Here is a 144,179-nt window from a genome sequence, read left to right as displayed (position 1 = left end):
TGACTTCTTTACATTTCAAAGAAATTAGCAGAATTCAATTGAGCCCAATATGACTTTTTAGTACGAAGTTCAGTGATGCTTTATTATGTAGTCAGTGAAGAACAATAACACAATTTAACGAATTAGGAACAATGTCATGTTTAAATGTAACCATTCCATTGCAGACTGGTATGAAATTAAACATACAGGGCCTCATTTATGAGAAATGACGCATCGCTGCGTGAAAGCAGCGATGCGTCACTTCTCAGTGCGCACTCCTTGCGACATTCCTGATGCGTCATATTTAATGTATGACACATCATGTCGCAAGGAGTTACAGATACGTCAGTATTTCTGACGTATCTGTAAGCGCAAAAGTGACACATTGCTCGAGTGTGTCACAAAAGTGACGCAACTCCAGCAATGCGTCCTTTCACATGAGGCAAGCCCCATGTGAAAGGGCCTGCGCCATTCTTACGCCTGCTGTGAGGCAGGCGCAAGATTTTGACGCAACAGCGTCCTAAAAGTGACGCAGTGAAATCTCATAGATTTCACTGCGTCACTTCTAGGACCCTTCCTTGCGTCAATACGCCCCCCTTGCATACATTATACCTGGTGCAGGTATAATGTGGCGCAGGGGTTTACAAAGTGACGCATCTACCAAGATGAGTCACTTTGTAAATATGGCGCAACAAGGCGCATGTTTTACGCCACTGGTGCGTCACAAAAAGTGACGCACCGGCGGCGTAAAAGTGACGCAGGGCCTCCTAAATGAGGCCCACAGAATGCATTGAAGTAAATACACGCAAATACAATTGCAATTGCTGTATATTTCTAATAACTGAGAGTATGGTGATACAATCCAACCACTTATGCAAAGAACCATGTTTGTTTGGATAAATGCACATTTGTAAAATTGATATCCTGTGCAATTTTTAAATTCGAGTAAATAAGAGGGAAGAAGACAGGAATGTGACGATTTCTTGTAGCTGTGTAGTTCAGGAAGACTTTCCGAGTCAAAGATTAACATAGCTGCCAAGCTTCCCAGGTCCATGCATGACCAGGTGCTTTAGTACAGGATTTTTATTTGCATTATGGGGCTTGTAATCCTGGTTTTGTAGTGGGATAAACAAGACTTGTAGTCACAGAATACAAAGAAAATAAATTGTCTGGATTGGCTAGTAATGCCTGCTTTGGGAAACTTGGCTAGGCTGAATTTGCATCTGTGGTCTGTTAAGCCACAAGTCCCATTTCCTGGAGTTTATGAGCATCGGCTGTAGTCTCGCCTACGCCCAAACCCGCACTTACATCGGCATCCTGGGATGGTGAATATTGAGCCTACCGGTTGCAGATGTTTGTGGTGCATGAAGGTTTCAAGACAGTAGATGCAGCATTGTGTATGCCAGTGAATTCAAGATGCTCCATGTCATGAGTGGCATCTTTGGACCTTTTTGCATTTCAACCCAACAGTATTATACATTGTGGGACGTATATTTTGTATATTTCCACTGAAAGTGTCGGATTCAACAATGTATAGTGCCATTGGCTAGAAAGGCAGGACAGCTTGAGGGTACCCGGCCACACAAGACAGGTAACCACACAGCACACATGGTGTAATGCAATACCTACTAAAATAAGGCTTAAAAAACAACTCCTGTTGAAAAAAGACCGATTCCAGTTAAACTTTAAAAAGTTTAGCATTCGTCAATTATCCAATTGTATACCTATGTCCATGGCCTGTCCCTGTTTCCATCTTATGGAAGCACGAAGACCTCTCCGGCATGGTGCAAATGTTCATGGTCCAACAAATCCCAACCGCATCATCATCATCATGCACCAGTCACTAGACTGTCAGAGGTTTTCCTTATCCGTGTCTACTGCAGGCACCTTCAGGTGTGGCTCCTGTATGTGAAAATGTTGTTATTTCCATAAGGCGATGGTACTAAGCCCCACACTGCGCTGCCCCAAATTCGATAATACTAATGACCAGGAGGAACTGATGGGATGCTAGGCCTTGGATGCACTGCAAAGTGACGCGCTGTGTGGCCGTAGCACACCCGCTCTTATCAGCTACAGACTACATGCACTGCCATATCTGTTGATGTGGCACTGCTGTAAAATTTCCAGCTAAACTCAGCCAGGCCTCACTCAGGCAGCAGCACCAGTATGCATGGATCCTTGTATTGGGTACAAAAGGTGTTGCCTGGATCATCAGAGGGTGGGTCGGGCAAATCCACTGATAGAGGACTCTAGTGCAACTCACTCTGATGGCCACTGTGACAGCTGAACTCCTACCAACTGTTGGAGGAGAGAAGCAGCCTTCTAAAACCTACCTGGTAGTGATAATGTGCCACCCCACTAAAATAGTCACAGTGCAATACGGTCCTCCATTTACCTTCACAAAGCCAGTAGCAGCTGGTGATATTTGAAAGTGGTGAGCGTAAACGTTGGGCATGACTTTTATATAGTGAACGACACAAAAAAGTCTAATGGAAAAACCTTGGGTCTAGGGTGGGCCCCTCTCCCGAGAAAAAAATGAAAACAAGATTGGCAAATGGTGCATTTTAAAGCAAATGAATGTAGTGATAAAGCAAGGTTTCTAAAGCGGTGGGAACATAAAGGGGGAGATTTATGTCGGACTTGCGCCGTCATGCAACGGCGGCGTAAACGTGGCGCATCCCTGTGACCCATTTACAACGTGACGCATCTAGGCAGATGCGTCACGTTGTAAAGCCCTACGCCAGATGTGGGCGTTCCGGCGCAGGGTGGGCGTTCCGGGGCAGGTGCTCCTCGCAAAAGTGGCTGAGTGAAATCTACAAGATTTCACTCAGTCACTTTTAGGCCAATGCTGCGTCAAAACCCTGCGCCTGCTTGAAGCAGGCACAAGGCTTGACGCAGCATTGGGGAGATAGGGCCCCCCCAGAGCATTGCTGGAGCTGCGTCGCGCTTGCGACGCAGCTCCAGCAATGCGCCGCCTTTACGGCACAGATGCTTGACGCATCTGTGCCGTTTTTGCCCCATGGTGCGCCGCATTGTAAATGCGGCGCACCATGGGTGGCGGAGCTGCGGCGCACAATAACTGGCACATCCCTGGGGATGCGCCAGTTATTGTAAATCTGCCCCATAGTCTGTTATATGTTTAACAGTTACTGTAATGTATGAATTGTGCAATGTGACTACTTTAGCCCTTTAAAATGTATGCTTGTCCAGTGTCTTGCACTGCATGAAGCATTAACTTTGGAAAAAAATGATTCAACCAGGCTTTGGGAGGCACCCACAGCTGCTGGCTGTAACCAGTTATATTATAAATACCAAAGGAGGGAGTGGAGAGAGGGCGTCCTAAAGAACACCAGGAGTCGATTCAACCTCCCCTAACAATTATTAATAAACAAATTGAATCCACTCACAAGAGATTGGCAATGGAGATGTATTGTATTAATGTACAAAACCTCCTGCATCTGTCAACATATATGAATGAATGTTGCAAAATATGCCATGATGCTCGCTTGATCGTTCCCCTCCCGGGCTTGGTGCAGCCGCGGAGTGGACGATCAAGCGAGGTAGTATCCTGACTTAGAGTGCAAATAGCACGGGGTACCCACCGTTCTAAAGGCTCATGACACCATTGGCTTCTGTACAGCAAATTGATATTAAGGAATTACCTTTTCACAGAACAATTTTGACAATCATTGCATATTTTGCAACATTTATTCATCAAATCTACACATAGCATTTCTTGTGTACAGACGATATCACACTGTCCGTGTGAGTAGGGTAGGGGCCTGTTTACCCGTCCTGAAGAAGAAGCAGCATGCTTAGAAACATGTTGACACACGCAGGAGGTTTTGTACATTAATACAACACACCTCCACCTCACCTTTTTAACAATACCGGCACCGAGACCTATTGAAATTCTTTCTAATCCTCAGGTGCTAGGTGTTTTTTAACACTCACTCGTTATTCACTCCTGACCCAACCACTCACCCCCTCTCACACTACACATAGTGGTAACATCAGTGCTCTTGCGTATCCGCTGGTTAGTAGCACACCGCGTTCTGTAGAGGGGCGCGAAGACCCCTATTATGAAGCATGACACCAAGGGCCCTTTTGGTGTGTGAGGGGTATTTAAGAACCATAATGTGGTTTCGACCCAGGTAGGAAACACAGCTGACCCATGATACTCCATCATCCATTGTCAATCTCTTGTGGGTGGATTCAAAATGCAACCAGTTATAGATCAATCAATCAATCAGGGATTTGGAAAGCGCACTATTCAGCAGTGAGGGTCTCAAGGTACTGTGGTGGGTGTGGGCAGCTCTGTTAGGGTCATTCGAAGAGCCAGGTCTTGAGGTCCTTCCTGAATTGGTGCAGTGTCGGGCTCCGTCAGAGGTTAAAGGAGAGTTTGTTCCAGTTCTTGGCTGCGAGGTAGGAGAAGGATCTTCCACCTGCTCTGGTCCTCTAGAAGCGTAGGATGGTGGCTAGGGAGAGGTTGGCTGAGCTGAGGTTTCTCTTGGGGGCATGGAAGGAGATTCGGTCATTGGAAAATGGAGGCAGTGAGATGGGCCTGAAGTTGGGGTCTGTTGTTGTGAAGGGCCATGTAGGCGTGCGTGAGCAGCTTGAAAGTTATTCTTCTTTCGACGGGAAGCCTGTGGAGGTCGCGGAGGTGTTGGGTGATGTGGTTGTGCCGTGGGATATTGAGGATTAGTCTGGCTGCGGCATTCTGGGTGGTCTGGAGTTTGCAGAAGAATATTTTGTTGATTCCGGCATAGAGGGCCATGAGTGCATGAGGGACAGTTTTCCTGGAGTCTGGGGGATTCACTTGAACGTCTTGCACAGTATGCAGAGGGTGTTGAAGCATGCGGAGGAGACTGTGTTGATCTGGCGATTCATGGTGAGGGATGAGTCCAGTATGATGCAGAGGTTACGTGCATGGTCCTTTGGGGTGGGTGGTTTTCCTAGGGTCGGGGGCCACCAGGTGTCGTCCGATTCAGAGGGGGTAGAGCTGAGGATGAGGACTTCTGTTTTATCCGAGTTGAGTTTCAGGCACCTGTTCTTCATCCAGGTCACAATGGATTTCATCCCTTCTTGGAAATTGTGCCCGGTGATGTTGGGTTCCTTGGTGAGGGAGAGGATGAGCTGGGTCTCATAGGCCTAGGAGACGATGTTGAGCCCGTGGTTTCTGACGATGGCTGCTAGGGGGGCCATGTAGACATTGAAGAGTGTGGGGCTGAGGGAAGATCCTTGGGGTACTCCACATCTGATCTATGTCGGTTCTGAGAGGAAGGGCGGGAGACTTATTCTGTGTTCTGCCTGCGCGGAATGATCGTAGCCAGTCTAAGGCCTTTCCTTGGATGCTGGTGTCGTGGAGGCTTGTAGCTAGTGTGCGGTGGGATGCAGTGTTAAAGCCTGCTGATAGGTCCAGGAGGATGAGGGCTCCCGTATGATCTTAGTCGAGGAGGACCCGCATGTTGTCTGTGGTGGCGAGGAGGGTGGTCTCAGTACTGTGGTTGCTGTGGAATCTGGATTGAGAGGTGTCAAGGATGTTGTTGGTTTCTATCAAGTGTAATAGCTGAGTGTTGATGGCCTTTTGATGACTTTGGCTGCAAATGGAGGCAGTGAGATGGGCCTGAAGTTCTTGAGGTCCATCGGGTCTACAGAGGGGTTCTTTAGGAGAGGATTTGCTTCACCGTGACTCCAGTTGTCGGGGAATGTGTCTGTCTCAAGGGAGCAGTTGATAGTTTGACGTAGCTCGGATGCAATGGCAGTGGTGGCCCTGTGGAAGATGTGTGGCGGGCAGAGGTCAGAAGGTGCTCTGGAGTGGATGCTCTTCATGGTCTTTCGGGTGTCTTCTGTCTTGAGAGGGGTCCAGGTGAAAACGGTCTGTTGTGTGGCGTCATTGGGGATGGGGGTTAGGGCAGTGCAGCAGTCTTAGTCATCGAAGTTGTCGTAGAGCATCTTGATCTTGAGGTGAAAGAACAAGCTGAGTCTGTTGCAGAGATCTTGGGAGGGAGGGACATTGTTTGTTTCGCTGTTAGGTCTAGCGAATTCCTGCATGATGACGAAGAGTTCCTTGGCGGTGTGGGCGTTTGAGAGGATTCTGTCTTGGAGGAAGTTCTTCTTTGTTGATTTGATGAGTTTGTGGTGTGCTGTGATGGCTGTTTTGTAGGCGGAGCGTGCTTCCAGGGTTTTTCGGTTTCTCCACGTCTTTTCCAGTCGTCGGCCAGAGCGCTTGGATTCTTGGAGAGTCGTGATCAACCAATTGGCTTTCTTGTTGTGTCGCCTCATGGTGTTCTGTAGGGGGGCGAGATGGTTGGCGCAGTTGGCGATCCATTGGTGGAGTTGCTTGCCGCTGTGTTGCCGCCTGTCGTAATTTGGGGTGGCGTGCAGGTGAGGGCGGCGGTGAGGTGTTCTTTGGAGACTTTGTTCCAGATTTTGCTTGGGAGGCGGCGTGTGTGCTTGTGTGCGGTGGGTTTTGTAAAGGAGAAATGGATGCAGTGGTGGTCGGTCCAGAGCACTTCCGTGGTGTGGCTGAAGAGATTGTTGTTTCTTCCAGCGAAGATGGGGTCCAGTGTGTGTCCTGCTGTGTGAGTGGAGCGGAGACAAGTTGATTCAGTCCTATGTTGGTGAGGTTCTCTAGGAGGTCGATGGTGTTGGGGTTGCTGTGGTTGTCAAGGTGGAAGTTGAGGCCTTCGAGTGGTATGTAGTCTGTGGAGGCGAGGGTGTGGCGTGTGATGAGGTCAGCGATGATGTTGGTGAAGTGGGTGTGGGGTCCAGGGGGTCTGTAGGCGAGTGTTCCGCAGAGAGTCGTTCTGGGGTTGGGCTGAATCTGGAAGTGGATTAGTTTCATGGGGAGAGAAGAGTCATCCGAGTTGGTGGCTGTCAATCGGAGGAAGCTTTGAGGCCTCCTCCTGGGCAGTTGGGGCAGTGTTTTCTCAGGATCTTGTATCCGTTGGAGATGGCAGTTTTTTTAATTAAGTTTATTTTGATTATCAAGTACAAAGTAAAAACAGTGGTACAGTTACAGCAAGGCACAGACAGGCAGAATAAACCGATTCAGAATCTGAGTTTGTCGCAAATTGCAGTAGCACTTCAAAGTACACAGCCATTTAACCAACATCCCAAGTCGGACAGGCGGCGTATAGTACCATAATGCAAGATAGTTTAATTGAATCTGACCCCTGGCAGATGTCGCAGCCTCTCATCATGGAGCTCGTGAGATCTTCTTAGCCGACCCCAGCCCTCAGCACATCATCGCCTTGCGCTCTTTGTGTGTATGTAGTGTACAACTCCCAAAAGTTCTTAGGCCTGCTTCTGGGGGTAGCAGCTCACTATAGAGTTCCGACTGAGTGGAGCAGTATAGCATGTCCCTAGACCACTGTTGCAGGGTCGGGACCGGACCCCTCAGCCAACTCATGGCTACCCTCCTCTTGGCCATCAGGAGCCCCATGTCAACTAGTCTGCGAATCGACTTTGGTAGCTTTTTGGTATAACTTAGTAGGGCCATGAGTGGGTCTGGAGCCATTGGTACCTCCACAATCCTACTTAACTCATCAAAAATCATCCCCCAGAAAGCGCTCACCCCCGGGCACAGCCGCGCCAAATGAATGAAGTCAGCCTGAGGTTCCGTGACAATTGTAAGTGGTGTTTTCGACTCGCACGAATATGGTCGAGTCTGGTATCTATGAACCGCAAATGACGAGTTTAGTAAGTGTGCGCAGTTTCGCTGTGCTAACTTAAACCGTTTGTTTGTTATGTGGGTTTTTCATCTGTACCCACGGGTTCCATCTTAGATACGGCATCCATTTTGTCTCTTGCCCTCAAGTAGCCAGCGAACGGACGTTGTCCGCTTCGCGACCCTGGGACTCCCAAGATATTTGCGGAAGACACATGTTCTTTGTAAGTGTCTTTATGACGAGGGGGATGCTACTGTAAAGCAGATGGCGCCGCTCGAGGCTCATCTTGCCGCACAGACTTATTGTCTCAGCCGTGCATCTCATTAGGCACGTCCCTTTGATGCCTGTATCTCGTGTTTCCCGATACCTCCCCTTTTACACCCTTTTTCCGATCTCCCCACTGTCTCCGTCTTCCTCTACACCTGTCCTTGTTCCTATTTCGATCTGTTTTACTGCTGATTGGAATTCGCTAATGGTGGGAAGATGGGTTTTTACAGTTGGGAACCGCCAAATGTTTCCGCACTTATGTTCCGGACCTCATGTGTTTTCAAAGTGACCAAAGCGACCCCTCTGGGGGATAATGGTGGGAACCGGGTTGTAAACTTTTGTGTGCCATGTTGTCCTATGGGTAAAAACTGTATAAAAGGAGCGATCCACAGAACCAATTTGAAGCAGTCTCCCCAAGTTGCACGTGGTGTACTTGTCGTGACTTCTGTGTTCCCTGCAGCAAATAAACCTTGAATCTTTGACGCCGAAGGAAGTGTCCCGTGTCTCTGTGATTCGTACGCCGGAGCAGGTTACCCACGAAGGTTTCAGGTGTTGTGCCCTGGCACCGCTGGGTCTTAAAGAACCCAGTCCTTCAGTTGGCGCCAAACGTGGGGCTGCATCAGTGGTACCGGTCCAAGCCCGACGATCGTGAGGAACTTCGTGTGAAATCTCCGAGGGAAGGTGCACTCCGCTTCATCGATCCTGTTGTCGAAACAAGTGGCCAGAAGACTTTTCCCGCGAAGATTCCCGCCTCCTGACGGCTGCGACGGACTGCTGCCCTGACTGTAGACCTGTTTTGGCGCCTGGCGTAGACCTTGGTAGAGCGAGACGACTGACGGGCCTTCCTGGAGACGCCATCGATCTTTGAGTTAAGTATTTGTGGGTCGCTCCCAGAGTTCTTGGTTGTTGACACTTTAGCGAGTGTTTTTGTTGTTAACGCTGTGTGAGTGTTTTTGTCGGTGACACTTTGCTAGCGTACTTTGTTGTGTTGTTTGACGACTGCAGCCGCCAAAAACCGAGGGTTTTGTTCTTTGCTGGGACTTGGTAAATCCCATAACCCTTGAAGTTTGTGAAACCCGGCTAGTGTGCAAGATGCCTGGTCGCAGTACTTTGTTTAGTTGTTTCAGACCTTGTGGTACGGATTCCCGACTGGAGGACTCGTGTCCGATACCTCCGGTTGGAACTCCCACTTATGAGCTCTATAGTAAGCATGGGCTAGGCCCAATTACCTTTAACGATTACTGGATTAAATACACAAAGAAGGACGGTGACCTTCGCTGGCCACCTCATGGTAGCTTCGAGGCCCCGATCCTAGATAATCTAGAAATTAAATTGTTTGAAAGAAAGTCAAGGCCGGCCATGTTTGATGCCTTTCGGTTGTGGCGCAAAGAAGCCCGACAGAAAGAAATCAGACAGACTAAACGTAATCAGCGAGATAACGTTGCTACCATAGTGAAGAAAGCAGAGCAATTTCAGCGTGATAAGGAGGTTAAGGATAAGGAAGTGTTTGATAGACTACAGCGTATGACCGTAGATAAATGTTATCCTGCTTTGCCTACGGAGTCGGAAAAGAAGGAAGAGCCAGTTGAGGATCCTTTAATGTCTTATCTTATGAAGTCACCACCTCCGTACGTACAGGGTACCGCAGCTCCTGTAGTTCCTGCCGTACCTATTCTTCCGCCTATTCTTCCTCCGCCTGTTCCTCAACCTGCACCTGCCCTTCCGACTGTTCCTGCTCCTTTGCCTGTTGCTATCCCTACTGCTCCTCCGCTTCCACATACTCCTGCTCCCGCTACTGCTCCTGCTACTGCTCCTGTTTTGTTAACTCCTGCTGTTGCTACTGTTTCCACTCCTTCTCTTGTTAGTCCTGTATCGTATGCTTCTCCCTCTACTCGTTCTCGTACTACTCCTCTTGCGGCTAGCTTCTTTCATTCGCTCGGACCTGTTCATGGGTCCGCTGGTTCCGATGGTCCTCAGAGACGTAGTCAGCTTCCTGGAAACAGAGAACGCGTTGCGCTATATAATATGGCGATGGGTTGGATGGTAAATCCTCTTAGAAGTCCACCCCGTGTTGTCCTTGATACATTTTGTCAATTCAATATACCAACCCAGAGATATGTGTTTAATGAAATGTGTAAGTTCCTTTATGATCAGATAGCGGCCGATGCGCCTGACGAGGTGCTGACCGCTTTGTCTGATCTTCAGCTTCAGTTCTCGAATGGACTGATAGTGGATACTAACGGTTCGACGTGCTGTTGAGCGGTTGCTATCTTTTCGTCCCGCTCCGATACCTCATGCATTGTTTGTTGAGGATATTGAACGACAGCCAGATGAGTCTGGTCAGTTTCCCATGCGAGAAGTTCCACCGGTGTGGATGCCAGGTGATGCTAATGCTAATCCTATCATTCTGCCGCATTTTCAGAGAGTATGGATACATCTCCCATGGAAACGCTCGGAAGTGTTGCAGGTGAAGCAATCTTTGCCTGACCCTCGCAAAAATCCTGCAGGGTATTACAAAGAATTATCGCAGCTCGTAGATGCTACGGTAATGAATCTTGCCGATATCGATATGTTGTTTGGCAATGTCGTACCGCAACCGGTATGGGCTAAGATTCGTCAGGAAAATCACGCAAACGAACTAGGTGGTGATTGGGCGGCCATAGTAGCGGCGGATGGGTTGCAAGTTGGTGGTGCTAAGCCTGAACAGTTGATTGCTGCTCTCCCTCAAAGAATAATAACATTAATGAAAACTCTTATGCCAGCTATGAGGGTAAACTGGGACAAATTGTCAACTTGTAAGCAGAAGAAAGATGAGAGTGTTTCCGACTTCTTTACGAGGTTCGAGGAAGCATTCATTGATCATAGTGGACAGGATATGGGCACCGAGGGTGGTCAAAGATTGTTTGTGGATAAATTTGTTTCGAATTTATTGCCCGATTTGAGCAATAAGTTAAAGAATTCGGAAAGTGCATGGGCCGTTTCTACTTCGGCTCAGATATTGGCTACGGCGCAATATTATGAGAATAGGGAGAAAGAGGAGAACGACCGTGCTGACAAAAAGACGAAGGAACTGAAAACTAAAGTGTTGCTTCAGCAAGCGTATCCTCCACGTTCGAATCAGAATAATTCACAACAGAATAGATCGCAGCCGCAATCGAACAGATCCCAAACTCGTAATGACTCCTCCTCCCAAAGATCCTCGTTGGGGTACAATCAATGTGCTTATTGTAGACAGGAGGGTCACATTAAATTCAATTGCCCTGTTTTGAATGAACGTAATAGTGGTAACTCATCTAGAGGAGGTCGTGGTGGTTCACAACAGGCGTCACGTGGTAGAGGTCGTGGTGCTCAGAATGATCGCTCAGATAACTCATCCAATTCTAATAATTGTTTTGATCAACGTGGATCGTCGCAAGGACGATCTGCGCAGTATAATGTAGACGATTATTACGTCGATCAGGGAACTGACGACAGTAATTACTAGGACAGCCAAAGACAAGGAGAGGGAGTGGTATCAGTTCCGGTTGATCAGAGAGGGCCTTACGTCGCAGTGGCTACATCGGGCGTCGTTGAGCCTTTTCTGTTGGACACTGGTGCAGCGAAAAGTTCTATCATGCATTCGAAACTCCCTGGCGCACCTTTGTCTGACTTAACAAATGTTTCCGTTGGATTCTCTGGCGCCCCTGTTAGCAATCCAGTTTCGCGCCCTTTGCCCCTTAAAATTGGGCCACGTGAGCTAGAAGCTCCGTTGATTTTGACTACGGGTTGTGGTAAAAATCTTTTGGGCCTGGATTTGCTTAAACGTTTGTACGCGACTTTGTATTGTTCTCCTGCGGGTGTAAAGCTTACGTTAGGAGAGAGGGTTGTCTCTCCTATGTATTTGTCTCTCGATAAGCTTCCACCGGAATTGAGTTCTCTTCCTGCGTCTTTGTGGGCAACGGGTCCAAATGACGTGGGCCTACTTGATATCTCCCCTTATGTTGTACAGTTGAAATCTAATGTGCGTTTGCCACGTATTCCCCAATATCGTATCTCCCTTGATGGTGAACGAGCACTGTTAGCGATCATCTATGATTTGATCGAGAAAGATGTTATTGAAGAGACTCGGGGAAACGTGTGCAACAGCCCTGTGCTGCCCATTCTTAAACGTACTGATCCTTCAAAACCGCCTGTTTATCGTTTTGTTATCGATTTACGGGAGGTGAATAAAATTGTGGTTCCTCAATTTCCCGTTGTGCCTGACATCACGGCGCTACTGACTCTGATTCCAGCTTCTGCATCATGGTTTTCGGTGATTGACTTGAAAAATGCGTTTTTCAGCATCCCGATTGCCGAGGAGAGCAGGGACCTTTTCGGTTTCTCTCTTGGTGGACGCAGCTTCCGGTTCAAACGCGCTCCTCAGGGCTACTGTGAAAGTCCATCTATTTACAGCCAAGCCTTGAAGGGTCAACTGGATGCGTTTAGGTTGCCGGTCGGTGCGGCCTTGATCCAATACGTCGACGACTTATTGGTGGCTGCTGATACTCAGGACATTTGCAAAATCGCTACAGTGTCGTTGCTGCAACATCTCTGTGAGTTGAATCATAAGGTGTCCCCTTCTAAACTCCAATATTGTTGTCAAGAAGTAACCTATCTAGGTCACTTATTGTCAAAGGAGGGAAGGAGGTTGACCCCAGAGAGAATTGCAGCAATTGCGCGAATGGCTGTGCCAAAAACCCAAAGAGATGTGCGTGCCTTTCTAGGTATCACGTCGTACTGCAGGCAATGGATTCCTAATTTTTCATTGCTAGCGAAACCATTGGTGGCTCTTACGTGCAAGGATGTTTCAACTCCTTTACCATGGACGGAAGAATGTCAGAAAAGTTTTTCTGAATTGCGTGATTCATTGTGTTCGGCTCCTGTGTTAGGTACCCCTGACGTAAGCCGTTTACGTTATATGTTCACGAGAGGGAAGGTTGTGCTTTGAGTGTCTTAACGCAACCTTTTGGTGGTAAGCAACGTCCATGTGCATATTTTTCCTCGACCTTGGACCCGGTAGCTAGAGCATTGCCGAGTTGTTTACGAGCAACAGCGGCAGCTGCGGTCTCCATCCGACAATCAGCAGGATTGGTCATGGATAATATGCTTACGGTGATGGTTCCGCATGCAGTCGATACTCTTTTGAATCGAACGAAAACTCAGCACTTGACGAGTGCGAGGTTGTCTGGGTACGAGTTGACGCTGTTGGCAAGCCACATTCAAATAAAACGTTGTAATGTTCTGAACCCGGCAACTTTGTTACCAATTAGTACAGAGTCAGATGAAGTAGCAGAACATGATTGCTACTTGAGGACAGAGGAGGAAACAAAAGGTCGAGTGGACCTTAAAAACACCCCATTGGAAGATCCGGATGGTACATTGTATGTGGATGGGTCATGTTTTAAGTTGCCGAATGGCGATGTGACTACTGCTTATGCTGTTGTAACGTTGAATACTGTTGTTGAGACTGCAAGGTTGAATCAGAATTCTGCCCAAGCTGCAGAATTGATTGCTCTCACTAGAGCATGTGTGTTAGCGAAAGGGAAACGTGTGAATGTGTTTACCGACAGCCAATACGCATTTGGCGTCGCTCACAGTTTTGGACGATTGTGGAGAGAGAGAGGTTTCTTGACGTCGCACGGTACGAAGATTCAGCATGGCCAGCTTGTGAATGACCTTTTGGATGCATTGACGTTGCCTAAACAAGTAGCGATTGTTAAATGTAGTGCGCATCGTAAGGTGACGGATGATGTTGGTCGTGGTAATGCGTTTGCGGATGAGATTGCTAAGGAGACTGCCCGGAACCTCAGCACTCGGATGTATGTGACGAGTTCGGTTAGGTGGCCTACAGAATCGAGTATGTGTGAGGACACTATCGAGAGTGTGAAAGCAATTCAGAATGAAGCCACCGACACTGAAAAGATGAAGTGGAAAGAAAGCACGGGAAAGTTGGATGCGAATGGTTGTTGGATTGATTTGTCGGATCAGAAAAGATGGTTGTTGCCTGATGCGTATGTGCTGGCCGTTGTGACAATGGCGCATGGGTTAGCACATATTAGCGTGAAAGGTATTTGTAAATTGTTGTCTCCTGTGTGGAAGAATGATGGTATTACGAAATGTGCTGAACGCCTGGTGAAGAATTGTATGGTGTGCATGATGTACAATCCTGGCAAAGGAACCCCAACTCCTCCTGGCAGTTTTGCTCCCCCTTCATGCCCCTTTGAGGTGATTCAATTGGACTTCATCCATATGGAGCGATGCAATAACCTGAAATACGTTTTAGTTGTGGTTTGCGCATTCTCCCGATGGATCGAGGCTTATCCTCTCAAAGACAATACTGCTTTGTCTACTGCGAAAATCCTACTGAAGGAATATTTTCCTCGGTATGGAATGCCTAGAGTTGTGTGGTCAGATAACGGAAGTGAGTTTGTGGGTAGTGTGATGAAGAGTGTGTGTAAGGGCCTTGGAATTAATCAGAAATTCCACAGCGCCAATCATCCCCAGTCAGCTGGATTGGTTGAAGGGTACAACGGCACCCTTAAACTAAAGTTAGCAAAGATTCAGGCTACGACTGGTCTTTCGTGGCCTGACGCTTTACCTTTAGCATTACTGTCAACTAGGGCGACTGTACACTCCCGAGTAGGGCTTAGTCCCTATGAAATAGTGTTCGGCCGTCCTGCGAATGTGTGGGGGGTTCCTAGGCCAGGAATGTTCTCTGATCTTGAGTACCCAATGTTGATCGATTATCTACATGACTTGACTGCTAAACTGAGGTTAATTCACCAACAGGTTTACGACGCATTGCCGACGCAGACGGAGGGTCCAGGCCACCAGCTCCAGCCCGGAGACTGGGTGGTGACGAGAAATTTTTCACGCAAGAATAACCTGGACCCGAGGTTTACCGGACCCTATCAAGTGCTCCTGGCCACGAGGACTGCCGTTCGTCTCGAGGGACGTAAGAATTGGGTGCATGCCACGCACACCAAGAAAGTCCCTATTCCTTTGCCGGCAGACCCGTGGGTAAGGAGAGGCATTGCATCAACTGAAACAGAAACATTGCCGGCGTTTGTACCTTTTAGCGACGCACAGCCTGTTGGAGAATCCTCAGCGCAGCAGAAAGACACTGTTGAACAATTAGCATCGAAAGACTCAAGATCAAAACACTCAACTGATCAGCAGGACGCTGTCTCTTCAACGGATCCTTTGTTTGACGAGCAGACACGTCCTGGGAAAACCCGATACTTTTTGCGATCTCGCACTAAAGACTAATAAAAAGATCCTGCTTTTCTGTATTGACAACTGCATTATCCCGTTTTCCGTGATCAGTTTTGAATATTCATATTACTGTGATTATTTTGTACATATATTGAGCTTCATTCCTTATACTTTTGCTTTTTCAGCTGAGAGACTTTGTTTTTGCATACATACATATTGTGCATTGAAGGCCGTAGGGCCGCGCGCGTACTTCCTTCTGGATAGTAGGTCTTGACGCTAGGTTAAAGGCCGTCGGTTCCTGGGAACTCCTAGGGATTGACTATTGCTACACAGAACGAAGTGCGTCAAGAAACGTTGCGGACGGTCATAGGGAATGGCATTCTCGAAGCTGAATGATTTGGAGGGAGCTCAGGTTCACAGATTCAAGCTGCAGCAACTCAGTCGTACCAAATGTTTTATATTCCAACTGTTTGTATTGTTTTTGACTGCTTCTGCATTATTGGCGGGTGGGGTGTATTATACGATGTCTTACTTCTTGCCTTCTGCTACACCTACCCCTACTCCTGACCCTAAACTTACCTCTACTGTTTCTCCCCATTCCTTTCATATGTTACCGGAACACGAGCAGGCTAGACGTGTAGAATTCCGCAACAATTCCTTTATTCAGCTCCTTCATCAGCATCAGTTAGTGGTTAACACTACTAATTGTTGGGTGTGTGGGTTGATGCCACATACTACGGATAAGGGAATTCCATATCTGGTGTTACCGTATAGTTCCCAAGGGTCAGCTCGAGCATTTCAAACAATGTTTCGAAGCGCACTGGGTTTCCACCCCATTCGAGAACCACGTTCCCCCTACTCTGGTCCTACCTCGTATCAAAAACCTTTGTCGATAGCAATAGAGGATTTAGATAGCGATATCTATGATCCCTCGCTTATTCCCGAAGAAGAGGTACAGGCCTATAGGGTCCTAAGTAGAGGTGAATATAGTGCGTTCACTAGCGAAAAGCAGCTTAAAAGCTCGCCTCCAATATGGGTCGTACCCCACACTGGTAATTTTTGTCTCATGGGTCGTGGCCGAAGATCGCAAGCCCGACTTGGAGCAAGTGCTTGCACTGAAAATTACATTCTGCCGATGTTCTCGTCCCCTGTGTTTCTGGCTGCCAAGGGTACATACTTTATTTGCTATGATTGTGCATATGCATGGTTGCCCGCTGACTTCATGGGCTCATGATTCATTGCAAATTTGTTGCCTCCGACGTTCACTGTAGATGCCGATTATCATAAGACTAGAGTTGTGCGAGGCGTAATTAGCGAAGAGGATACTGCCGGTCAAGAGGCAGGAGACTTTTTCAAGGGTTTCCTCCCGTTTTGGGGACCTATGGTTAATAGTAGGAACCTGAGACAGTTGACTCGAGTGGTAGAATCGACAGCTAATATTACTGCCAGTGCCCTTGGTAATATCACCACAGAACTTCAGGCGGATAGACTTATGACGTTACAAAACCGTATGGTTTTAGATGTCATCTTAGCGGATCGAGGTGGGGTATGTAAGGTGATCCATTCGAGCTGCTGCATTTTTATTCCAGATAATGCTCCAACTGTCTATCAAGCCATCTCGAGGTTGCATAAGATCTCCGAATCCATACACGTGGATGTAGGGGATTGGACGCTACTTGGGTGGTTTTGGGGCCTGATGTCGACTTGGGGTTGGAAGATTCTGATGATCATCGGAGTCGTTGTAGTGTTCCTGTTCACGTGTTGCCTTTGTGTGCAGTGTGGTCCTGCCTTATGTGGCCTCTGTGCTACAACGTGTATAAGACAACCACCTGTTACCAAGGGGACTAGCCACTTCCATCCTGCACCTCTCACATTCCGTGCTCTCGCATAGACCATATCTGCACAACCGTTCCGGAGTGTAGTATATTCTATTTAGATATTTAAAATGTGTGAGCCTGTGTCTGCCATGTAGGGAGATTTTCCAGGTATTATGGCAACAGTAGGACCATACTGCGTCATCCAGTTGAAATTCCAAATCGCGTTGCTGCGCCAGCCTAGCAGTGGTATACTTGTGTGCCCTATGTGACATTGCAAACTTATATAGAGCAGTGACCATCTTACAAGGTGCCTCTGCCTTTATCACATGCGTACGTTTGCGCACCTCCGGAGGCTCCAACATGTCTTCCCCTAGCTGCGCCCGTAGTGCCATTCTGACTCTATGAAAGTGAAATCTGTTTATCGGTTTATCACTTTCCGGCCCCCATTGCAGCTGCTCCGCAGTGCGCACAATACCCTCATGAAAGAGGTCACCCGCAACTTCTATTTTCATCATTTTCAGTGCTAGTACCACCCCCCTTTCCGTGCAAGGTCCCAGCCATCTCATCCATTCGATCGGCATGGCCGGGGAATATAGCAAAGCACCCCCTTGGTTGTGCAGGAGCCAATGACAGGCATGTCTTATCGAATTTAAGGAGTCTAGGATGCCCCTCCTACGATCCACCCGTTCCATGATGACAGCCGGTAGGGCCACTGGGGCTGCGAACAGGCGTTCCATCCGAAGGAGGTAACCCCCTCCCCTCCATGAATCCAAGAGTGTAGGTGCACTCCCTGAGATTCCCTGTAATAGAGTTCAATATCTGGCCCAGCCAGACCTCCTAGTTGATAAGGCAGCGTGAGCACTCCCCACTGTACCCTGGCCTGTTTTCCTGCCCAGGCAAGTTTAAGCATCAATTGCCTCAATCGGTGGAAGAAGGTGCACAGCAGGACCAGTGGAATATTTATAAAGAGGAAAATGAATCGGGGCAACACTACCATCTTCATTATTGATATACGCCCCATCAATGACAACGGAAGCTGAATCCATAAATGTACCTCGTCCTCAAGCTTATAAATGGCCGTGCCGTAATTTTCCCTAAATACGATATCTGTATCCGTACGTAGTCGGATGCCCAGATACCTAACCGAGTCCTCTGTCCATTGAAGAGGGTAATCCATTGCAAATTCAACAGTGGCCGGGGTGAGCGGGAATACCAAGGACTTCTCCCAGTTGACTTTGAGGCCTGACAAAGCGTCAAATTTAACCACTTCTCTAAGTACTGCCGTCAAGTTCGTCTCAGGTTCTCTTACATAAAGCAACGTGTCGTCTGCGTATGTGGACACTACAATGCGATAAGTGGGGAATCCGATCCCTTCATTCCCGTGATATTTTCTTAAAGCACATGCTAGTGGTTCTGCCACCAGTGCATAAAGCAGCGGTGAGAGTGGATAGCCTTGTCTTGTGCCCCTGGTGATATTGAACGAAGTTGTGACAAAATCGCCTATACGTACTTGTACGGTCGGTTCATAGTACAAGATACCGACATATGTAGAAAGGCCCATTCATGTCAGTACTTGGCGCAGCAACCCCCACTCCACTGAATCAAAAGCCTTTTCCATGTCTAGGAATATCGCCACCGCTTTGTTTTCTTGTTTGACATGCTGCATGGTGACAAATACTGTCCTTATATTATATCTTAGATTTCTGGTGGGCATGAAGCTTGCCTGTTCGGGTGCCACGAGAATATGTGCATTAGTGCCAGTCTAGCGGCAAGGATTTTCGCAAACAGCTTTACATCCACATTGAGTAGAGAGAGCGGATGGTAAGAACTGCATTCTTGCGACGGTCTGCTTGGCTTGGGTATGGCGACCAAGATTGCCTCCCTCATGGACGGGGGCATTGTACCCGTTTCTAGCATATCATCAAACAGGGCAGCAAGGTGTGGAAGCAGTTGTAGAAAGCAACCGTTAAACCATCGGACCCTGGGGCACTCCCTGCTTTCATGCCACTCAGAGCCTCTATCATTTCGTCTTTCTCTATCGGGTGTCTCAGCAGCTCTCTATGTGCCTCCGGCAAAAACGTCAATTGTATATATTCCAAATATTCCCTAATTTGGTCATCCATCTCACCTGTTCTCGTTCTATACAAGTCAGCATAGTATTGTCGAAAGCGCTCAGCCACCAATTCTCCTCAGACAGGAGGTCTCCGTTGTCCGCCCTAATCTCGGTCACTTGCGTCTTACCTCGCCTGGCCTTCATGAGCCTAGCTAGCACTGACCCTGGTCTCTCCCCCTCCACGTAGACTCGCGCCGTGGCATACTTGCCTAAGTGTTTGACCTCCCGATCCGCCTCTTCTTGGTATTCCGCCAGAAGCGCCTTTATGTCCTCTTCCACTCTCACCCCTCTCCCCGCAACTGAATCTTGTTCTAATGTGCGCAAGTTCCTTTCTATCGCAGTTAGCCTTTCCCGTATGGCACGCAGCACCCCAGAGTAATTTGTCATCGCCATACCCCTAATGTACACTTTAAAAGTTTCCCAGATCGTCTGGTAGCTATCTATTGAGCCTACATTAGTGTCAAAGAAGACGTCTATTGTTTCAGTCAGCTCTTCTCTAAATAGGGGATCTAACAGCGAATATGGGGGAAACCTCCAGGTAAACGGTGGAATCGTTCTCTGGGTAGGCTTGAGATGAAGAAGTAAAGGTGAGTGGTCTGAGAGGGTGCGCAGTAACACTATACAATGTCTAATCTGGTTGAGCAGCGAGGAAGATGCAAACCAATAGTCTATTCTTGTGTGTACGTTGTGATATGCTGAATAGTGCGTATACCCTCCCCTTTCCACATTACGCATTCGCCACACATCACACACATCCAGACTCAGCATTATTTCCTCTAACTTCTTAGCAGCCGCTGCAGGTTGTCTGGGTGGGTCCCCCGAGCGATCTAATTCCAGGTTTCTAATCACATTGAGGCCCCCCCCATAGTATCCGAGCATCTGCATACTGTGAGAGCAGCCTAGCAAGAGTTCCAAAAAACTCTGGGTTTTCATAATTGGGCCCATAGACATTCACTAGTAAATAGTCCACCCCCGACCACTACATTTAGATATGACAAAGCGTCCTTCCGGATCCTCTTGGAGTAATGTCAGAGACAGAGACGATCTAGGGTTAGCCCAACTCAACACTCCACTCGCGTGAGTAGTGAACCCTGCCACATTAATATTGCCTTCTAGAGCCCTCATTTTAAGCATAGGACTGGCGTTTGTAAGGTGTGTTTCTTGTAAGATAGCCAGGTCCACCTTGTGCCTGTAGGGGTAGTTAAGCACCTTACGCACTTTTCGATAATCCTTCAGCCCCTGAGATTCCATGAAAGTACTCGCAAGCCGCCCTCGCTATTCATTGAGTCTTGCGGTTCACGTGACATTAGCCATGGCTGGAAAACTATTGCAACATATCAATCTGATACTGCCCGCTGAACCCATCGCAACTGCACACCTATTGTACCGCTTCAGAAACATTCCCCCTTTCAAGGACCCCCCCCACATCTCCCCTCCCCCTCCCACAGCAGACCTCCCCCAACATGGCCGCATGCGTACCCCTAACCACCCTACTACCCCTCATTCCCTTAGTTACCTCCCACAAACGTGAAGAGTATAACGAGTTCAGTGCCAGGCACACGTGGGCAGAGGTGGCTCTTCGAACACAAACTTTTTCTACTTCAAAATGTGTAAACTCCCCTACGCCAGCCTCCCCCCAGCAATCGCACCCATGTATGCCAACTAGCACTGTGGTTACAGCGTTCCCAACCTGCTTCTCCTTTGGTTTCCATGTCCATAGGAAGAAGACAGTGAACCCTATAGCAACTAACAATGATTTATGGACCTATGACTTAGTAAAACAGATCACAACTTTGTTCCCAACCCCTCAGACTCCAGTCTCCACACAGTGTTCATCTTTTCTGTACTCTAGGACTGTAGCACGAGGGTCACACTCTGGAATCGACCTGAGGCCTAACCCTCTCTAGGATAAGTGTGCCATGCAGAAGGTACTTCTGCAGCAGCAGTGTGAATGTGCACCAGAGCTATGCCATTGGACAAACGTAGCACCCCCCCACATCAATTGCTTGCGCACCCCCCCTGCCATAGCTACCAACACGATGTATTCAGTCCTGCTCTTCCCGCGCCGACCCATCCGATTTCTCCTGGTTCTGCTGTTCCGGTCCCTGCACTCGTTCCTTTGACCAGGTCTTTATAGCTTTCTGCAGTGCAGTGGGGTCAACAAAAATATGGGATCTACCCTGTCTATTGACCCGAAGTTTCGCCAGGTACAACATCGCGTAATCCACTCCCATATCTCTCAGTTGCCGCTTGAGTGGAACGAAGTGCCTGCGTGCTTCATGAACTTTCGCTGTAAAGTCTGGGCACAAAGCCAGTTCCGAGCCCTCATATTTTAGCACCTTCTTCTCTCGGGCCACTCTCAATGCTGCGTGTCGGTCTCTATAGTTCAGTAATTTTGCGATGATCGGACGCGGCGTCGAGCCTACCGGAGGCCGAGGTCCCAACGCCCTGTGTGCTCTCTCCGCTACAAACATAGGTGAGAATACCTGGTCACCCAGCAATGTCACCAGCAGCTTTTCCATGAATTGTTCCATATTGCCTGTGGCCGTCGTCTCTGGCAGGCCAACTAGGCGCAGATTACAGCGCCGAGAGCGCGCTTCCAGATCCTTTGTCTTGTCTTGGAGCACCTTTAGGACCTTCCCCAACTGTTTGTTGTCCGCATCCAAAGTGGTGTGCGCTTCCTCCACCTCCGTTAGGCGTCTTTCTGACATGTCCAAGCGCTCCGCGTGTTTATCCAGGCGCTCCCCCATCCTGTCCATACGATATGTCAAAGCGTCCATTTTACCGCCTAGCGCCGTGATGCCGCCTTGCAAGGACTTCTCCATAGCTCTGAGCATGCTTCTGATATCAGGTTCCACTTCGTCCGGAGCATGCGACGGCTCTCTATAGTCTCTATCCTGCGTGGGGTCTTGCGTTTTGGCCTTTTTTTGTTTGAAGGTCAGCTTGGACTGTGTTCTGTCCCTCTTGCCCATGATGATGAACCCAGACCTGGTCTGCAACTGCTCGGCCTAACCTCAGGGCTCCGGACTGTGACGTGACCGTTGTATCGTTAGTCCCTTGTTAGGGTTAGTAGTCCAGTCGAGGACTTCGCAAGTGGTGTATTACTCGCACTGGGGGATAAGTGCAGCCACGCCACGCTGGCCGTCTCCGACTGGTCTCTCCCGATGCTTCAGGCCACCTTGAGGGCTTTCTGTGCCTCTCCCGCCTATGGGCCCCGTGGCTGCTACATTCTAGACCCCCGTCGCTGCCGGCAGCAGAGGACTCGGGCCCGGGTCAGTGACTTAGGATCCTTTCAAAAGCCCGTAGGCCTAGCCAGCAAGTGTATGGCCGCCTATCCAGGTATTGCGCACTTCACGACAAACCACCGAACGTGGCCCTTGCCTCTTTCTCAGACTGTGTCCTGCGGCCCCCTAGCGTGCCTCCGTCTGTCCGTGGAATCTTCCTTTGCTTCAAGTGTCAGACTGCTTCGTTCACCCCTTGCGTTGCTTCCGACCGGCGCCTCGGCAGTCCGCCGGTCCGCATGCAGAGCGACGTCGCACTGCTGCCCGTGCTACTCCAGGCCGTGGATCTGCGGCCTAGTCGCCGCACCACTCACAACCATTGGATCTACTTCCACCGTGCTCCAATCGGTCATCAGAGCCCCGTAATATGCTCCGCTGATGTAGATCTCACATAGACGTCGCTTTTTTGGGGGAAACCACAGCGTTATCAGCAGGATAATTGTAATATATTTCGATTACTGGGGAGAGCTCCGCACTCAGGCAGCCATTTCGTATCCGAGCAAGCTCCACCCCCCCGGAGATGGCAGATGCGATGTTGGGTGCGTTGCTGGCGTTGGTCCAGGTCTCTGTGAAGAAGGCAATGTCGGGTGTGTTCGTGTTCAGGAGGTCCCAGATTTCTATGCCGTGTCTGTGCTGGGAGCATACGTTGAGGAGGATGCAGCTCAGTGGTTTGTGTGCAGTGGTGTCCGGTGGGCTGGGGGTTGTTGCCGGGGTCCGGGGTTGGGTGAAGGTGCGGTGGCAGTGTCGTCCGGCGTTCAGGCCTTGGGTGTTGCTTCCCGTCGAGAGCCTGCAATTGTTGTTGTGTCTGGGGTTGAGTGCGAGGAGAGTGCTGAGCTTATAGTGGCAAAGGGTTGGGTGACTAGTTGCAGATGGGCGTGGACAGGCTTGCCTTTGGCGCACTTTGGCGAGCCCGCTGCGCGTGGCCGCTATTAAGTAGGCATCAGGGGTGGACGATCAGCTGGGAAGCGGGAGCTACAACCTGGGGGGAGGGGTCATGGGGCAGCAGTGGCAGGAAGCGGGAGAGAGGCAGGGATCAAAGAGGCACAGAAAAAAAGGCACAAAAGAAAAAGAGAGAAAAAGGCACACAAGAGAAAGAGGCACAAAAGAAAAGAAGAGGCACAGTAAATGGCAAAAAAGAAAAAGAGAAAAGAGAGAAGAAGGCACACAAGAGAAAGAGGCATAAAAGGGAAAAAGAGAAGCAGAGAAAAGGGCACGCAAAAGAGGCAGATAAGTGAAAGTACAGACACTTAAAGAGCAAGGACAACAGGACAGAGCAGCATAGCAGCAGAGCAGGGTGCTCTTCCACTAGACCACCAGGGATGAGGTATAGGTAGGAGCCTACGGGTGGAGGAGAGCCTCAAAAACCTACCTGGAAGGGGCTCAAGGTCAGAGCCTTAACAGTGGAACTGCACGGGGGACAACAGTGACACTGACCAAGGAGGTAAGACGTCTGTATAGAAATATGTACAGACAGGTCTTTAAGTGGAATGAAAAAAGTGGGGGTTCTCTATAAAGGAACATGTCAAATACATTTTTGTGATTCCCAGAGTGTGACACCTGACTGTTATTTTGGTTTCTCTCTGAGATGTGATTGCATCCAGATAAATGACACAACAACTGACTTACACCTAAAACTGTCAGTATGATTGGCTTTGTCAATGGTTGTTAGCTGTTTAAGATAAATGAGTAACAACAAGGATTTGTTATAAATAATTAACATTGGATTCTTTTTTTCAATTCTGAAAATTGTGTCTATTATAAGCATGGGCGAATTTTGCGAATCTCGCGTTCGCAAATTTTGCGGATTTGCGAACTCGCAATCCGCAAAATCCGCGAATTCTCGCGAATTTGCGGATTTTTTTTTTTTTTGTGTTCGCACGGGTTTCTGCCAGGTCGCGAGGGTTTTTGTACAATTTCGCAAACGCGAACTTACCTGTCGGGTCGCAAGTTTTGCGAACTTGTTGTTTCTACGTGTCCAGCCTGTTTGGGACACTCTTCTTCATCACTGCCACCCTCTGTCACCACTGCCACTCTCTGGTTCACCCATGCCACCCTCTGGCTCACCCATGCCACCCTCTGTTTCATCACAGCACCCTCTGGTTGTTCAGTGTACATTATTGTGGCAAAGCAAAGCACACCTTCCCTGCCTCAAGTGACCTGAATTAATTTGGGGCTGATTAATGTGTCACAGAATATTTTTTTAGCTGGCACCTGCTTCCTTAGTGCTTCCTGATTAGTGATCTTTTGCACTTGCTAAGTGCTTTCATTGTTGCAAAATTAGTTACAACACCTGCCCTGCCCCAACTGACAATAATGAATTAGGGGCTGATTAATGTGTCACTGGATTTGAACTTCCAGCCTGGCTCCTGCTTGTCTCCCTTAGCTGTAATTTAGGACCTTTGTGGCATATGTGTAACTATTCTGAGGGTCAGAGCAGGGTCACATAATACTTGCAAGTAGGCAACTGAACTCTGGAGGGGCCCCTCAGGAAGCACTACAGGAAATGGCTACTAATGATGAGCTTGAACTTTTGAACCTGGTAAGTAGTTTCAGTTTTGCTAAGATCGTATTTCTGCAATTTAGCGCTTATTCGCGGGGCGCGAAGTTGAACTGGGAAGCCGCGAACTCACGCGAACAGTGCGAGCAAGCCATAAAATCCGCTGCTCGCGGATTTGCGGATTTTGCGGGAAATTCGCGAATCTCGCGGATTGCGAATTTACCGAAAATCCGCAAAATCCGCGAGCGGAACGGATTTTCCACCCATACTTAGTCTATTAATCAAATAGCAGAGCTTCCCCTTTAAAAGCAACCCATGCTCAATCCTCTTGATCCCAACAACTATAGACCTATTGCTAGACTACTTTCCGGCGAAAGTAGTTGAAAATGTCATGAACCATCAACTCTCTTCCTTTTTGGAGTACAACCATCTCTTGGATGACTCGAGTTTGTCTTCAGAGCAAATCATAGCGCTGAATCTGCATTGCTTACAGCCACTGAGGAAATTCGCGGATCCCTCGACTGCAGAGGCAATGCAGTTTTGATTTTGTTAGATCTCTCTGCAGCCTTTGATACGGTCAACCATGAACTAATGATAGACTGTATGAGGGAATTGGGGATAAGAGACCTAGCCTTGGTGCTGCTTAAATCATTCCTTTCAGGACAGCAACAAGTGGTATTGCTTGGTGATTTTGTTTCAGGTTCTGTTTGTTTCCCTTGTGGGGTTCCTCAGGGATCGTCCCTGTCCCCCACCTTGTTCCATCTTTATGTCACCCAACTTGCATCTCTGATGAAATATTTTGGGTTGTCATCGGCCACTCAGATCATAGTGTCACTGGCTAAAGGTGTATGTGCTGCTGATGCCACATTTGATAACTGCATGAAGGCAGTGAGCAATAGGATGGCCAACCATTGCTTGAGGCTTAGTTCTTCTAAAACTGAAGTTGTCCAATTCGGGAACAATTCAGCCATTTTGGTCTCCTCTCTGGTGGCCATCAGACTTGGGTATAGCACCCAAGCCAATTCCCAAAGTAAAAAATTTAAGTTTTATCCTTGACAGTGAACTAAAATACAAAGTTCAAATCAATCAAATTACCTCTTCTTATTTTTTTCCGTCTTAGAATGTTAAAGAAAATTGCAATATTTATTCCAGCTGACTTTCTGAAAGGGGTGGTCATCACTTTAGTTCTGTCACAACTGGACTACTGCAATAGTCTCTTTATTGGTGTCAGGAAATAGCCAGATTTATTCCCTCTTGTCGCAGTCCTGTTTCTGTGTTCATGCTTCCAGGTCACATGTTCAGGGCTCCTTCCCTCTTAATGGAGGTTCGGTGCTTCCTTCTTTGCTTGTTATCTACCTTCGTTATAGCCCACCAGAAAGATCTTGTGTTTTTTTTGGAAACTAAGGTGCATTTGTGAGCCCTTTGGATACCTCCCCACCTTTGGGAACTTTGTTTTTGGATCGCTGGTTGGGAGCGCTTTGCTCTCCTTGTTACATTGGCAGCCTTTTATTTGGACCAAAAGATCGTGTTTTTGGAACTGCTTGTATTTGGGGCTTTCATGAAGCTAATGGGAGCCTCAGGACCTAGAAAGAAGAACCGCTTGTGTTTTGCATTGGCTTTTGGCAGAATTAGCTTGTTTTCTCCCTGCCGGTGAAGCGCCCTTTACTGCGCTCTTCCTGTATTTTTTTAGTTGCTCCACATCGTTATGTGGAGTTTTGGGCAAAACGTGAGCAGCCTGGTTGGGATCGCGTTCTCCTTGGTTTCCAGGGCTCAAGTCGGGGTACCACGCGGGTGGACGACGTCCCCCCACTTATTTTACCGGGGGGGTGCCGTCCCCCCTGCCAAACAGCTGAACTTCACTCTTTGGCCTCTCAGGGAGGAGGAGCTCGGCACCTTCTGTGACATCACTTCCTGTCGTGGCGTCACTTCCAGTAACCGCGTCCCCCCGCTTCTCTTTTTATGACTTGTGCCCTGTTGGTTTCTGATTGAAAACTATAGTGGCCACTATAGTAGAGAATAAAAGTACGTTTTTGTTCCTTCCCTGCCTTTACTGAGAGGGGTTTTTCTCTGATTTTAAGAGTTTTTTCTCCTGAATCTATGAAGAGACTTGCTCAAGGAAGTCAGTGCATTATGGGATATTGAGTACAATAAGAAATCCTTATCCTGCATTTTTTCCTACGTATTTTTGAGGAAGCTATCCCTGCTGATCTGGTGAGAGTATTTCAATTTTATCAATACCATACAGAGCTGGGATTTGGGATGCATGAGCATTGAAACTTTCTTTTCTGCATGACTTATGGTTGTTTGTTATGGCAGTCCGACCCATGAATCACAAGAGGGAAGGGGCCGCTAGCAGTGTTTCCTTTGGATGTCCTTGTTTTGTCTTTTCCCACCCTCTCCCGGTACCCCAGTGATTAGCGCACTGTGTTTATATTTCAGTGTGCGTTACAGTTGAATTGGAGGAGGACTGGGGTAATCCTCGTTCCTGCAGCATTGGGCAGAGTTGGGCGTGTGAGCTGTGACAGAAAAACAAGCCCATGAAAAGTACTGCTGCCTGAGCGAGGATGGACGAGACTGGGAATGCAATGGGAGAGGCTAGTCCTACATTGCAGGACCTTATGGGGGCCATTACATCATTACAGTCACAGGTACAGGACTTAAGGCAGGAACATTTGGGTTTGCGTCAGGAATTAACTGTAATGAGGACTAGAGGTCAAACAAGAGATCAGGGGCCTATTGTACAACCAGCTACATTGCAGTTTGAAAGGGGGTCAGGGCAGGGAGCGACAGGGGGTACCCCATTATCGGTCACTGTTAACACTCCGGTTGCTGTTCCTTTGGCGGTTCCCGGGAGGTTTTCAGGTGACAGCAATAAGTATAGCACATTCATGAATCAGTGTCACCTGCATTTCATGTGCCGTCCCACAGCCTTTCCGGATGATTCAGCCAAGGTGGCGTTCATTATATCGTATCTGGCCGGTACAGCAGCCTTATGGGCAGTTCCCTTGGTGGATAATGACGATCCTGTTTTGTACAACTATGTGGCTTTTAAGGAACAGATGCGGTGTCTATTTGCCAAGCAGGCCTTCATGCAGGCCAGTGATGCTGAATTGTTGAAGTTGAGACAAGGTAAACAGGATCTTTTGACGTATGTCTCATCATTTAATCGTTTAGTGTCAGAGACGCAGTGGCCCGCTGCTAAGAGGACTTTCATCTTCTTTCAGGGTTTGTTTGAGGAGTTGAAAGACATTGTCTCACAAGTAGTGGACCCCCCTGATGATTGTACCACTTTTATAGATCTGGTGGTGAAAATAAATCATCGTTTAGTGGAGAGGCGTGGGGAGCGGAAACGGTATCAGGCCTCACGGGTACTGCCAGTGAGACATGAAGTTAGACCTAATGTAGACATCAAGCCCAGCTCCGAACCCATGGAAATAGGTGGGGTTACAGGCCCTTTGTCCAATGAAGAGAAGGGTAGACGGCGAGTACAGAACCTTTGTCTGTATTGTGGCAAGGGGGGCCATTATGCTCGCAAATGTCCAGTTAAACCATCTAGTCTCCCGCCCAGAAATACTGTGGTATTTGTGAGTACGCATGGTGGATTAAGAGACATTGAAGACAGGAATGCATCATATGAAGTGGCTGGAGCAGTACAAGGTGTTCCACAACATTTCTTTATATCTGCCTGTTCTCTGCATATCTCATCCATCTGCACATCTGCAACCACCTCTCTTTCCTCTTCAGCACCCTCTTTTTCACTCTTCCCCGAATGCACCTCCTCACATCTAGCTCACTTCACTGCCCCAAAACATACATTGCACTCCCTCAAATGTAAGCACTTTATTTTTTCTTACTTTTGCCTTGCAAATATATTGACATCTGAGTACCCCTTCACAATCATTTCCACAGAATTTCAGTTGCAAACGGAATACATGAACATTGTTCTCTATGCTCTGCAGAGAGGGCAACCCACTGACTGGCACTTAGTTTGGCTTTAGCCTTAGTGCCGGCATGCTCAATCAAAGCCCCTCAAAAATACCTGGCATGGCTCAAAGTATGCACGGAAAAAAATACAGCTAAACGATAACATTATAAAATAGCTATCTCTTGGGGAATTCAAGATTACATAAAGTATGTGAAATAAGACAGGAACTAAATCATTGAATGCACTGCCTTACATTTTTAACATTCATTGTTCTTGAATCAATCCATATTTTTGGCATCAGAGTTAAATTAGGGGCATGAAGACAGGGCCAGTTGATGAAGTTGGTCCCAAACTGTGACCCATATGATTTGCTACCATTGTAGGGATGGTGGCCTGTGGGGATCAGCCCCCCACCATGTCTGTGATTGTTTTTTAATAATGCAAATAATTTTTTAATGCAGCCCGTTTTCCTTAATGAGAACAGCATTGCGTTGATAAGGACTTTTTTTCCTGTCCCGTGGACAACTGCCACTTTTTAGGTCAAGCCTAGAGCAGCGCATGCAATGCTTGCTGGACTTTTAGTAAGGGGTAAAAAAAAAGTGCTACCAGATGCTGACATGGCCGGCCTAGAGCTTGAGTGCATGTTCGCGGGCATGCGATTTGCGTGCCTCTCTCTGTGATTCAATTCCCTCCCCTCCCCCACCACAGATCACATTACTCTGCTGGCCTCCACTCCGCCCCTCCTCTCTATACTGCAGAAGGCCGCGCGATCACTTTAATCAGTTTCACTTTCGCTGCATTCATCAGTTTCACTTTTGCGGGCAATGCTTGTTTTCTGGAGAAGGAGATACGGTGTGGGCTGTACTCATACGTTTTTATTATGATCTAGAGTCTTTCCTTCCACAAAAGCATTCTAAATTACCGCGCAGTTAGGCTGTTTGTCTGCAGATGGTGGTGTATGGAGACTTGGAATTCTGCGAAGGAAGCGGTGAATGAACTGAGTACGGTTAAAGTCTCCCACTCCAAAAATACTTATTTATTTTACCCTGCCCCGAACACGCCTGCTCTCTCCGTTTAAAAATATATATTATTTTTCTACCACACAGCCTTTCCAGTCAGCGTATATCTAAAGCCCCCACTTTTGAAAACTGCACACATGATTGTCAATTTGGTGTGTGGCGCCTGTCATCAATTGGGATGGAGTGTTCTCACCCTGGCAGTTAGCCCATCTCGTTGCCATATGGGGTGAGGTAGCGTACAATCCGAAATTCGAGCAGGGAAGCAATATCTTTAGGAAAAATTGCAGAAATCTAACAAGTCTTTTTGTCTTTTTTTTTTAATTACGAGAAAGCCGAAGGAAAGCCTTTTATTGCTTAAAATTGAGTCTCCCGTCTGATTGGGACTGTCAGCATTTTTGGCGACTTCCAGCAATCTCTTAGAAACATGAAGGGCTGCAAGTTTCTCAATATTAAACATTTGTAAATGACTAACATTTTACTAGATCCAACGTCAAGGGTCTGCAAGGAGTTTTTTTTATCCATAGCACAATGTTGACACAAAGGAATTGGAGCACTTAAAGGAGCACCAATTACATTATGCAAGGACACATTATTTATTTTTAAAGGGATGGGGAGATTGAGCCAAGCATTGGCATAGCCAATAGGTCTCGCCTTTGGGACCTTATAAGTATTTAGTTATGCAGCACAATATCCTTACTGCAACAACATTAATTGTTGAATGGCTAAACACTTATGAGGTCCCAAAGGCGAGTCCTATTGGCTATGCCAATGCTTGTTATTTTTACATTCACACAACACACTTCAATGCCTTTGTGAGATTCTGTGTTCTTCACCTTTTCATCCACCCACCTTCACCATTTTTTTTTCCATTTTTTTAAAAATATGTTTTTATTGCAGGTTCAGAAATGTACAATCGTTTGGGTCGACCTTTCCACCACCTACAGATATTCTGCGCAGGTCGCAAATGTAGCATTACACAGCCATTTAGCCCGCATCCCTGAGGCCGGGCGGCGATACAGAAGTGTTATTAACAGAAATCAAAAGAACAAGCAGTGATACCTGTTAGGCAAGACGATCATCGATCAACGATCTGCTTTTCTGTAACTCCCCAGTTCCCTGACCCCCCAGCTAAACTGCCCCTTATCTCAAATGGTGGTTGCAGGTGAGCATTGCTAGCTTGTGGCGTGTACCTCCTTACTATGATGTCAACATCTTCGATGCCTAGCTCCAGTTACCTCCTGAATCTTCAATAGGACCCCCCGCTACCCCACCCCTACCCTCCCCCCCAACTGCTGCTGGTGTGGGCTTGATTCAGAACTATACTTCGTCAGACGAGACCTGAAGGATCAATACTCAATCTTTCATTGCATCACATGGATCCCTTCAAGGCTTCTCTCCCTCTTCCTCCTCTTGTTCTAAACAGGTGCTCAGTGTCTGCTCTAGTCCTTCCCATGCCCTCGCCATTTCCAAGCTCTTCTCATGAGCTGTACGGGATGCCAACCTAAGTCTTACAGTGCTTTCACTGCGGGCCCACTTATGAAATTCGTTCGCCCATCTCCTATCAGAGATTTCCAGGGCCAGGTAATCTCCCTCTGGGCTAAGATAAGACCAAGATCAATGAATTTGCTGGTGATTTTCGTTTTTTTCGTGTGGGGGAACCAGAGCAACAGACATGTCACCATGTCATACTCCACCTGCCTATCCGTGACTTTGGTAAGTAGCGCCCCACCTCAGCCCAATAGTGCCCCAACTTCGGACAGTGCCACATCATTTGATCTAGTTCCACCCCAGGCATCAAGCACCTAGGGCCCACCCACGTTCACCATCTTCTCATATTGTTTTTTTAATCTATCCAACCGTCCATAAATTCATCCATCCTTTTATCATCTACCCATCTGTCCTTTTGCCCTTCCCTCAATTAACTCCTCTCTAACCATTTCACCACCCTTCCATCCATTGACTGTCTCAGCTGTTGATCCATTTATTCCTCTATCTGCCCAAACTTTAACCCTTTGAAAGATCCATCTTTCCACCCTTCAATTCATTTATTCTTTTACCCTTTCATCCTACATTTCACCCTTTTCCATTCCATCCTTTCACATTTCCTTCCTTCATGTCACCCTTCCATCCCATTTAAGTTCTTTGTTCCCCTCTTTACCTAACCATCTTTTTTCTCTTATCCATACTTTTTCTTTCTTACCTTTACCTCTTGTGCTCATTGTTTTTCTATTTTTCTATTTGTTCCGCTGTCTGTGTTTTACCTTATTTTAATTATTCTTTTTGCTCAGTTTCCTTCACAGAGCACGGCCAGCCCATGGCCCACCATCATCTTTTGTAGTTCTCTCAAGCAGTGTTCTTCATAAGCATTTTCTCTACAGACCTGCAGAGAGAAACCCATAACCTGCAAATTCATGTTTAAGTTGGTCCCAGATCACCTGCCCACCAGGCCCAGTGGCTGCCACCATTTTAGCTGTTAGAGCTTGGGGTCGGGGGTTCAGTACACCACTGACCTGCAGGGCTCACTTTATGGGATACAGCCTTAAGAAGGTGCGCCTATGAAGTTAGTGGAATTGCTTGGTTATGTGTTTAGAAACCATGGAGCAATAATTGAGTGTCCAACTGCCCATGAACCACAAAGGGCCAGGATACCTAACCTGGCAGCAGCAACTCCAATACCAAATACACCCCCACCCCTACAGGCAGCTCTGCATGTAGTGTGCACTGCAATCTCTCAAGCATCATTCCCTCAGCTGAATTTGATTATAATAAGTATCATTGGGCTTTGTTACGCGTTATCCTGTTATATGGCGCATGAAATGTTAATCTGTCTCCATATCAAATTGAATAAATCTGTTCGACTCACCAATCCCAGTGACTGCATTTCTGTGCAATGCCTGGAAGGTTATGTCATGGAATTAGCATTACAAAAGGGTGGGATACGAATTCCAGTGTATGATTGTTATAGAATTAGACACACTTCTTTCTGTTGCTCTGTTTAAGTTGGAGTGGTTACACCACTTGAGTGCAGCTTCAAGCAATGACAGATTTGAGCTGTGCACCTAAATATTTACATAGCGACGACGAATACGTCTCTTTTAACAAAAATGTTTATTAGTTTTAAATATCATAAGCACCACTTACAACGTGGCTTGTCTGACAGTACTGATCACGAGGTTTGCAAAAACACCATGGTACAGTGTAAGCCATTAACAGTTAAAGAGGAAAAGCAACAGCAGACACAAGGGTGCAGGTCTTCTAAGATTTTGTGTCATGGTTTGCTCTACTTTTGTGGCATAGTCCAGATGTGAAATCATTTTGGCATTTACTAAGCTGCACAAATTTGGGTTGCGTGGCATTGCATGATTAGTTATTAACACAAAGAAATGGAAAAAAACAGCAGGTACAACAAAGGTGGAGTAACCATTTAAATAATGAGGTGTAGTGAACCAGAGGCTCTATCATACATTGTGCCCTTAGGACGCAAAGGAAGTTTGCGGTAGCTTTGTGCACCCCAAGGCACAATGGTATTACATAAGGGGCCGCAGATGCTTGTGCATCACCTTCTGTTATACTGATAGTGCTGGCAGACAGGTAGCCTCATTCATTGCTATCATGAGAGGTGTTGCCTCATTTGCATGTGAGCATGGTCCCATATAAATGAGGGAATCTCTTTGCCTCGGTCCCCACTGTCAGTGCACAGGGAAACGGGGAGCTACTTTAAAGCAGCCACTCCATATTTCATTAAATGCGCTACCACCAGGGCAGGGTGTATTCGTGGCTGCCCTGAGGGTAGCATATTCATTGCATTGCGTACACTGTCCCTGTTTGCGGACCTATTTAAAGGAGAGCCATAGCACAAACAGGTACAGTGGCCCTTTCAATAACAAGATTTCTTGAAATAGAATTATATCAAATTACTTAATAATGTCTAACAAAGAAGGATTCAGAACTGCAATGTTCCATGAAAGTATTTTTTAACTGCCCAAAGCAAAGGGAGACAAGTCAACAGATTTATCAAAGGATCCGGGGATGTTTAAAGCAATTCAGGAATTTAGCTCATCCTCTGAAAATTCATTATAAGGCTTATTTAAAATGGGCATTGGAGAGTGATCATGAAAAGAATTAACATCATCAATGGTCAAGGCAGCAGAAAACAGAGGTTTACAAAAAATATTGTAAAGTACCCACATATAAATTGCCAAGTCAGTAATTGGTTCTAAGGATTCAAAAGGATTACATTGTTTATGGACTGGTATCACAATCACAGCCTTTATCCACAGAGTTTTCCCTAGGCAATAGTTATTCTGCTATTTTAGGTAAAAAAAAAGAGGCCTATAAAAAACCTACAGGAAGGATGACACTCCCCACACAATATTCAGATTCTAAAGCCTTGAACAGAGAAGCCAAAAGAGATGGTTTGATCACCACACGGTCCCCATTACAAGATTTCACACTGTCTCTCACCCGGAAAACTCACCAGATATCCAGTTTTGTCAGCCAAGTTGAGGGACCCCCCTAACCTTTTTGTTTAACCAATGCACAGCTTTAATTTTGTTTATGTATCTTTTTTTCCCATGCTCAGGATTAGGAGCATTGGTTAGAACCACAACAAAGGGAATTGCTGCTGGGGGTAAATGTAAGGTAATCAGACTAGCTTTCTTGACCTTAGCAGTCACGACAGATGTGTAACCTGAGCAGATGAAACTGTGTGCCTTGGGCGGTGGCATGAACAGAGTCAATAGAAACGGTTCTAGCTGAGTCTCCATTAACTTTAAAATAATGATTAGGATGAGGTCAGGTAACAACTGCCGACTTTAAGGGCTCACCACGTACATAACTTTTATTATGAGGCCGACACTAGCTTCAGTAGATTGAGTATTTTGTGAAAGTTATCAACTCATTCAATCATCAGAATACGTGCATGGACATGGTCAATAGAAGGTTCCAGGGATGTAACAATATAAGTTGGAAACGTGTCGACCAGCATATCCTGAATAACTGGAAGAGAAGCTCATTGACTGTAGGGCCAGGATCAGCAGTAGATAAACTTAGGGGCAGATTAACAAGCCCCTTGCGCCACTTTTGTGTCACTTTTCCCATGTTAAAAGTGACGCAAAAGTGGAGCAAGGGGATTGTAAATCTGCCCTTTAGTGTTTTTGGCAGAGTCATTTATAGACACAGAGTCAAAAAAGATCTTCTAAAACTGGGATACTAATGTCAACCTCTTCTTTCACTTCAATGACAAGAGAATAATTTGTTACTTACGGTTTAGAGGATAACATAGAGCCACAGTTTCCTGCTCCCTTAGATAATGACTTACCTGTTCAAATATTGAAAGAAACATGAGATAAACCATTCTTAGGGCTCGCAAGACACTTTTCAGTTTCAGCAATTTTCTCATGTAAAGCCCCTGCTGCTTGAGCTAAAAAGTAGTCAATCGGTGAAGAAGGCGGTCATTTATTATTATGTGTATGATCAGGGGGAGCATTAGATGCTTTTCTCTTAGCCATGATGAGGGGAGGTCTCAAAATATAAAGCCGAAATGGGCGGACCTGCCCAACCTCTTTAGTCTCCGACGAGTGCAGACAGGTGAAGACGGGGGTACGCATGCCCGGTCTTCACCCGTACATATGTAAATGTAGTAGTATTCTTATAGCGCACCGAATCGACCCCCGAAGGGGTATCTCAGGCACTTGTACGAATACCGCTGTGGAACCCTTCCTGGCTTTTCCCTGTGAAGTGCCCACTCCTGGGCACCCCCAAGGTGAAGCCAGGCATCCTAGCGTTGTTGGGGCCGTTGTGGAGATTAAGCAAGCTATTGCCCAGAGTTGCAGAGTGGGACCCATGATTAGAATAGGCACTGAGGCGAGAATTATCAGGTCCACGGAAATTGAGCCCAAGACCCGCCAAGGCAGGAATTGATCCCTGGTCCCGGGGTAGACCTTTGCATCAGGGTCTGCCGCTCTAACCATTGAGCCACACTTCTCCTATATCCCTTATCCATCCCGCACTGCTTTAGCGCAAAATGCATTTCACAACCCATCCTCCTCCTCTTCCAGCAGTAGCAGACCTGTATCATTATTGTAGGACTCAGTTCTTTTTCTGCATCCCAGCATAAAAGACTTTGCTCAGATTCTCTTTTCCTCCAGAGTCAATTTCTGAATCACTGCGTCACCGCTACAGTGGTCCAGAAGCTTTAGAAACCCTGCGGACTGGAAAAAGAGGGGCATATTTACCAATATTTTTTGCAGCGCAATGCAGCAAGCCTCCTTGCTGTGCTGTGCTGCGTCAAGCGGAAAGGGCAGGAATGCCCAGTATTTAACATTATATGATGCAATCCTATCCTCTCCTAACACTGGCCGTGCACACTCATGCGCATTTGTGTCTCCTGTGGCTGGCGCATGCCCATTAGGAGAGCGAGGGTTGAGCAAAGGCTCAAACCTCGGTCTCCTAATGGGCAGGCGGGCGGAGAGGAACCCTGCTCTACGTCAATCATGGCGCCAGGATTGGCAGAGAGGGGTTGCTGCCCACTTACCAGTAGTGATGCGGCTGTTCCTGAATGTAGGCGCCAACCAGTGGAGTGGACCCGAGGCGGTGCGGACCAGGTCAGGTAGGTAGGATTTAAAATGTATTTAATAAATGACCGTTTTGCAGCAGTTCATAGGTATTCGCGAATAAAATATTAAAAGAAGTCATTTGATGAAAATATAAGGCAAATATTTCATTTAGATCAACAGCGGATCTAAGAATTTTATATTGCCGTCTTTTTGAAAAGTCTGTTTATGAAAACCTAACAAAAACAATACTCGTAAACAGCAGCATTATTTTAATCTCGTCCACGGCGCCTTTCCCGGCAGTCCCGGGACCAGACCTCGGGGAGGGCCACGCGCAGTGAAACAGCAGCTGCAGGGCCTCTTCAAATGACCAGTCTTCGAAGCACTCAGGATAGTTAAAGTAATAATAAAACATATTTTCTTTTAAATAATGATACTATAATGGTATGATTGATATTTTTCTTTTTGTGATGTGGAGCTGGCAATTCCGGAGATCTTGACAAATGTACCCCATCCCAGTGTTTTCTTAATCCAAGCCCCCTCACCATACCTACTACTGTCCTCATATGTAGGTGATCACAACTTGCTAATTTTTCCCTTGTGTCCCGTACGTATTTCTCATTGTTCCCAGGCACAGCAGCCTCTTTGCACTTGGCAATGATTTTGTTATTTTTGCGTCTTGTTTTCTGAATGTGTTTGTGGTAGCGTGTTATCTGGGCCACGTGATGCTTTACAATTGCTAGCTTGCTCTGAAAAAAAATATATATTCAAAATGTGGGACTGAGTGCGCATGACTGAGGAAGGAAGGCTCGCTACGGCGCAGTATGCCAAACATTTTATGCCCTACCACTTTCAAATGTCACCAGCCGCCACTGTTAGGTTTTGTGCCACCCTTGCATGGCGCAACGGCGGCGCAAAACCTTCATAAATATGCTCCGACTAATCGCTTACTATATCTAATGGTGAATGACAGCGGATCCATGAGCTTTAGGGTGTACGGATACCTTGATCACCAGTTTTGAAATATTGTGAACTGGAATCAAAATGTCACTCTTTTTTGTTTGTGTTTTACTAGAGCTACTCTTTTTTGAGTTCAATTAGAAGTTTATTGAAATTAACATATATTGGTATTACAAAAAACAAAGTGAATACAGCATCAATAATATGGATAAGAAATTAGGACATCATAAAAAGTATCATGAGATAAAGTAGGGAAGAGGGGAAAAAGAAAAAGGAAAATAAAACGAAGATGAGGCTAAAAATTTAAAGATTACAATCATTGAGGCTATATAACATGGGAAACAATGCACAAATATGCAGAAAATTAAATACTCAAGAGGAAGAAGGAACAAAAGATTATTCAAGGGGGTTACTAGAGCTACTCTTGACCGAGGTTTATGGAGGCTAAAATCAAAGCAGCAACAGAGCAGCAGTCAGAACAGGGACTTGAGCTTCTCAGGAGAAAAAATACTGGTACAATGTTTCACCTCTCAGCTAACTCACTGCTTGTTACCAGCAGCCTTCAGTGAACAGCCTTACTTTGCAGGTGCCACAGGTGCAGTGGCACCAGGGCCCAGAAGGGATGGGGGGCCCACTGATCCCTCATTATTGCTGCTGTTATAACTCCAACAGCTGCCAGGGGTCCTATTTTCTTCCTTGCACTAATACCCATAATACACTGCCCATGTTACTGAATGAATGGCTCGTGCAGCAAGTGGAAAAGTGCAGCTTGACAAACAGCTGTGTTCCGCATTGGGTGATCTAACCCACATTTCTGGCTATTGTTCCAATGGGACGTGGCCTGGTCACCGATAAATGTGTCCCTGAGCACACCCAACAACGATATATATATATATACTTTTGAGGATGGGTGACTTTCGCCATAAGGGACACCTAGATATACACAAACCCGTATATTAATGTGTTTAACATGATTTAGTTTACACAGTATGCAGTTCAGGAAAAAGTTAGTTCTTTACATCTCCAAACCAACACTTGAGTAGAAAGACGATGGTTTAAACTGTCAAAATAGCTCAGAGTACTAATGTGCCTGCCGCAGTCGGTTGTGAGACAAGTAGACGGCAGGTCCACTTCCATTTATCCCTTAACCGTCTTGACATTGGTAGTATGAGTACTGTTGTCTCGGTGCTTTAAATGGACAGGTGCAGTGGGGTACCATGTATTTGCACTTTCTTATTTTGAAAGCCATAGCATTTGCTCTTCTCAGAAGGGCTGCAATACTTTTAAAATGAATGTACAGGGACTTTTAAGCAGAAAACAAATGCTCTGAGATAGTGAGTATGTGCACAACTCCACTTATATTGCGAACAGAGTGCTGACTGGGTCTATCTTTATATATTTATTGACTCATTAATTTTTTTTAAAGGGCTCTGTCAAGCACTTTTTGTCGTTTTTCGGTTATTTCTAATGAGTGTAGGCAGTAACACCACTTGGATGCCCGAATGTTTGAGCGCCAATATAAAAATAAATAAATACATAAATAAAAATAATAATAAATAATGCAAAATATTTTGCCATTTTTATAGAACACCAGGCATGTGATCTGAATCCTTATACCTCCTGTGCTGCGCCGCAATTCCATTTTTGTATGGCTTAGGTGAAAGGCATCTCTTGATACAATATAAATGACATAAAAGTATATTTGATTATCAAAATTCAACTGACAAATCTGAATATATAGCAAAAAATAGGCACACAAGGCCTCTGTAGGAGAAAAATAGATGGGCTTCAGCTCTGGTAAGTGTTTTTAGAACGCTCATGTGAAAAGACATTAAATTATCTGTATAAATGTGCTTTTAGCATACAAAACTCTGTACTTTAATAGGCTGTAAAGTATTCTTCTGCTGTCATTTTTATGTGTTATCTTTTTTCTTCAGGGCCCTTTAAAATTAAATGAAAGTATGAAAAAATTATACTTAGAACACGAATAGAAAAAAAGGCGACTACAGAAGAAATGACAAGAACATATCTGTTAGTCACAAAAGACATTCAAAAGGTGATCAAATAGGCAGATACACATTCTGTACTATTTAACCCTCTTTGTGTTCCTACTCACCCGAGTGTGTTTTAAGCAACTCTGAGTATTGTTTCAATCTGAACTTCCTTTTTACCTTGCCGAGAGTGGATCCATGTCCTATCTGAATTATCTTATATTAGTATACTAAGTGCAGGATAATACTAAATGTTTTGAGCTGTATGCACACAGTTGGTATGGCGATATACCAAGACATGAGACTACTTTTAGTCTTGCATTACACAACTGGGCAAGCTGCAAGGAAACTACAAACAGGATGACAGAAGCTCTGAGTGCCAAGTGTCAGACCAGAAGTGGATTCTGGAATGTATGGTCTACGTATGACACAGGGAATCTGGCTCAAGTATCTTCTGATGTAAGGTGCTACAACCTACACATTCTGCGGGTCAGAGAAAGTAGTTGGACCGGATCTGGCAGGATGAAAACACCGCAGGAGAGTTGGCTCTTGGAAGGGATGATAACCATCATCACGAAGGAGTAGCCATCATCCTGAGCAAGGGGACAGAGAAATGCCTAAGTGAGTGGAAGCCAGTAAACAGCAGGCTCTTGAAAAACAGGTTAAAAGGCAGACACATCAACACCACCATTATCCAGTGCTATGCCCCAACAAGTGACACAGGAGAAACAGTCAAGGACATATTATACCAACAGAAGTAAGCAGAGCTTGAAGCCGTGCTGAACCTTTATGTGAAGACTGTGATGCTAAAGTGCGAAAGGACAACATGAACCATGACAAAGCCATGAGGATGGAAGATTGTTGAACAATGAATGACAATGGAGAACTGTTGTTGGAATTTTGCACCACAAATGATCTGGTCATAGGAGAGAGTCATTTCCCTCATTGTGCTATTCACATTGTGATGTCCCTGCCATTGGGTTGGTGCTCACCCAAGAGCAGAGATAGAAACCACATTGACTACCAGATGATAAGTGTAAGCTGGAGATGCTCACTGAAAAATGTCAGAGTGGGGAGGGGAGCAGACATCAGCAATGATCAGCATCTAGTGACCCTTCATGTAAAACTGAAGCTCAGAAAAACAGAACGGAGAACATCTAGATGAGAGCACTTCGTTGTGTCAAAATCACAGTACCACAAGATCGAGAAATTATTTGTTTTACAAATCAAAAACAGGTTCCAAATCCTAACAGACACAGAAGATCAGCCGCAGCCAGCTGCAGACGCAGTCAACAAAAAATGGGCACAGGTCTCTTCAATATATGTGAAGAGCAGTGAAATATGCCTGGGACCAAGAAGATGAAAGAATGAATAAGACAAGACACATTGCAGGGTATTGTAGGCAGGAGGGCAGCACAATGAAACTCAGGGAGGCCAAATCTGAGAGGCTGCAGAAGTACAAGCAACAGTAAATCGAAGCAAACAGAGCAGTCAAAAGAATGCCAAGAGAAGACAGGTGGGTGTACATGGATAACCTTGCCAGCCAAGCAGAGGAAGCAGCCAGTAGTGGAAACGAGGGATGGTCTTCAAGATCACAAAGATTGTGGTAAATCTTGTGTAAAATACAACATCCCTGTCATGGACAAGCAAGACAGACTACTCACAACAGAGAAAGAGCAGGAAATAAACTCGGTCAAGCTCTTTAAAGAAGTCTTGAACAGGCCAGCACCAACAACCAAAGCGCACATCAAAGAAGCAGAGATAAACTTGGATGTGAGCACTGCGGACCACAGAAAGAAGAAATTGGCACTGCCATCCAATCTCTCGAGAACGGAAAAGCTGCTGGCCAAGACAACCTGAATGCAAAAATGTTCAAGCAGTGCTTAATTTGTGCCGGTGCTTTCCGGTGCTTAGCACCTGCCCTTATTTCCCAGGGCCGGGTTTATAGAATTTTTCAACCCTCGGTGGTGGGCCCAGTAATTTTTTCTTGCCTGTGGTGCACATTTCCTGTTCTACTCCTAGTTATCATGAGTGAAAAGGCTGTTGCTGTTGTTGATTAAACTGCACAGCAGCGCAAAACAGATTGACCGTTTTCTCTGCACACTTTGAGGTCTCCCAGCTACACGGTCTAGGAGGAGCCGGAGTGAAGAGAAAGCAGCTCCCTTTCCTAAGATGGAGTACTTGAATTACGTGTCTCAGCCAATCTAGAAGCCCCTTTAAAGTTTGTTATTGTAGTAAAGAGGAGAGTGGCTTCAGGATTGGATGGGAGGCCTGCCTCGGTGCAAATCAAACTGTAGACACATGCACAATCAGGAAATTACAGGCAGCGCGAAGGTGGAAGCACCCATAGTCTCTACAATCACAGCGCAGCTTCAATATAAAGGCACATACAGCCTGATTCATCAAAGACCCGTTTTGCGAGTCTTTAATAGCGATTTATAAGGAATCGCTATTACAGACTCGCAAAACGGGATTCATGTAGGAATCGCAAAATAAAATGCGATTCCTACAAATTCCTTATTTGCGATTAGCAAATTGCTAATCGCAAATAAGGAATAACTCCCCATTCATTCCTATGGGCCAAAAGGCCCATAGGAATGAATGGGGAGTATTCCTTATTTGCGATTAGCAATTAGCTAATCGCAAATAAGATAGCGATTTAAAGGGTGCCAGGGGTGTCCAAAGGACACCCTGTACCACCCCTTAAATGCAAATTTAAACAGGTGTTGCGCACACACATGTCCAAAGGACATGTGTGTGTGCAACATGCAACTTAGAAAAATGCTTTTAAAAGCACTTTTCTAAGTTTTCGCTATTTACCACGAGGTTTGACCTAGCGGTAAATAGCGGGCCGAAATTGCGAATTCGCAATTGTAAAATGGATGATGAATTGCATTTAGGAATCTCAAATAGAGATTCCTTAAATGTAATTCCTCGCAAAATAGCGAAATCGCTATTACCGATTTTTGCATTTGGGGTGATGAATCCCAAATGCAAAATTTGCGCTCGTAAAGGGCCAGATTCTGAGAATCTGGCCCTTTGCGAGCGCAATTCACTGTGATTGGATGTGTTTTTCTGGTTCATATCCAGTAATGCTTCTTGCTCCATTCAAAATTGCTTGCAAATACGTGTGCGTTCGGACACCTGATAGTTTTTTAAAGCCATAAAATGATTCAAAGCTGTTGTGATCGGTGTAGTCTCTGACTTGTGAACACAGGCGCAGGCTCACCTTTCCTTGACCTGAAATAAAGTCATCATACCGAGCCGAGGGAAAAAGAAACTTGCAGCAACAGGTAAATGAATATATTGTATGGAAGCCATGCACTCTGATCGCTGATGTTATTTTTTGGCCTAGAAATGCATTTTATATTTTTAACCATACTGATTACTTTCTTTATGAAGGCATTTGCCAGCTAAAAATATTGAAGCATCATTCTGTTGGGCGCTTAGCTAGTGGATGCAGAAAGGTCCTGGGGAAATAGAGCAGTGCATGAAATAGTCCGGTGTAAATTTAGAGGACGGGATGTAGAGGAAAGTATGTACCAGGTCATTATAAAAAGTAGACTTAACCAGGATGGAGAGGTACATTCATGGTTTAGCTGGATGGTGGCACTATGTGCTTCCGTTTCCTATATAGAAGTGTCACATGGCTTTTCTTCAAGGTTCCACAAATCTTTTCATTTCATTTGTATTTCTATGCCATCATCGAAACCATTGTCTGACAAATGATTAAATCTTAGCATTTTACATGAATATATATTAAAGCGAAAGCTTATTTGGGTTTTATTACATAATTTATGTGTCTGGTTGCAACTCAACTATTTCACTGCTCATTATTTACCCCCTAAGCCAGAGAGACAGGCAACCATGTGTGCAAAGAGAAAAAGTACTACTTTGGTCACTGTACAAATTTGGCAAATTATTTACACACTCAACCTTAAGATGTACAATCAGAATTCCTTTTAAAACATATATTTCCAACCTATTGTTTGCTCAAAATATTCTGTACAAAACTTCATTTTGCTCTATTCACGGATATTTACCTTGCTTCCCTCTCACAATTTGGAAACAGTATTTAACACCACCACTGCGCGGAATTTCGCTGTGTTGTTATGGTCTGTTTTTTTATTTCTGATATCCCACTATATTGGTTGGCCACCATCTTGGCTTCTGGAGTGCTGAGTGCTTTTGATCAAGTTACGTTTTCTTCTTTCCTTTGATTGTGGAGGCAGAGGCTGCTCTTTGACTTTGACACTCAGTGTGCGGTAGGTCCGACCCGAGGGGAACTGAAAAACGTCACTCTCCAATCTCACTAGGCGTTTTCCCCATCTGGGGCCAAATACCGAGGTATACATTAAAACTCAATGGGCTTGTACATTTCAGATCTATATTCTATGCACATGCGTGTCTGTGGGTTATTTATATAGTGCAAAGTGAGCTAGAAATGAACAAGGTACTGTACAGAGACTGGTTTACAGACAGGAATACATCACACAGGCTCAAACTTACAGTACAGGGCAAAGGGTACAGAAACAAAGAGGGGGTGGGCAGTTGTATAGCAAGTCTCACATGGGCCCTAATGCTTGCAAAGAAAATTGGGCCTAAATGTTCCTATTGGGCAGTAAAAACAGCCATTATTGTAGCTCATAGGGGCCCTCACAGCCACTGCAGTTGCTGCACAATTGACAGCCCAAGCCCCTGGGGTCCCAAAAGAGAATGTCTCAAAAGATGACCAAGCCTTAAAACAAGAGGGTGCTGAAAAAGTCACAGGCGAAGAAGGCATGCTGCTCTAGTGATATAAAAGGTTTAGGTCAAAGAGTTTTAGATCACACCAAAGTTGAAAGATTCCATCAAATGTTACAGACCATCAAAATATCTACCAATTGTTGAAAACGTTTTTTTCCCGTTTGCAGGAGTGGACCCATTTCCCCCTGTTTTTACCCCCTCTTTTCCTTCTCATTCTTCCACCTTGCATACATTAATTTGTCCACTGGCTTAAACGCCATCGCCTTTGGGACTTCTAGCTCATGGTACCCATGAACCAGGGGCGTAGCTTGGTCAGTAAGATTGGCGGGGTGAGCGTCAGGTTTCCCAACAATCACACTGCTATTTAATGTTAAAACACAATATACGGAAAGCAGGGTCCATGAGAGGGTTTAAGGGACAGTGGAGAAGGAAAGGAATGTAGACTGGTAGAGGTACTAAGTGAGATAAGTTACAAAAATTTGTAAAAAAAATTACTTAATATTTTTAAAGAGTTTCACAACAGAGAGAGAGAGAGGGTGTGCGTGCGTTTTTGTCTGGGTGTATGTAACAATTCTTGGTGAAATGTTTGATCTCTGGGCAAAAAAATTATACTTTGGTGTGGCTACTCAGCCATTCATCTTTCTGAGGTGGATAAAATTAGGTCCTTTGAGTTGAATAACAACATTTTGAATTCGGTTGCAAAGCCTCCTCTGGCGAATATGCGATTTACAAGCATACGTAGTGTGTTAAGGACACAGAAATGTATTTTAATCTTTTTTTTTCTTTCAATTTATTTGCAGTATTACTTGGTCATTATTTCCTCTGTCCTTCCTTGACCCAGTACCTTTCATGCTTGTAACCATTCCCCTGACCTCCTTTCTTTCCTTCTTCTCATCTTTTTATTTTTCTCTTCCTCAGCACCTCAAGCCATACCTCCTTTCTTTTTTCCATTCTTCTTTCCTTACATCCTCATCCATTCCCCACCCTTCCTCCTTTGGTGTATATCTTCTTTCTTCCTCCATTTGTTCCTTAGGTTCTTTTTTCTTGATCCTTCCTTCATCCCTTCTTTAATGTCTCCCTCTCTTATCTTCAAATCTTCCTTCTACTTGTCTTCACCCAATCCTTTCTTCTTTCTATTCTTCCATCACACATAGTTTACTTCCTTTCTTCCTTTATCCCTTAATTTCTTCCTTTCACATTTTTTTCGTATTTCCTCCTTCTTTCATCCAGTACTTATTTATTTTCTCACTCCTTTACCCCCCTTTCTGCCTGCATTTGTTGATGCCTTCTTTAATGTATTCCTTCCTTTATCTTTTCCTTTCTTTTAAACAGCACTGTACAAGTGCATTCTCTTCAGTTTACCAAGTTGCCTCAAGTCCTCAAATGACTTTTCCTAAAGCTAGATTTTGAGGTGTGCACACATTCTCTAATTTGAGTTCACTTTTGAGTTGTTGTCATAGGCTTTCTATAGAATATGCTATGTTATATTGATTTGTATAGTGCACTAATCACCTGAGAGGGTATCCAGGCGCTTGGGCATGTATGTAGTCGTGAGGTCCCTGTGGTGCATATATGAAGAGCCACATATTCAGCATCTTGTGAAACTCAAAAAGTGAGGAGAAGGCTCTGATGTGTTGAGGATTGTGGATGTGGACGGAGCCAATAAAGGAAATGGGTGGAGCCAATAGAGGGAGTGGGCGGAGCAGGGGGAAGTGGGGGTGGCCTCCTAAAAATAAATCTGAGCACCTGCACTTAATATTTTACAAATCAAGCACTCTGTCAAGGAATTCCTTAAACTAGCAGCCAAAATCCTTCAACAACTATTTACAGGGATTTGTGAGGGAAAGAAAGTACTGGACGACTGGAACAAAGGAGTTATCATCAAGAAAATTACAGGCTGGGTTTTGCAAGGAAAAAGGGTGTGTTGATCAGATCCTTACTCTATGCAACATCCTAGAGCAGTGCACTGAGGAGCAAAGACAGTTATACATCAACTTCATTGATTTTGAGAAAGCCAAAGACAGTATCCAATGTGACCACCTGTGGCGTATACCGAGAGCCCTTGGCATATTGCAGCAGACAGTTCTCCCCATCAAGAGTTTCTGTGATAATTTTACCTGCAGGTGGGAAATAGTGAGTATAACTTTGAAGTGAAGACTGGTTTGAGACAAGTACGCGTGATGCCAGGGTTGCTCTTCAACCTAGCGATTGACTGCGTGATGCAATGCACAACAGAGGCCAAACCAGCGGCATCAGATGGACCCTGGAGGATCTTCACAATACGGGCAAACTAGTCTAGCTCTCTCATACACACTAACATATGCAAGAAAAGACATCTCGCCTAAACACAGAAAGTGGGCCATAAGATCAACACAAAGAAATCAGAAGACAAGCCACTCAGCATCCCAAATCCCTCATCAGCCAAGGTGGATTTGAGATGTCCTAGCCCTAACTGAAGAGTACACCTACCTAGGCAGTACAATCAGAAAGGAGGAAGAGCAGGCAGTGACATTAAGAGCAGAATGAACAAGGCCCAGGACTGTCTTCATTGCTGAACAATGCGTAAAGGTAATCTCAGTACAGCACCAACATCAAGCTGAGTTTTTACCAAAGGTGTGTTCTGTCCAGACTGACAAAGACTGACATCACCAAACTGTCAGCCTTCCCCGCCAGCAACATGAGAAGAAGTATATAATTTCCGGATCTATATCATGGACTATAAGTCAGAGGGATTTCGCCTCAATAGATGCACCAACTATGAGTGTAGTTAAGATACTCTCCTGGAATGTTAATGGCCTGCGCACCAAACCTAGATCTAATACAATAATACAATATCTATGTGACTTTGATGCGCAGGTCATTATACTTCAGGAGACCCATTTGGTTGCGGCAGAGGTTCATGATTTGGTAAAGAAAAACAATTGGCTAGATTTAGCTGTGACTACATCGCAGACACTTAACATCAGAGGGGTCACCATTCTTTTAAAAAAACCAATAAATACTAGACTTTTAGAGCAGAAAACAGATCCCGCAGGCAGGTGGGCCATTGCAACAGTCGTGATAGGTGGCTCACGCCTTACGATAGTGGGATACTACGGGCCTAATAGGGACGACCATCAGTCTTAGTATCATTGTTTTCTGAACTCCTGCACTTTTCGGAACCTGTTATAATAGCAGGAGATTTCAATGTTGTACTCGATCCTTTACTAGATAAGACTAGTTCTAGTCGACAAAATATTTTGTCGAAATCCAGAGACTTCTTACTTAAAACCATGTCACAATACGGTATTATTGGCATATGGAGAGTTAGGTCTGGGCAGAAAATAGGTTTCTCTTTTTGAAATTACAAATATCGCCATAGATCTAGGATAGACTTTTTTCTAGTAAGTAGAGTGTTACTAAACTTAACGAAGAATGTTAACTATCTGCCATCCCATCTTTCGGACCACTCGGCGGTACTTTTAGATCTTGAAGTACTTACTCAACCTCCAATTAGGTCATGGTCTATTGATAAGTCTTTTCTTACATCACTTGAAGATTTAGAGTATATAAGAGCACAATCAAAATAATTTTTCCTAAACAATATAGGTTCTGCTAGCCTAAGTACTGTATGGGACGCCTTCAAATGTTTCCTAAGAGGGATCATTAAAAACAAGATAACGTTCCGAAGGAGGCAATATAACCAGGAAGTTGCATCTATTGAGGCGAACCTATTACTGGCCCAGAATGAACTAGATACATCTGAATCTGAATCTGCAACATCAGTTAAACTAGAAGAAGTGTTGAAACTTAAAGGGCAATTAGCCTCAACACTTAACCAACGTGTACTTCAAAGGTGGGAAGCAGGTAAACTTGCCCACTTTGAATTTGGAGAAGGGGCAAGTAAATTGCTTGCGTGGAAATCCAGAACCGACAGAACCCGTAATAATATAGGGGAGATAAAAATTAGTTCGGGCACCAAAACTTCGGATGTAGAAATAAGATCTGCCTTTAAAAACTTCTTTCAAAATATATATCAGGAGGATAATAATATCACATCTGATAGTATAAAGGAGTGGCTGAGTAAGATCACCTTGCCATCTTTTTCCCCAGAGCAAACGGCCTTTTTAGATCAGCCTATAACGGAAGAGGAAGTAGTGATGGCTATACGTAACAGCAAAAATGGCAAGGCGGCCGGGCCAGACGGCTTGCCCGCAGAGATATATAAACGCCTTACGGAAGACATTTCTCCTTTTCTAACAATATTATTTAATCAAATCCTGTTGGAAGGATAGTAATAGTAATAATAAGCTTTATTCGATAAAATTCATATCATAAAAGCATTTCATACATTATAAAAAAACATTAAAATAGCAGTCAACAGCATAAAGACATTTCATAGCAGCATGTTACATGTGAAGGTTCAGTCACTGGATTAAGAGTTTCCTTGCAGTCCTAAGGCGCCAAGCCCAACCCAAAAATTTTGCCATGCAGGTAGAAAAGAAAGGTCTGGCATCTGTACGTAAAATACGCAGTGCTTTTAAATGGGAGCGAGTACCCAGACACCTGCAGAGGGGCTTCAACCACCTACGTCTCGGGGCAGCATAAACATTGCACTCAAACAGCATGTGAGACACAGACTCTATCCTTAGGTCACAAAAAGGACAGTGAGGTACAGTTTGGGCCGGCGGTTTCCAAGTGGACGTAAACTCGCATAATGGGAGCACCCCCACCCTAAACTTGATGTACAATGATCTGTCCCATGGGTTCTGGATAGTGTCCAAATAAGGTTCCCTGGATGGTGACTCTTTAATCAACAAGAACAGTGATACAGATTTGCAGTGAGTTGTACTGCAAACCCTCTCACTATCTACCCAAGCCCAATAGATCTTTTTGAGCTGGTGTTTCGGGGGAGCAGATTTGTTAGCCCAAGCCTCTCCTAACCCTAGTTTATGCAACAACTTCTTGACTTCTCTGAGCCAGATGATTTTTTGCGAGCCGGGCAGTGACATAATGTCATTCAGAGCTTCTGCATAACTTCGAAGCTCATGCACATTCCAGATTCTGGACCATAACAGGAGTGGGCGTAGTTTCGCTTGATCGCAGATAGCCCGGGAACCTGCATCTAGCAACAATGGGATGGTTGGTGTGCTGTGGGGCAACCCCAGAAGATCTTTATGAAAGTTATTCTCAAGGCGAGCCAGAGTATCGACTTTATGAGTGCCCCACAGTTCGGCACCGTAAAGTGCGGCGCTCACAACCCTTGCCCTATAGATGTCCAAGGGCGGCCCAATAGGTTTTAATGGTGAGGCACGCTGCTCCTTGAGCAAGGCACCTGCCACCCTTTTATGCGTCAAGAACACTTTGTGGTGATGTGCCTTCCAGCTCATTTTGTCACTGATGCGTATTCCGAGGTAGTCAAATTCTTTGACGCGATCAAGTGGAACAGAATCTAGGAGCGGAGGAAAGACAGATTTTTTGGGCGGATTGAGAACCAAAAATTTGGTTTTCCCTATATTTATGGCCAAACCCCTCTCGTCACAAAAGGCCTTAAAGCTGGAGAGCAGCGATTGGATGCCCATTGGGGATTTCGAGATGAGGAGGGTGTCGTCCGCGAACAGGAGCGTCGGAATTTTCCTGCCAGCAAGGGTGGGAGCGTCTGATGGTTGCCGAAGCAAATGCTCCACCACTCCGTTGATATAAAGAGAGAACAGAGTGGGGGCAAGCACACACCCTTGCCTAACGCCCCTGTCCACAGGTATACGGGATGTTTTCTCACCCTGTGTACTCCATCTAATTTGGGCAAAATTCCTGTCGTGAAATTTTACAAGGAGCGAGAGCAGGTAGGGGGGAAGGCCTAACCCATCGAGGGCGTTCCATAAAAGTGCTCGTGGTACTAGGTTGAACGCAGTCCGCAGGTCAATGAAGACCAAATACAGACTGCCCCCTCCCAGCACCACCACTTTCCAATAGATCATCAGAAGGCGGAACGTCTGCTCGATTGTGCCTGTTCCTGCTCTGAAGCCCGCTTGGAGATCTGACAGGATATTATTTTCATCGGCCCACTGACTAATTCTGCCCAAAACCACTTTTCCTGCCACCTTTTGGGAAGAATCCAGTAAACTAATTGGCCGATAGTTCGCTGGATCGTCCCTAGAGCCTTTTTTAAAAATGGGTACAACTTCAGCGCCCCTCCAGGAGTCTGGAAAAGCACCGCCCAGTAATACCTCATTCAAAAGAGAGGAAATTAATCTGCTCCAAGAAGACGGGTAGTTCCTGATTAGATCTCCTGGGATCCCATCCGGACCTGCCGCTTTATTTGGGACGATGGATTGGATTGCTTTTTCAACATCCGAGCAAGTAAATAGCTCGGCCTGGCACATGGGCGCAAAAATAGATTTAGGCAGTGAAACCGTGAGTGGGTCCCCTGACTGGTGAGGATCTGAAGGTGGTGCAGAATATAATTTCAGAAAATGGTCGAACCATACGCCCCCTGGGATGTTACAAGTGAGCTGTTGGTCAATCGGCTTTTCCCTGGCTCTTAGAAGATCCCAGAACCCCTTGGCATCCTTCCTGGTGCTTGCCTCTACTAGATCTCCCCAAAAATTAGAATCATATTCCTGCTTGGCTACAGCTAAGGTTATTTTATAAGTTTTCCTAGCGGCCCTAATATCAACTACATTTTTGGTTTTTAATGTGGCCACGAGTTCCCTCTTTGCTACGCGACATTTGCCTGTAAACCATTTAGCTGATTGTTTCGCGGGGCCCCTATGGGTAGGTTGGGGAACAATAAATAGATTACTCAATGCCAAAACAGTCTCGGTATATAGGGGTAGAATCGTAGTATCAGATTGCTCTGGGGTGTCCATCTGAGACTCTACTCTTTCCAAAATAGACCCGGCTTGGGTCATCCTTGTTTCATCAGCTGCAACTTTTGCCCACTTCAGGCGCCTACTACAGTTTGTGGGGGCTAGTTCGTGGGTAGATTTCCAGGTATTGCCGAGAGTGCCTTGGTTTCCACCCTGCCAAGGTGATGAGATAGTTAGTGATAGGGGATTGTGATCACTATCACTTGATGCTATAACCTCCATGTCTTGATGGTGTTGCCAGAGGTTGTAATTCAACAGCACGAAATCAATCCTTGAAGTGTGGCCTGGTCTGTTGTAGGTGTGGGCACCTGATTGGTCAGATTTGGAGCGCCCATTTGCAGCACGCAAGTTGTGCTCCATGCAAAGAGCGGTAATCTCGATGGCATTTTGCGACCATTTAGGGATCGGGTCAAGGCTAAGAATAGGAATGCCTCTCCTAGAATCCTCCTCAAAAGTATCCAAGATATCTTCTCTGGCCAAAGGTTCAAAGCAGCAATTAAAGTCGCCTGCGAGCATTACGTATGAGTCCGCACTGCAGGCTGCCAAATTGTGGTCTAAGCCTATAGAGGGTAGATGGGATGCGCCACCTTTGGCACCCCTCAGGTAGATATTAAAGAGTTCCAAACTTCTTCCCCCTTTGTGGGTTATCGTTAACCACTGGAGATCAGCTGACTGGGTGTTTCTTACTTTCGCTCTGAGGTCCAATGCAACATTGATCCAAATCATTAGGCCGCCTGAGGGGCGACCTTTGGAACCTTGTTCCTGGGCAGCGGGGATAAAAAAAGTAGAAAATCCCACTCGGTGTCTTGGCTCCATGCACCAGGTTTCCTGGAGAAGGCAGATGTGATATAGATCCAGGAAATCATTCCATTCAGGGTTGTTGAGATTACGATCAAGGCCAGCCACATTCCAACTTAAGATTTTTAGGGCAGAGTCTTTTAGGGCGGAGTCACTGGGTGGAGGAGCATTGGTAAGAGCAGTGGGCCTGGGAGAAACAAACATATTCCCAATTTTAGGAGACCTTACAGGTAGCTCAAATTGCTGAATAAGGGGCACAAGGCAACCAGAAGAAGAAGGACCTGATGCTTCAAAAGAGGTGGGTTCAGAGTGGGACCTATAAGGTGGGTACCGCCAACCTTCCCTGTCAGGAGTTTTATTTATACCAGATGTGGAGGGTTCCCCTACAGACCATAGGCTAGATGGTCGTGCCGCTTTGTTTATTACCGACTCTAGACCAGTGCAATCTTTGGAATCATGCCCCTGCCGTGGCAAGATTGCCGTGCAACGTTGGTTGGCTGAGTGCACTGGGAGTCAATCCACCTCCTCTAGAGTCCCAAATCTATTATACGTGGAGAGACCGTTCCAGTGTAAAAGGGTCTCCTTCTGGCCACGGGGCTTATTAAGCCATGGATGTTGCTGGACCAGTGTCCAGTTGTCCCCCTGGGTTCGACTTGGTCGAGGGGGATAAAAGAAGGATACTGGTTTGGGTGTAACTAGGGAGTCATCATTATGTGGCCACTTACAGATGTGATGTGCCGTGTGGGGATCTTCAAAGGTCACTACTACGCAGTCTCCCGGGATAGTTTTTGGCGTTGGGCCTACCCAGGGAGTTCTGCGAACCATTAATACACGACTTCTTCGACCGTTTGGGATTGGTCTGTTTACATTTAGCCAGTGCATTATTTTATTTTTGAGCGACCAGTGATTTTCAAACTGGCCGTCGCCTATCATGGGAACACCCGTCAGGACAACCGCGTAATCATTTGTCTCAGGGGGGAGGTCGATATAGCCACCTCTAAAGTTGTCTTTTGCTGGAGGGACTTGGGATTCAGTAGGAATCGGCCTGTTAGGTATTTTATGATCGAGAATTTGCTGGTGGCGTGAAGTGACCCGTGGAGGGGCGTTTGGTTTTTCACGAGCCTGCTCCACTGTAACAGTCCTAGGTTTGGGGACAGGTTTTATTAGAGGGGAAACATTAGAGGAAGTTTGGTTGGTGCCAGGTGCAATGGATTGTGGCACTAGGTCAACAGCAGTAATGCCCTGGTTCTCAAGAGTCTTCAACCCCAGAGTAGCCAAAGCAATAATGCTCTTCTCCATTTCTAGCAGGTTGTTTTCAATCCTGGAGAGTCTTAAATCTAGGGGTGACAGTAGCTTTTTGAGAGTCTCCCATACCACCTCTATGAAATCCTTATTAATATTAGATAGCTCATCCACTTCAGGGTCCGCACCTGCTACAATATTAGTGGAGGGAATAGATGGAACCCCTTCCTGGCCCCCGCTAGGTGGCTGCACATTGAAAGTAGGCTCTGCACCAGCACCAAGTGCTATGGTGTTAGTTAAGGGCAGATCTTTGGGAACAGCAATTTTCGCTTTTTTGCGGAAATAAGCAGAGCGAGAATTGCGTTTCCTCTTTGGTTGTTTGCCACTTGGGGTAATGTTAGGTGCATTTTTCAGAAACGGAACACTTGGGGTTGGAATGGGCATACTAAATTGTGTGGGCGGAATTATTTCTACATTATTTACCTGCGCCACCTGACAAGTAGCCGGGGTCGGAGAATGGTGAACATCGACCTGTGTGATTATACAATGTGGATGGGCCGGGCGCTCAGGGGTGACAGAAGCAGCTATGTGGCCTAGGGAGGATTTCTTGGAAAGTGCAATGACTTGGGACAGTCGTCTAGCAGCATCTAGTTCTAGCGAAACCCGGTTTTGGAGTTTGGAAATCTCTTTGTCAATAGCTATGTTAGTACGTGTAATAAAGTCATCCATAGGACCACTAATCTGTGACCCACCTTTCGATGTTTTACTACGAGTAACCATTGCATTCATTGCAATGAGAGCACAATGGCAAGGGTGGGTATTAGGATCCTAAATAATCTATGGAATCCAGAAAAAACAGGTGAAAAATGGATGGGCCAGTCCAGTCCTCTCCGTCCTCGAACGGCCTCAAACGGCCCGCTCTTTGCCCGGTCTTAGCCCCGGACGCTCCCGCGCGCTCCCGCGCAGCGTCTCTCTCCGATACTTATGGGCCAAGACCAAGGGGTGTGTGGTAGAAAGGTGGGGGCGGGGCAATCAGGGAGAGCGGGGCCAGGTGGCTCAGCCTCACGCTCGCAGCCCTGAAGCCTCGCACGCCCCCAGAGAGCAGCCCAGCAGGAGACCGCGAGCTGACGGTGAGTTTTGCCGGTAATCCGCAGCGGGACCCGCGGAGCGGGTTCCGCAAGTCGTGGCGAGTTGACAGCCTTGGCAAGGGATAGCTCCAACCAGGTCCAGCAGGCAGCAAACAAACAAACAGCGTCCCAAGAGGGGAAGGTCCAGATGCCTTTTAGGCTGTAGTAAGGTGGGGGCGGGGCAATCAGGGAGAGCGGGGCCAGGTGGCTCAGCCTCACGCTCGCAGCCCTGAAGCCTCGCACGCCCCCAGAGAGCAGCCCAGCAGGAGACCGCGAGCTGACGGTGAGTTTTGCCGGTAATCCGCAGCGGGACCCGCGGAGCGGGTTCCGCAAGTCGTGGCGAGTTGACAGCCTTGGCAAGGGATAGCTCCAACCAGGTCCAGCAGGCAGCAAACAAACAAACAGCGTCCTGTTGGAAGGAGATTTACCACCTATATCTTGGAATAATGCAACAATCACACTTATCTTGAAACCAGGCAAGGCTTCCTCTGACTGTGGCTCTTATCGCCCCATTTCAATACTTAACACCGATTACAAGGTTTTCACTTCACTCTTGGCTAAGAGGTTGGGTCAGGTTGCTCCTTCAGTCCTGCATTTAAATCAAAAGGGCTTTGTTAGAGGTCGCCAGCTCTTTGAGCTGACATATGACTTGATTGGTGCAATCGATATGGCTACTAGCTCTTCATTACCCCTGGCAGTTCTCACGTTGGACGCGACCAAGGCCTTCGACATGGTTAATTGGTTGTACTTGTCGGAGGCCTTGGGAAAGTTGGCCGTGGGTAGGGCCTTCCGCAGAGCAGTGGAACTCTTGTATCACAAACCATCAGCTTCTGTTATGGTCAATGGCGGTTTGTCAGAACCTATTAAAATAACAAGGGGAACTAGACAGGGTTGCCCCCTATCACCCCTCCTTTTCGATCTTTACATTGAGCCGTTTGCTCAAAAAATTCGAGATGAGAGCAGCATTATACCTTTTAGATATAGAGATTGGGAAAAGAAGGTGTCCCTATATGCGGACGATATTATGATAATGACGTCAGACATCAGTTCTGCATTTTTATCAGCTATTAAGTTAGCACTGGAATTTGGTAATATCTCCGGCTATGAAGTAAACGCCTCCAAGACCGAGGTTATGGAATGGAATAGTGTAACAACTGGGCTTCCAGTACAGCTCTGTAGCAGTATGAGATACTTGGGTATAAGAATAGTCAAAGATATAAGCCAGATTGCGTCTACAAATTTCACCTTAGTTGCTAAGGAATGTAGGAAGTTAGTGGGCTCTTGGAGTCATCTCCCCTTGACACTTTTGGGTCGCTCAAATCTAGTGAAAATGGCCATTTTACCCAAGTTAACTTTTATTTTTAATAGTATCCCTCTATTTTTTGAAACCTCACTAATAGCGAAGATGCAGAGCGATATATCTTCATTCATTTAAGAAAAGAATAGCATGGAAGAAATTAAGGCGACGCAGGGAGAAGGGGGGTTTGGCAGGCCCTGACCTTCAGATCTACGCCTGGGCTTTTCAGATGTCGCATGCCCGAATGCTCTTAAACACTCCACTAGATCACGGCATCGGATCAATGTTTAAAACACTATTACAGTGCGAAGAGATTGGGCAGAAGGGGTTCCTTTTTAAGGTTGGAGATCCCAAATTTTTCAAAAAAATCAAACTGAAGGTGTTGTCAGGCCTAGCAAAAACTTGGTATAACCTTAGAGTTGCCACCAAAATAGGATACTACTCAAATCGATCTCCCATATGGGACTCCCTATTTCTCTTGGTTGGGCAAACGATGTATTGATATATCCATTAATAGATGCCAACATCTCAAATTGGGGTGACCTGTTTGTAGAAGGGGTTATGCTATCCTGGGATCATTTAGTAAGCAAAGTGGTCCCTAATCTTTCTAGATTGAAGTACTTACAAATCTCAAGCTGGGCACAAGCGCTATCCTCAGGGCGGTCTTGCCGTGTCCACATGCCCGTAGGTGGTAGCAGTTACTTGGAATCTTCCCTTCTAGATAAAACAACAGGACCAAAGGAGGTTTCTTTTTTCTACAACTTAATCTTGGAGGAAATAGACGGTGATTTCCATCTCCCATATCAACTTTGGGGTTCACTGTTGCCATCTGTTAATCTACATGAATTATGGTTAACATCTTGTAATGTTCTCTGGGATTTAGTGAAACCGGCATGGTTTCGCAGAAATCATCTTTTCACTCTTCACAGGGAATACTACTCCCCCCAAAGATTATCTAAATTCACAAGAGCGGAGCCTGTGGCGTGTGCCCGGTGTGGCCTAGTGGAAGGTTCGCATACACACATGTTCTATGAATGTCCACAGTTAACATCATATTGGCAATCAATAGGTAACAAATTAACATCTCTTATAGGCTCCACTGTGTTAATAGATCTTCGGTTGGTAATATTTGGAGTAGTGGAGCAGAAACGCAGCCCAAATAATAATCTATTGTTCTACTCCATGTTGTTGGCCCGACGAGAAATATGCAAGCGATCGAAAGAGGCTTCTCCCCCAACTTTTTACGATTAGTGTTCCTCAATGTTACAAACATCAAAGATGGACATGTCCAGGACTGGAACATCAAACAAAAGGGCATTTTGGCAGTTACTTGTTTAGACCCATAAGTTTGAGCTGCCCCCCCCCCCCCCCCCCAGTTCCAATGATTACAAAGCCATGAAACACTTCTTCTGCTAAAACGTCCTCGCTCCTTATTCAGCGACTTGGTGGCAAAAGCAATGGTGGTAACTGGCTATTGGTAAATATCTGTCTAATATAAACACACTGGGGTCTTAAGGTGTATTCATTTGTACGACATCCCTGAGGGGTGTAGACGGAATCGTACATCGAACACTGCCCCTACCAGCCTTCGGCTGAGGCAGCTTGTCAGACATACTATGAGCCAGATTACCCTGTCCGAAATTTTGACAGATTAGTACCATGGTGGAGATGAGGAACAAAAAACAAACAAAAAAAAAACATGAGAAGAATCTTGAGCGTTTTCTAGCTCCAAATCATCTTCAACCAGGAACTGCCACCAGATGCAAGCAAGAGAGCCCAGGGACTATCATTATGAGAAAAAGATGGAGATGGCTAGGGCACACCATCAGCAGAGAGCAAGACTCCATCGCAAGAAGACCTCTCCAACGGACCCCAGAAAACAAATGGAAGAGAGGTGGTCTAAAGAACTGTGAAAACAGCAGTGAAGACCCTGAACCACAGCTGGGGCACCATACAGAAGCTTGCCCAAGACAGAGCGAAGTGGCTGTCCTTCATTACTGCAATACATGCCAGTCGGCAGACGGAACAGTAAGTAAGCAAAAAGGGGGCCATTAGAAGAACATTCCCAGTTGGCTGCAGCATTTTTCACGTTAATATGTAACTGTGGCATTTGCATTCATCAAGTTTGTTGGCACTTAAAAGAGCCAAAAGTTATAAAAGAAATTGGTAAATGCAGGATACAATGCTATGCCAAGCACTTTTCAGAAGGTAACTGGTAAGCTAAAGCTGTTTATTGCTGCATTTAGGAATTTAAAGAGGCAACAATGTTGCCCAGATAGTATAATATCCCTATTTGATGTAGTGGGAAAGGCATTGCATGCAGTAGGAAACAAAAACCTAAGTACTTAAATGTAATTCACACAGAGTGCACAGAATGTTTGCTCCTTGGTCATAAAAAAGATTTGTTTTATTGCACACACAAAAATATCATGTTCATATCACATCACAGACGCTGTTTCAAAGCAGCAGCTGTGTTATCACAGGTCTCGGACTATAGAAGCATCTTAAATATGTTTAATCTTTTTTATGGTGTGATGAATCCTAAAGTACCTTCTAGTAAGACACGTAGAAATGTATTATGCGTTCTGCGCAAGCGCAGTTGGTTTTAATAGAAAAACCTGCTTCCAGATGCTGTCTGTGACACAGAAGAAACCTGAACCTGGACTAAAACAATTCCTAGAACATAAGTGGATTACATCGAATGACTGAGGCACAGTTTTAATTGTTAAAAATGTGCACACGTAAGCCTGTGGTCAGAGTAACGCTGTCTATTTTTTATGCTCTCTTTTTTACGCTAGGAGGTATAAACGGCGATAATAGTGCATTGGCTGAGCTTCCCTGAAATGCAAAATTATAAACTGCAGGACAATGATATTTTGAGTAGGATCTGTACCTTGTTTTCCTTAATATGAATACCTGTTTTTAGAGCACTGAAATCCCTTGCGCTTGTATAAGTGCTACAAGGTAAAATAGCTACACAATTTAGGTGCATGATGTGCTGCATAAATTGCAGTTAACAATAATATTTTGCCTTTTCTTGCCACATAATTTAGCCAGACCTGGCATAAAATGTGGTCCTTCACTGCCACGTAAACCTAGAGGCTCTGCCTTCGACATCAGGTAGCAAAAAGCTGAAAGTTCATTATTTCACTGGAGTTTGTGAAAAATTGGCACCTGAAACAAGGTTAACACAGATTACATTCTGAAACCCTTCTGCAGTAAATAAGGTTTTAGACAAAAACACTTGTGACTTTTCTTCTGTCATTGCACTAGGAGATGTTGACACTGTCCTGTGGGGTGTATAAGGTGGGAAAAGGTTATAGTAAGAGTATTTCCATGGACAGATGGTCTCTTACCTGGAAAATGGCTGAGCTCAGGTCAGCACCTCCTCCTGATGCTGGTGGGGGTGAGTGACCTGCAGTCAATTCATGGAATATACTTCCGATATACGCATTTAAGTGTACTTTTACTGAACAAACTTGGGTTCTTACATTGCTGATGAGTGACATGATGTGATCTGGACCCACAGGTGCATTTGTGGTCTAGAAGGAATACAAACAGATAAGAGCAAAGCGAAGACAACAGAGAAATGTCAAGAGACACACGCCCTCCCAGTAACTTATAACATCAGTCAGACTTAGGACGCCAAATTGCATTTGAGGACATGCCTAGGTTTGCCCCTTGGTAGTCATATGTACAATGGCATCTTGTTTAAAAGAGAAGCTGCTTGGGTATGCCTTGGGCAGTTGTAGAGCAGAGCCAATCACAACTCTATGTCTACGTGTCACTTATTGAGCCTTGCTGTGCACCACTGACAGTTAGGCACTGGGTGAAGGACTTTTGTTCCATCTGCTGGTGTACGCACACCAGGTGCCAGCGGGCCCTGGGAAATGGGACCAATAACCAGAACGGCACATGTAATCATGGTAGTCACCGTAATTGGCAGCTGGCTCGGAAAAGACCATGTCATGAGATCGGCTAGTCCCCTTTAGTAACCCCTAAAGTCTTGTTACAGACACCACCATTCCACCACTTAAAAAGTGGGGGGACGGTGGTCTTGACCCTGTGGCCTGTACCACCAGATGCCACATTCCTCAATAACATAGTAAACAAACAAGCAACTGACATAGTAAACAAATCAAACAAGATGAAAACCACTAGTTCCATTGTTCATGGAACAAAGTCTAAATATTGTCGAAATGGCTTAACCCCTTCGATGCTGATGACGAGCTCAGCTCGTCATCAGCCACGGGTGGCGTGTGCGGATGACGAGCTGAGCTCGTCATGTAACGCGGTTTTGCGAAAACAGCCGCACAGCGCAAAAATGACCGCAGCAGCAATGCGGTTAAAGGTCTTCCAAATATCATATCTACGGCATTTCCTCGCACCAACAGCCCTTTGTACTTCCCCGAAGGCAGGTTTATCTTGCTCAGTAAAGGGGTTGGCTGGAGCTACCACGATGTCATTTGGAGTGCAAAACTCTTTCCCTAAGGGCCTCAGTGACCCATCTTCTATGTCCTCATCAGCCTCCAGCTCTTCACTCCATTCAAACGTCTGGTCCAACAGCCTTTCAGAATCTCCTGGAATTTCTGGAAGAGAGAGACATTCCTAGTTATGATGCTGGTGCCTTGGCTTGCTGTTACTTGAGTGCCCATCACTCGTATTAATGTCGATGGAGCACTTTCAAAAGTTAGTTGAAACTTGTAGGTCTAGTGACTATTTCTTAGAATTACCATATCTTCTGGGCTCATTTGTGTAGTCTTGGCTCATCTTTCCCAACTGCGTTGGTTGTTACTTCTGTGTCAGTTATCCAGCATGTCTTCTCATGCTGGTGCCATGAGGACCATTAATGGGTGGGTGGGAATGGCGCCATGGACGATGCATTGGAAGAACAGATGGACAGGTGATATGCATTTGGCAATATTCCCTGGAGGGCACCCTCAATATTCTTTGCTGCATGAGCAATGCTGATCAGTTTTACTAAAGTCCTCATGAATTGTTCTATATCTCCATTGGCCTGGGAACGCCTGTGGGGTGATCCTCCAATGTTTGATACCTAACTAGTCTGAGTACTCTGCAAATTCTTGGCCTTGTAAAGTAGGTCCTTTACCTGTCCTTAGTTATCCCATACATGGCTCTGAATTTGTCAAATTTAGGGACTTCCTCTTCAGCAGTAGTGAAGTTCACTTTTCCCTCCTCAGGATATTTTGAGAAGTCATCTATTGTCAATAGCATGAAAAGACCACCTGGTAATGTTGCAAAGTCCTCCCCAACCCTGACCCATGGACGACTATGAGTTACTTCTTTAACAATCAGATAAGGCAGGAGAATTATACGGATTATCACTGCGGCATTGAAGTCACTCTTTTACTAGGGCCAAGAAAACACACCATTGAGTAGAGATGTGATTTAGTTCTTGCAAATCTCTGATGTCCCATATGGGCTAAGCACATAGCCTGAGAAGTGAGGACGTGGGATTACTAATCTGGTTCCTCTGAGAAAATATCCCTCTGGTGTTACGGCCAGGTCTTGTGTCACCTGGTGAAGTGATCCGAGCCTGGCCTCAGTTTCTGGGGTATGTATTAGTAAGGATTGCATGACTACACTTCAAACAAAGGAACTAGAGGCTTTTGGTCTATGTTAGCTTGAACAAGATCTTCATACAGATATAGATTGAAGTAGTAATACCACCAGTGTATCGCTATGACCTCAACATGCGAATAGCATTGCTCTAGCTGTGGGTCCGGGATTGACAGCCAGCTCTGTGCCCTTCACTAGGTCAAAGTATTTTAGCATTGTTTCGTCTGATGGTGTTGATGGTGAATTGGAAGTTAGTTGTTGTTCCAGCCCCCTTTGCCATGTGATGGACTTTTGATGAGTTCTCTAAGCTAGTTGGTGATGGTTATGTAACTGACCCCACAAGAGGAGGTTTCTTTATCTCTGACACTTTGAAAGCGCCTGGAGCAGCGGCAAAAGAGGTTAACTCTCACCCAAAGAAGCCGAGCTCTCGCCTGAGAAACTCAATTTGTTTTCGTTCAAGGTGATCCCACTTTAGCTGATCCAGCTGAAGAGGTTCCCCAAGCAGTTCTTCAACCAAGGAGGTATGAACCAACAATGTCATCACTTATATTGATAGCTCTCTCTAACCCTGTGAGTACCTCCTCAATGGTGTTCTGAAACTTCAATGGCCCTGGAAATGCCGAAGTTGAGGCTCAAAAGGCGATACACACCTGTGTGGGTTGAGAATGTTGTTATATGTGGAGAAGTGTGGCTCATGGTTAGAGGCAGTAGACCTGGAAGCTGAGATCGGCCCTGGACAGGGTTCAATTCCCCGCCTCGGCGGGTCTTGGGCAAAAAATTCCACGGACTCGATAATTCTCGCTCCGGTGCCTTCTCGACTCACGGGTTCACACTCTGCGACTCTGGGCAATAGCTTGCTTAATCTCCACAACGGCCCCTCGCTGCGGGATGCCTGGCTTTCACCTTGTGGGTACCCTGCCGGGGTTATCTCACAGGGTAATACCAGGACGGGTTCTCTAAGCAAGCGCTTAGATACCGACCTCGGTCAGTGATTTGCGCTATATAAATACATGTACATTTACATTTTACATTTACATTTACATATACCTTGATTGAGGGTTTAGCCACATTTGGTGGTAGCCAGACTGGAGAACCAATTTGATCCTCTGATGTCGGCCACCAAATCATCCATGATGAAGGTGAGATGACGTTCTTGTCAGATTGTGGCATTTGGCAGTTGCATATAATTGCATATGCGCCTTCCTCTATTTGGCACGGTTTCCTGGTGACCACTATTGGTGAGACTCAAGGAGTGAGGTCCTCAATTCACTCTATAATCTCCGCTCTTTTCAATTTTCTTAGCTCACGCTCCACCTTTGACCTTAGGTGTAATACTATGCTCCAGGGCTACTCTCTGTACTGAGGTTTCTATGTGTACTTAGGTGCCGTTGAATACCTGCGGATGTTTTTTGAGGATGCTGTCAATGTCATGTGTGGGAACTCTGTAGCGGAAGTGTATCAGCTTAATTTTCTGGCAAAATCGCAGCTTAGCAGGGTTCACCTTCTTGAGTCACTTACACTTTGCTCATATGAAGCGTTCTTCATGAGTCAATGTGCCTTGAAATGCACCACAAAGGGACTACAGTTCAGACGTACCATATGAGAACACGTTCATCTTGGTGCAGCATTAAAGGTCGAAACTGATCCTTGGCTATAATATGGATTGTGGCCACTGTGTCGATGAGAGACTTGAGATGTGGTGGTAGTCTACACTTACATGGCATATTGGTGGGAGGTGTCTGTTTCTTTGCTGTTGCTCCAACTTTTAGGTGAAATGCTTTGACTCCTCCTCCATAATGTTGTCCATATCATCTCTTGGAGTTTTGGGCTGGAGCTACTTCCACAGTGTTGACTGTTTTGTTGACTTGGTTTTAAAATCCCTTTTGTCGATTGGCAAACACGGGCAACGTCATAGGGTTAGCTACAAGTGCTTTTGCTTTTCCTTTTGCTGGACCATGTCCGTCGTGTGAGAGTTCCCTCCTGCACTGTTCGGAAGTCTTTCTTTGGGTGCATGCCCTCTGCAAGGGTTTGGAGATGTTTTCTTGATTTTGGTGCTGACAGGCTCTTCCTAGCTGGGTTTCCATGCAGGATCCTCTCGCAGCTGACAGCTTGCGATGTGGGGTGACAGTCAGAGAGTAAGGCTGGTATGAAAGCCATGTAGCAAGCTGAGTGAGTGTGCACTTTTGATTTGAGTCTGAGTCACTGAAGGGATGAATTTTTTCACTGTGGCTTGGCTTGCTCTGTTTGGTGGTCATGCTGCTAATGATTAGAGGCAGGCATCACAAGTCATGTCAAGCTATTGGTTTTGTTTCTGCACCTGCTCTGGATGTGTACTTCTTGTCTTTTTCTTTAGGCTTTTTTCTCTCTTTTGGTCTGGTCACCACCCTCTAGTGTACCCCCAGCTCCTCGTTCAGTGTATTCTTGCACCCTCAAGGTCTTGGGCTTACCCATGCGGCGCTCCCCTAAATCCAGTCTCTTCCCGCGGATTGAAATTTATTGGATATCTAGCCGATGGTGGCAGAGGCCATGGTATGCTTCTTGCACTGCTTTCTGGTGGAGGACGTTGAGCCAGAGGAACTAGGGTTGTCTCGAAGTAGCAGGATGAGTCTGGAACTGACACAGAATTTATAACGTGTCAGTGAACCGCTTTCCAGATCCTGTCCTCATCACCATTGTTCTGTCTGGATGTCCATGTTTACCAAGTGTCAGCAGGCACCAAGGAGTGGGACCAATGACCAGACCAGCACACTCTAATCAGTTGGCAACCTGCCAGGAAAAGTCTTAGTTGAGATATTGTCTCGTCCACTTTATTAACTCCCAAGCTCTTGTCAGGGACGTAACCATTTTCCCACGTGAGAATGGGTGGACTCTGACGCTGTGGACTCTACCACCGGATCGCAGATGCGCAATGACACAGGCCAGTGCTGTTTTTTGCCTGTCAGTGTCCTTCCTATTCCGTTGTCATAGGTCAGCTCATTGTCAACAGGTACTGATATGTTCTGGACCAGCAGAGGCCGGAAGGAGGGAGTGCAGGAGTACGAGCAGCCTCGCTGGTGGAGGTCAGGTATTGTCTTGGCCATTTTCACCCTGGTAGTAGTGTCCTAACCCCCCACCCGGACGTTCCATTAAGCCGTTGAAGGATGGGGGAACGGTGTCTTTCTAGCATCCACTCTGTAGGCCAAGTGTTCTGGCAGCTGCTGGGACATTCTCACCCTGACACCATTCCCTCAGCCTTGGAGGCTGTCCATGCAGTGTCCCAGACCTCTTGATAAGTATTCAAATGTTGCATCAGTTAAAAATAACAATTAACCTTACCATAAAGCACTTAAAAAAGCAAGTAGTTTGTTTGAGCTGCTCTAATTGTTTAATTAGTATTATATTCAAACCCAAAAGTATTTAATTCATCTCAAAACAACTGTCCTACCATGATATGAACATGCAAAGAGCAGGTTTCTGGGCAAGTTCTGAGACCCTGAGCTAAGATGCTAGAGGTGACTTTTCCTCTATTTTTGTTTGTTGCTATTTCGTTATGTTCTGCCCAATAAACAGAGCTAAGAAAGATATCTACTATGGACATTTATAGACTATAGTGATAATCTAAAGTGACATTTCATTAAGTTTATCCAAGGTATGTAGTTTTTCTGATCTTCAATACTAACTAATGTGTATACATATAGTATGATTGATTAGTAGGTGCAGCTCCTGCTACAGTGTTCTTTGTGAAGATCGCAGCATTCAAATCAATGCTAGACTGACAGTGTGTGGATATTGCTATGGCTGACCCATTAAATTTCAAGAAGGCACAACTCATATGCTGAGTCAACTTCTCTGTTCTTCCAAGAAGGGTCAACACGTAGGATCAGTGGGGTGCCTAGTAGATTCAAAAACTCTGCTGCAAAGAATACCACTAAACAAACTAACTTGGTCTGTTCAATGTATTACATTTATTCAGTAACTATAGTTAGCAGTAGAATAGTAATGCAACAAGCAAAAATAATACCAATTGTCAGTAAAACAGTATGCTTGTGGTACATAAATTATATAAAAAAAAATACGAAAATCAAATCAATAAAGCATAATCAAAGAGCAAAATCATAAGATTGAGCTACAGATTTTTCTGGACAACAAGACCAAAGTATGCTAAATGTGCACGTAAAGTGTGTTTTAAAATGTCCCGCTGGGCATTCATTTGGAGTCTTGTCATAGGATTTTGAGCAATTCATATATACATAACTAAAAACAATTGTGACACATTTAATACAAAGCAAACACAAGGAGATGATGGACAGAGAGCTGAAACTTTTCAGACACTCACCCCCAGGAACAGATCTGGGTTGAATCCGGAAACAAGCATCCCGGTCCAGGGAAGACCTGGCTTGGCAGTTAGGACTGGACTGTTGCCATGAGGAACAGGGTCAAGACTGATTTGCATATGGCTGGGTCTGAACTGGGGTGGCGTAGTGAGCTAAAGAACGATGGTGGATTGAGACTTCGGGGGACAGCCCTATTGCACAGTCACTCACTTCCGGCTTGTGCCAGGTAGAACCGCCATCTTGGGTTAGCGGTCTAGTAGCTCCGCTTTAAGCTCACCCAGGCACTATAACTGGCGGAAATGGTGCGAGAGTGCAGCGGACGCGCGCAGCGGGTGCACGAAGGGCGCACCGAAGACGCGCCTAAGAGAAGTCCGTCTGCGCCCGTGCGCGTCAGTATGTCACCTCTTGCCAGGGACCCTGGCAATTTTTGGGGAAGTAGACTTATGTACTCCAGTACACAGCTTCATGACTTGAATACTTCAATGTCTTCTTGTACGAGGACTGCTCCTCAACATCTGCAAGGTAAATCTGTATGTAGGTGTGGATATGCTTTGCCGAAACTTAATATTCTTTTGTTATTCATGTCGGCCCAAACCCACCAGGAAATCCTGATTGCACAGTTGAATGTAAGATCTTTGGCCAAGCACTTTGCAGAAATCCATGATCTGATTATTGATTATTCCCATGACATCATATTCCTCACGGAAACATGGATGCATGAAGATATGAATTCTATATCTAATATGGCCACCCCAGCAGGCTACTCTATCCATCTCCTTAATAGACAGTCAAGAGGTGGTGGTATTGCGGTCTTGACTAAATCGCATTACACTTGCGTGTTTACCAGACTCAATATTGAAGGCAGTGAAAGTGCCCGTTATACTATTAAGATCAATCCCCATTTTTCGTTGTCAGGCATTTTGATCTATAGACCTCCAGGGGCGGACAGTAGCTTCGTGAAAGCTCTCCTGGAGACAGTCTGCTCCCTGGTAGCAGGGACCGCCAATTTTACCATCTTTGGGGACCTTAACATTCATTTTGATCTGTGTACTGACAACAAAATCAGCAGCTTGCTTGCTGATCTAGCGGCATTCCAGCTCTGCCAATTGGTTCGGGGCCCAACACATAAAGGGGGTCACCTTTTGGACCCCATTTTCACTAACCTATAGGAAGCAGTTGCAAAAGCACCCATCCCTATGACTTGGACTGATCATATGTTGGTGATTATGTCCCTACCCAGTCAGGATACTTCCACCCCGAGGCCAACACATAAAGTATATAAACGTCCTTGGAGGAAATTGCGACTTGAGGACTTCCATGCCTTGCTTAAAGCACATCCTTTTATGGATAGCGAAGACACTAATCAGGCCTATGAAAATGTTTATAACTGGATTAACCAGGCATTGGACACTCTTATCCCGGCGGACTGGATTAGAGCCCGTGTGCAGGAGCCTAGTCCATGGTTTAATGAGGAGCTCTTAGCTCTAAAAAAAGAATGTAAAATCGCCGAACGTAAATGGCGAAGGGCATATGTACCAGAGTTGAAAACTCTATATGTCGGCATTCAAAAAAAGTATCACAGACAGATCTGTAGAACCCGGGCTGCATATTATACTAGCGAGATACATGGTAGCCAAAATCCCTCCAAGATTATCTTTAAAATTCTTAAGGAGTTAAGTGCAAAGAAAGCGGTGACTAACGCTACCAGTTCTTACACATTCTGTGATAACCTGGCGTCCTTTTTTGTCGACAAAATTAGTAAAATCTATAGTTCCTTTTCTGCGACGTCCACCCTTACTCCTCCTACGAACCGCCCCACATATGAACTTAGGCTCATACCGGAGCTGGATCGAGAGGATTTCCTTAGACTCTGCCAGAAAGTTAAATCAGGCTCTCCAGCAGATCCTCTAAAACCGGAACATTTCAGAGAGGCTGATCCGTTGGTCCTTGACCCATTAAGAACTCTGATCAACTCTTCGTTTATTACATCTATAATACCTACCAGATGGAAGCAGGCATGGGTGTCCCCCATTATTAAAAAACCTCCCTTGGACCCCACTAGGCCGGAGAATTTTAGACCTATCTCGTTGCTTCCTTGGCCTGCGAAGGTTGCGGAGTCCTATGTCAATGCCGTTCTGACTCAGCATCTCCATTCTTATAACATTCTGGATGCTTCCCAGCACGGATTTCGTGCTGGACACAGCACGGAAACTGCTCTTCTCAGTGTGACAGAACATCTCGGGGCCATTTTGGATTCCGGGCAGACAGCAGCACTGATTTTATTAGATCTCAGTGCTGCCTTCGATACGGTGTCACATGAGGTTCTGCTACATAGACTGGAGACGGCAGGGGTTGTGGGCCAAGCCCTGGCATGGTTCAAAGCTTTTTTGACCGGTAGATCATTTCGGGTCTCCATCCCGCCGTTTCTGTCTAAAGAATGTAGCATCGAGCAAGGCGTGCCCCAAGGCTCCGCGCTCAGCCCAACACTTTTTAATCTGTATGTCCAGCCATTGGCGGAGGTCGCCAAACGGTGGGACCTGTCCATAGTCTCATACGCGGACGACACTCAGCTGGTGGTGATGCTGAGTGACGAAGCCGGGGCAAAAGCGCACAATTTCAAACACGGCCTTACTGCAGTAACAGCATGGATGACAGCTAATTATCTTCTGCTTAATGCTGACAAGACGGAGGTGCTGGTAGTCGGTAAAAATGCTGCAGCATGGGGTGAGGAATGGTGGCCAGACATTCTTGGCAACCCTCCAGAACCAAAAAATGAAGTTAAAAATCTAGGAGTCTGGTTCGACTCCTCACTAAGTTTTGTTGCCCACACATAGAAAGTAGCAGCCATGTGTTTTGGAATCTTGCGGAATCTGAGGCCAATACTAAAAATGTTTGATCCGCCTACGCGTCAGCTTGTGGTGCAGTCTACAATCCTTTCACGACTGGATTACGCAAGTTCTCTGTTTCTGGGAACTAACCAGACGGAGAAGGCTCGCTTACAACCCGTCCAGAACGCAGCGGCACGTGCCTTGACTGGACTTCCCCGGTACAAATCAGTGACTAATACGCTCTCAAAGCTACACTGGCTTCCTATTGATAAAAGAATCCATTTCAAGACTCAGTGTCTCGCTTTTAAAATTTTGAAAATGGATTCACCCCCCATGCTCTGCCCCTTGATGACGAGGTACTCCCCCTGTAGAGCTCTTAGATCGGTGGGACAGTGTTTGGCTGTGGTTCCTCGAGTAAAGTTAGCCCGGACGGGAGGGCGTTCCTTCCGCTATCTGGCTGCAAAACTCTGGAACGCCCTACCACTGCAGATCCGGAGTTTAAATGACCTTTTGGCTTTTAGAAAGGCCATCTAAACACACCTTTTCTGTCAGTAGCTGGTTGTGTTATGTTCTTTCTGTTGGCTGTGTAGGCTTTCTCTCTTCTGATCAAGCGCCGGGACGCCCCTTTGCTGGGGCAGCCGCGCGCTATATAAGAAAGTGTAACATAACATAACATAACCCTGATCTGTGACTGGGGATGAGTGTCTCATGGGAGGCTACAAAGGTAGAAAAGGATGGACTAAAGAGAGACTACTAAGCGCACTAACCAAAGTAAAAAAGCATTTAACAAAAAGGCAGTCACAAGAGCCAATTGAAAACATTAGGGCAATGGGAGGTGCTTAAAGCCCATATGCTGAACACGTACAAAATGGGAGGGTCCCAGAGATAAAACGTAACAACACGGTACGTAAGTAACTGAATCAATTATATTTCAAATGTGTCATCTTTAATAAAGTCAAACCATTGTCATTTCATCACAATGTGTCATGTTCAAAGCCATTTGACAGTATAAAAAGATTAGAGCCCCAAACAAGAAAAAAGGAAAGGGAGTGATATGTGAGATGAAAGGAGTAGGTGATTGAAAAACAAAGGTGAATTATAAATTCAAAGCAATACATTCATTGAAACTTATAACAGGCTGCAACTTATTCACGCCAATATCATATAAGAAACAAATGAAAAATCATTCTACGGTCACAATTGTGAATCATTTTAATCTTGGTTGTGCCGGATGATTAGGGAAATAGAGCCGTCGACGTTTCGACCCCCATATGGAAGGTTAACTTGAGCCCTTATAGCGGGGTCTTCATCAGGACGAAGAGAATATTGGGGCCAGACAATTCATTGAGAGACGGGCCAGCCGGCACCGAATCTAAGGAATCTGAAGTGTAACTCCCACGAAGTCAGCAATTGATGGAGCCGAATGATTTTTTTACCTGCTTGGGTCTGGATATTCAACCATCTTAGTTAGTAGTTTAGTCGATTGACGAATTCCTCAGCTGTCAAGTTATCATGTGGTTAATCTTGATATGCTGTGCGTAGGAGAGTGGGGGACAGGCTGCAGTCTATCCGAGTTTCTGCAAGATGTCCCAAGTAGACAACGCTGCCAATGCGTGATATTCAATTTCGATTATGCCAGCAAGAATGTGGGCTGTCGCGGTTTGGATTCAATCCAATTACTGAGCGTAGCCGCAGCCGCGGTCTAATACTCCGAAAAACGCCTCGCTGTTACGTAATAGTAATATCGACAGTCATAATATAGTTGTTAAAATGTTTTAAGTGTTAGTATATGTGTTAAAAATATGTATTTTTTTGTAATGTATGTTTGAATTTTTTTTAAGTAATACATTTCATGTTAATTAATTTTTGTGAATTAATTTAGATTTGATGGTTATTCATTTTATTGTTAATTGGTTTAGTTAAGTAATTAATTGTTAATCAATTATGTTAATTGATTAATATTTTACTATAATATAGGTGACGTTTATATGGGAAAATGGTGGGAGGTAAATTCATTTTAATTTTGAAAAAACTTGATAATTAATGTTAATTATATTGCAGGAGTGGATATACTAAATTATTCCCCTACGCTATCCAACACTTTCCCTACTGTTGTTACCCACCCGCTATCCAACACTTTCACTAGGTGCACTCACTGGATTGGGAATAGTAATTTTTAGCCCCTGCTATCCAACACTTTCCCTACTGTTTCACTCATTGGAGTGGGAATAGTAATTTCTACCCACCCGCTATCCAACACTTTCCCTACTGTTGCACTCCCTGGAGTGGGAATAGTAATTTTTACCCACCCGCTATTCAACACTTTCCCTATTGTTGCACTCAGTGGATTGGGAATAGTAATTTTTAGCCTCCCACCATCCAACACTTTCCCTACTGTTGCACTCACTGGAGTGGAAATAGTAATTTTTACCCACTCGCTATCCAACACTTTCCCTACTGGTGCACTCACTGGAGTGTGAATAGTAATTTTTACCCTCCCGCTATCCAACAATTTCCCTACTGTTACACTTGGTGGAGTGGGAATAGTATATTATTCCCACCCACTATCCAACACTTTCCCTACTGGGGCACTCACTGGAGTGGTAATAGTAATGTTTACCCACCTGCTATCCAACACTTGCCTTACTGCTGCCCTCACTGGAATGGGAATAGTAATTTTTACCCTCTCGCTATCCAACACTTTCCCTACTGTTGCACTCCCTGGAGTGTGAATAGTAATTTTTACCCACCCGCTATCCAACACTTTCTCCACTGTTCCACTCGCTGTAGTGTGAATAGTAATTTTTATCCTCCCGCTATCCAACACTTTCTCTACTGTACCACTTGTTGGAGTGGAAATAGTAATTTTATCCTTTACGCTATGTAATGTATTTAGTATTGTTATATTTAATGTAGTGTAAAATATTATATTTTTTTAAAATATGTATTTAATGTTTTAACCGTATCATATTTTTTTAATATATATTAATATTATAGGTTCATTTATAAATATATATATTACCTACTGGCGGTCGCCAGTAGGTAGTTATAGTTAGGACCTATTATCCATAGGAAAATCGTAACATTCATTTCCCAATAACTTTTGGCGCCGGTTGATGAATCTTCGCAACATTTTCAAAACTTATGGCCCGCTCCGGCCAGCTCCTATGTTGAAAATTTGAGGGTGATTCGGCAAGCGGGGGCCAAGAAAAAAGGAGGGTCCCACAACGTGTTTTCTCCATGTAAATTTCCATAGGAAACTTTAGACACGGCTACACCCCGAACTGCTAAACGGAAATACACCAAATTTTGCAAAAAGGTAGCCCTTGGTTCAAAAAGAACTCTTTTTGTTAAATGGTGTAAATCCGTTCAGTAGTTCCTGAGAAATTCAAGAAAAAGATGTGAAAAAAAATGCATTTCCCATAGGTAACTTTAGACACGGCTAAAGCTCGAACTGCTGAACGGAATTACACCAAAATTGGCAAAAAGGTAGTCCTTGACTTAGAAAGAACTTCTTTTCTTAAATGGTGTAAATCCGTTCAGTAGTTGCTGAGAAATTTAAAAATAAAAGTTTCGCTATATGGAGGTGCCATGGATCCGCGCACCCTGCCGATCACGAGCTTCACTCTAATTGGCTGTCAACACTAGGGTTTGGCGGAATTTGCGTAATCGCGTTATGCAAATCTCCGCAAAACGGTAAAAAATCTCCACGAATACGCAGAAATTCCACAAACACATGAATTGCTTGTTCGCGATGCTTTTTTACTGTTCGCAATCGCTGTTTGCGTGCTCGGGGGGAAATATCTTGCGAACATGCATTTGAGAACGCAAACAAGCAAAACATTTTGCAAAGTCGCGGAACACAGAATTGTGGGCAATTTCGCATTCTCCGCGAAATTACCCAAATTCCGCGAACGGAACGGAATGTTCCGCCAAGGCCTAGTCAACACTTCAAACCAGGAAGTGTTGGCAGCCACTGAGGCACAAGAAAACATAAAAAATAGGGTGCAAAACAAGAAAAGGGGGCTGGGTAAAAACACCCTGACCCCCCTAGGTCTGCTTAGGGGGTTCCACAAGGACCCCCAGGGCCATAAAAAGCATTTTTTTTAAAATCGCGAGATGCGCGGAGTATCCCCGGATCCGGCAGCGAAAATAAAAAAAACAAAGCGCAGGCTCCCGCGCTTCGTTACTAATTAGCCCCTAGGTGGGCCAAGTCCCGGGGGCATCTCAAACAATATTTGAGGGGGCCCAGTGGGACCACCGCAGCCCCAGAGATCGCCACCCCCGGGGCTTTCTATAAATATTTGCGGGGGCACACAGCCCCACCATCTCCGGGGACCACCACCCGGGGCTTCTTTTTTAAATGTATTGGGGGCCTCAAAGGCCCCCCCAAGCCCCGGGGACCGCCACCCCCCCCGGGGTTGTGTAGATATTGGGAGGGGGGCCACGCGGCCCTCCTCCTGGAGCCAGTGGTGGCTCTGGAGTCCCCAGGGCTGGCCTCTGTCATGAGTGATGTAATATGTGACGTCATCAGCAGTGCATTGCGGGTGCGCGAGTTATAGTTAGCTGAACTAACTATAACAGGGAAATTTCTATGGTTTTGTACGAGTGAAATGTCCAACAAACTATAACGCTCTGAAACTTATGTTTTTTTCAGTGAACTTCTAAGGTTTTTTAAATGCTAATTTCTAACTGTAACGTGCCTGAAACCTATGGTTTTTTTAGTGAATGAAATTATATTTTAAATTATGTTTTTTACATTTTATAATTAAAAATATTAATTATTTTTTGCTATTATAAAGTAAATATATATATATATATATATACTAAAAAATAAAAATGGCTGTTTATTTTTTTCATTAATTTTATAATTTATTCATTTTAACTTGTTTTATTATTTTTAAGTATGTTTTACTCAATTATATATATTAGTTAATTAATTTTATATTACTTTTAAGACATTTTAAAAAGTCGATATTTTAGCAAACTATATTATTGACAACGATATTTAGGATTCAATATTTTTGTACTTACTTGTTTGTAGATAGGAATTCGATATTTTGTCACTCGATATTTTCTCATCGACATTCTGGCAGCTCGATATTCTGCTCCTCCATACTATGTCAGTGATCCGTAGGCTGCATTGGCCTCCTGATGAGGGCCCTAGCCCTTAATTTTTTACAATTTAAGCACTAGACTCAACCAATCGTAAGTAAATATAAGTAATGGGCGGGCTTTAAGACTCTTTTAAGATTTGTTTTTTACAAGAGATATAGCATGTGCTGTTCAGGTGAAACCTAAACTTGAGAGCCTTTTACCTTCATCTGAGATTTACTCAGACCCAGGACACAATCATGCAAATAACATTTACTAACTCATTACCCAGCCAGCGCTTTACTTTGAAGAGCTAACGTATTTTAATTAACACATCTAAAATAATGCACAAGTAATGTAGAGTGCCAAAATTATGTAGATCTGTTGGTCTGTGTGCTTGGATGCCTTCATATCCTTTGGTAGGTGAGGATGAAAGCATGTGGGTATGTTGCTTTGTGTGTATGGTGCCCTGTATGTGGGTTTGTTTGTCTGTTTGCAGTGGTACCTGGTACCTGTATACATACCTGCCTGAAAACATGCATGATTAACGGCTGCAGTTATTTGTGTGTTGGTTTGTGTATATGTTCACTATACAATAACCAAACCTGCTAGAGTTGCTTGTGCTTGATTACTTAGGGCAATGCAACAAAACTGGGTACCTGGGCACCTTAGTACTCTCAACTATTCTCTGATGAAGGCTCCTTTTGGTCTAAAGTCTCCCCATTGGCCTGGATGGGTAGTTAGATTAGATCTCTGGTTTAGATGCGGGCTGCAGGGACGAAGCCCCAATCCTGGCACCAACAGCGTTCACCTGGAGTATGTGAGAAGGTGGGTTGGAAACAGGTAACAGGGTGGACCAGCAAGGGCCAGGGGACTCTCCAAGCAATGGAGTGTCAGGGCACGTCGGAGCAACCAGGTAAACCCAAGAACAAACAAGGTAACCCTCTCTGGGACCCACAGGCCAACGGACCAGGGATCACGAGGAGACCTCAAGCAAGTTTACAAAGCACCAGCCCACATTCCACTCGATGTGTGGAGGCCGGATATCTTCAGTGCAAACACTGCTCGGGTCAGGACTACACGGAGTCCAATGCACAGGCTCAAGGATTGGCAAAAAGCATATGCACTTGCAAAAGTACGCGGTGCACAGGGATTCTGGTTGCATGGCCCCCAAGAGGGATACTGGTCTCAAAATTGCTGAGAGGTCAGATCTACCTCAGGGATCTTCGGGAACCTACCTCCTGTGTTACTGAAACTTCCATAGTCCGCAGGAGCTCTGGAGAAGCAAGCCGGTCAGATGCGTTTAGGTGCCTGCTGCTGCATGGGAGTGACATCTTCACCCCAAGGGAGATTCTTCAGTTGTGCAATCGTAGTGCAGGCAATCGAAGTACTTTGTTTCTTCTTACAAGAATCTTGTCCAGGTAAAATCTAAAGTCCTGTAGTCGGGTAACCCACTTTATACCCATGGTAAGGGGTTGGACGGATTCTGGGGACCATCTTAGGGGAGAGGCAGGACAGAGGGGTGGCTACACCCATGTCCTTTGTCCAGTTTCACGCCAGAGAAGGAGCCAATGGCTCCCAGAACTGGTTTGAGCTGGACTATGCACAGGGTCACCAAATGTGCCCCCAGTGCAGACTTTCTGGCACTCTCAGAGTGCACACTATAGATAATAGTAACCAGTGCACCCACCCAACCCCAATACACTAAACCCTGTCTGGGAGGTGGGCACACCTCCCGTTAACAGGATGCCTATTGTCATGCCTTCCTCTGCTCAAGCTTGGCTCAGCAGCAGGAGAGCAGAATCGTGCCTGTGGCTGGCAGCATCCATTTTGTGCTGCCCAGATGGAGAAAGCTGGTATCGGGTAAACCGGTAACCCACAGTAGTGGTTCTAGAAGGGTGAAATCATACCTCCCACACCAGTTACTGGTGTGGAGGTATGATTCCTAGGTGTTTGACACCAAACAGAACATGTTTCTAAGCAGTCGTTTTGAAGTTAGCATTTACCACAAAGTTATAATGTACTTAAACCTATATGTCTGGCTGCATCACAGACAACCCCAGAGATTGGACTCCGAAGGTTGCAGAGGGGCTCTGCTCATGCAGGGGCACCCTCTCGCGTAAATCCCAGCATTGATAAGGCCTGCCATAGGGGTGACTGATGGGTTTTTAGGTCGAGCGTAGCGATGGACCTCCAGTATACTTTAGTATACCTATATGACTTGAATATGTGGACACGAGTCGGACGCGCGCATTTTCCGTCCCGGATTTGGCCTCGTGGGCGCGCTTTTGCTGCTGGCTGTCCGACTCTGCCATGCGCCTTGGAAACCTAAGAGCCGCGCGACGTGAGCTGTCTATGGTAGAAGCTCACGCGCGCGGCTCTTAGGTTTCGTTTTGACTTGTTAATTTAAGGTGTGCGTTATAGGTAGTTAATTGAAGTTGAAAGACTTAAAAACGTATTTTTGCCACGTCTTTGACCCCCACCACCTCTAGCTCACTCATCCCGCCCCCATTGCTCGCAGCATCACAGCTCACTGTTTGCACGCTGATGCAAAGCTAGACACCAACCAGCCCAAAACGCTGGTGCAGACATTTCCTAAATTAGCCCTTCACATGCTCACTTTATGTGCTCGCCATTGCAGCATGAATTTTCAACCGAGTGAGACCCTTGTGCATAACGCTTGCTCTAGCGACATCTTGTGGCAAATTGGTTTAATGCACTCAAATGATTATTCACTCCAGCCACTTGCTTTCGGGGCGCGAGCTCGTAAGATCTACTTGCTATAAGCCAGGCTGAAGTTAAACAAGCATATTAATTAGGATTTTGGTTGTAAGCACAGGCCTTAGTTTAAAATGTTTTAGAGATTTTGCAGGAAGATATCAACCTCTGGAGCCTCGCAGTAATCACGGCTTATGGTCCTGGAACCAACAACAAATAATATCAATGATGCAAAATATATTAAAGGGGTCACAGAATTGTGAAATAAATACGTTTTTATGAATATTGAACGGCACAACAGCTTCCCCCTCCACCTGAGGGAAAACACTGACCATACCAGCCCAGGAGATTAATGAAAGGTACAAAGTGAACAATTGGTTGTGGGAAACCATGCATCAGGATGTCCTTATAGAGCACTATGCAAACTGTTTAATTTGAATGGTAAAATCGAAGTAATGAGCATGTGTACAGTGGAGCAGCTGTGAGAAGATTTGGAGATACAAATCCTTGTAGGTCGCCTCTCATTCAGGCTGTCGCACACAGCACCCTCACACACCGCACCTTCACACACCGCACCCTCACACACCACAACCTCACACACACCGCACCCTCACACACACCGCACCCTCACACACACCGCACCCTCACACAAACCGCACCCTCACACAAACCGCACCCTCACACACACCGCACGCACACGGCACCCTCGCACACTGCACCCTCACACACTGCACCCTCACACACTGCACCCTCACACACTGAACCCTCACACACTGCACACACTGCACCCTCACACACCACACCCACACCCACCCACACACACACCGCACACACCCACACCCATACACTGTACCCACACACACACCGCACCCACACACACTCCGCACCCACACACATACTCTGCACCCTCACACACACACACTCTGCACCCTCACACACTCTGCACCCTCACACACAGCTTATCTGTTATTTTCTTCATTTATTAGAAAGTTTACTCCCTTTAAGATCTGAACACAGCTGCCTGGTCCTGTTTATGGCTAATAGATCATGTCTGTAGCCACACTGCACCCTCACACACCACACCCTCACACACCGCAACCTTACACACACTGCACCCTCACACACACTGCACCCTCACACACACTGCACCCTTACAGACACTGCACCCTCACACACCGCACCCTCGCACACACTGTTCCCTCACGCACACACTGCACCTTCACACACCGCAGCCTCACATACCGCACCCTTACACACCGCACCCTCACACACATTGAACACTCACACACTGCACACTCACACACCACACACACACCGCACCCACACACACACACACCGCACACACACACCGCACCCACACACACACCGCACCCACACCGCACCCACACACACCGCACCCACACACACTCTGCACCCTCAAACACTATGCACCCTCACACACTGCACCCTCACACACAGCTTATTTGTTATTTTCTTCATTCATTGGAAAGTTTGCTCCCTTTAAGATCTGAGCACAGCTGCCTGGTCCTGTTTATGGCTGATAGATCATGTCTATAGACACTCTGCACCCTCACACACACTGCACCCTCACACACACTGCACCCTCACACCACACCCTCACACACACTGCACCCTCACACCACACCCTCACACACTGCACCCTCACACACTGCACCCTCACACACACTGCACCCTTACACACTGCACCCTCACACACTGCACCCTCACACACGGCACCCTCACACACTGCACCCTCACACACTGCACCCTCACACACCGCACCCTCACACACCGCACCCTCACACACCACACCCTCACACACCGCACCCACCCTCACACCCCGCACCCTCACACACCGCACCCTCACACACCGCACCCTCACACACTGCACCCTCACACACACACACTGCACCCTCACACACACACTGCACCCTCGCACACACACACTGCACCCGCACACACACACTGCACCCGCACACACACACTGCACCCGCACACACACACTGCACCCGCACACACACACTGCACCCGCACACACACACTGCACCCTGACACACACTGCACCCTGACACACACTGCACCCTCACACACACTGCACCCTGACACACACTGCACCCTCACACACCGCACCCTCACACACTGCACCCTCACACACACTGCACCCTCACACACACTGCACCCTCACACACACTGCACCCTCACACACACTGCACCCTCACACGCCGCACCCTCACACGACGCACCCTCACACGCCGCACCCTCACACGCCGCACCCTCACATGCCGCACCCTCACATGCCCCACCCTCACATGCCGCACCCTCACACCCCGCACCCTCACACCCCGCACCCTCACACCCCGCACCCTCACACCCGCACCCTCACACCGCACCCTCACACACACCGCACCCGCACCCACACCGCACCCGCACACACACCACACCCGCACACACACCGCACCCGCACACACACCACACCCTCACACACCACACCCTCACACCCCGCACCCTCACACACCGCCCCCCCACACACACCGCACCCTCACACACACCACACCCTCACACACCGCACCCACACACGCCGCACCCACCCTCACACCCCGCACCCTCACACACCGCACCCTCACACACTGCACCCTCACACACCGCACACACACACTGCACCCGCACACACACACTGCACCCGCACACACACACTGCACCCGCACACACACTGCACCCTGACACACACTGCACCCTGCCACACACTGCACCCTGACACACACTGCACCCTGACACACCGCACCCTCACACACTGCACCCTCACACACCGCACCCTCACACACTGCACCCTCACACACACTGCACCCTCACACACACTGCACCCTCACACGCCGCACCCTCACACGCCGCACCCTCACACGCCGCACCCTCACACCCCGCACCCTCACACCCCGCACCCTCACACCCCGCACCCTCACACCCCGCACCCGCACACCGCACACCGCACCCTCACACACACCGCACCCGCACCCACACTGCACCCACACACACCGCACCCGCACACACACCGCACCCGCACACACACCGCACCCGCGCACACACTGCACCCGCACACACACTGCACCCGCACACACACTGCACCCGCACACACACTGCACCTGCACACACACTGCACCCGCACACACACTGCACCCGCACACACACTGCACCCTCACACACTCTGCACCCTCACACACTCTGCACCCTCACACACTCTACACCCTCACACACTCTGCACCCTCACACACTCTGCACCCTCACACACTCTGCACCCTCACACACTCTGAACCCTCACACACTCTGCACCCTCACACACTCTGCACCCTCACACACTCTGCAATGGAACATACACTCCAAATACCACTCAGTGCCACATAATTATATGCAACATAATTGCACACCTCATACTTACACTCTACTCAATGCAACATAAATTCACTTTATCTGTCTAGCTATCTATCGCCCTCACTCTATCTATCTGTCTATCGCCCTCCCTCTATCTATCACACTCACTCTATCTAGCTAGCGCATCACTACAGCATCACTCAGGGCCACCACAACATCACTATGCGCTACCACAGCATCACTGAATGCCACAGCATCACTCGTCACCACCACAACATCACTCAGCGCCACCACAGCATCAATATGTGCAACCATTCAACAACAACTGGTTCAAATATGTTCTCTCAATGTTTCAAGCTTTATTACAAATGTCACAAAAAGATGTTAATATTTCACTTCTGTTCTTGGATTTCCGTCACAATAAAATACAATGAACATAATCGTTAAATATTTACAAAAGCTATTGCCATTATAAATTACAATAACTTTTATTTAAGTATTAATTCTTAAAAAAATTAAAAGCCATTTTTATTTGTAATATCAATACATGTAGGTCACGTAAATACAACACATATTGCATTACAAATGCTATAGGTGTCACATTTGCGAAAGTTAAAACTATTGGCATTGTAAATGACAAAGCTATTAATTTCGCTATTTTCAAACCCAACACATAAATAAAAAAATTGTCATTTACAGTACCAATAGCTCAAACTTTCCTAATGCGAGACCTATTGCATTGCAAATGCTTGTTAAGTGTAGTGATTTAGATAGATATAGTGAGCCTATATCTCAGTAAGTGGTGAAGCACCATCTTACACAGTCATCTGTAGCAGGCTGGTCGTGTCATTTTGAATGGCTTCTCATGGGTGGCATAATGCATGCTGCAGCCCAAGGGAGGCCTCTAGGGTACCTATGCCCTGGGTGCATGGTGTACCATATACTAGGGACTGATAAGCGTGCCTGAGTGTCTAATCTGTAGTGTACCTAAAGTAAAAACAATTTAAGGGAGAAAGCAGATGAACTGGGGTCCTGATTAGCAGGATCCCAGTCAGACTAGTAAAAAAACACAGCAAAACATCAGTAAAAAAAAGTGGCGGTAACCATGTAGTCAGATCCTACCTTCCTACAGAGTACTTTTCCAGTGTTGATTTTCAAAGATCTTTTCTGCTTCTGTACTTTTTGTCACTTTTGTGTCCGACCCTGAGGTGCACAAGCAGTGCAATGAAAAGCCGCTCAGAATATTTCCCAGTGCACTGAAGTTGACCCCGAGTACTGCTGCTCTTCTGCAATCAGGCACTTCAGCTGGGTTGTCAAGAAATTCAACCATGCAAGGCAGCACAATATTCTTTCCCTATAAAACACTTGGGCCCCCTGTGTCGCTGGAATGTCCCTTTTTGTGATGTTCCGCACTGCAGGAGCCTGCTCCATAAGTACGAGGCGGCACTAAGCTACTTTTTTGGCTTAATGCTGACTCATAAATTTCATTCACTTTGCATGCAATGGGTGTTGTTGTGGGTGTTCCCAGCAACATCCATGGCTTTTAGACACTGCCCCAAATGTACGAGAAATCGTAATTCTGAAGCAGCGCCAAAAACGTATGCCTCGCCTAGGGGAGGCGTAAGGGAGACACAACAGGGAGAAATATCTTTATATCTCCTTGTTTTTCCTTTTTCTATGTGTGCTGCATTCTGCAGCATATATAGAAAGAGGAAAAAACCTCTTACCCTACGGCAAAGCCTCATACATGAGGCCCTTGGTGTGAAAACCTTCAAAAAAGTTTATTTTTGGGAGTGTGGGAGATAGGTTGTGAAAAACTCCTGGGCACCGGGCAAAAAAGGAAGGTGGGAGGGGGGAGTCAGGGGTGGTGGGAAGAGGACAGTAGGAGTAGGGTGCTGAGAAACCGATTATGTACAGAAAAGGACACAAAGTATGGATGTAAGAAGAGGGGGAATGATTAAATTTCAACACAGGAGGAGGGTGGGCAAACAACCGACATGGGAGGAGGGTGGGAAGACACGGATTGTGCAGGGGCTGGGTTGCTGTGAAGAGGAGGCAAAAGTAAACAATTGCTGTGCAGTCAAAAGCTCACAAATGGAGGGGCTTGAAAAAAATAATAAAAGGAAATGCCACATGAACTGTAGTCTATTAGCTACCAAACTACCTCCTACCTATTTTGAGCTTGGCAGGGTATGATTATGAAACGGGTTTATGGTGCACCCAGATGCGGAGCATAGGGAAAAAAGTGAGGTGAACACAGGGAAATGTGTTAGAAACATGGGGCATGTGCTAACAGAGTCCCTGAGGGTAGCTCCTTCCACCTCCAAATTGACTCCTAAGCACCATGCAAATATGGACTGTGGGGGTGGGGTGGGGAGGGGGGTTGGGAGTGGTGAGAAACGGGCAGTGAGTTGAGGGGGGTGGTGTTCTGACAAATGGACTATGGACGTAGGAGGAGGACAGGTGATGAAACAACAACACAAAAGGAGGGAGGGCAAACAATCGACATGAGAGGGTGGGAAGACAATGGATAGTGTGGGGAGAAGAAAAGGGGAAATCTAAAAAAAAGTGTACCTACAGAAATCTGTGGCCAGTGGATGGCTACTGGTCCCGGATGCAGTACTTGGTCCAGGCTCCACGCAGGATGAAGACTTGAAGTCCTAGAAGAAGACGGAGGTGTGGAGGAGGCACTGACCAATAGGAAGCAAGGAAACAAAAGTGACAAGGTAGCCCGCCAATGGTAAGTAAAGTGATGTGGGAGCCACTAGGATCCAGCCACTGGTAAGTAACAGTAAATAATGGGTGGGCTCTCAGCCCCTTTTAAGATTTAGTTTTTAAATACAAGAGATTTTGCAAGCACAGCGTACGCACTGTTCAGGTGAAACCTAAAACTTTTTTTAAGGGAACCACCGTTCAAGACTGAATTCAAAATGCTACATGTTATGAGAGAGTCCAATATATATAAGGTAATAAGGAACATTTACTGCTTCTTTCACCATCCACAGTGATTATATGCAAGAATTATCGGTCACAAGTGAAATTGGAATAAGATTTCTGCCGAAGGCAGTTGAATATATGTTAGAATTGGAATTAAAGAGAATTGCTCTTGCCTTGGCTCATTTTTAATGCAACTGGTAAATGATTTATGATGTTTACAATGTGTAGGCATAACCTTGAGGCTGATGATTTATTTTATTTTATATATTAATGTACTTATTGGTGGCAACATTTAATGTGTATGAGGTTGATCATATTATTAATTCTATGTGTTTTCATATTTGTTGGTGATAATGTTTTATTAACGAGAAGTCTAATAAACGCTATTATTAGTAAACAGAAATAAATAAATAATGAACCTGTTGTGTTACAAGCATGGTTCTGATCTCCATGAGCACTCTTCTTGGAAAGCGGCAGCAACGGAGTGCAGCACTCATCATTCTGCGAGGAATTTATCTACAGAGACATTATATTCATTCATATTTTAGTGCTGCCTTAGTTATATTCCTCACATGTCTCTGGAGATGTGCTTAAGAATGCTGCACATTGTAATGTTTTCCCACCGCAGGATGCTGCGGACATCCGGCTGGATACTGATGTGTATTATTTATGTTCATTGTCTCCTGTCTGGGCATTGTGATGTGCTTTATGCATTATTTTTACTTGCATTTTATTACAGTTGCTGGGATTTTCTGCCTATATGTTCACAGTTATATATAGCATTTGTGTTGTGTCCTTAATGTTCCCTTTCCTGCATGTGTGAGCTGATGCTTGAAAGGGTGAGTGCGGTTGCTGTGAAGTGCTGGGGGAGGGGGGGTGCTGGGGCAAGGCTGGTGGTGACTTAGAGTTAGAGGGAAGATGGATGCCCTGACAGATGCTATTGGAGTAGAGGCTCTAAGAGGGGCCTAACCTTAATAAGGAGACAGTTACCTCCATCCAGATAGCTTCTCCCTCACCAATGGTAAAGCCCTCCTTCCAGCCTCTGCAGTTTGCTATTCACATGTTGTGTTTAGGAAGGTAGAGTTCCTAGATGAGTTCTAGTGCTATGGGCCTGGTTTTAAGTTTGATAGAGGATTAGTCAATCACAAAGTTGATGAATATGCCATCCACCCAGTGCTTAATTTGAGCTAGTGGTTTACGGTGCTCAGCACTGGCACTTAATTGTCAACACCGGCGCTTGTAACAGTCTGCCACAAGGTCGCAATGTCTAGCAAATTTAGAGATGACCACAACAGTTAATTTCTAATTCAATGTACTATTACCTGCCGCCCAAGCCATTCTCATAGCTTTGAGGGCCTGAAATAGTCTGAATTATCACACTTGCAGGAGTGTGATGGTTAGTAGTTCTATTGTTACTATCAATAGCAGCATGGCGGGTCACTGTGTGGTGCAAGCTGTAGCGGCCTCCTGACGAGAGCCCTGGCACTTATCTTTTTTTTACAAATCAAGCACTGCATCCATCTTAATATAAGTTGCGTAGCACATAAAGCATAAGGCAGAAAGGATATCCGCCATTTTTGTGACAGCTTGCCAAACTCTAGATCAGGCCCTATGTTATGTGTAGGGTGCACACGTATAAAATGAACGTCTTCACAAAGGTATGGGTTGTGTGTTTGATATTTATGTTTGTTCTTTAGTTATCTTTGTAGTGGTCACTTTGAGTGTGTCAATGTGTGTTCTGTGTGGCATAGGGGTGTGGTAGGAAAGGGTTTGTGGGATTGTACCTTACTTTTTTGTGTGTGCAACTGATTTATACTTCATACATGCTTACTGGAGTACCTTCTGTGTCCTTTGCATTGTTAGTTTGGTTATTTAGCCATTATGTTGTGTGCTCTGCTTTCCTGAAAGCTATGCTGTTGTTTGTTTGGTGAAGCTGCAGGATCTGAATGATCTTAGGTTCAAGTCATATTCCACGTGTTCTCTTTGTTCTTATTGTGTTTTACAGTGGGCATCCGGTTGTATTTCCTTAGAATCTAAGTTATGCACTTCTGTGGGTGGTTGCATGTCTCATTTCTGATGTAGGGAAACGTAACCTTTCTTGTATTTTGTTTCAAATGTTTTAGCACTGATGGTAGTATCCCACTCCTGGTAGTCATGAGCAGTTTATTTGTTTCTTTTTTAACCCACATACCACTAGGTGTGGTCACACACCTAATGCCACTTTGGGTGATTTGTGCAGCTTTGTTTTTCCTAATTGTGTGTCATTCTGGGTGTTCACACACCATATGCCACTTTGACTGGTTGTACGTTGCCCTGTTTGTCCCTGGTGGTCACAAGCCACATGCCATTGTAGGTCGTTATTTGCAGTCATATTTTTCGGTGTGCTGTTCCCGATTATCAATACAGCATGTTTACAATTTTAGGTCGAGCCTGGGCAGCGCATGAGCTGCTCTGCAAGGCATGCTGTGTTTAGGTAGGGACTTGAAGCTCTGCCCATTCTCCGCCCATATTTTTTATTGGCTTGTGTCATTGTCCACTGTAAACTGTGCCTAGGCTTAGTATTCCCAACTTAGTGTACTGCCTTGTCTCATTTTGTAACCTCCAATGGTGACACCCCCTGTTACGGGTGTTGTTAGTCGGTAGGCTCTAATTACAGCCTCCGAGCACTATTTTATCAAATAGCCTTGTCCTGCCTGTGTTGCAGGCAGGACATGCTCTCTCCTAACGCTTTTTACATTTTTTTATAGCATGGCCGCCAAACGCATTTGCAATGCAATAGGTCTCACATTTGCAAGTTGAAGCTATTGGCATTGTAAATGACAATGCCTTGTATTTATCTGTTTTCTTTTGACGTGGATGGCGTTGAGTTTCATGGCTTTGAGTGTGCTATAGTTTTATTTCGTAATGTGTGGTGCAGAATGTTACCTATTGTTTGTTTGCACGTTTGTTGTGAAGGTTGGATTTGTTTCATGGTTTTCTTCTGCTGTTCCTTATGGTGAAGTGGTGCTTTGACGCCACAATCCTATGAAATGTGTAATGTGGGAGCAGGTTGTGTGAGAGAGTGTTGGGCTGAGTTCAGATCATAGTTGCTCCTGATGTGGTGTGCAATGGATAGATGGTGTCGCATGTGAAAACTACAATGTACGACTAGAGTATGAGCTTAATATCACCAGAGAGCACGTCAGACAAACGAGAACAATTATTTAAAATGCTGATCATATACCTGGTTGGAAATCTTCAATGTTTTTTTTGCCTAGTTTACAGTCCATCAATTAAAAGCTAAGATTCTTTGATTATTGAAATGCAATGTCCATTTCAGGTCAATTGATGCTTACCACGTGCTGGTTTTGGAAAAATTGAATACCAGGTTATTGAATATTTATAGAAACCACACCACATACTTAAGTGTCCCTTTCTGCTTGACGACCAAGAGCAATTTTTGCCCAACTGATTGCTTATCAACCTCCGAAAGAGAAAAGCTTGAGTCGACAAGAGAAGGGATCAAATTTGCATGGCATTTGGCCCCTTGAGCTATTTTACTGGCTATGCATGTTCATTCGACCATTCATCCTTCTTGTCCTCTCATTATAGCATTACAATGTTTTATAGGATTCTGCACTCACATTCTATTGTTCTTTCCCGCTTTGTTATACCATATAGAGCTCCGAAGCCTCTGGGGCCAGCTCTGCACAGCAAGAATACCTTCAATTAACAGCATATGAATAATAAATCAAAGACCATTCACATTCGTGTTGTAGGATCCACATCTTGTGTTTTGCTATAACAGCCTCGAGGGACCAAATCTTCATTATTTTTGTATTTAATTAAATGCTATAAAAAATTTACAATTCTTAGCGCACAATTTGAATGAAAAGTGTAGACAATCATGAAACTTGGTAAGTGACTAGTTAGAAAGTTCCTTCCGGTCTCCTCAGTTATCCAAGGAAGAAATCCCAGACGAGATCTATTATTACTTCTTATTTTTGTTTGCCCGTAGACATTCTTACATGATCTGCGCAACATCCCAAACACTGCCTGCAGTAATCCAGTTTCGAAGCATCCCTCCTGTCGCCGAGTGCTCATAAATAGCTGGTGTGTGCTTCAAATGCACAGTAAGAGGCGTGTGTATTCTGTCCAAGAACATTATGTTCGCTTTCTTAGGCGTGGAGCTGCAGTTTGTAAATAAACAAACTGAAAAGCAGAATATTTACTTCCTTGAAGAAACAAGACTAACGGTGAAAGGGGAAGTCTTAGAACAATTGTCTCCAGTCCTGATCTTTTCATCAGAACATTAAAGTGAAAAAACCTGGAACAATTGCCAATACCCCAAAGATAGGAAGAGATAATGATTACAAGATTTTTCCCTGTGCCAAAAGTGCTGCAATTGAATGAATGAATGATTTATAGAGCGCAACTCCACAACAGCTGCACTATCAAGAGTGCCCCTGCGCTAACACAAGCAGAAAGATAACCAAACGTATGCATTATGCATTAAGCTGCTTTGAAAAGACAAATTTTCAGGTTTTTTCCTGAAACAAGATTCCGCTGAGATTTCCCGCTGGACCGGGAGGTGCAGTTGACCCTAATGGGTGGGTGGCACCCGAACATGGCATGGCAGCAACAAGGCACGAAAAATCACGCCGAATCGAGTGGTAATTGGAGTGACCAAAACACGTTTGTATTCAAAAGGCTCAATTGGAGGAGAGGGGATGTAGGCTCCACCTCAGCCAAAAAGGAGACCCGAGACGTGGTAAACAATGTGGTCTCCGATGGGATGCTGATCCCACCCACCAGTAACAGAAAACACGGGCATCGCAGCTGCAAAGAAACGGGGGCAGGGAGCTACAAGGTAACATTAAATATGTCAGCTTGACACAATACTACGAAAGTCCAACCCATAATAAGGGTGAAACTTTGGACCTCATCATCTCCAAAGGAAAAACCATCTCAATAGATGCCATTGTCCCTTGTGATTGGTCTCACGATTGCTTCATCTTCTTCCTAATTAACAAGGAGGTATCACCGTAGATGGTCCAAACCAAGAAAACGAAACAATGGAAAAGGAACCTTAGGAATATTAACTCTATGGATCTAGCATCCCGCTGTAGAAAGGCCCTGACTCCCCAATCGGACATGTCAGATGTGCATGTCCTCACCGACTTCTATAGCACCAACACCGCTGGCATCCTGGACGAAATAGCCTCTCTACAACTAAAAAGTGCTTCCATCAAAATCTCCAAATCTTGGTTCAATGACAACCTAAACTCTGAACGCCGCAACCTAAGGTCAGCTGAAAGAACCTGGAGATCGGTACCCTCCACTGAACATCTAATTCACCTAAGATCGGTCAGGAACACCTACATCAACAAAAAATTCAGAACTGCAAAGGCTGACTTCTTCAGAACATAACTCAATCAAGCCAAAAGCCACCCCAAGAAACTGTTTGAAATTGTTAAACAACAATCTAACAAGACAGCCAGCAGCTCTGACCGTGAAGACGGCCTTCCATCTTGTGACAAGTTGGTGGTCTTCTTCACTGAGAAAACGAGGAGCATCAGTATCGACCCGGAAGCAAAGAGGGTTATTCTTCCATCAGCAGGGAGAGATGATCCATCTCACCTTCGGAGGCTCCGCCCCTCCAATACCGGCACTAAGAACTACGCCTCTTCTTTCGCCTTTACTCCCCTCAGCGAAAGAGATATTTACAGCACTCTGCGGGTTATCAACCAATCGAATCATTTCACAGACTCACTACCACCACCCATCTTCAAAGACATCAAGGATACCATCCTACCCCTTTGGACACAGATTATCAATGCCTCGCTATCACAAGGCACGATCCCCGACTTTTTACGAGTAGCGCCAATCTCCTCCATTCTAAAAAAAACCTAATGCAGACAGAGCTGATCTCAATAACTTCCGGCCCATCTCCACCATCCCCACACTGGCTAAACTGCTGGACAAATGCATGCAGATGCAACTTTGTGAACACATGGAGTTTTTCCAACTTCTGGACCAACATCAATCTGGATTTCGAAGAGGCCACAGCAAGGAATCTGCTCTCACTCATATTTTGGATGACATCTTGATAATGTTAGACCACAACAAAGAATGCCTCCTGATTCTCCTTGACCTTTCGTCAGCCTTCGACACTGTTAACCATGACAATCTCTTATCCAGCCTTGAACATAGGATGGGCTTTTCAGGGACGGTATTGCAATGGTTTACGTCCTTCCTCAATAATAGATCACAAAAAATCAAGCTAAAGCAATCCCTATCCCAGCCCTCCTCAGTCTCAATGGGGGTTCCACAGGGGTCGGCACTATCACCGATACACTTCAATTTATTCCTAGAACCCTTGGCAAATGCTCTGAATGCCGCGAACTTCCTCTTCCATATGTATGCGGATGACACTCAACTCTATATGAAAATCAACTCTCCTTAACACTTTGTCTCACTCAACTCTACCCTTTTGGATACTCAAAACTGGCTAACTGGCAACCACCTCTTCTCAACACCTCCAAAATGGAATTCATTCTCATTGCTCCGTCTAATCACATCCCAAAGATGGACCACTGGCTGAAACATCTTACGGCTTTCAACTGCTCTCCCTGTATCATCGACTCTGCGAAATCCCTCGGAATCACACTGAATAAGCACCTTAGCATGCAGAATCATATTAGCAATTTAAGCAAGGGGCTAAACATCAAACGAACATCCTAAGAAATCTAAAACCTTTCCTTCCACAAGAGGATTTCAATATGGTGGTGCAAGCTCTGGTATTGCCTAGACTAGACTATGGTAGTTCCACACTCTGTGGACTTAACAAATATAGCTTGGCCCCACTAAAAGTGTCCATTAATGCAGCAGCTAGACTGCTCACTGGTTCAAAAAGAAACAAGCACATCTCTCGAGCTCTCAAATCCCTAAACTGGCTGTCATACAAGACTAGAATACAGCTAAAGATAGCCTGTATGACTGACAAAGCCCTACATTTCAAGACTCACACTTATCTGGCTCAAAAACTAGAACTGTGTGGAGGTTGTAGACAGTCAAGAAGTGCAAGTTCATGTCTTTTAAAACCACAGATCTTTCACAAAATGAGAACGAGTCACAGAGCCTTCTCAGACGCTGCTCCAAAAAGCTGGAACTTTCTTCCTCTGGAGATCCGGCGACTTTCCTCCGCAACTATCTTCAAAAAGACCCACCGCTCATTGGTTACCACCTGATTGACAATGAGATTGCTGGACACCTTTGAATCCCAGCACTCGCCTGCCATGCTCATTTATTTAGCAAAGATTATCAAATTTTCTTCTCCATGGTCTGTATCCCACATACCTTAACTATGTTGCATGACTATCTTGTTGTATTATGTATACTTTTGTAATACCTATCCAAATTGTAGAGCACTCTGATTCCCACCTGGGTCAAGTTCACGCTATATAAAACTTTCAAATTAATAAATATCTCCACACATGTACATAAAATGGGAGTTGCCCGGACAAGGTCCTTGGAATGTCTCACCACAGGTACAATTGAGGGCAAACAAAAGGGGAATGAAATGTTCATCTACGGGTGGCACGACATTTTGCAGCCCAGGCTTGGGCACAGTGCCACAACGCCAGACATTCGGTGGCAAGGAAAGCCTCGAAGCCCTCGCTGTGCCAAGTAATCAACAGAGGGAGAGCTGTCACAGCAGTTGACAAACAGCAAATTATGACAACCAATAAACAGACATTATGACTTTAAGGATGTTGCATTGCAGGTTGTGCGAGTTATGGTTATTAATATGTAATAAAGGTAAGATTACACTGTAGGACCAGTTATGAACTGTATGCTTTATATTGAAATGCAAGATAAGAAAGAACTGAGCATGTTAATGACCCATGCCATCATGATGACTTATGTACCAGCTTATTATGTGAATAAACTGCGGCCATTCTCACACCACAAAGGACTTGGGGCCCGATGTAGGTCGGTCGGTAACGGCCGAAAATCGGTATTTTCGGCCGTTACCGATCGGTATACATGATTTGACATGTAGGTGCACTATTTTACCGAATCGGTAACTTTACCGAATCGGTAAAGTTACCGATTCGGTAAAATACCGATTCGGTAATTTTACCGATTCGGAGCCACCCATATGTAGGTGGGACTCTTCAGAGTCCAAGGAGCCTTAACGAATCGGTATTTTACCATCAAATCCTATTTGATGGTAAAATACCGATTCCGGTGTGCATGCACATGTGTGCATGCACACCTATGCCATGTGACAGGCAGACCTGCCCTTAGGGCAGGTATGCCTGCCACATGGCACCTGTGCCTGTTTTGGGGGTGCCAGAGGGTGTCAAAGTGACACCCCCTGCACCCTTGAGAAATTCGGTATTTACCGATTCGGTAAATACCGAATCGGTAATGCCCATTCATTCCTATGGGCTTCAAAGCCCATAGGAATGAATGGGCATTACCGATTCGGTATTTACCGAATCGGTAAATACCGAATTCATCCGATTCGGTATTCCAGCACATCTGGAATACCTACATATCGGACCCATTTATTTACCGATTTTAAATTACCGAATCGGTAAAATTCGGTAATTTGAAATCGGTAAATCAATTTTACCTACATCGGGCCCTTGGTGTCCAGGATTGATGGGAGAAAGTGAACGGCGGGAGTGCCCGTGGGATGCTTGCACAGCGGGGAGTTAGACTGTAGCATAAGGGGAAGCTCATTCCACATTTGGCTGATTAAAAAGTAAAAGAGTGTGCTCCTTTCCAAACTGGCGCACCATGGGAATGTTCAAAAGAGGCGCATTAGATGATCTATAGGATCTAGAACAAATGCAGGTGATGGCCACGTCCTATACCTTCATCATGGTCTTCATCTTTAGATGATGGAGTAACAAATCCCCTGGTTGACCCGTGTGACTCCTGCCACATAGCTCCCATCCATGATCAGTAGGTTGGAGCCACAACCACTCAGCTCCTGTAGTGCAGCTCCTGTGGCTGTCAGGTAATGGAGTTGTACTTGTGCACACTCTTTTGTATTGCATGTGGGGAGGGCATGTGCTTCCCAGCATCCCAGACTTTGCTCTGGGCAATCTAAGGGTGATTACTAGGTGCACAGCCACAGCTGCTTGTGTTCTTACAGCCCCAGGGCAGACTCTGAGAAGAGGAGACATACGGTTAGCCTGCATGACTTACCCAGCAGTGCCATCGATTCATATGGCCAAGACAGTGTTCCTCGGCCCCAGCCACACAGAACACCATTGCTAGGGCTTCAGTCACCCGCACAGGCCTGTGTGTCACCAGTTCAAGGTCAGACAGACCGCACAGCTTGTGGAGGTATTTGTAGGCACTTTATATGGGAAAATGGAAGAATGTTTACTCCCTGGCACCTGGGATAGGCAAGCATGATCAGCATTTGTCTCCCTTGATCTTTGACAAGTCAACGGAGTTAGGGTGTCTGCCCACTTGACTTTGCCTTTCTAGCAGACAATTCTGGGGAGGATTAGGTTTGGTTGCATCTCCGAGAAGCGGAGTCAGCTACCAATCATGGTAGGTGCCTGAGTGTGCTGCCTCTTTATTTAGTCCCTGTCTCAGGGCTGTGGTAAGCCTCAGGTAAGCCGTTGTTGTATAACCAGGTCTAGCTCATTGGCAGAGTAATAGAACAGGTGCTACATTCATTGGCCTTCACAGACAGGTGGTGCTGGTGACATCTTCATAACAGTCAAGGGTGAATGGTGGACCTTTCCCCCATGAAAAAGTTGTCATAAATAAGTTTTAAGTTTTATTCCAACTCATGGATAAGCTGGATGGAAGTTTCAGTCACCCAGAAGAGGTGAAGGCATATCGGGAGCCAGTTGACATAGCCGAGTACTGTTTTGAAGAGTGTTTGTGAGTAGTGGCACTGCTTTGCTGCAGACTCTTCTCAAAGTCGTAGTCCATTTAGTTTGGTTCCACTGTGCTAGATAAGGTCTGCAGAGAGACTGACTTGCCGTTAGTCTACAATGGGATACCTACCACCACTCTCACTCTTCAGCCCTCGGGCCACTGAATGGTCTGCCTCTCCAACCCTGCCTGAACCTACAGGGCCGGCTGAGTTGTTATAAACCTTAACCTGCCAGAGACATCCTAAGTGCAATGGATATGACCATATGTGTTCCTGTATTCACTGTGACATAGAACTCAAGCTATACTTCATTGACATGATCCAGGTAGACAGACAGCAATCTAGGATTGCTTGAGCTCCCATTTAGAGGGAACCTGGCTTAGCAGTTTGGGCTTGACTGTTCCCAATGGAGCAGGACCGAGAGTGATTTGCATATAGCTGTTTTTTGTCTGGAGTAGGACAGTGGGCAAAATACGATGGACTGGAATGCTGCTCAAGTGATTGCTGAGTAACTGCAACAAATGAAGGCGGGAATGCTGAATGATTCAAACATTCTCCCCCAGTCAAGAGATCTGGGTTAAATCCATCATTCTTTTGCCCACTACGCCACTCCAGTTTGGACCCAGCCCTATGCAAATCAGTTGACCCTGTGCCTCATGGGAACAGTCCAGACCGAACTGCCAAGACAGGTCCTCCCTGGACCGGAAACAAGCCTCCTGGGACCAGGTTCAGGGTATGTCATCCTTCATCAGCAAGGCTAGCTTGAATCCAGTGACACAGTGAGCAAGGGTCCCACGTCTAGACATACCCATCCCACTTAGGCCAAAAGTACAACTGCAACAAATGATGGATGGAATGCTGAATGATTCAAACATTCTCCCCCAGTCAAGAGATCTGGGTTAAATCCAGCATTATTTTGCCCACTACGCCACCCCAGTTTGTACCCAGCCATATTCAAATCAGTTTTGACCCTGTGCCTCATGGGAACAGTCCAGATGGAACTGCCAAGCCAGGTCCTCCCTCGACCAGAAACAAACATCCTGGGACCGGTTTCAGGGTATGTCACCCTTCATCAGCCAGGCTAGCTTGAATCCAGTGGCACAGTGAACACAGGACCTACGTCTGGCATACCCATCCCACTTAGGGCGAAAAGTGTTATTGCAACAAATGATGGACGGAATGCTGAATTATTCAAACATTCTCCCCCAGTTATGAGATCTGTGTTAAATCCATTGTTCTTTTGCCCACTATGGCACCCAAGTTTGGACCCAGCCATATGCAAATCAGTCTTGACCCAATGCCTCATGGGAACAGTCCAGACCAAACTGCCAAGCCAGGTCCTCCCTGGACTGGAAACAAGCATCCAGGGACTAATTTCAGGGAATGTCACCCTTCACCAGCCAGGCTAGCTTGAATCCAGTGAAACAGTGAGCAAGGGACCAACGTCTGGGCATAACCATCCCAACTTAGGGCGAAAAGTGTAACTGCAACGAATGATGGACGGAATGCTGAATGATTCATACATTCTCCCCCAGTCAAGAGATCTGGGTAAAATACATTGCTCTTTTGCCCACTACGCCACCATGATTTCAGGGTATGTCACCCATCAGGAGATTGCTGTGGGTGAGATTATTTGCAAGCATTCCACCCATCACCTTTGTGCTTACCTGGTCACCCAGCCTTCAGATGCTCTATTGTTTTACAGAGAGAGTGCAAGACTTTTAATCATTGTATCAATGTATGTTTATAAGATCCTGTGGGCTATAGGGAAAGATCCAAGGGGTGACAAGCCTACTAGGAGATTGACCTTCAACCCAGGGAAGGGGAAAGGAGGAGAAAAACTGTGCCCTGGACCAATTTACTTTCTGGGGATTATTGAGCAGCTCTTACTCCAGTAAGCACTTTGACTTTGGTATTGTTTTTTTTAACACTGCAAGCTGCCACTACCTGTTGAGACTGCTGCTACGCCAGGACCCAGCACCATAGTCACCATCGCCCTGGTAGTTGGATAGTTTGCCTAAGAATTGCTTTGCCCTTTCTGCAATGCTTTACATTCCGAGCTGTGATGTGACATTACTGAAAGTTCGCTGGGGATCCAGCTGCAACGTTGTCCAGTTCTGGAGGCTCATATCCTCTTTCCTCTTTGCTGAGTACACTGCATCACTGGCTTCAGCCATAGACTGTACTTACAGTACACCCAGAACCAATCAGCAGGCTCACCAACATGCCCTACTATGCAGGGAAGTTTTGCTGAGCACACTCTGGGGGGATGGAAGTTTCGGACTGTACCCAGGCACATCACACTGATATGCAAGAATGTATGTAGCTGCAACAAGTACATATTTGAGCTAAAGCAGTGGCTCTTAACCTGTGAGCTGAGGTCCACTGAGTGTCCATGAGGCCTCCCCCTGGGGTCAGAGACTGTTTTACAAAATTAGAATGACAAATAAAGAAGCAAAATATTGAGCATTTGTTTGGTGTAGGTATATTTGTGAGTATTGTTTTGAGGTTCAAATCACACAAATTGCTCCCCTGCATTCAATAATGACTCAGTAGGGGTTCCCAGATTCCAATAAATATAACTGCTGAATTTTGATGGCTTTGTACAAATGAAATCTGAGCCTAACTACAACGTCCCTGTAAAAAAAAAAAAATATATATATATATATATATATATATATATATATATATATATATATATATATATATATATATATATATATATATATATATATATATATATATATATATATCCTTCAACAAATGACCCCAAGGAGAGCGCACTTTTCATAGCGGGTGCCAGTGTCGAGGACGGGCCAGTCCTCGCATCGATTCAATCAACAAGATTCCTTCATGAAAAAGGAAAATACCACACTCCAACAGAGCTGAGGTGGTGGTCAGTTGTGAACAGATGCACGAATAAATAGCCTTGAATAACAGCTTGGTTGGAGTGCGGTGTTTTCCTTTTTCATGAAGCAATCTTGGTGATTGTATATATATATATATATATATATATATATATATATATATATATATATATATATATATATATATATTACCTACTGGCTATCGCCAGTAGGTATATATAGTTAGAATTTTTTCCCTATGGGACTTTTGAAAATTCTATGTCTAATAACTTTGGCGTTTGTGGACGGAATCGGCTGAAATTTTCAGGAAAATGGCACATTTTGTTTCTGAGCAGCCCCTGAAAATTTGGTGGGGTTTCGTCAAGGGGGGGCTGAGGAAAAAGGGGGGTCCCAAAACGCGTTTTTCCCATTAATTTTTCCATAGGGCGGTTGGACTCACTTTTAGCTCGAACGGCTGAATGGATTTGCACGAAACTTGGCAAAATTGTAGGGACTGTTAGCCCGATGTGCCTTTGCTAGGTCTCAATATATGTGCTCCAGTAGTTTTTGAGAAATTAACGTTCAAACCAAGATATATATCTGTAACAGCGCTCTGGGCAGCGATCCGGTCCGCTTACTTTTCGCTTATCGGAACTTTGCGCGCAGAAAGCTGATTGGCTCTCCGGTGTCTGTCAACATTCTAAACAGTCCGGAGCGGACGCCATCTTGTCTCTCGGTAGGATCGAGAGAGAAGAAGAGGTGGAAAACGAAGGGGGAATTTAATGAAAGGGGGCAAGGTATCCCCCTCTTGACCCCCTAGGAATGTTGTTGGGGTTATTAAAGGGTCCCGTGGGGAAAATAAAAAAAAAATGATTTTTCACGGTAGAAGCGCGGCCGCGAACTGGTAGCGAAACGGGAATTCGCCATTTTGTGCTTCGTAAATTAAATTACTAGTTATAAGTGGGTGCGGGAGACGTATCCTAATCCCCTATGTTTCCTGAGGGTGGGTGAGGAGGCTGATATATGTTGATACATCTCTTCCAGCGGCTGTGCGTGAGCTTTTTTTTTTTTTTTGCTGCGTGACAGTCCGGAGCGGCCGCCATCTTGTCTCTCGGTAGGATCGAGAGAGAAGAAAAGGTGAAAAACTAAGGGGGAATTTAATGAAAGGGGGCAAGGTATCCCCCTCTTGACCCCCTAGGAATGTTGTTGGGGTTATTAAAGGGTCCCGTGGGGAAAATAAAAAAAAAATGATTTTTCACGGTAGAAGCGCTTCACGGGCCGCGAACTGGGCCGCAAACTGGTAGCGAAACGGGAATTCGCCATTTTGTGCTTCGTTAATTAAAGTACTAGGTATAAGGGGGTGCGGGAGACATATCCTAATCCCCTATGTTTCCTGAGGGTGGCTGAGGAGGCTGATATATGTTGATATATCTCTTCCAGCGGCTGCGCCATCTTGCCTTTTTTCGAATGCCACAATTTTGTCGTGCACGGCAGCCATTTTAGATGCCAGGCTGGTCCCAGGCTATCACCTACCCCTGCGGATGTAGTTTATGGCCCCAGCTGTAGAGAATTCAGACATGCCAATCCTCCTGATTCAGGCGTGTGAGTACTGATTTCAGTGCTAGTCTCCCGCCTCCCGATTTCTGCAAGCAAAAACCCGGGGGCATATTACGAACAACTAGCGATAATTTTTGTCTATAACTTGTTTAGAGACAAAAATTATCGCCGCACATCGGCGATTTTTATCGCAGATAAACCTTGCTATTATCGCAGAAAAGTCAGCGATATTCATGTATTATCGACCTAATGCTCTTAGCCAGGTTATCCACCTCCCATTGGATAACATGGCTAAGAACTGCTCAGGGCAGGTGTTAGATTTTGGAGATATTCGCGCTTAGCGCGAATATCTCCAAAAGTTGGTAATAGAAGGTAGCGATGTTAGGGACTGTTTCCAGTCGCTAACATCTTGGCACGCCACTTTGCATGTCATTAGTGATAAGTATCACTGACATGCAAAGCCGGGCCCAAGATGGTCGCTATCTCCTTTTAGGTGTCACTAACTGGTGTTAGCGACAGCTTGATAATAGGGAAATAATTTTATCTCCGCTTTCATGGTTTTTAAAGCCAAAAAAGCGGAGATAAACCCCCTTGATAATATGCCCCACGATTCCTTGGGGGTTTCAGCTGACAGGGCTTGGTATTGTGTTACATGGTAATTTTTCCATGAAACGTCAGAGGGTCGATGTAGGGGTTCTAGAAGAGGTGATAAACCATTTAAGCCTCATGAACAAGCGCATGGTCTTTTAAAGATTTGTGAAGTACTCGGGGCGGCGGTGTGTGTGTGCCCTCTTTCAGGAGCGGGCGGGGGGGCACTGCCAGCAACTTGCCAGGTCAGGTAGTGTTCAACACGTGCATCACCCTTTCTCTGCCTGCTATTGCGCTCCATGCTTCGGAAAGGTAAGAAAAAGAACGTGCATTTGAGTTTGAAATGTCCGATCCTGCAGCAGCACACTTCCAAAGCCCACACATGACAATAACCCGATTCAAGGCCCCATTCACCCGTTTTTCAAAAAATAGATAACACTCCAACAAATTAAGGTTATAAAACTTTATTAACTTTTAACGATAATGAACAGAACAAAAACTAAAAACATTTAAACATTTATTAACACAAAAAGCAACAATGGTTAGAAGCTGTCTTTTGTGCGAATAGTCCCAAGGCAGCACAACGTGCAGAGTTCTGGACGGCACCCAGGTGATGTCGCCTGGGTGCCGCACTGGTTTAGGGATCCTACAATGCTGCTCCGAAAATTGGCGTGGGGCGTCCCGGGTGGGGCGGGGGGAGGCCTCGTCAGTAGCGGTCTGTTGTGCGAATAGTCCCAAGGCAGCACAACGTGCAGAGTTCTGGACGGCACCCAGGTGATGTCGCCTGGGTGCCGCACTGGTTTAGGGATCCTACAATGCAGCACAGAAAAACAGCGTGGGGCGTCCCGGGTGGTGCGGGGGGAGGCCTCGTCAGTAGCGGTCTGTGTCCAGTGTCACATGGCTGACACAACATGTACGACAGGCACCCAGGTGATGTCCAGTAAACTGCCGCACTGGTTTTGGTATCCTACAATGCTGCTCCGAAAATTGGCGTGCGGCGGCCCGGGGGGGGGGGGGGAGGCGGCGTGAACGGGCCTCCCCAGGTGGCGGCCATCTAGCTGAGTTGCGCTCGCTCTTGCGGCCACAGCGTCTCGCTCACCATGTTGTGGAGTTGCTCCCACTCTTGCAGTGCAGCGATAGGCGGCTGCCACATGGCTGTCAAAATGGCGGACGGCTCTTCGGTTTTGGGCCTGGTCCACTGAAATGGCCCTGGGACACCTTGGAAGTCGGACGCTTGCCTGCTAGGGCTTGGGCTCCATTCTCGAAAAGCGTCCCCTCAGCCGTGAAGATTGTATAAAAGTCTTGGGGGCCCCCGACTCCCGCAGGCTTCCGGTGGGGAGCGGCTGACATGATTGCTCGCGGAATGACCACGACGGAGCCAAGAGATGGTGGTGCTCTCATGCTGACGCCAGCTTCAGTCTGAATGATCCAGAAACAAGGTGGGGCTTTCATCGTTTGGGAAAAAAAAATGTTCTAAACCAATGAAAAGTGTTATTTTTAGGTCATATGACCAAGCCTTCCATCTTTAGGAAACCAAAAGTAAAATGAACCAATGAAAAGTTTTATAAACAAGTCACATGACCTGTTATGCGACATAGGGCTACAAAAAGTGTAGAAAATCCGTTGGCACGTGAGGCGGCGTCAGTAGCGGACCGATGTGCGAATAGGCCGAAGGCAGCACAACGCGCCGAGATCCGGATGGCACCGAGGTGGTGTCCAGCAAATTGCCGCACTGGTGTGGCCATCCTACAATGCTGCGCCGAAAGACGGCGTGTCCAGCTGAATTGCGGTCACTGTTGCGGTACAGTGACTCGAACGCGCCGAGATCCGGATGGCGCCGAGGTGGTGTCCAGCAAATTGCCGTACTGGTGTGGCCATCCTACAATGCTGCGCCGAAAGACGGCGTGTTCAGCTGAGTTCCGGTCACTCTTCCGGCACAGTGACTCGAACGCGCTGAGATCCGGATGGCACCGAGGTGGTGTCCAGCAAGTGGCTGCACTGGTGTGGCCATCCTACAATGCTGCGCCGGAAGTCGGTGTGGGGTGCCCCGTTGGCTTATGAGGTGATGTCAGTAGTGGACTGATGTGTGAATAGGTCGGAACCAGCACAAGGCGCCAAGATCCGAATGGCAAGTCCTGGATGTTGAGTGCCTCAGTTGAGATTTCTGAGCAGTGCTTGTAGAACTGTCTGAAGCTTATTTGCACCTGCTGCAGCTTCACTAGGTCCGGCGGAACTTGTTGCCTTTTCCTTTCTGCTTCTTTTCCTACAATGCGTTTCTTCTGAAGACACGACCAGGTCCCTGAATGTGTGCAGGGGGACGCTATTGAATGAATGAACGCGCCGAGATCTGGATGGCACCGAGGTGGTGTCCAGCAAATTGCCGCACTGGTGTGGCCATCCTACAATGCTGCGCCGAAAGTCGGCGTGGGGTGCCCCGTTGGTTTATGAGGTGATGTCAGTAGCGGACCGATGTGTGAATAGGTCGGAACCAGCACAAGGCGCCCTGCACTGTTGAGCCTTTTTCAATGTCTGTTTTTTGTTCTTTCCCCTCCATCAAAAACAAAACAAAAATACAAGGCGCCAAGATCCGAATGGCAAGTCCTGGATGTTGAGTGCCTCAGTTGAGAGTTCTGAGCAGTGCTTGTAAGACTGTCTGAAGCTTATTTGCACCTGCTGCAGCTTCACTAGGTCCGGCGGAACTTTTTTCCTTTTCCTTTCTGCTTCTTTTCCTACAATGCGTTTCATCTGAAGACACGACCAGGTCCCTGAATGTGTGCAGGGGGACGCTATTGATTGAATGAAAATGGCGGCTTGACACAAAGCTGACTCAAGCGTTACTGTTGGTGCTATACAGACAAAAATTGGTTTTCAGTTTGTACATTCTTCAGGTTTTTTTTTTCCATCCAAGTCTGATTGAGAGTTTGTAGAAAAATGGCTTCAGATTTTCCACATACTACTCTTCAACATTCTTCCTAAATGTAACAATGTGAAACTCACTAGGAGAACGGCTGTTTCTGTTTCCTTTCAAAATGCTGCCATTAATATTTTCTGAATGGAAGACACCATCTTGTAACATAAAGGGCCGAAAGGGGTTCTGGTCTGGCCGATGGTTGGTGGAGACATTTTGACTATATCTTGGACCTGCCCGGCCTCGCCCAAAATGGCGCCGGTATAAATGGGACTCGTAACTCTTTGCCCGCAAATGTATATCTAGAAAATGTTATTGTAAGTGGCCCTGTCGTATTTTAATTACAAAATGTACGTCCACCGATTCCGCAACTGTTAGACACCTTTGTTCTTGTCACCTAATGGCCCGCTCGTTACGTTCTTCTACAGTGTAAATGTCTCCTCATCATATACGATTTGAGTTTGCTCCGTGGCCGGCCCACGTGGTTATAGGCCCGTATTTGTATACTGACATTTTCACAATAAAGGTTTTTAAAACAAAACACGGTAGTAGTATTTTCATTTGTAAAGTTTTTACTTTTAGTGACTGTTTTCGAATCAGTAAAAGGCAAGTGAAATAAAGCAGTCCAATTACATGACGGATAAAAGGTATAATATGTAGGAACGCAGTAAAGATAAATGGTCAAGGGCAGTTGTGTTTTTCATGTCTGCAACATAAAGTGATCGATAAGAATCTGATAATCAGGCGTATCGGCGACTAAGACAGCAGGCCGAATCTCTTTTACTCAACGGCTCCGTCATGGAAGGAAGAAACGCCCTTTTTCTCGAAAAAGGAATATATTTTACTTGCAAGACAGTTGTAAATTTTCCGGGAAAGTACATTAGCCTGGAATATTATAACATATGTTTGAAAAAAAAATATTGTTCGAAAATAATAAAAAGCGTAATTTTTAGGTCATATGACCAAGCTTTTCATCATTAAATTAACAAAAGTAAAATGAACCAATGAAAAGTTTTATTAACAAGTCACATGACCTGTTATGCTTACGTTACGCGCTGCGCGCCGCGCCTCGGATCACTTCCGGGTGCGCTAACGCGGCGTGTCATAAAACGCATTACGCGACAACGTAGGTCAAGAATATAGTCTAAATGTCTCCACCAACCAGCGTTCAGAACACAACCCCTTTCAGCAGTCCAAAAAGTTCTGTTAAATGACAACAGAGGGGACAGGCAACAAGAACCATCAGTCAAAGAGGGGAGGGCAAGTTCTTCTCTTCCGGGTCATGTTGGGGCGCTACCGGAACTGATCGAATTGGTAGTCTACAGTGTTTCTGGATGTTTCAGACTAAAGCTGGCGTCAGCATGAGACCACTACCATCTCGTAGCTCCGTCGTGGCCATTCCACGAGCAATCATGGCAGACGCTCCCCACCAGAAGCCTGCGGGAGTCGGAGGCCCCCAAGACTTTTGTAGAATCTTCACGGCTGAGGGGACGCTTTTCGAGAATGGGACCCAAGCCCTAGCAGACAAGCGTCCGAGTTCCAAGGTGTCCCAGGGCCATTTTAGTGGACCAGGCCCAAAACCGAAGAGCCGGCCGCCATTTTGAGAGTCCTGTGGCAGCCGCCTATCGCTGCACCGCAAGAGCGGGCGCATCTCAACTACATGGTGAGCGAGACGCTGTAGTCGCAAGAGCGGGCGGAAAACAGCTGAATGGCGGAAGAGGCACAGTGTAGCAAAAGCGGGCGGAATGGCAACTAAAACGATAAAGGGGCGCCTCACTACAGCTTGTCTTCAGGTCAAACGGATTGTGGGACAAGGTCCAGAATTGAAGAGTCATCAAAAGGCAAAAAGTACCGCCGGACCCCGGGAGCCGGCCGCCTATGTCGGGGGCGATCTCAGGCTACACCAGTGCTATAAGACTTGGGGAGGGTGTCGGAGCCAAGCGTCTTCTCCGAGTCCATGGCCATCACAGCGCCCCTCAGGGGCCTCCGTCAAGCTGTTTAGGAAGGTAACATATCACATTGTTTTCTAATGCAGTCAGGTCCACAAACGACACTCACTTACTTTGAGAATAGTGAAGCTGCAGTAGGTGGAAATAAGCTTCAGACAGTGTTACAAGCGCTGCTCAGAACTCTTAACTATGGCACCCAACATCTAGAACTTATGCTATTTGAGAATGGTAGTGACATCGAAGCATCTCAGGGACCAAAACCATTAACGTACTTTCACGTATGAAAATCTTACTTGGGGAGGGGGCAGGAGCGAAGCGCCCCCTCCCAGTCAGCGCCACCACACCGTATGTTGAAAATCTGAAGCCATCGTTCTACAAAGTCAACCAAACTTGGATTGAAAAATCTAGAAAAATGTACAAACTGAAAACCAGTTTTGGTCTGCATAGCATCAGTAACAACGCTTGAGTCAGCTTTGTGTCAAGCCGCCATTTTGATTCAACAAAGCACAGGCATTGAAAAAGGCTGAAATTCAGAACTCTAAACTATGGCACCCAACATCCAGGAGCTTGCTATCCGGATCTTGGAGCCTTGTGCTGTTTTCGATCTATTCACACATCGGTCCACTACTGACATCATCTTATAAACCAACGTTATGTAAATAGTTTTTTAATAAAATGTTTTACCCTGTTTCTTTGCTGGTGTGTTGTCTATATTTTTAATATTTTCATAGGGTTTGTCATTATTTTGTGCGGGATGGGTGATGGAGCCGAGCTGTCTTGCAGCCCTCATGGTGTGGAGCTCAGTTCATCTCACTATTTTCGTATTTCTCAAGAAGGGTTGTTCCTAATATTTCTATTTTAGCGAGGTCAAAAAGAGATCCAATTAGTGGCCTACTGATTTTGCTCGATTACTTTTATTTTTTTACACGATTTTTCACTATCTGCAAAGACTAAACAGAGTATTGCGACTTTGTGCTTGTTTGTAAATAGAGAATGATCCAAAGAGAACCAATTCTAAAACAGTAAATGCTTGGACAACAATCAATCAAATGGAGAGACAAGGAGGTACGACGGATTACAACGGGGGTAAAGGCCTGCGTTAACTACCCTTCTGTATCTGCAAAGAGAGAGTACTACTAAGGCAAAAGAGGGGAGGGGGGGGGGCAGCGTTCAAAGCACATCAGCGTGCATAAATACGAAAATGTTTTTATCTATCACGTACTTGACATTTTAAAGCTTTTCATATTTGCTATTAAAAAACCAATGAAATTCACAGAAAAAACCATAGGTTATAGTGGATATATAGTTAGGAATTTGCATTTACAAAACCTTGAAAATTCAATGAAAAAACCATAGGTTATAGGCCATATATAGTTAGGAATTAGCATTTACAAAACCTTATTTTACTCGCATAAAACCATTGAAATTCCATATATAGTTAGCTAACTATAAGCGCTAACTATATATCGCGCACCCGCAATCCACTGCTGATGATGTCACATATTACATCATTCATGACATGGTCAGTGACATCACTGATGACATCACTGATGACATCTCAAATGACATCACTGATGACAACTCAAATGATATCAATGATGACATCTCAAATGACATCACTGATGACATCACTGATGACAACTCAAATGACATCACTGATGACATCTCATTTGTCATCACTGATCACATCACTCATGTGATAATACAATGAACCTCTTCAGACTCTAATATAACCTTACATACACTCAGTATAAACAGACACTCACAGACTGTCACTCATCCATGGAGTTACTCACACACCTAGTCAGTCATGCAAAGAATCAATCACACCTCCATTTCCTCAACTATACAGTTATACACATCTTACTTATTCAAACATATAATAACACATATTTACTCTCTTATATAATCCCTGATACAAGCTCACAGTGATCGATACAGCCACTCACACATTCACTGGGTCTTATGTTCAGTTATTTATATATCTCAACTCTCACATGTATTGTGTTTTACATACGTACTTACTTGCACATGTAGCAATGAGAAATCCATTCACTCACCAACACACCCATGCACAGTGAACCGCCCATATAGCTGTTTCCACATGCACTCTTGAACTCATACTCCTAGTGAATCAACTGCTTACACATCTATGCACAGAGTCACGCACCTCCCAGCCACCCACACACACACTCAGCCTCCCATTCAAATATTTGGGCAACCAATCAATAACCCATATGGCCACTCTTATAGCTACTGATCAACACATGCAGCAGCTTACACAACAACAAACATACTGATGCACGAATTAAGACAGTTTAGTCACTAACCCATGTACTCAGTGAGACACATTTAATCACTCACTCATACAGTCAGTCATGCACCTACTAAATTCTTCATCCAGACACTTATACATCCACTCATTCTTCAATATGTGAAACATATTTAAACTTTACAGACACATACAATCACTGGTTGTTTTGATCAGTGATGTCATCAGTGATGTCACTGACCATGTCATGAATGATGTAATATGTGACATCATCAGCAGTGGATTGCGGGTGCGCGATATATAGTTAGCGCTTATAGTTAGCTAACTATATATGGAATTTCAATGGTTTTATGCGAGTAAAATAAGGTTTTGTAAATGCTAATTCCTAACTATATATGGCCTATAACCTATGGTTTTTTCATTGAATTTTCAAGGTTTTGTAAATGCAAATTCCTAACTATATATCCACTATAACCTATGGTTTTTTCTGTGAATATATATATATATATATATATATATATGTATATGTATATATATATATATATATATATATATATATATATATATATATATATATATACATATCTCCAAAGAAAGTGCCTGTACGGTTCGACCAGATACAAATCCACTCCAGTCACGGAAAACCACAGTACTGCGGCTCCAGTGTTACAGCGTGTTTATTTACACAACACCATCAACAACGTCGGAACGCGTTTCGGAGCCTTATGCTCCTTGATCACGAGTGAGGTTACACGTTACTTCCATATCTTTTAAAGAAATCACCATGTGATATGTGCTCGTAGTAAACATAAAATAAATCTTTTTGCCAGTTTCTAATTCATTGTTTTCATTCAAACTCTTTATGAGACATACAAAATTTCAATCATTTTGTTAAACCTTTACCGCACAGTTTCAACATTATATTTGTGATAAACAAGTTTCATTTTGCTACGTCACAATCCCAATTAATATCAAATCAACGTTGTCCATTTGCCCCAGTGGGCATACTTATACCAACTTATTTTAAAAATTCGAGCACTATGCATTACTGGCACACAGTTAAAGAGAGTCATTTGAATTTACTCCTTCGATTTTTTATAATGCTTTTTGCAATTTTGGGGAGCCAATTTTATGTCACAAAGATAACAACCAGTCATCAATCTCCTGTTACATATGTCTTGCCCCATTGGACAATTAATCACAGATATTATTCTGTTATTTGTCACCCCTTCATCCATCTATTCAGTCCGTGCCCATTGCTTGAACCTTCTTTACATGTTTATACTCTTGTTGGTTAATTCAGATTTGCCATTCACTTCCACTTAATTGAAATAAACAAAATGACATTCCTACTGTACAAAAGTAGCCAGATATAATAGCTCTCCTGCATTGCGATTTTCTCCTCATCTGTGATGAAATGGAAAAAAACCAGTGATTAAACTCAAATTCCACAAAACGTATCCCTTATTAAAAAAGCATATTCACCTAAGATTGGTCTTTCACAGAGAAATCTAACTACTTTGAAAAATAGGCTGTCGGTTATAGTTATCCTAGATGTACTGCCAGTTCTTCATCCAGGTTTAAGCCTATGGGATGAAGTGTATTGTACCTAATGGTCATTTTAGATTCCAATCTTCTCAGTTCTAAAATTCTGTTACCACTTCGTTCCTCGATTGGTACCTTATCCAATACACAGAATTTTAGCAATTTGCAATTTTGGTTGTGGTGAGCTTTGAAATGTCGTGCAATTTGATATTGCTTGTCATCATTGCTCGCATATGTTCCAATAGTCGTATTTTTTCGCTTTGTGTACAGTACTTCCTATGTAAAATGTATTACATGGACATTTAAGAGCATATACTGCAAATTCTGTATTGCATGTGAGATGTTTCAACATTTTATGTGCAGCTTGTTTTTCCGATAGTTTAACCGTTTTACAGTTGTCGCTATATTTACAAGCCTTACAATTTCTGCAAGTAATGAAACCTTTGATATCATTTTTATCTCTTTCAGGGTTCACCAAACATTGACTCAATGTATCTTTCAGGGATCTAGCTTTCCTGGCTGGAGTATCACCTATTGGTTTAGCTAAATCTGGGTCAGTTTTCAAAATTTCCCAGTATTTCTTCAGGCTTTGTTTCACTTTCCAAGATTGGTTGTGAAAGGATGTGATAAATCTAATTTGTTTGTCATCGTCATCCTTTGACTGCTGTTTGGGTACCAGTAATTCATTCCCTTTCAATCTTTCCACTTTGTTTGTCGCTTGCCTAATGATTTTATTGCGATATCCTCTTTTAGCGAATCTTTGGGTCATAATGACCTTTTCCTTCTGGAATCCCTCTTCCGTGCTATAGTTCCTTTTACCACGTAATAAGTCACTGATGGAGATACTCTGAATTGAATTCGTGGGGTGACAACTGTCTGCATGAAGCAGACTGTTGCCTGCTGTTTCGTTACGAAACAGCCGGCTAGTCAGTTTATCACCATCTACCTCCAATTTTAGGTCTAAAACCTCTATTGTAGTCTCATTAATGTTACTGCTAAATGTCAAATTTAGAGAATTATCATTTAGTATGTTGTAAATTCATAGGCTTGATCCCGAGTACCTTTCCATATACAAAAGATATTGTCAATGTATCGTACTCAGAGGACGACGTGGTCCGCAAAATGTCTGATGTTGCTGACAACCTGCTTCTCCCACCAGCTCAGGTATAACCCGGCAAAGCTGGGGGCGAAGCAGGTTCCTATCGCCGTTGCCTGGGTTTGTCTATACAACACTTTATTGAAGAGAAAAAAGTTGTTAGGCAAATGTGTATCATTTCTAAAAACATCTTTGTATGTAGGAGGTACGAGAGTGATCTTTCTTTCAAAAAGTCTCGACAAGCATCTATTCCTAAATCATGTGGGATACAGGTGTATAAACTATTTACATCTAGACACATTAATATGTAGTTCTTATTCCAAGTGATCTCATTAATTAGCCTTAAAAAAGTCTCCAGTGACTCTAACATATGACAGGAGAGGATACAGAAATGGTTGCTGAAAATAGTCAACATACTTAGACGTCTTTTCCAACATGCTTCCTCTTGATGAGACAATTGGTCTCCCTGGGGGGTTAAAAAAGTCCTTATGCAATTTTGGCAGCAAGTAAAGAGCAGGAATTTATGGAAATTTACATGCCAAAAACTGAAATTCATCCCAATCCAAAATTCCTTTGTCCCGCCGGTCTATTAATCTGTCTAAATATTCTCTATTTGCATCCTCATATTTTATTTTTGATGTATTTTCATATCTATCTTTGTCATGTAATTGCTTATGACCTTCAATTAGATACATATCACTAGGGCCATATCACTACGTTCCCCCCCTTATCCGACTTCTTTATCACTATATCTTTGTTCATTTCCAGTTCCTTAATGGCCTCAATGTGGATCTTTTTTTAATTGTTCCTAACATAGGGTCTGTTCAAATCAATTTTTTATTGTGCTTCTTTCAAATATGTCAATCGTCTCATGGTTAATTTGAGGCAAAATGGGGGAGAACACTTTTTTGGAGGGTGGTATGGATTGGAAAAGCAAGTGACTCCATTAACGTCTACTGAGGCATTTTATCTGGGGGGGGGAGGTGTGAATAAGCAGGTGACACTGCCCAAATGCGGGTGAGTTGAAAGGTATGAGAATTAATTCCTGCATTGAGTGACTTTATCAGAAGTCTCAGTTTCTAAACGTAAACGTTGAAATATTCCCCCAGAAAATCATGTAATTACTAAACTAAAAGGCAAGTCAGTTTTCATGTGTGTCCTGATTAGGTTTTTATAACACATGGAGCAACATTAAAGTTTATTAAAACATATACAAGTGATGTTTTTCTACAGCATGTATCTTAAACTGTTTTTTAAAGTACTCTCAAGGAAATAGAGTAAACTGAGGAAATTGCCTCGGGTCACAGAATGTTTTACAAGCAGGTAAATGGTGTTTCATCCCAGCTTTCTTGGTTTCAAGTTGCACAATTTAACCACTAGATGAAGGGGAAGGAGACTTGGTGACTGCCAAAGGGAGTGGCAGCACACGCCACAGGGAGAGTTGGCTCAAGGTTCCAAGGGCACATCTTCCTGAGCCAGAGCTCTGCAACTGGCTCTAGAGTTCAGTGGCTCACCCACCTATAGAAAAGTAACTTTAGACATGTCAAAAAAGCTTACATTTTGTTGCATGATCAAGTGATAATTCATTTGATCTACCCAAATGTCCTGACTCCCTGACACCGTGATAATCACAATTTAAATTACACATGAAGCCCCGCTTGCTACCCAGCAATGACATGATGGGTTACTTAGAGTGTTTAGCGAGACATCACCCTGCATTCATATGTTCACACAGCTCATGCTGCTCTCCTTACACCCAAAAGGTTCATAACTCACCCTGCTCTCACATGGGCACTCCGCTCATCCATTGTTCACACAGCTCATCCTTTTCTTTCACCCTCCATTTACACAAGCACACTGGTGGTCACCCAGCTCTCACATGAGCATACCACTCACCATGCACTTACACAGGCACACCTTTCAACCTATCCTCATACCGCTCACCCTGCGCATGCACTACTCACTGTCACCCAGCACTTACACAGGCATACATCTCACACAGCACAAACTGGGTTACCCAACACTCATGAACATGCACATACATCTACAAATGCACCCACAGAGTATCTACTAGATGTCTATTCAATTAAATCTGCAACTCAGAGGCAGATACAAGAAGGGAAGGTTTACTGAGGCAGTGGATGCTATAGAAAGGGAGATTGGGCTGAGGCAATGGGGGCTGGTGTGGGAGGTAGGGTCGGTCTGAGGCTATGCGTCTGATCCAGAAGGGAGTGGTGATGTGGTACTGGGGAAGGAGGCAAAGGCTGCAGAAGTGGTAGCAGGCACAACTGAAGCGACTGAGTTGGTGTGGGAATCGATTGGGAACTACAGGCTAAGTGTACAGCACAGGGGGGTGGGAGCAAGCTTCGGAGGTATGTAACAGCCACTCTGACCGGAGGAGGGTCACCGGTTCCATATTGGGTGGTTTTGCTGCTTCTGAAGTTAAGATGTAGACCAGCAGCCCCCATTCGTCTGCAGAATAATAATAATAATAATACATTGAATTTGTAAAGCGCCTGTTACACCATACTGGTGTGTCCCTGCGCTATAGAAGCCATCGTGAAGCCGGAGCACCTCTGCTGCTGTTACTTTCATCAGCCCCAAAACCTAGTCCCTCCTTACTCTTTGGAGAACAGGTGAGTTTTCAACTCTTTGCGGAATGCCAGCTCTGATGTCTCTAGTCGGAGATTCAGAGGGAGTCTGTTCCGTTGTTGGGCTACTAAAACATGAAAGGAGTGCCCTCCCATTCTCACTCTTCTAAATTTTGGAACCTGAACCTGCCCGTCCCGCTAGATCTCAACTGTCAGGATGGGTGGTATGGGGTTAACAGGTTGTGGAGGTAGGTGGGCCCTTTCCCCTGTAGGATTCGGTGGCCAACACATAGGGCTTTAAACATTACGCATTCCTTTATCAGGAGCCAGTGCAGTGATCTCAGTGCTCCCTCTTTGAAGGTGCTCTCTTGGGTAGCATCAGTACCAGGCGTGCAGCCGCATTCTGTATGCGTTGCAGCCTCTGAGTGCACTTGGCATTTGCTCCCAGATATAGGACATTCCCATAGTCCAGCATTGATGTAATTAAGGCCTAGACCATGGTTTGCTTAGCTGAGAGTGGCAGTAGGTCCAGTGTCTTTCTGAGAACCCTCAGTATCCCAAAACAGGTTCCTGCCACCCGTTTGGTATGGTGCTCAAAAGATATTTTGGTATCAAGCCATACCCCCAGATTCCTCACTTGTTCGCTTGGAGTGGGTAGAGTACCTAATGCTGGAGGCCACCAGGCCGAGGTCCATACTGAGGGAGCTTTCCCCACAATTAGTACCTCGGTCTTGCTTCCATTCAGTTTGAGGCAGTTATTTGCCGTCCAGGCTGCCAGTTCCTCTAAGCAAAAGTAGAAGTTGGTGGCGGCTTGTTCTTCTGGCTGTGTCAACGTCACAACCAGTTGCGTGTCGTCTGCATAGGACACGACTTCCACCCCAAACTTGTCCGTGATCTCTGCTACTGGTGCAACATACAGGTTGAAGAGGGTTGGGCTGAGACTGGACCCTTGAGGCACCCCTTGTTTCAGGCTGATGTATTTAGATCGAAATGGTCCCTGTGCCACTTGAAAGCTGCGATCCATCAGGAAGAACTCCAGCCATTCCCATGCTTTCCCCACCACTCCTCCCCTTTTTAGGCCCTGCAGCAGCGTATGATGGGCTACAGTGCAGCATAATGGTCACAGGCTAAGGCTGCAGCAGCCAACGCATCTATTGGAGAGCTAGGAAGGGAGAGTCGAATGAACTGTGTTTCCTACATGTCACAAAAGCAAGTGAGGAAGCAAAACCATAAGCAGGCTCATATACTACTGCTTCTTCACGCTAGATGCTGCTTCCATTTTGGAAGAGTGAACCCCCTTATTAGAAAGCTCTAGACACTAACACTTCTACCTGTCATACTCCTGCTGGCTTATGTAATGTAATGTATGTATACTTGTAAAGCACACTGTTACCTCGTTACCTGGCGTCCTGGCGCTGTATACCGCTGGGGAACCCGTCCTGGCTTTCCCTGTGAGAGGGAACCCCCAAGGTGAAGCCAGGCATCCCCGGCACTGCTGGGGCCGTTGTGGAGATTAAGCAAGCTATTGCCCAGAGTTGCAGAGTGAGACCCATGGTTAGCGTAGGCACCTAGGCTAGAATTATCGAGTCCGCGGACATTGACCCAAGACCCTGCCGCGTCAGGAATTGAACCCTGGTCCCGGACCGACCTCTGCTTCAGGGTCTGCCGCTCCTAACCAGTGAGCCACACTTCTCCATGCATAGGACAAATACTCTTAGCTAATACTATCACAGCATGATGGAGGAGCCATCCCCCTGCACATTGCCACATCATTATCCAAATGCAGTCAAGTTATTTTATAACACTATTAGTTTGATTCAGAATCACCGTTTTTTCATTCTTTTCCTTTAACGCCAACAATATTGCATTGTAGAGATTAATTTGGTTCTGTCAGGCCAATAAGTAAATACTTCACAGGCTCAAAAGGCGGCTGGATAATAGTCCTCTCAAAGGCAAATCAATTACATTGCAAAAATTTAACACACATGCATTGAATGATGTTTTTCCAAATGTGCAGTCTATATTGTCTTACAACAGTTAACATCAATTCATAAGAAATATATTTCAGACAAGGTGTTCAGTGTGCAGTTAAAATAGACAAAGTGCTTGTGCAGTGTGTAGATGTATGTGAGAAAAACACAGTGAAGCTTAACCCCTTCCATGCTGATGACGAACCCCAGCCGTCATGCACTACGGTGCTCGTGTGCTGATGAAGGCTGGGGTTCGTCCCGGCCTGCCCCTGTTCGTGTTGTTTACAGCACACCAGGGGAATCGCGGCTGCATGGAAGGGGTTAAATGAAAACAAACCAATCACAATTGTTCTTATTGCACAACGATGAGGTCAGCTGCTAATCTCCAATTCCTGCCTGGATCAGTGCTTCTGGAGAGAACGGCCACACTCTCCAGGCTTGCAGATCACTCTCTGCAGACTTCAGTCTCGTGGTAGACCCTAAGCACTGGGGTCTGGATGTTCTGGCCCTACGTGGACTGTCACACCTCCTGTCCAGTTAGCAGGCTCTTTTACTGCCCTCAGCCAGCTGGTTGGTTACCCGGAGCTTCGGTTAGGGGTTTGGCTCTTCCTTCCAAGCCAGGCTCCAGTTGATTTCCACTCACCACTAATAAGCTGACTTTCCGGCACTGCAGACATAAGCTCAGGTTGCACAGCAGTCCTCTGACTACTCTGCAAAGCACTCCTTTTCTTGGTCAAAGAGAACTTGGACCTCAAACAGAAAGAGGTCCAGCAGACAGGTAAAGCAGCCCGGGGACATTGATTTTCTATCTGTATTCTCAGAACAAGTTTGGGGTGATTGTTCTTTCAAGTGTCCTCTCTAGGCCGCTCGCCAGACACAGGCTTTGTGTAGAGTAATGCTCCTCACAGCAGGGTAGTCTCTAACCTGGAGTGCCCACAACAGAGGCACAAAGAGGGGAGAACTTTCGCACCTGGCTTATCTATAGCCACACCGAACAGTGATCATGGGGAAGAGAAAAGGCTGCGCTCACCTAAAAGAGCACTTTCTCCCTAAACAACAGAGTCTGCAGTACCGCCCTTTACATTTACCTTCTATGAAATTGCAGGGCTCAGGGAACATAATCAGCAGATCCTCTCAGAAAAAGTGTCAAATTGAATTTCTCAAGGCACCTTGTCTCCTCTGTCTCCTATTTCATGGTCTAGGTCACATCCTTTCAGAACAGGGATTGTCAGCAATACATTTCAATACATTTCCACTGTGTGGGAAAACACCCGTACTTTCATATTGTGCACAGGAACAGCCCAGTGGCTTAGAAAACAGGACTTGTACACCTGTGTTACTCTGGCTCACTCTTACACACACTGTATGCACCACGTGGACCCCATACATGCACATTCATGTCACGCACTTGGGACTGTAGCGTGTGAATCTGGGTTAGTGCATAGAAGCCAGTAGGCCTCCACTCCAGTGACACAGGTAAAAAGGTCTGGACTTGAGTATGGATTCTGAAAACATGGTATGCGGTCATCACCACTCAACATCTAAACGTGTGACAGGAACAGTAGTCCACTGTCACAAATTGAGTACAAGATTGGCAACTCCTCCATATCCAGGGCAGGGCCTCACTAATATTAAGGGGCAGGCAAAGACCTCTGGGCACAGATTAAATCAGTGTGACCCTATGGCCAAAATCAAAAATCATGATACAATATACTTGCAGTCAGGCACACAGGGTAACGTGACTGTACACATTCCATTCCAACATCTTGTTAAAGCAATATTATGCTTTTCATTAATTAATATTGGTTTTCTTATGGTCTTTTATACATGTGTAGTTGACTCCTGTAAATCTGATGTTTTGTGTCTACTAAACAAATGCATATTTGTGTCCCAATGTAAGACAAAGAGTCTAAATATACATTACATCCAACCATTGCTCATCTCTACCCAACTCAAACATGTAAGAATGCTGGAATGGAAAATGTAAAAAAACATCAACTCAAATGGTGAGCAGAGTATAGGTTTAAGTTTCTTTTCGTCTAAAGAATGACCCGTGAGGAGGTAATGAGACCTGTTCTCTGCCTCGCTTCAGGGAGACCTGCCCTATGTCCTGGAGAGCTGACCTGCATCCTCGAGAGCTGACAGTTGCCGAGAGCCCTTAGCACGGGGCTGCAAATCTGAACAAGAAAAGCTTTTGAGAGCCCTGCAGCCCTGATGACAGGCCTAGAGGTCACAAACAACAGCTCCGATAGAACAGTGCAGAGTAAAAAGGGTGAATCCGCCAAAACCTCTGAAGTGGTAGTACCTTAGAAAATCCTGATTCCTTGGCAGCACAGAAGAAATCCTCATCACCACTTGGACTTTGCTATTAGTGAGGCACAGCTTACTTTTCACCCACCGGTTTCAGTCTTCATGCGTCCTTTCCCGCTGCTTGACCACAATCCCAGCGGCCCATTTTAGTTCTGATAAAACACGAAAACAACTAAAGTTACTCAACTTCAACCACCTGACCACAGAAGTTTTCATCAATGCTGCAAAAGCCTGTAGGCCAGTAGAATTAATGATGGACCAATGTCCCCATAAATAGCTCTGCAGCCAATCCAGCCAGACTGGTCAACAACTCCTTAAATACTGATACTGTTCCACACCCTCCATAAAAACAAATAGGCCTTGAAACAAGAGATCCTTCTAACTTCTGTCCGGTTGCACTGATTTAGGTAAAAAGACAGAAAGATTGAAAGATGTGTCTCAAGTCAAATTTCTAAATTTATTGAAGAAAATAACCTGTTTTCAGATTACCAAAATAGATTCTGATATGGCCATGACACATAACTTGCAGTGTTTTTTTCATGGGATGATTTTAAAATGGTAGTGTATTAGAAATAAAGTTCTGGCACAAATGACACTTCAACTGTACATGCCTCTGATACTGTGTCCTAGTTTCTACACATTCTGCAGATTTACAACAGAAAATAAAGGACCAGACCACAATCTTTACGGATAATGTAAAATAAAACAGCTAAAATGAGACTACCGACTCCTGCTTGCTCTTTATAAGAAATCACAGCAGTTCGGTCCCTGTCTGCCTGTACCGCTTCTAGGAGTCAACCTTGATGACTGTAGGCACCAAAATGCTGCTAAGATCTGAGGGCTCCCATTTTAATGCTGCAGCTGTTGGGAGGAAATCAGAAATAGCAGAAGTAGGATTATCTGATTATGTGTTGAGCTCCAGCCCCCAGCAAGTGTGGGCACTCATGTTTCAGACCCGCCTTTCTCATCGTTAAAAAAAAAGAAATCACTTGTCCTCTTTGGCACACTAAATGGTGGCGTTTTTGCCTTTCAATAATGTCCTGCAGTGTGACAGTTTGTTTTAGACCTTCCAAGCACATAAATTAGGAAGCGGATCTCAGACTCAGCACCGTAAACCAGGACTATTGAAGTAAAAGTTGGATAAGCGGGCGGTATTGTGGAGGCAGGGTATTTCTGGCTTCATGTGCCCGGGAGGGATAAGGAAACTCCTCAGTGGCAGGTGGCAGCCGCAAGCTTTCTGTATACTCGCAAGAGTGGGTTCTCTGTTGGGATAAATAGAGTGGATAATTTCATTGTCACAATGCTATTATTGCATTGGACACGCTACATTATGAAGCTAAAAATAATATTTTGGCATGATAAGGAATAGACACCTAAATCCATTACGACTTATTGAATAACTAAAATCAAGGCTATATCTTATATTACTTCCATTTTAGTAAATCTTACTCTTTGGATCATTCCTTTTTTTGTTTCTTCAAATTTCCATAGTAAATGTATCTTCCTTGTTTTTATATGTAGGAGAGTGCCCCTTTTGTATAGTCGCCCCTACATTTTTTTCTCCAATGCTAATGGTTTTAACTCTGAAAGTGCAGTGAAGCCTGCTAAACGAGGTCTCAGTATCAGTGCTCTCTCCCTAAAATATGATGACTGTGAATTGGTAACTCCAATTGGCAAGGGCTTTAACATCCTTATAAGTCCCTGGTCAGTTGTACCAGTGGTACCCAAGGCATGGGATTTAGAGGGGATACCAGGGCCTGCATCAATGATTGTGCCCCCTGAGGCACCCAAGTAAACAGATGACAGCAGGCCTGCCACTGCAGATAGTAGGAGAAGTGCATTTCTGCTCACACTCGACTTTGTCCTCACCATGAGTGGCAAGGTCACAGCAATATTTTTTGTATATATCAGTCACCCCTAAAGTAGGCCTCATGAACCCAGGAGGCAGGGTGCATTATATTAAAGGCGTCGACAATTGAGTACAAGTGTATATGTCCGTATAGTAGCCTCCTTTCGTTGAGGGCTACTATAAGTGTTCAGGGGGCCATAGAATAACATGGCCTAACACTGGGGAACCCCCAGGTTGCCAGCTCCATTATCGTCCCACTATTAAGTTTCCTGTTTGGTATCAAACAACTTGCCTCATCAAACCTGACCTCTTTCTAAAGTCAGATTTGATGTGACATGCACCCAGGTGGATACCTTAGAGGTTGCCCACCTGATTGCCCCAGCCTTTCCTGTACCCTGGCTGATAGCCCAGAGCTGCTGTTGCCAAGACAGGAATTTGACCCCCTGCTTAGAGGTGAGAATTCACTCAGGAGGCCGAAACAAAGGTCTGCCTGGGAGTGAGGTATCACCTCCCTTCCTGGCAGGGTGGCTAGAGAAGAGGGCACACCAAGGTGTGGAGGTTCAAAGCCTTCACCGCCTCTGATATGCAAGTAGGATTCCTCCCAGAGGAGGAAAAATCCAAACCCCTGCACCAGGCACATTTGCAACCCAGCCAGGTGGCAAAATTTGGTAGTTAGGAGGCGAACTCCCCCAAAAGGCTAGCCACACCCCTAAGATGTGCTACCCGGTCTGTACAGCCGAATAAGGTTCTGCCATTTTTAAAAGTGGTAGAATAGAGGCTTCTGGGTAGAAAAGGTGCCAGCCTCCACAGGAAGTGGTCACCTTAGGGGCGGATTAGCCCCTGTGACAAGTAGCACATTCGCTACCAGCACCCGCACCCCTAATATCCCAAAATCTAGGATTTAACCCCTTCAGCACGGCGCGAATTTTCACGCTTTGCTGACGGTTCTATTGAGCGGGCGGGGCCATGACAGAGCGGTTCCGTCATAAGCACAGCGCAACCGGCGCTCATGACGGAACCGCTCCGTCATGAGCACCGAAGGGGTTAAGGGGCTCACCTGGCATCAAAACCTCAGATCTGCTTGAATTGTGACCAAGGACAAAGAAAAGACCCATGACTGCTACTTCAAGACCTATACAAAGCAAAGGCACTATACTCTGTACCTGTGCCAACCACCCTATAACTGCACGACCATGACTTGTCCTGGACCGGAGATCTGCTCCAAGGGAAAGAGGTACTTTTGAGAAGAAGCTGGACAAGGCCTCAGTTATTGAACCTATATTTGATGATCTAATGAGATAGTAAGATACATCTCAGGGGCATGGGAAGTCTCCCGCCCGCTACGCATCAGAGGCATAGAGGGCAGCCGGCATTGAAAACGAAGGCGAGACGAACACCGGACCCCTCCCCCACTCCCGATCAGCAACAGCTGCGGATACTATCCCGGGATTGAAGTCAACAACCACAACGGGCTGCGTGAACAGCCTAGGAGTTCTGGCGGATGGCGGACGTGACTCCCGGTTGCCCCCCCCCCCCCTCTCTCTCATGCTGCGGCAAGGGCTCCAGGAGCAGTGCTGCGGAGCAGACCGGCGGACCAACAGCCTTCTTGCGGTGCTGGCGGGGACCGAGGATCGAGCATGGGGACTAGCACGCAGCCTGCCAGTAATTCACCGCATCCTACCTCACCTCCTGAATAGACCCTGCAAAATGTGATATCGGCAGTACTACATCCTAAGCTCTAAGGCGCCACTGAGCTGAAAATAATCATAAGGTACTTTATTTACTCCACTCATTTCACATTTTTAAACCGCCATTGTTCACAAGGGCAGGGGTCACTAACTGAAACCATAAATCTCGGCCGGTACCTCCAGAGGCCCACGAGGCTCCTCGGCAAATCTCCTCCACACAGGTCCAAAGCAATAACAACAAACAGAGGACTATGATTCCCCTTCTTGGCGGCCATCTTAGACTGTTCTTTCGCAGTGGCGGCCATCATGGACTAGTTCAATCTCACTATTGGAGCAATATCTGAGACCAGACACATAGTCTAAGTTCTACTACCGCGCTCCTTACTTGCCTGTATCTTGTGATAGTGTCTGCCTTTTATTGCAGCCTTTCTACATCTACTTGTTTTTGCAACTGTCCTTACCTATAATGCACCGACTGCTACAACATATAGTCTTGGATGCTTACAATGTACAACAATTTGTTTCTCTATGTACTGGCCCTATAACCTGTTATGAAATTGTTTCTTACCTGTAACGCACCGACTGCTTCCTCATATATTCCGGGGTGCCCACAGTTTACTCTATTTGGTCTTACGTAGTGGTCCTATATCCTGTTTTTACCTGTAATGCACCGATTGAGATGCTGGGATTGAGATTTCTGACTTCAAACTAATTAGTGTAAAGGGGCAGCTGAAATTCCAGGAGCCTAGTCCCAACAGCTCGACGACTTCGGAGGGCTGGAAGTGGTCCCCCGCTACACGGCGGAGGAGGGCACTGGACATCGAATGCTGTCTTATGTAAAGCGCTTTGATAACCTAATCGGTTCAAGATCCTGAAATGTGCAACGTAACTGATTCTATGTAAACTGCTGTGATAACATGTAACGGAACTGGTGCTATGTAAAGCGCTCTGATAACCTAATCGGTTCAAGTTCGCGCTATAGAAAACTCTAAAAATAAATAAATAAATAAATCTCAATTGCAGGATCGGGGGCAGTGTAATCCTCAAGAATAGACGAGGAGGTATGCCCCTAACAGAAACAGGATTGTCTATACAACAGGTAGCATAGTCAAATAAGCCTTTGTGAGTTGTGTATAAGTTTGAAACCATTGAGGTGTATTAAAAGTTTTAGGTTCAGTACAGAAGGCAGTAATGGTTAATAATGAAATAGTATTCTAGGAATTAGCATTATGGTCAGGCAAATGTGACAGGAGGTCTGACATAAATCAATCTTCAGAGAAAATATCAAAATGATTCTAAATCCTAAGCATGAGACAAACAAATAAGGGTCTGCTCTATATGAGTCAGGGCAGGCAACTCTGTCTCACCTTCAAAATTCGGGCTCTTGAATAGGAAAATACACAGTAAAAATCGCACATGAGGTGAGCAAAATGTTACATAGGCTCAGCCCGATACAGAATATAATGCAACACTACAAAAAACCATCTTAATAATATTTCCTAAAGAAGAGGAATTAGTCCCCTTTTTGACCTAATGCTATCAGATATTTTAGTACACATTTAGTTGCACACAAACAATGACAGACTTATGAAATGAATAGGCCCACTGAATTACAGACAGAAAGAACCTTGAATAATTACATTTTGTAATAAGCTTCCTCCAGAGTTCACCAATGACAACACATCATAACAATGTATGTCAATTTGTGTACATTTTACTGCTTGTGAAGTCAGTGAAGAAATGAAAACATGGCTATGTTTTGAAATACAAACTGGAGTCTGGCCTCATTTAGGCATTGTTTGGCCCAACTTAGAAAAACACATGATTCTGTAAAGTGCAGTGTATTCATTTTTAGTGTAAAACATTCATGTCACTAAGTAAATATTATTTGTTAATCAGAAATATATCTTATAATATCTATGCCCTTCTCGTCATTGCTGAAAAGTTTCAGCGTTTGGGAGCAAACAGAACTGAACTCTAATTCATCGTAGCTAGTTCTCTCGCTCTGAAGGGGAGAGGACAGAGTTCCATCGGAGACTCTTTCCAAGACCAATGACTCCACAAGGTAGCAGTGTCTCCCTTTCAGTGTATGTTTGTACCAGGATTCTACAAGTGACTCAGAAAACCTTTTGAACCAAGTTATATTTCTTGTGAAGAGAGTGCTGCCATGTTGTGCATACACCATGGTATCTTGATTGCTGTCACTGACCAGGGAAGGAGTTCAAATGTTGGATTGAACTTATTTTCAGGGTTGTGATCTTAAAGAAGTACTCAATCACTGACTACTAGCTTTCTTTCTCATTCTCTTCTTCTTCTGCTAATCTGGGTGTTGGCTTGCCATCATCTTGCTTGCATGATGTTATGCGAATCAAGGTTTGGGGTCCATGCACGTGTTTTAAAGACCCTCCAACAACACCGCCACTGTTGAGAGGCGAGTAGCGGGAGGCAGGCTATTCCTGTACTCTCAAGGAAACGTATTGATTTCCCATTCCACGTTGTCTTTCTCCATCCCGAGGAGTCATATAATCTTGTTGGGGGTGTGCATAAAGTTCTCAGTATTGCAGTTGGCTTCGGGCCATCTTGGCAGTACCTTTTGATGATTGATGTTCATAGGCTTGAGGTACCCTGCAAACTCTTGCCCTTGGAAAGTAGGGGCCATTGTCAGTTCTGATAATTTTAGGGATCATTTCATTAGCTGGGGTGGGCCTGCCATTTTCGATCTCTGGATACTTATTGAAATCATTCTCAACCACTACTATATGTTGGCAATCTGGCAAAGAAAATCAGCATCCATTTCATTTGTGGCATCTCCTCTCACGGGGTGCTGAGGGCTCAGGAATGCTAGCGCCTTGGCATGCTAAGCATTGGGAAAACATTTGTTCTAGCAGTTTATTAATATCTAAGAATGAGACCTTCTGCCTTATTTGCATCTTAGACTTCACAACACCTCTGTGTCCAGAGTGTGCTAGTTTGAGTATCTGTGATGTCAGCATCTTTTGGAGGACGATGTGGCTTTCTCTCCATCATTTGTTACTGACATTTCTACTCTTGTAACCAATGTCACATGTGCCAGGATCTCATTGCTCACAAGCACTCCATCCACGCCTGACAGCATTGAAGTACCGAAAAATATATTACAACCCAAATAGAGCCATACTTACAAATAGCCCCAATACCAATTACCAATAATCAGTCAGTTGGCAGTGTAGAAGGTCCAATCGTTTCTTATAACAAACAAACTCTGCCAGAGGAGCTCCTTGCGACCTAACCCCACGAGGTCCGCCAAGAAGACTGCTGGCACATTTTCAACAGATCACATATATACTGTTACATTTCGAAACCGTTACCTAAGAAGGAAAAATACAAGTTGGTACAGGTTGGTGCAGGGGAAAAACCATATATGGGAGACAAAGCGCTCTTAGTTTAGCCCAGCTCGTTATAGCAAGGTCGTGAGGGTAACTCCCTTCTGCTAACTCCGAGAGAGTCCGCACAGCACCCCTTGGAATGCGCTTATCCAGCCTACCCCCGCCTACAACCTTGACAGGCCTAACGTGCAAAAGCAGCAGTTTGCTACAGTGGTACTATTTCTCAGGAGAACGGCTTGAGCTAAATGCAATGATAGGTTTTCACTAATGCTGTAAGTGGACCTGGCCACAAAATGGCACCGGTCGAGTCAAGCGATACTGCCTATGATCAGGTGCAAAAGCGTGTAATATGTCGTATACTAATCCCTAAGTTATTACATATAGTGTATGTATTAGTGTTTGCATCACTCCATTAGCCTACTAAGTACATCACGCTAACTACTAAAAGTAACTACGAGTTTTACTAGGCCCAAATCGAATTCTGGTTCCTCAAACCCTCCTTTTAGCGTGATGTAGCTAACTAAAATGGAAGTACTAATCCTGGAAGACTTCCTCATCAATGGCCATTAACTCACAAATCTCCTGCTGGAGCATCTGAATCTTAGAAGGGACAAGGGAAGGGACAAATATGGCCATCACCTTGGTGGCGCAATAAGAGCAACAAGCCAGACCACATTGTATACAGAGTCAACAGTTGAAGATGATACTGGCTGCTCCATCTACTATCATCAATAATTTCCAAAACCAGGTCGACAGAAGCCCCCAGAACCAGCCAGAGAGTGACCAGGACCCATTTTCGGTGTGCATTTCAGCTGCGATGCGATGCAACTTTTGGATAGCTAAATGAACTGTCGGGGCGGAGTCTGGCATATACACACAGCAGGGGCTGCCGATCACTCTGCATGCTCCTCCTCGATCAGCCAGGAGGACGTCAAGAACCATCCGGTTCTGGAGAGAAACTAGTCTCATGGCCTGAAGCTCTACAGTAATATTGCTCATAATGTCGGTGGTGATATTAATGACGTTCTCTACTATTCTGGACAATCGTCTTATTTCCCTACTATTGAATATTGGCCCCCAGAAAGGAACCAACCCTTTACTGAAGTCTGTAAACTGTTGCAAGGAGGTATCAGTCTGATCAACCTCTGTCATTTCAAGCTGTCTTCGCTGTCTATTGGAGACTACTTCGGTGCGATGGAGTTGGTGCGTTCTATGATAGTCTGATGGTGCTATGTATACAGGGGGATACAAGAAGGACAGATAACACTGCCCTGCCCATCCTCGGGGTAACCAAGTGTAAGCTTTTTCCCCACAGTTGAAATACACATTGGGTGGTGTCAACAGTGGACGGCTACTGAATATTTTCATTCTATAAGTATAATTGCAGACACTGTTTCCAACTTGCACATGCCCCATTCCTTGTACACAAAAATCAAAGGAGGTATTCAAAATGGGAACGGACACAATGCGCTCACTAGTGACATTCCTAGCGACAAAATGTTGAAAATACTGTGAATGATTAAAATTAGCAAAATCATAAAGTTCATCTTTCAGCCAGGTACTATTTTCATTAACTGTATATAAATTCATACAAGCCTCTGGGTCCAATGATCCCTCCCCCCCATTTCCTGCTGGGTCGAATCCCTGATGAGTTTCAATGTATGCTAAAATCATACCGTAATCCTTTTCTGTATATTGTTTGGGGTTTTCTACATAATGGTTATACATAGCAGAGAACATTTGAAACCAGGCTTCACAGCTACCTAAGTAGGACAAGGGCAGTGAGAGAAACAAGTCGTGTTAATGCATGACTGATGGCAAGAGCTCACAAACCCAACAATCGGTCATATTAGTAGTACTATGGGTTTGGTGGAACATTTCTACAAATACATTCTTTGCATAAGTCTGGCGGTGTCTTCCTTTATGGGGCGCTAAAGTGAACATGAAGTGTTCAGGCGGGGCAATGGTAGAGGGCATCATAGCTTGCATAGGATACTTATACTCTAAATATATGAATATACTCATAAAAACAGCTAATATAACTGCTATTACTAACACAAAGACTACTTTTTACACGCATGGTCCAAGTAGAAAACATTGGCTCATAAAACGGCAAATATCGTGGTGCAATGGGACGCTCTTCTTCCGGTACAATACGACCAAAAGGGTACATTCCTAACTAAAAGTCCAAAACTAAACTCGGGCTCAGCAGTCCGTCCTGCCAGAGCTTTCTTCTCCCTGTGCCTGTCAGAGTCTCACAGGCAGGCTCCTATCGTTCATCTCAAGAAAAACAAAACGTCGTTGTCAAAGGAATCCTGATGTACAACCTGGCTGTTCACATGTGTCAGTCTTTCTTTCTGAACAGAGCACAACAACAAAGTTCCAGCTCTCAACGGGTTCAGTCCAGTGTCTCGCTCAGTACCTCAGACTCGAAATCTAGCAAACCCTTCCTTATGCAAGTCTTTCCTTATCTCCTAGCCGTGCGGTCTGAGGCACCGTGATTTTTTCTTGGCCGTAGGTTGTATCGCACATGACCCGGAGCTTCCTGATCAGAAAATAGCAAAGAAGGTACCTTTCCTTCATCAGAGCCTCTGCTCACAGGGATATCAATGACAGGATTAAGGGCAATTGCGGATTCAGCTGAGACCGGGTCGCCCAATCCCGTCACTCCTTCTTCTTGCCTTTGCTCTGTTTCGCAGGCGTTGGAAAAAGGGACAAACGCAGTGGCTCTCTCGGTTTCCTGGGTCAAAATTCCACCAGATTGCTGCTGATCATATGGAAGCGGGTGCGGTAGCCATTTCAGATGGGAGGCGTGAATCCAGTGCTTCCTCCTATCCACCTTTACCGCTGTCCGAGTTGCAAGCAGGACTTGGTGTGGTTCGGACCACCTCGGGGCCAAGCTGGTATCCCGCTCGTACTTCTTGACTAGTACCCACTGGCCAGGCTCCAATCAATGTCTGGGGCCCTCTGGCGGAGGCTGCAGTACAGATGCTACCTGCTGATGAATAGAACAAAGGTCTTTAGTCAAAGTGTACAGGTAATCGATCAACATAGGGTATTCAACATCAGCAAAAGACCGTGGCCTAGGTACCCATCATATGTTAGCTGGTCGCCCAAAGATAATCTCATAGGGAGAGAGACCAGAACGTGAATGAGGGGTGACTCTTAATGACATGAGGGCCAAGGGTAGTGTGTCAGGCCATTTTAAACCAGTACTCTCTTGAATTTAGGCATCTTCAGCTTCAAGATCCCATTATATGTTTCCACGAGCCCTGCAGATTGGGGGTGTCGGGCTGCATGGAATTTCTGTCGTATTTGCAATCCATTACAGATGTGCCTAACATGGGCCCTATGGAAGTGCCCCCCATTGTCCGACCAAATCAAACGGGGTAAACCAAATCTTGGTATAAATTCCTTGATAAGAGCCTTTGCTGTAGCCAAAGCAGTGTTCTCTTTAGTTGGGTAGGCCTCAACCCATTTACTGAAGGCACAAACCACTACTAAAACGTATTTTAAGTTGTTGACGCACTCCATGTGGATATAATCCACCTGGAGTACTTTAAACGGTAATGTTGGGGGTGCAAAACTTCCACTCAAGACACTTTCTGCCTTCCCCATATTGTGTTGTAAACAGACCATACAGTATTGGACCAAACGGACAGCCGTCCTTTGTATGTTAGGGTTATTCCATACTGGGTCTAACAAGGCACAAATTCCTTTAGCTCCAACGTGTGCTGGACCGTGGGCCATAGTTACAACGGCTTGCACCAATGCATTGGGTAACACCCATCTTTGCTTTTCTGTCAAATCAACCCAACAGTTATTCTCGTCCAACCTCCCCACTTCCTTCTCCCATCGCTTTAATTCGGTTGGAGTGGCTTCCTTCTGTAGTTCTTTCACACTTTCTATGGTATTATCAAACAAGTCAGATTCCTCCACCCATCTTGCAGAAGACATTACAAACATAGTCGATATTGTAGACTGAGCCGTTTGCTTGGCAACCTGATCCGCGAAAGCATTCCCCTCGCCCACTTCATCCAACACTGCTTTATGGGTGCTACATTTTATTATGGCTAGCTTTTTTGGCAAGGTTAAGGCATCCAGTAATCATAACACCAGGGGACCATTCTGTATTTTCTGACCATGAGAGGTGAGGAAACCCCGCTCCCTCCACAGCCGCCCAAAGCTATGGGCTACGCCGAAGGCGTATTGGCTGTCTGTGTAGATGTTAACCTCGAGTCCCTCACTTAATTCACAGGCTCGTAATAATGCCACAATTCAGCAACCTGGGCTGATCGATGGGGAACTCGAGATGTTTCAACTACTTTTTTCAAGGTGGTGATTGCATATGCAGCTGTTGTTGTTCCATCTGCTAACTTGAAACAGGACCCATCCACATATAACTCCCCCTGAGGGTCAGATAGAGGAATGTCTGTGAGGTCAATCCTACCCTTCGTTTCTTCCTCAGTTCGGAATATGCAATCGTGTACATAATTTGCAGTTTCACTCGAAGGGAGTGGTAGCAATGTGGCAGGGTTTAACGTGGCACATCGCGTAATCGTAATATGTGGAGCAAACAGTGTCAATTCATATCCAGTGAGGCGTGCACTCGTAAGATGCTGTGTCTTCGTTTTATTTAGCAATGCATCCACAGAATGCGGTACCAACACTGTTAGACTAGAATTTAGAACAAGTCCTTCCGACTGCCGGATGGCCACCGCGACAGCTGCTGTGGCCCTCAGACAGCTAGGAAGTGCTCTGGCGACATTATCCAATGTGGCCGACAAATAAGCGCAAGGTCTTTGCTTACCACCAAATCCTTGCGTTAACACTGAAAGCGAGCAACCGTCGACCTCATGCATGTATAGTACAAAGGGTTTACGGTAATCAGGAGTACCCAAGACGGGTGCAGAACAAAGAGCAGATTTTAAAGAGTCAAAAGAATGCTGACATTCATCCATCCAAGGGAGGGTTCATGCACATCTTTAGTGGTTAAATGCAACAAAGGTTTAGCAAGAAGAGAAAAATTAGGTATCCATTGGCGACAGTAAGAGGTGATGCCAAGAAAAGCACGAACTTCAAGCTGGGTGCGAGGGACACACATGTTAGAGATGGTAGTAATACGCTCAGGAGTCAAACGCCTACCCTCCTTCGATAGTAGATGAACTAAGTAGGTCACCTCCTGTCGACAGTATTGAAACTTAGACAGGGACACCTTATTACCCTTCGCCGCCAGATGGTGCGGTAATTTAACAGTAGTATCCTTACAGCCTTCCTCAGTGTCTGACGCTATTAACAAGTCGTCCACGTACTGCAAGAGCACATTGCCTTCAGGCAAGACTAGATCATCCAACAGAGCCTTAAGGGCCTGACTATAGATGCTCGGACTCTCAGTATAGCCTTGAGGTGCACGACAGAATCTGAAGCTTCGGCCAGATAACGAGAAGCCAAAGATCTGCCTGCTATCAGGATGGATAGGGATACAGAAGAAGGCATTCTTCAGGTCAATGACCGAAAAATATTGGGCAGTAGGCGGGATCATTGTGAGTATAGTGGTGATGTCGGCCACTACAGTGTACTGCGGTACTACAATCTTATTACCTTCCCGCAGGTCTATCACAAAACGATAGGCATCAATAGTCCCTTGTGGTCCAGAATCAGGAGATTTCTTCAAAATCGGAAGAATCGGACTGTTACAAATATTGGCAGCTGTCTCCTCAACCTCCCCTTTATCAATTAAGTCCTGAATAATTGAGAGCAAAGCCCGTTCGGCAGCCGGCGAAATTTTGTACTGCGGTACGCGCAGTAACTTTGCACCAGGTTTCAGCGTGATATGGATGGGTGGGATGTCTAATTTTCCAACATCCGCATCCCTTGTTGCCCATAACGCAGTAGGGATGCTATTGAACTTGGGGGGAAGAGGCTCATTTTTAGCAAAACATTGTTTCATGTTGTCGGTGTGGGGCTGTATCGTTAAATACACCCCGTCTGGGGAGCAGTATATTTTTGCATTCAACTTTTTTAACATATCCAGATCCAATAAATTCTCACCACAATGCGAAGTCAACAGAAAAGGTGATTCAACAGTAGCGGGACCGATTGTGAAGGAGAGGGGTTTAAAGACTGGGCTTACCACTGGAACTCCTGAAAATCCCACAGATACATTATTTTGCCCGGACAGAGCCGCCCCTGGAACCAATGATCGAGCAACTGAACTATTCATTGATCCTGTGTCAATCTGAAAATTCTCAGAAGTTCCCATCAATTCCCCTCTCACATAAGGTCCTTGTTGATTGACTGGGATTGACACTTGGCCCCTACTCTGCCCCTGGCTGTCCTATGGGGGAACATACCCATCCTGCTCTTCGAATGCGTAATCCTCATTGTAATATTGTCTACCTTGGGCGTTATCAAAATGGTTCCGCTCAGACTTGCCTTGAATCGCCTCTTCTCTATTCATATCACTCCGGTCTGGGCCCCCTCGTCCCCGTCCTCGTTCCCGAACTGCTCCGTTCTGGGCAAGCAATAACGGACACTGTGCTTTACAATGTCCTTCCTGCTTACAATATGTACATTGATTTTGCCCTAACGACTGGACCGCGCCTGTGCCTCTGCCTGTTCCCGCCCCTCTATATACGGGCCACCTGTCTCCTCACCCCCTCCTTGTCCTCGAACGACCTGCTGTAACAACACTCGTGTTTTAGGATCCTTGGCCTTTTTCTCCACTTTATCCTTGCTCTCATTTTCCCTATGCTCATAATATTGGGCCATGCTTAATATCACGGAGGGGGTAGAGGTAGTCCAGGTACTCTCGGCAGCCTGTAACCACGCAGAAATTTCGGGTGCTAAATTGGTTACAAATCGATTCACAAACAACTGTACCCCACCCTCCGTGGTTAGGTCTTGTCCGCTAAAATCAATAAAAACTCCCTCGAACCGAGTGAAGAAGTCGGAAACACTCTTGTCTTTCTTCTGTCTACAAGCTGTCAATTTATCCCAGTCAACTTTACGGGGGGAATCAGTGTGTGCATGTAAGCTATTATTTTTGCTGGCAAAGTGATGATTTCGTTTCTAGGCTTTATCTTCGGGACCCCCGTCACGGTCCCAGTCTTTCAGCTCGTTCCAGGACCCCCCTAGCTCTGTAGCATGATCAGTGTCATGAACCTGTCGCCATTTGTCGACCGGAACCAACAACCCGAAAAATAATTCAACGTCTGCTAATGTCATTACAGCCGAGGCTGCAGCTTCAGTTAGCTCTTTGTAGTAAGCGGTGGGGTTCTTGCGGGGATCAGGCAATTGTGATTTTAGGGCAAGAACCTCACTTCTTTTCCACGGAGTGTACACCCATTGTTCCTGAAACCGGGCCTCTACTCGAGCTCTTATAACTTGGTCAGCACCATCATGTACTTCAGGAACTTCGGGATGAAAAATAGGGTGTACTTCCCTCATGGGATGCTGGGAAGTCCAATTGGGACTTTTTACAAACATTCTGCCTCAATATTTTACCAATGTGTCTACGTTTTTGTGTACCTCCACCGGATACATGTTAAACTTATGGGCCCAGTCTCGGATGTTATACAGTATTTGGGGTGCCATCCCATCCTGGAAGCATAGTTCCCAGGCCTCGATAAGATAGCAATACATTTGATATAGAGCATGTTGCTGCATAACCGGTTCGAGATCTTTTATGGTACTCCACACATCAGCTACTGTATATCTATCATTCCGCATCCATTTAGCTGCCTGATCTGCTACAGCCTCTTTCTCACCATATCCCAATCGTCTAGCATTCACACCACCAGGTTCCCCTAACGGTGTGCGCTCCCTTTCTCCGGGGGTCGTACTTGCTGATTGGGAGGTCCATATGGGGCTCGGGCTGCCAACACCATATGGGAAGTTCCCGGGGATTGCCGTGTGTCAGGGATAAGGGTAGCTGTGTCTCTCGTTGAGGTAGGTGTGGCACGTGTAGTACCTAGGGAAATGAGAGGCACGTCTGCCTCCGGTGCGGAGGCTAGGGAAGCGGTAGCCGACTGAAGAGGCACAGCGAGATATATGCGTTGAGGCGCATAAGGTGGGGGAGACCGTTTATTCAATAAATCCTCTATCTCATCTTCCGCTTCATTTCGAGTCACATAACTTTTATCTACTTGTAACCTAAACTGCCTATCTGCATACTCGATGTTTTGCTCGGTCTGATTTTTATCAGGAGCAATGGCTTTCTGGGTTACAGTCTGCCCTTGCTGTATCTTCATTAATTTCTCAGACCGTATGCGTGTCCGCTTTGCCTCTTTCTGCCATTTGTTAAGAGTATCAAATATAGATTGTCTGCTGCGTTTGGCGAACAGACGATCTTGCAGATACTCGATCTTTTTCTCATCAAAAGATCCCGTCTTTGGCCACTGGAGTTCTACATTATCTTTAGTGTACTTATTCCACAATGTATTAAATAGGAGGGGTCCGATACCATGCTTACAATACATATCATGTTTTGGGAGTTCACTCTGGAGGGGCTGGTTGGCTTTCATCCAGCCTTGTACCTCCTCGGTCAATACAGCCAAAACATAGCTTACTGAAACATGGCATTGCCCCTTTTCTAGAATTGAACTACTTGTAGCTGAAAAGGAAAATAATTATTTACAACACTCTCATACACATGGCCATGTTTGCATTCAAATTCAATCTCACAATCTTGCACGAATAAAGTGGCTACAGTTTCACATCGACATAAAACAACAAAACAGATGTATTTTCAAACAAGAGGTGGAGCCCGTTGACTCCCACCTATGGAGAACTTTTTCCAAATCTCAAAGACCCAAGAACAAAAATCAAACAGTCTTGTCCTTAGACAGCCTAGAGATAGCCACACAGGTTCCTCTAAACTACAGACCGACCTACGGACCATCCGACGGCATTCATGGTTCACCTCCAGAACTATTCTGGCTAAGCCCGCTTTTTCAAGCGCCGCTCCAGATTTGTCCGAGTACAACCCAATCTCAGCCGCCGGCGTTCCCGAGAGCAGCCCGGCCCGGTGTAAACTTCTTCCACAAGTTACACCAAGGCGTCTGGTCTTAATCTCTAGTTATTTCCAAAATCCAAAACAGGGGCGCCCGCCCGTGCAGTCTCAATACTGCCCCGTCAGACCCCCTTTTTGAGTTCTCCGTGTCCCGAGGTCACCAAATTCCAAGTTCCAAATTCAAATCCGAAGGATATCCGACACAAAACAAGACAAATCACTTACCTGGTGCACTCAGGTCCGATTGAGCCTTCTTCACTGCCAATTCCTTTTAGACCAATGTGGTCCATTCTCGGGTTACACCGGAAGGACTCCGGCGTGGGGTCACTAGCAGCTGGGGCTCTCTTGATCGGGAGAGCGGAACAGACCCCAAATTCTTCATCGATCCTCCCCCCCCCCCGATCAAGATCACCCTTTCCAATGTCCCGTTCCTTTCTGATTACAGAGGGACAACCCCAACGCGGAGTCCCGGCGGAGTCTCCAACTGAAGTACCGAAAAATATATTACAACCCAAATAGAGCCATACTTACAAATAGCCCCAATACCAATTACCAATAATCAATCAGTTGGCAGTTTAGAAGGTCCAATCGTTTATTATAACAAACATACTCTGCCAGAGGAGCTCCTTGCGACCTAACCCCACGAGGTCCACCAAGAAGACTGCTGGCACATTATCAACAGATCACATATATACTGTTACATTTCGAAACCGTTACATAAGAAGGAAAAATACAAGTTGGTACAGGTTGGTGCGGGGAAAGACCATATATGGGAGACAAAGCGCTCTTAGTTTAGCCCAGCTCGTTATAGCAAAGTCGTGAGGGTAACTCCCTTCTGCTAACTCTGAGAGAGTCCGCACAGCACCTCTTGGAATGGGCTTATCCAGCCTACCCCCGCCTACAACCTTGACAGGCCTAACGTGCAGAAGCAGCAGTTTGCCACAGTGGTACTATTTCTCAGTAGAACGGCTTGAGCTAAATGCAATGATAGGTTTTCACTAATGCTGTAAGTGGACCAGGCCACAAAATGGCGCCGGTCGAGTCAAGCGGTACTGCCTATGATCAGGTGCAAAAGCGTGTAATATGTCGTATACTAATCCCTAAGTTATTACATATTGTGTATGTATTAGTGTTTGCATCCCTCCATTAGCCTACTAGGTACATCACGCTAACTACTAAAAGTAACTACGTGTTTTACTAGGCCCAAATTGAATTCTGGTTCCTCAGCATATCACTGAGGCATTGTTGGAAAATGTCAGCAGCACTCGAGATGCTGAAGCTGATATCTTCTCAATCCACATGTGTGGAGAATGTAGTAATTCCCAGTGAATCTTCATGTTGTTTCAACTGGTCTTACCTTGACTTTAACTCAATCTACAAAAACACCGGGCTCCTTTGACTTCTGTACTAATGTCATAAATGGTCATTTGGGAGATGGCACCCTCATTTAACTGCACTCTTATGCATGTGCATGTCGAGACAGATCCTTACTTCCCTGGTTGATTTAGTTTTATGGCTATCACAATGGAGGACAACCATAGGGTTGGTCTTCTGCCCTGCCAATCATATCTACCTATTATTTTAGGGTATGGCATTTCTTTTCTACTTGTTCTTGTACATTAAACTAGCAGCCCGTCCCGACGTTGTCCGGGAGCAAACAGGCTTCAGGGCCCCCGCTCGCCCCAACGTTGTCCGTGGGTCCCCCGGAGCCTTCCTCCATACATTGCAGTATTATTCCTCTATGTTTCTGTTGTACGCTTTTGTAACCTGCACACGTCACTTGCTACCTCTTGTATTTGTTGGCTCACAATTCTCACTTTTGTAATGCACTCACTTTTGTAATGCACCGTTTGCTACCTCTTTTGCTTCATTTAATGCTCACCGCTCCTCCCTGCCTGTATTTCACCTAAGCTCACCGCTCCTCCCCGCCTGTATTTCACCTACGCTCACCGCTCCTACCTGCCTGTATTTCACCTACGCTCACCGCTCCTCCCCGCCTGTATTTCACCTACGCTCACCGCTCCTCCTCGCCTGTATTTCGCCTACGCTCACCGCTCCTCCCTGCCTGTATTTCACCTACGCTCACCGCTCCTCCCTGCCTGTATTTCACCTACGCTCACCGCTCCTTCTCGCCTGAATTTCACCTATGCTCACCGTTTCACCTACGCTCACCGCTCCTCCCCGCCTGTATTTCACCTACGCTCACCGCTCCTCCTCGCCTGTATTTCACCTACGCTCACCGCTCCTCCCTGCCTGTATTTCACCTACGCTCACCGCTCCTCCCTGCCTGTATTTCACCTACGCTCACCGCTCCTCCTCGCCTGTATTTCACCTATGCTCACCGCTCCTCCCCGCCTGTATTTCACCTAAGCTCACCGCTCCTCCCCGCCTGTATTTCACCTACGCTCACCGCTCCTCCCTGCCTGTATTTCACCTACGCTCACCGCTCCTCCCTGCCTGTATTTCACCTACGCTCACCGCTCCTCCTCGCCTGTATTTCACCTACGCTCACCGTTCCTCCTCGCCTGTATTTCACCTACGCTCACCGCTCCTCCCTGCCTGTATTTCACCTATGCTCACCGCTCCTCCCCGCCTGTATTTCACCTACGCTCACCGCTCCTCCCCGCCTGTATTTCACCTATGCTCACCGCTCCTGCCCGCCTGTAGCTTTTGTATTTCACCTACCTCATCCTCCGCTCACCGCTCCTGCTTTATTCAGTCTTTACAGCACCACTGCATTCTCCCGGTTTCCTCCTAACGTTTCAGCCTCCTGGCCTTGCTCACAGGTGGGAGACATGACGTTCAAGGCCCCATTGTGCTCCTGTGATGCTTTTAAAGTTTGTAGAGTCACGTGGCTGCATGTAAATATTACAACTCCCAAAGTGCACCACTCATGTTGTTAATATGCAAACAAAGTTCTCATTTTAGTAAATATCGACCCTTTAAGTTCATACCTTTGAAGTGGTGCACTGTTGTTGGTGTGGAATAGTACATTCGGGGCAGCCAGGTGAGTGTTCCTCGTAGCACATTGCTTCGTTTTTTTTTTAAGTCTGTTTAAAACTCCATTTCACCAGCACGTTCAAAGAATGAAATAATCCATTTTTTAATTCCTTCCAAACGCACGCAGTTGATTTCACCCTTTGGCATCTCCTAAGTAGGCTGGGTGTGTTCGTGGGTCATGCCCCTCGTAAATTACAAAACACAGCATCTCCAGTTACCGGAGCCCCCGACCCTTCAAGGCAGCCTCTAAAAAATGAGCATGGAGCAGCCCATTATATTTATAACAACAAACAGAGGCCCAATACAGGTGAAGGTTTCCCGGTTTCCTCCTAACGTTTCGGTGCACTCCAGACAGAGATGCATAAGGAAGACGCAACCGGTGATCAGAGACACAGCGCCTCCGTGGGACAGCGGAGCACTGTGAGAGAGCAGAGACAGACGCAGGGACCATCGCTGGAGACACGGTGTGTGGGGAAGTGTCTGCGTGTGAGGGAGGCTCTGGCTGAGGAACTTGTCACCACCGGCCTCAGGCCTGAAATGGAAGTGTGAGGAGCCGGAGCCCTGTCCAGAGGGAGGCGGGGGAGCGTGGCCCGGCCAGGGCGAGAGGAGAAGGAGGAGGAAGCAGCAGCAGCAGCTCCCTGGCTCCTGATGTCAGCACGCACGTCGCGGCCGGCGCTACTTCCAAGGGACTACTTTTTTTCTTTAAGTAAATATTTTAAATAACGTATATTTTTTTTATTTTATATAGCCTATGTCCGTCTACAGACCCTGCCAATTACAACGATGTATCGGGTGTTTGGATTGGCGCTGTGGTTCCCGAGTTTACCTTGCCAAAAGGGTTGAGTTCTCTCTTTATAATAGTAGTATAGATGGGATCCCTCAGTGGCATAGAGCACCTGGTTGTCATGACTCATCAATAAGCAGTCTCATTTGTTTTCCTTTTAGGTACCTAATGCTCTCAAACACATAGTCAAACTTTTACATCATGCTGTCCATAACACATTCCTGCACTTAAAATGTGGCAGTAATCAGCTGTAGAAATTCTGCCTCCTTCCAGCTGTTGAGGGTGTTGCATCAACTTTTAAGACATAGAAGTAGGCTCTTAAAGAATGACAGCTGTGTGATACCTTGGTAAACACAGTGTCCACAATGGTGAGAGGGGATATGTTGTCGTAGGCATAAAGTTTGGTATGGGTAGTAGCTCTGAGTCTTGGACAGGTACACCGTCTCCTACAGTTTCTCCATGACATTACAAATACTGTCGCACCAGTTTCTATGGGAATGTTCATCATGGATCCTTGAATGCCTAGCTTATAATTGGGTTGCAAACGCTGTTTTATTGTGTCTATCACTGATGCGAGCAGATATCAGATGGCTGTGCTGGTCACCGGAGGCAGATTCTTCCTCTATGTCTTCAGCCTGTAGCCACTTAGGACTGGACGGCAGGTGTTTGACCTTGCTTTTGCGCTTCCGACCAGCGGCTTCAGGTTGGTCTCTTTTGTTGGTAGTTCACCTGAACACTTTAGCGTAATTATTCTCTTTGCAACAGGCCAAACAAGCTTTTTCTCTTGCAGTGCAGATATAATATATGTGGGGCAGACTCCCACAATACCCACATGACCTTTTCGGCTCTGCTTAATTCCAATACAGACTCAGCAGGCTCAGATTTGATAGTTCAATGTGTTAGAGATACCTCTCTAGGTGCAGGAAGTGTCTCCGCCAACACATGTGACCAAAGAAGTGTGACCATTGCTGGCAGCATCACCATGGTTTGTAGTAGAATTTCTTGCCTCTGTTGGGGAGATTTATATATCCCAGCGAAAGAAAGGTAGCTTAGTTATACATGCAATCACTGTAGATACAGGGTCCTTATCTTTACAGATTAAGGGGCCGATTATGATGGCGGACGGACCTGAGTCCGTCCGCCACCATAGAGTAGGAGGGAACCTCCGCATGGCCTGCGGAGTTCCCTCCTGTGCAATTAGGATGTGACCGCCACCCTGGCGGTCACATTCTCTATTTTTACCATTGCGGCGGGTGCGGCTTCAAGCTGCATCCGCCGCCATGGTAAAAATGCATACATTGCATTTGTATGCAGAAAGCGGCAGGCCCCGTGCGGTGCCTGCCAATTTCTGCATACAAATGCAGGGGGGTACCATAGGTACCCTCCATGTGCACCCCGCACCCCCCCTTCACCCAGGGGGCCCGCAACGGGCCCCCGCAGTGAAGTTACACATGCTTTTCCACGGCGGAAAAGCCGCCGCGGAAACGCATGTTTCACAGACCATCCTAATCTGGCTGACGGTGTCTGAGAGACACCGTCACCATATTAGAGCTTTTCCGCCGCGGTTGTAAGCCAACCGCGGCGGAAAAGCTGCGGACGGAAACCAGGAACCACCAGCCATCCTAATGTGGCGGTGGGTCCGCAGAGGATTTTCCGCATCCTCCAGGCCGGCGGTGGCTTCCGCCGGCCCGCAGGATGCGGAAAATCCTCCATCGTAATAGGCCTCTAAATGTTTTTGTCTCCTTGAAATTTTTATTTCACCACAGCAATTGGTCAGATGGGCATAGATTTTGTTCAGAAAATCATAAGCTAGACTGGCATATTTGAAGGCGCTCTCATGTACCATAGAGGTGGGCTAGTCACTGAAAGCTCGAGCCAGATTTGAGCCAAGATTTCATGTGACTTCTGCCAATCACTCACATCTACCCTTTTGGACAAAGAGTTAAAATCTAAGCATTAGTGCAACAAACATCGTGAGAAAGTCTAGTCAATATTTAAGAAAGTATTTCTCTAACTTTTTGAAGCGTTCCACCTTAGTAGATCAGAATATATAAATGCTTACTGGTATGTGTTAAAAGTAATCGTTTAAAGATGCACTTTAAAAGATTCCTACTGCCCTCCTTCCTCTGCCTTACGGCTATGCTATTTATGAAGAAAGGCAAATCAGTTACCATGTGTACCCTATATATGGCCTAGATTCTTACTATACATTGACCCACTTAATATCCAATAAAACAAGCGCTAGATAATTTTGGCTAAAGCACATTCTGAACCCTCATCTTTAAATGTGCTCTCATATGTAATAATTTAAAGTAGGCTCCGTGAAATAAAAAAACTTGCCCAGGGGGGCGTGGCCAAGATGGCGACGGAGTGAGACGCTCTTTTGAGTCCCCTCCGGCGCCGAACCCATCTCAGCTTTGTATAGCATCCCTAGCGGCGTGCTGGCCGGCTTCCAGAGGCCAGCGGTGGACACTGGAGCGGAGGAGTGCGGTCCGGTGCTGCCGGCAGGATCGAGGGATGCCTGAAGCGGCCGGTGGAGAAGCGGCGAATTGCGGCCTTGTGCGCACCGGCCTTGCGTAGAGGAGGGGCCGGACCTTCTGTTCTGCAACGCCGCGGACACGTCCCCGGCGAAGTGCCGCGACGGCCTCGAGACTTTCGGGTCTCGCCTGCTGCTTACCGGAGCTGGAGCACGCCATCGGGGAGGAGCGGCTGCATCGGGAGCCCCATTACAGCCAGAGGACAGGCGCTGGTGAGTCGGGCTGCCTGGAACCACAGAGCACAGCGGCCGCGGTGCTGCTCCCACGCCGCCTCTGAGTGCCGTCCTGAGCGGGCTGTCCGGCAGAACTATCTCTCCCGCTGGGGTCCTCTTATAGCCCTATACCCAGCGTGGGGGGAGAAGGAGACACCTCTGATCGGAGAGGGCGAGGAAGGAAGCTGCGGGAGCCGGAGGTCCGAGGCCTAAGAATCCCCGGCCTGTAGTGACTGGGGGACCCGGGCTCCATGCTTTGAGGCGGTGGTGGGAACCCACTGAAGCGGAGCCGGGACGGACCAGGCTCTGGACAATCTGCGGCCTCGGGCTGCCTACTGCCGGGGGCGCTTTTCGGGGAATAGGAGGAGCACCCTTCTACCGGGAGGCCTCTACTGCGGCGCCATCTTGGCGGGACAGTTGCTGGCTGTGACATAGACCGGCTGGACCCGGCAAGCCCGATATTTGCCCATTTTGCTCCTCTCCGGTCTCTGACTGGGCTGGATGCTTGGGGCGGCCCTGCATCGCTCCTGGACCCTCATGCTTGGACCGGCCTCAAGGGCCCACGACAATTGACCCCCCTCTTTTTTTGGAGTGGCAGGTGTCTCAGAGGAGCCATAGCACAGGTACCTCCTGCGGCGAGGATCCAGGTAGTGATCCCTGGCAGGGAGGAAGAAGGCGTGACCCCTGATTGGGTTGGCTGGAGGGGGTGCTGCACAGCCAGCTGTCCCGGAGGGCGTGCAGCAGCATTGACGCCTTTTGGCTCTGGAGCGTGCGGGCCGCCTTGCCTTCGCGCCGCAGCCGGAGTTCCACGATGCCCAACACGCTTCGTAAGGGGAGACCTGGGAAAGATGGCGCATCAAAATACTCACAGCAGCCGGCTTCTCCCGGAGCCAGTGGATCGTCCAAGCAGTCGGATGATGAGGCTCCTGCCACCAAGGCCTTTATGACTGAGCTATTCGCCTCTATTAAGGAGGACATCTCTGAACTTCGCGCTCAATTGGCATCGGACCTCCGGGAAGTGCGGAGGGATGTAGATGGCATTGGCGAGCGAGTGGCAACGCTGGAAGATCATGACTTGAGTGTGGCGAACGATGTACACCAGCTACAGCAAGACATCATCCGTCTCACGGAACAAAATTTGGACCTACAGACCCACACGGAAGACCTGGAGAATCGTTCCCGACGGAACAATATCCGCATTCGCGCGGTCCCATGGGACGGAGAGGCGGGGGACCTGCGTGGATATGTCCAGGCACTTTTTCTGCAGATTCTGGACGAGGAGGATATACAGGACATAAGAATGGATAGAGTCCATAGAGTTGGTCTGCCCAGGCGAGGAGGGGGGCCCCCTCCGGACATCCTCGTTTGTGTACATGACTTCCAGTTAAAGGAACGCATCCTACGGAAGGCCAGAGCCATCGTGTCTTTGCAATTCAGGGAGCATCGCCCGCAACTTTACCAGGATCTGGCGGCATCGACGCTTCAGAAAAGACAGGAGTTCCGTCCGGTGACCTTCTTCCTGCGGGAACGCAACATCTCCTACTCGTGGGGTCATCCTTTCCGCATCATCTTTCGATGGCAAAATAGACTGGCGCAGATTCGCTCTCTTCAGGTGGCGAAGGATCTTTTGGGCCTGGATGACGTCGCGCCATCACAGGAGGCGCACAACTCACCATCTTGGAGACGTCGTCGGTCCTCCTCCTGGTACAGAGTGGGACCGTCCCCGGACCGGAGACGACCAGACCGTACTGCTAGCCTGCAGGAAAGGGGAGATGCGGTGGCTTCGGTGGCCTCAGCTACGCTGGCAGACTCCCAACAAAGCTCTGGAGCGGCATGATCCTTGAGCCGCTGGTGGTTTGGTGCCGGAGGGGCACAGGCTCTATAGTCCCGTGGGTTTGGTTGTACTTTTGGAGAAGACACCCCGGACCGTGGCCCTGGGGGTCACTACGTTGGTACCCCAACCCCGACTCCAGTCCAGAGGGGGCCTTACGGACTATGGTCTACTGGAACTGCTAAGTACAATGTTCAGGTTCAGTGCAATGTGTTCTTTCCTGTTGTTCTCCTGTTTGCAGGGGGGGAGGGGGTGGGGTGTCCTGGGGGTGGGGTGCGCAGGGGGGGCGTTGGGGTTCGGGGCGGGGGGGGGGTAAGGGGGTGGTGGCGACCAATGGATGTATGGGATGTGTGTTGTTTCTTCTGGAGGATTGTCGAATGGGCCTTTACTATTGGTGCTTCTATCCAGGTGACATCAATGACTTGTGATCTGCTAAGGACCCTATGCTCCCTGTTGAATGTCTGGTCTTTGGGAAGTTCAGGGCCCTGGGACCTGTGGTGGGAGGTAATGGATGGGAGTTGTGCGGAGATACTCAGAGATGGGGCTGGTTCTAGGGGGGAGGCATGGACACGGGGGAGAGTTGGGGGGCGGTTCCAGATCACCCTATCGAGCACACAGCACTGGGGTTTCCTGACTCGGTATGCCTGTTAGTGTTGGCACTTGGAATGTGAAGGGTCTCAACTCCCCGCAGAAACGCCAGAAGCTCTGGAAGTATTTGTCGGACCATCATCTTGACGTGGTGGGGCTCCAGGAGACTCATTTAGCTAGGAAAGATGAACTTAGGCTCCGGCACAGACATTTCCCTCTTATCTATAGGGCATCTGCGTCCACCAAGCATAGGGGGGTGGCTCTCATGTTCCGGGCGTCCCTTCATTTTCAGCCTGTGGGGGTGAGTGGCGATAAGGAGGGCCGTTGGTTGATGGTGAAGGGGTCGCTGTATGGTCGCTTGTGTACCTTTGTGGTGGTGTATGCTCCTAATGCCAAACAGAATAGCTTTCTGCAGGAATTGTTGGAAAGGGTGGGGGACTTTGTGGAAGGGCATTTGTTCCTTTTGGGGGACTTTAACATGGTGTGGGACAAGGACTTGGATAGCTCATGTGCACAAAGAGCGGAGGCTGGGGTCTTCTCCGATGCAACGCAGCGGCAGATGGGTGATCTGGGATTGATTGATAGCTGGCGTTTCCTGCACCCCCAAACCAGGGATTATACCTTCTTCTCACACGTCCATCGCTCTTACTCTCGCATTGACCATATCTTCGTGAGCCAAGCCCTCAGAGGGGACATCCGTGTCTCCAGCGTTTTTCCACTCTCCGTGTCGGATCATAGCTTGGTGGTTCTCGGGTTGCACTGGTCGGTGGGGGGGGGGCAGGTGGCGGAAGTGGTACTTTTCCGCGGCGCTGATACGGGATAATGTTGCATGTAGGGAGTTGCGGAAAGCCATTAGGGAATTCCTGGCTCTTAACCCGCCGTCAGACACTTTGGTGTACAACACCTGGGACGCTTGCAAGGCCTCATTACGGGGCACCTGCCTGGGCCTCAATGCGAACCTTAATAAATTAAGGAGGAAGGAGCGTGAGGACCTGGAAGCGGAACTCGCCGTGTTGGAGCAGGCGCACAAATTGAATCCGTCTAGAGTGACTCGACGGCCTCTAACTGCGGTGCGGGGGAAGCTGAGGGCCCATTATAACAACCGGGCCGAATTCACTCTTTTGCGCCTGAGGCGGGCCTCCTACTCGCAGGGGAACAAAGTGGGACGGCACTTGGCCCGGCAACTCCGGGATAAGAGGGAGAGGGACTACATTGGAGGGATCCGGGATCCAACGGGGTTTGTGCAACACAGAGATGCGGATAAGGCTGCTACATTTGGCTGCTTTTATGCCGATCTTTATAGGGGCGTTGCCCTAGATCGGGATGCCCAATCTGCTTTCCTGGACGGCCTCCCTATACCACAGGTCTCCAAGGAATGGAATGAATTACTGTCCGCCCCTATCTCCAGGGAAGAGGTGTTGGACGCTATCAAGGCTCTGAAGCTCCACAAAGCTCCGGGCCCAGATGGCTACACTGCTCTGTTCTATAAATCGTTTGCGTCGGAGCTGTGCGATTGTCTAGTTTCCCTCTTTAATGAGATGGCCCTCGACGGACTGACCTCTGGGACCATGGCCGAGGCCATGATCACCGTTCTCCCTAAAACGAGGAAAGATCTCACTCAGTGCTCATCGTATCGCCCAATAGCCCTCCTCAACCTGGATGCCAAACTGCATTCCTCAATCATCGCGAGAAGGCTCCAGGACTTGATGCCGGCCCTCATTCACCCGGACCAGTCCGGATTCATCAAAGGGCGACAGACTCACGACAATCTGAGACGGGTGATCCATTTGATCGAAAAGGCCAACAGGTTTCGTATACCGGCAGTGCTGGTGGTGCTCGACGCGGAAAAGGCCTTTGACCGCGTCGACTGGGGATTTTTATATCGTACCCTGGAGGCCTTTGGGTTCTCTCCCCAATTCATAAAAAGGATCAGTGCTAACTACAGCAATCCTACATCTAGGGTGATGGTTAACGGGCATAGATCCGCCTGTTTCCCCCACTCGCGCGGAACGCGACAGGGGTGTCCTCTCTCCCCACTCCTCTTTGCCTTAAGTATCGAACCTTTGGCCCTCGCAATCCGAGAGAAGGAGCAAATCAAAGGACTTCCCTTTACGGGTGAACAGCACAAGATTTCTCTGTTCGCAGATGATGTGCTACTGTCGGTTGGGGACCCGGCCCAATCGCTACCTCACATTCACACGGTGCTCTCTGACTTTGAGGCGGTGGCAGGGTTCAAGGTCAACTTTGACAAATCTTACATACTGAACCTGACTCTTCCTCCTGCGGAGGTGAATCGGGTGCGCACACTTACGCCCCTTTCATGGTCCTCTACCTCTCTGCTGTATCTGGGCGTCCGGCTGACCTCTACCCTGGGCGCGTTATTTTCGGCTAACTTCCCCCCAATGCTAACGGCAGTGCGCGCGGAACTGGAGAAATGGAAGCCGAAATACATTTCTTGGCTGGGAAGGGTCCACGCTATCAAGATGGTCCTCCTACCTAAGTTCTTGTATCTCTTCCAGGCTCTGCCTATTCCGGTAGAGTTGGATTTTTTTCGCCGCCTTAAGACTTTGATGCTGAAGTTTGTGTGGCAGGGAGGTCGGCGCGACTCTCGTTTACAATGATGAGGCGACCGCGAAGGGAGGGAGGGGTGGGGTTCCCGGACATGCACCTGTACTATAAAGCCGCGCAATTGAGGGTGCTGGTGGAATGGTCCCAGCAGCTCTCAGAGAAACACTGGCTACATATGGAGCGGAGTGTGGCCGGAAGATCCATCTGGGACTTGGCCTGGAAACCTAAGGCTGACCGACCCAGGAATGCCTATATCAGCACTCCTACCAGCACGGTCCTGAAAGTCTGGGACACGGTCAGTGGCGATGATCGCTGGACCACTTTCCCGTCCCCGTTTACACCTATTCACTTTAATCCGACATTTCCCCCGGCGTTGCATGAGGGACCCTTCGGGCTGTGGAGAGAGGGAGGGTGTAGAGCTCTCACTCACTTGTTCCACGGGGCAACGCCCCTCACCTTTCAAAATTGTATGTGGGATTATGGTGTTCCGCCCACAGAACGCTTTCGCCACATTCAGCTCCTGCATTGGGCAACATCAGCAGGAGTGATAGACGCAGCCACGAGGCCGTTGACGACGTTTGAGGCCTTTATCCTCCGCACGTCTACTATGAAGGGGACGATCTCCTTCCTATATGGGTTGCTACTGGACACCGTGGTGTCCCCACGTCCTCGCTGCATGGAACATTGGGAGGCCCTCTTGGGTAGGGACATCTCTGACTGCGAATGGAGGAGCCTCTGGCGGGACATAGTGGCACATAACCACTCGATAGACCTTAGAGAAGCTCACTTGAAGCTTCTGTTTGATTGGTACCTCTACCCATCCAAGCTGCATCGGATATTCCCGTCTTCCTCGGACAGGTGCTGGAGGGGTTGCGGTATGCTGGGAGACTTTCGCCATATATGGTGGGATTGCCCCTCCATTCAGCCGTTCTTGTCTGAGATTTTGTCCCACATCAAGGATGTTGTGGGTTATCCGATTCCGGAGTCGATGGATTATGTCCTGTTGGGAATTCGGGATCCGATGTTGGAACATCAGACCAGGGCCGACAAACGTATTATTTGGCTGTGCTTGGGAGCGGCCAAGTTAACACTAGCGGCGGCCTGGAAGAAACCGACTGCCCCGGCGATTTCACTATGGCATGCAAGGTTATGGCGATTGCTAAGCCTGGAGAGAATGTCCGATATATTTTTGGGTAATTTAAAAAACTTCTTGTTCCAATGGGGTCCTCTGGTCCGATTTTTGTCTCAAGGTCTCCCGTCTGCGGTTTGTCCCTCCGCACTACGTGCTCTTCACCTTTTTAAAATCTAATCAGCTGGATTGTATGGAAGCCTGATATGAATGAGAGAATGGTCGCCGCCACCGGGGAAGGGGGTGGGGGGGAGGAGGGGGAAGGGGGGGGGGGGGGTTCCGGTTGGGGTTGTTAGTTCTTCCTTGGTGCGACACTACTTGGCGCCTGGAGACGGACCATGGTGAATTCGTATGCAGCTGTGTCCCCTAGTTGGGATTATCGTCTTAGTTGGGATTATCGTCCTCGGTAGCAAGTTCACAGACCATTCGCTCGGGGGTTTGAGCCCGATTCTACCGCTACATCTGGTGGACATTGACTCCTAAACCTGCATTAACGTACATATATGCGATCTCCTCGTGCCCATTTGTAGATGCGTTCTCCAGCACCCCCTGTGTGGGGTTATTTGATGACATGTCGCCTGTATTTTCTTCCTTTTTTTTCTTTTCCTCTTCTTCTTCTTCCTCTTTCCTACATTCTTGCTTCAGAAACCTTAAATAAAAAATGTTATATAAAAAAAAATATAATAATTTGACCAGGACCACACAATTTGTACAAGCTCAAACTTTGGTGAAGTCGGAATTGATCCTACGTTATCTGGCTTCTCATTGTGCAATTCACACTCTAGATGGGTCTCTCTTCCTACCCCGTTTTAAATCAAAGATCACTGATTTTAGGGTAACCACCCGTCCGTAATTTACATGGACTGTCCGTATATTAGCCATGATATCCTTGACACTTGTTTAAACAGACTGTATTTGTCCGTTATTTTAGCCTTTATACTAAAAGAGAAAGGTTCATTACGACAGTTTAGACGCTGCAGTTTAATAGCGAATTGGGGCCTCCTGTGAGGCCAAGGGAGGGGCAGGTTGCCAAATAGCCTTCTTGTCAGGGTGCCATCTGGCTGAAAGAAATAGTAATGTGTGCAATTGGTTAATCTGCAAATGTAAAGGCTGTTGAGAAGCCGGTATTCCTTGATGGAGTCACTTGAAGCTTCCTAATGACAAGATTGATTATTTTCTAGATGTATTATAGATGTATCTAGATGTATTACAACCTGTTTCAAGTTGAGCTTTGAAGTGAGTGTTTAAAATAGACAGTAACAAAAAAGGCACTCTTATGCCTCACTGGTTCCAATGCAGGGCAGTGGCTTAATTGTACCCGATTTGTGCATTTGTTAATATTTGAGCTTCCTTTGTGTCAAGTGAGGGGTTTACAAACACAGCAACACAATCAGATGTGGGGGTGCTACTGAAATGTTGGATGCAAACTGCTAGAACAAATTGTGTGATCGTAGGCAAATATTTTAAGGCTCGTTTATCATTGCAGCATTTTAGAGGTTGGTGAGCCACCAAATTATCAGGGAGAGAGAGAGAGAGACAAGGGTCTGGCAAGACACTAAGAGCCCATGCACAAGCAAGGCCCTGAAAATGTTTTGCCATGTATCAATAAGAATCAGAATAATATATCATAAAGTCTCTTCAAAATTCAAACATGCGGAAGTTTTGACCTTAATAGGTCACATTCTATCACTGCACTGAGCTACTTATTAAAAGTGCTTGTTTTAAAACATGAATTTGGAACCATTCCTGACCGCTTCTGGGTCCTGGAGACATTGCCATTAATTAACAGAGACAAATCAGTTGTCATGTGCACCATGTTTGTGGCCACATTCTTATAAATAGGTCAAAATTATAGTCTAATACTTCAACACACTAGTTTTTGAACAGCTCT

The sequence above is a fragment of the Lissotriton vulgaris genome, chromosome 5, assembly GCF_964263255.1.
Source record: "Lissotriton vulgaris chromosome 5, aLisVul1.2, whole genome shotgun sequence".
Lineage (NCBI taxonomy): Eukaryota > Metazoa > Chordata > Amphibia > Caudata > Salamandridae > Lissotriton > Lissotriton vulgaris.
Note: the sequence above shows the minus strand (reverse complement) of the source record.